General features: G+C 32.9%; 6 protein-coding genes across 15 annotated transcripts; 2 read left to right on the forward strand and 4 right to left on the reverse strand.

Moving 5' to 3' along the window:
• The first annotated feature begins 3,203 nt into the window (after nucleotides 1-3,203).
• LOC148191758 (uncharacterized) lies at nucleotides 3,204-4,036 on the forward strand. The gene is made up of 5 exons (XM_088100200.1): nucleotides 3,204-3,367; nucleotides 3,442-3,546; nucleotides 3,647-3,695; nucleotides 3,778-3,873; nucleotides 3,959-4,036. Exons 1-5 carry the CDS (start codon nucleotides 3,204-3,206, stop codon nucleotides 4,034-4,036), a joined length of 492 nt encoding a protein of 163 aa, XP_087956326.1.
• A 2,467-nt stretch (nucleotides 4,037-6,503) lies between these two features.
• On the reverse strand, nucleotides 6,504-9,589 carry LOC124840994 (ras-related protein RABC2a-like). Of its 2 annotated transcripts, XM_088101000.1 has the most exons (7): nucleotides 9,454-9,584; nucleotides 9,118-9,330; nucleotides 8,656-8,724; nucleotides 8,458-8,523; nucleotides 8,220-8,341; nucleotides 6,882-7,010; nucleotides 6,504-6,793 (listed from the first exon to the last, which is right to left on the reverse strand). In XM_088101000.1, exons 2-7 carry the CDS (start codon nucleotides 9,254-9,256, stop codon nucleotides 6,683-6,685), a joined length of 636 nt encoding a protein of 211 aa, XP_087957126.1. In that variant the 5' UTR covers nucleotides 9,257-9,330; nucleotides 9,454-9,584; the 3' UTR covers nucleotides 6,504-6,682. The 2 variants fall into 2 exon arrangements, with proteins under 2 accessions (XP_087957126.1, XP_087957125.1); XM_088100999.1 differs by having other exon boundaries at nucleotides 9,118-9,589.
• Nucleotides 9,590-18,846: 9,257 nt separating this feature from the next.
• LOC148191759 (phosphatidylinositol 4-phosphate 5-kinase 9-like) lies at nucleotides 18,847-36,952 on the reverse strand. The gene is made up of 9 exons (XM_088100317.1): nucleotides 36,727-36,952; nucleotides 34,332-35,712; nucleotides 33,418-33,585; nucleotides 29,528-29,693; nucleotides 28,732-28,842; nucleotides 26,389-26,576; nucleotides 25,809-25,957; nucleotides 19,984-20,149; nucleotides 18,847-19,280 (listed from the first exon to the last, which is right to left on the reverse strand). The coding sequence occupies exons 2-9, from the start codon at nucleotides 35,579-35,581 to the stop codon at nucleotides 19,004-19,006; spliced, it is 2,475 nt and encodes an 824-aa protein (XP_087956443.1). The 5' UTR covers nucleotides 35,582-35,712; nucleotides 36,727-36,952; the 3' UTR covers nucleotides 18,847-19,003.
• An 18,940-nt stretch (nucleotides 36,953-55,892) lies between these two features.
• LOC124834074 (uncharacterized) lies at nucleotides 55,893-65,227 on the reverse strand. 9 transcript variants are annotated; one of them, XR_015782678.1, is made up of 11 exons: nucleotides 64,943-65,224; nucleotides 64,515-64,646; nucleotides 64,147-64,322; nucleotides 63,562-63,629; nucleotides 63,331-63,432; nucleotides 58,707-58,862; nucleotides 57,922-58,041; nucleotides 57,598-57,727; nucleotides 57,221-57,375; nucleotides 57,075-57,137; nucleotides 55,893-56,342 (listed from the first exon to the last, which is right to left on the reverse strand). XR_015782678.1 is itself a non-coding variant. In XM_088100874.1 (10 exons), the coding sequence occupies exons 2-10, from the start codon at nucleotides 64,622-64,624 to the stop codon at nucleotides 57,248-57,250; spliced, it is 1,110 nt and encodes a 369-aa protein (XP_087957000.1). In that variant the 5' UTR covers nucleotides 64,625-64,646; nucleotides 64,943-65,227; the 3' UTR covers nucleotides 56,946-57,247. The 9 variants fall into 9 exon arrangements, 6 of the variants coding, with proteins under 6 accessions (XP_087957000.1, XP_087956997.1, XP_087956998.1 ...); XR_015782679.1 differs by having other exon boundaries at nucleotides 57,075-57,159; XR_015782677.1 differs by having other exon boundaries at nucleotides 57,075-57,375.
• A 19,022-nt stretch (nucleotides 65,228-84,249) lies between these two features.
• Nucleotides 84,250-88,225, reverse strand: LOC124834075 (protein fluG-like). Its single transcript, XM_088101025.1, has 10 exons — nucleotides 88,103-88,225; nucleotides 87,827-88,023; nucleotides 86,063-86,314; nucleotides 85,868-85,935; nucleotides 85,647-85,771; nucleotides 85,469-85,577; nucleotides 85,202-85,358; nucleotides 85,029-85,124; nucleotides 84,696-84,744; nucleotides 84,250-84,540 (listed from the first exon to the last, which is right to left on the reverse strand). The coding sequence occupies exons 1-10, from the start codon at nucleotides 88,200-88,202 to the stop codon at nucleotides 84,380-84,382; spliced, it is 1,314 nt and encodes a 437-aa protein (XP_087957151.1). The 5' UTR covers nucleotides 88,203-88,225; the 3' UTR covers nucleotides 84,250-84,379.
• Nucleotides 88,226-138,531: 50,306 nt separating this feature from the next.
• LOC148191760 (uncharacterized) lies at nucleotides 138,532-139,083 on the forward strand. The gene has a single exon (XM_088099951.1). The coding sequence runs from the start codon at nucleotides 138,532-138,534 to the stop codon at nucleotides 139,081-139,083; it is 552 nt and encodes a 183-aa protein (XP_087956077.1).
• Nucleotides 139,084-144,179: the final 5,096 nt, after the last annotated feature.

Raw genomic sequence — 144,179 nt, forward strand, 5'->3', positions numbered from 1 at the left:
ACCCAAAAGTCACTTTATGGTTTGATTTAGACATCTGACCCCGAGACCTCGACGTCTAAAGCCTATTTAGACATTGGCCCCCCCACCCTATACGCCAAATGGCCTGCAAAAGCAACCCAAAAGGCACTATTTCATCGCCCTTAGATGTTCGTCCGACAACCCCGACGTCTAAATAGGCTTTAGACATCGGCCCCCCCGTCCCCACATCCCGGACGCCAAATGATTCCGCCAAAATTAATATTTTAAACCCCTTACACATCAGCTTGAGAGGGGGGCCGACGTTTAATAGCATTTAGACGTCAGTTGGGGGGAGGAGCCGACGTCTAAAGATCTGGTATTACCAACCCGCCAATGCGAGCCAACAGTTACGCGCATTCCCTGTTCATCGTCATCTCGCGAATTCTCTCCTCCGCCATTGCTCTTAAGGTACGATTTTCTCCCATTTGCACCATTTAAAATCATTTTTACTCCGATTACATTACTTTTTGATGAATTATCTTCCATTTGAGTCGATTAAAATTTGTTTTCGTTGCATTTTGGTACAGTTCTGGGCGTCTTCTTAGGCTGCGAATTTAGGGCCATATTTTACGCTTTCCCACTCCTCCATTTCCCTCCACTACATTTTTAACTCGTTAAGAAGGTTATTTTTTTTGTTAGTTTTTGTGTATGCATGTTATTGGGTTTTGGATATGCATGTGATTGGGTTGTTAGTTATAACATATATGAATTTTAGTTTTGGGAGATATGATTATTTGATATGTGATTTTGCATTATTTGATAAAGTTTGTTGTGTTATTATGATTGGCATGTTAAGTTAACTTTTTAGATTGATTTTTCATAATATATTGTTAAGTTAGTTTTGAATATATTATGAGTATGAAATCATTGAGTGAAACTTATAGTATACCAAAAAATATTTTTTATACCTATTAAAAAAAGGCTTTTTATACCTGTTTTTGAGCATATATAGAAGTAGAAGATATAGAAAGTTTTCAATTTTTAACACTGGTTCTAAAACCAGTATAAAAGTCATACTTTCACACCAGTTATTTTTAAACCAGGTATAAAATTTTTTTTCACTTTACACCTGTTGTTATCAAAACAAGTATAAAAAATCTCACTTTTATATCAATTAAGGCTCCAACAGGTATAAAAGTTAGATTTTTTATACCTGTTTAAACAATAACCAATATAAAAATGATTTTTTTCTATAGAGGATTAATTCTAGAAACACTCCAGTTTTGCATATTAAACCACTATCCACAACATCAACATTCAAAATTTTTCCGGTACAACCCACCTCTTAAGTTGGGTACATACTCAAAAAACAACATAAACTTACTACATTTCAACACTCCCCCTCAAGCTGGAACATATAAATCATATGCACCAAGCTTGGAACATATAAACTGAATCCTAGGCCCTCTTAAAGACTTAGTTAGAATATCTGCAAATTGTTCATTAGAATTGACAAATTTTGTAATGAGATCCTTGGACAACAACTTCTCTCTGATGAAATGACAATCAATTTCTATACGTTTTGTTCTCTCATGGAACACTGGATTAGAGGCAATGTGAAGAGCTGTTTGGTTATCACAATACAACTTCATAGGCTTATTTTCACAGAATTTTAATTCTTGAAGGAGTTGTTTGATCCATATAAGTTCACATGTAGCTATGGCCATAGATCGGTATTCAGCTTCTGCACTAGATTGAGCAACAACACTTTGTTTCTTGCTTTTCCATGATACAAGGTTCCCTCCAAGGAGTACACAATATCATGTGGTAGATCTTCGATCATTCGGACAACCAACCCAATTTGCATCACAATATCCTTCTAACTCAGTACTTCCCTTGTTCTCATACAACAATTCATGACCTGGATTCCCTTATACATATCTAAGGATGCGTACCACGACATTCCAATAATCAATATGAGGATTTTGCATAAATTGGCTCACAACTCTCACTGGATAAGAAAGATCAAGTCTTGTTATAGTGAGATAGATTAGTTTTCCAACTAACCTTCTGTATCTTTCTGGATCTGAGAAAGGTTCACCATGGTCTCTCATTAATTTTTTATTTGAGTCCATAGGACTATCAATGGGCTTGCAATCTGTCAGACCTGTTTCCTCCAAAATATCAAGGGCATATTTTCTTTGTGAAATGATGACTCCTTCTTTTGATTGTGCCACTTCAATACCAAGGAAGTATTTCAAACGACCTAAGTCTTTGGTTTGGAAGTGATTGAACAAATGAACCTTTAATTGAGCAATTCTCCACAAAATCTTCCTTCCATGCATCCATCGTTGATAACGAAGATCGAAGTTTCCTCCACGCAATGCGTAGCTACACGTATTTAAGTTAAGGTGATGGAATGAATCTCAATGTTTCTCTATGATTTCCAGGTCGAAACGAAACTTATTAGGGTTTGGCTCGGAGAATGAAGGAGAATGGAGAAGAAGGAAGAAGGGAGAAGGAAGGAGGGAGAAAAAAAATTGCACAATAAAGGGACTGGTGCGAGAAAAAGAAATGGAATATGTAAAGTAAGCCACAACGGTTATAATATTTAACCGGTACATAGATTTATACCTTGTTTTAGGGTGATTAGGTATAAAAGATAGATTTTTTATACCTATTGTAATTGGTATAAAGTAATTTGTACTTTATTACAATATTATCACTACATCACTTTTTATACTTATTTTCATTATAACCGGTGTAAAAAAGTTTTTATATTTACAAAACTGCTACCGCGTCATTTTCTATACCTGATAGATTTTAACAAGTATAAAAAATCGGTATAAAAAGTATATTTTACACTAGTGTTAGTTCTCGTTTGAGATTTAACACAAACTTAGTTCATACGTCCTCATAAGCAGCCCATGCATGAGCCAGTCATATATGAAGATGATGAGATAGCTGAAGCAGAGGATGATCCTCTAACAAAGCTCATGACAAAATTACCCAGATTATCTAAAGGACGAGTAGAATTGTACTGGGATTTGAGAGTATTTGGCCTCTAGTGCCATGTATTAGTATATATCACATTAAAAGATGCACTAGAGGTCATTTGGGGAGACAAGTTGTTGAATATTTTAATCCTTCAACTATGATGCATGTAAGATAGTCAATTTTGTCTTCCAAATTAGTTACATTTAGATTGTTAGTTTCTAACAACTTAAATTTGTTATTTTAGGTACATGGACATAGTCATTGTGGACCAAGGTCGGTCTTCCATGTATGGATTTTTTGAATCTCAAATCATTCAATATTCTGGTAACACAGTTGAGAGCAAACAAAATTATTTGCAAACATGGATGACTGAGTCAAATAGAGACATATACTTTGTTCCATACATTGATGGGTATGGGTTGCAAAATGTAAAATTTCATTAAAGTTTACTTAATTAGTTTACGAACTATTTATGATTCATGATAGGTCTCACTGGCAGTTGATGATCATAATTCTCAGACAATGCAAAATTCTATGGTTTTGTTCACTACGCAGGAAGATGAAAAATGACATGAAAAACATTCTTCAAGGGTAAATATTTCTCTTTTTATGTTTCAAGTTCATGTTGACCTTCAATTTTTATGATGAATATAGTTATATTAATCTTACCTTGTGTTTTCAATATAAATAGAGTTATGGGTAAACTCCGAGGTCAGCTAGTTTCAATCTTGTATCCAAAGGTATTAAGTCATTTATAGTTCTTATTCATTTTCTATGTTATTGAATGATCTAAATGTTTGACTATTTAGTTTGTCATTTTAGTGTACCAAGCTGCTAGATTCATGGGAATGTGGCTACTATGTCATATCTTGGATTAAAACCAGCATTCGAGCTGGCATTACAGATGACTGGATTGAGGTAATGATGTTTACCTTTAATACATTACAAATCAAATTCATCTTTGAACATATGCAAACATAATGAATTTTTCTTCATTTTGCAGTGCTTCAAGAATACATCACTTATACCAGAGGACACAATTAAAAAGATAAGACAAGAGTGGACATCTTATCTTCTCTAGAGATGCACTTAGGAAGACTTTTATTGTTGTTGAACATTAATTAGCTTTAGTTTAAGTTTAAGTTTTGGATTGTTTTTTAGATTTTTTATTATCATGTTAACTTCAAATGCATAGAATATATTATATTATGATGTGCTAGGATCATTTTCTGCTTTTCAGGTGTGGTTTTATTGTAAAAATAAATTAAATTTAAAAAAAAAACACAATGGACATCTGTCAGTGCATTGACAAATGTCAAATGGCTTCTAGTGGTTATCCAGGGCTTTTCTCGCTCAACGTGAGCCAGTGGTGCTCAACGCTGATAGACGTCGGATCCCCCTCCTGTCCGACGTCTCATATGACTTTTGATGGGGGAACACCCAACATCTACTAACATTCGATAAAGGATCCGATGTCCAATTGACGTCACCCAATATGACATCGGGAAGGGATCAGACGCCAAAAGCCTAAAATAACAAATGTTAAAAGCCTTTTCTACAGTAGTGGATTGAGAGTAACCATCTAGGAAATAAAGATAAAATAGTGATCTTGAAAAATTATCTGCGACTAGCATAGAGGTCTAAAAGTTATGAGTTAGTAGTCCTTGGAAAGTTCTTTGAGTTATGTTCCAACAAAACAAAAATCGTCTCGGTAGAGAGAGTTATGAGCAAAATAGTCAGCAAAGAGGGAAGTTAAAAATACATGAGCATGATTAAAATTTCGATTTTAATAATTTATTGCAGTTAATGTTGTTGTCCAAAAATTAAAAATTAGTAGTCATTGGAAAGATTTTTTAGTCTATTTTCTAATAAAAAAAATAATCATCCCATTTGGAGGTCTGTCGAAAAAGTTGTACTTAAAATATTGAGCAAAGGTCAGAGTTGACAATACGTTATTTTATACGTGTATCTTTTTCTCTTGATTAAGAGATCTAAGTATCATGCCTTCTCTTAGACTGCTTTTAAAATATGATTTCGCATTTTGATTAGACTGTGGAAAAATGATTAAAGACATTGTTAAGTTGTTATTAAAGCATGCTCAACTAATTAAAGATGATATAGTTATTGTGATATTATGAACTTAATTATTAACTCTTATTCCTATCCAGCTCCTACATATTTTATTTGGTTTTTTTTAATTTATATTCATTTCATTATCGTAGGAATGGAGTAAATGTGAAGGGATATTATGTGTGGTCCTTCTTCTACAATTTTGAATGGTCTTCGGGATATACATCACGATTCGGAATGATCTTCATAGATTACAAAAATGGTTTGAAAAGATATCTAAAACTATCAACAATGTGGTACAAGAACTTCCTCAAGAAAGAAACCACACTTTCTTCTCATTCTTTCATTATTCTTTCATTGTAATTAAAGTCCTGTATATATTTTATTGGACTTCGGTCGATAAAAAAAATACAGATATGTTGTAGATCTGTTGATACTGCTGTTACAGTTAGAATGAAAAAGACATTGTTATGGTAATAAAGTTTTCATTTTCCATATCCATCATCTATATAGCCAACAACATTTGACGTTCATTGCTTTCGTGTATGAACAACATAATCGTTTGAATAATAATAATTTATAAATTATTATATTTTAGAGCAAACATCCTGTTTCCACTCATATGTACCTCCATAATCAGCCCTCTCTCTAAGTGAACAATATTACATTTATTGTTCTGAGTTGTGATGCTTAAACCCTTTTCTTGCAGCTACCTTATACTCAATAGGTTATTTTTGAGTTCTGGAACATCATATACATGTGTAATGACATGTTTAATTCCATTCACCATCATCTGAACACCTCCTTTTCCCCTTACAGCTATGTGGGTATCATTTCCGAACTTTACTTTGTGTCAAAAATTCTCATCTAGTGTTGAGAATCGCTCCTTGTTACCACTCGTGGTTACCACATCTTCAGTCTAAGAACCATTCATCTTTCTTTCCTTCTTCACATTCTATTGAGGTCATGAGCAAGACCTCTTCCTCTTATTCCTTTTTATCCTCCATTTCAGCATGATGTGTCTTCTTTTCCCACAAGGGACATTCATATTGAAAATGTCCAAACTTGTGGCACTTGAAGCATTCAACTTCAGCCTTATTGAATGCTTGTCTTCCTCTTCCTCTACCTCAAAAATCCTCATCTACTTCTTCCTCTCCCTCTTCCTCTTCCACCTTTCTCATCTCCAGGGTTTGCATAACTTGTTCTTTAGTTGTTGGAAGTATCATTATTTGTTCATGAACTAATAGACTACATTTATCGTCATTTTTTTGAATTTCCCTTGTTTTTTCGTCTATAATCTATTTAGTTGCTTACTCCCGACACTTGTTTTCCAGCACTTAACCAACAGTGGCAGAGAAGTTGTTAATTCCTATTCTCACAAGTTTCTAGTTTTCAATAAATTTTCAATACCGTATCCATTCCAATCGGAGCATTAAAATGAGAGAGAATTGTGATATGATAGATGATGTAAAATGAAGTACACACAAAGCAGCAATTGCATAATATCGGGATATAGATAATTGTTTTTTAGGGCAGAAACAATAACAAAATACAGAAATTTACACAAGCTACTGGGCAATATTTTTTCCAATTGCCCAATAATTCAGTAAAGAAAATACAAGAATAGGAGAAATTACATAAGAATCTGAGAGACCAATTAAGAGCAACAGCCTCCAATTTCGGATGTTTGGGGTTGCGGTTGTTGCTTTAAAACATTCCTTTTCACTGCTGTAGATCCTTCTTCCAGAAGACTAGGAACTTCCATTATCTATCAAATGGAGCAATAATATTGTCACTGTAGCAAATGAAAAACCAATGCAAAACAAATAATTTTACAATACAATTTTTATTCAAACCTTTTGTGCAAGTTCCTCGAAGCATCGATCCACATTTTCTCTAGTTTTGGCACTACATTCAAAAAACAGACATCCTAACTCTTGGGCAAGTGTTAAACCCTCTTCTTTACTCACAACCCTTTCAGAATCCTTACAAAGAAATCAAATATTAAAGATATTATTCAGCATAATACATCATAGCAAAAACTGAAATCATGTCAACTATATCTTCTTAAAGTTTATTGCTCCAGAAAGTATCAAGTTTTTGTATGTAAGGAAGCTCATATTTGAGAATTGACATACCAGAGTTTGTCCAAGTTCTTACTCCTACCACTACACCACATTCATCTAAGCTTTTGTAACAAGTTTAGACCTTGTTTAGGTAAACTTCTTCATTAGCATTTATAGTTGAAGAAAATTAAGGGTAAAATTAAATTGAACCCCTTTCTTAAGTGAAAATCAATTTATGTCTCTCCATTTATATATAACTTAAATCAGACAACTTCTACGAAAGTTAAGTGCATATAGTTGATTATAATGTGTAAAACAAGTTCAATTTATTTACCTAATTTTTTTCCATGAAAAAAGTTTATCAAAATAAGAGTGTTTCCAGTAAAATCGCTGTTAATGACAAGTTCATGTTGCTTTGACTACAAGAAAGGCTCGACATGACACTTTTTTCTCTTTGAAGTACATCGGTGCATCATCCTCTTATTGAATAATTAATTAAATATGTTTTTATTTTCTAAATTTTCATACGAGGAATTGTTTTATCAAATTTTCGTACAATTTTGTTCTTAAACATTAAAAATTAATAAATATAATCTTCCTAATTCAATTAGATTAAATTTGGTTAATACATCAAATGACATTTTAGATTTGACATTGAACTCTTTATATCATTCGATACGGGTCAATTCAAATGTCAAACTAAAATACCTTAAGACATAAGAAAAAATTAACACGGTTAAGTTAAGATAACTATATGAGATAAAAATATATTAAAATTTAAAATAGAAACAAATTATTTTAATGTTGCATCAAGTTTAGAAACTATAAATATATTTAATTATTGTGTAATTCAGGAAAAGACACTGTAGTTGCAGATATAAGTGATGGACTCACTTGAGATGTCAATTTTCAACTAAGCTGGCTAAAAGATGTGAGGATCATATTTTCAACTCCGTTATTCACAGTCATTTTCTTAATGCAGAGTGCAGAGCAGAGCAGAGCCACACATTTCATTGTATTTCATAATTTTTATTTTCAAACACTTAATTGTGAAAAGATTTCACAGTAGTCACCGGCCGATTCATTCATTGGATCATATATTTCCAACAAGAATAAAACACAACTTACTCTGTCAACTTTATTTCCAACTAGCATCTTCACGCAATTCTGATTAGTTGAATAGAGTTCCACTTCTTTAGACCACACTTCTGATAAATTTGTGAAGGTGTCTCTTCTCGTTACATCATAAACTACAAAAAAAAACGAAATATATACATATATGATTTGAAAGCTTGGATTAAACATGTTGTAACGACTAAAGTGAGTCCAATACAGACAAAAATGTACATAAACCATTTTAACATACCAAGAATGATTCCTTGCGCTCCTCTATAGTAAGAACTAGTTAGCGTTCTGAACCTTTCTTGTCCAGCTGCAACATATATGTAATATTACCACTTCAATCAAACCATATATGTCAATGGACAAATGATTCAACAGAAGGTCAATAGAAGGAACAATTTCACATACTAGTTTGCATCAATTCACATGAAGAAATTATTACCTGTGTCCCAAATAGTCAATTTCAATCTCTTCCCACCTACTTCGAACACCTTGATCTTAAAATCAACACCTACGTAAGACAGAACAACACAAGATAAGAACAAATAGCATTACATCAAATCATGCCTGTCATATCTGATAAAACCAGATAGAAAAAACAAAATATTCAAGTTATTTTGTACAGAATGATATCAGATAACCAAAGTATTAAGAACTGATTCCATAGTAACAAACAATGAAAACATAGTACATAGAAAAACTCTGACTCAAAAAGGTAAAAAAAAAACAGCTACTCAAAACGTTCACAAGTGGTCCCCAATAGCACTCTTGAAACCCACATAATTCTCCGTTTTTTATCCTTTTAAACATAACAAAAAATCGTGATATTTTCATGATTAAGTCCTAAATCGTAGGTGGGAGGAAGCGTGAGAAAGAATGGGTTTCAGAGGCTACGATGAATTACCGATTGTGGGGGCAATATCTTCAACAGAGTTGGAGATGAAGCTAACAAGGAGGCTACTTTTTCCCACAGCAGAGTCACCGATCAACAAGATCTTGAACGAGAGATCATAGCCACTGCTCTGACCAGAAGAAGAACTCATTCTCTGCTCTCTCTCTCTCTCTCAATGATGATGATGACAACAACGAAGTGCTTCTCAAAAAAGTGTTTGTGTTTCTATATATGTATATATATTTGTGAGTGAAAAGTACAAAAGAAAGAAAGCTATGTTATGGAAGTGGGTAGAGAGAGAGAGAGAGAACAGAATGGGGTGAGAGAAAAGAAAGCAGAAAAGGTAACCTGTAATGATAAACGGGGTATAACTTTAGCAGCATTTTTCATCGCTCATGAGAGAGAGAGAGAGTGAAAGAGAAGCTAAAGAAAACGGCTACCTTTGCCTGAGTTAACGAACAATAATCAGCTTACACGCCACAGGAACAACCCAACAACACAACAACGTATATATTCTTTTCTTAATTTCTTTTTATATGACAACCTTTTTGTTTTTCGAATTATTCTTCTATCACTTTTCATAATGCTGACGTAAATTGTATACACAAAGTGTTTATTACAATTCATTTAACGGAAGTTAATTAATTAATCAATTGTCAAATTAATTTAGTAGGTATTGTTGATTGACATATTTTTAGGTTGTGATATTTGGCAACTTTAGTTCGTCGACCGTGTGAATGCTACGATTTTAATTCCTCAAATTTAAAGGTATCAATTAAGTATTTTTAGATATTTTAAGTTTATTTTATGTTTCTGGTAGTTTTTATACGTAGTTTTTATGCGTACACATGGTTTTTTTTGTTTTTGTTAATAATTGTTTTCATGTTATTATAGAATAAGCGCTGTTAGTAAAACATTGTACAAAATATATCATATGTCTGTTAGAAAAATGCTTCATGTGGCTGTTAAAAAATCGCTGCACATTTAAAATATATCATATTGCACTGAACTTGATGTGGTCATTCATTTCATTAAGCTGAGTTGTTATAAATAGTGTTACAATGCGTCAATGTTCAAATAAAATCAAAACCACACGTCGGGTTCTAGGTGGCATAACAACCAACCCGGTGAAATCTCAACAATGCTAGCAACTAGAGTGAATAGTTTTGGTGACAATTTTGACACTTTTGATATTATGTTATTGCGTTTGCTTGTTGTTGTTAACCTGCAGAGTGAATAGTTTTGGTCACAGTTTTGACACTTTGAAGCACGGTTTTGCTTCTTTTGGTTTCTTTCATGTAGAGCACCCCCGTTAAGGCTGGAAATAAAGAGAAAAAGCGCGGTTATAGGATGCTTAAAAAGACCTAAAAACACTTTCTGTCTTAAAATGTGACTATTAATTTATGATGATCGGCCTTGGAGGAGGTTGACCTTAGAGACCTCAATTGAAAGAAATCGACCTATTGAGGCCATGAATGAAGGGTATTTTAGGTTCGGAAACCAAGGGTTAACTGTTGTTTTTGTTCTTGGAGGTAGAATTATTGGTGCTTGAGTGGTCACGTTTTCTTTGGTTCAAAGTTTTCCATTTGGTGCATTAAAAGGTGTTAAGTTCTTGAATTTTCCTTTTAGATAGTGTGAGTTGGAATTGTAAGTGTAATGGTTGTTTTTAGTGTTATTGGTTGGTGTATTGAATATTTTAAGTGCTAAATAATTTTAATATGGAAACTTGGAGTCCGGAGAATTTTCTAGTGTAACTTTAAGCTTGAAATTGAGTTGTTAGACGTATTGGGTCTATCGAGAAGGAGGTTCACTAGAGAGACACAAATATCAATAAGATATAAGTCCAAGCATATAAGTGATTGACACCACTCTCTACCAAAAACCTTAAGACAATGGGTTAATGGGTCTTTCACCTTTATATAGTGGTCTACTTTCTCATTTTTATCCAACAATCCCCCCTCAATGGTGAGTCCCTTCCACATTAGTACACTCCCCTTCTAGCGGAAACATTCCCAACCACGAGTACCCCTCTGTACCGCCATTCATCTTAACGGGACACGCTTACCTGGAACCCTTCCTCAGGAAGACTTTTGATACAAGGATCATCGTACTCGTCTAAGCCGGTCACCAAGACAAACTATCGGCTCTGATACCATTGTTGGGTCTATCGAGGAGGAGGTTCATCAGGGAGACATAAATACCAATGAGATATAAGCCTAACGATATAAGCCCAACGATATAAGGGATTGACACCACTCTCTACCCAAAACCTTAAGGCAATGGGTTAATGGGTCTTTCACCTTTACACAGTGTTCTATTTTCTCATTTTTATCCAATTTAGACTCACACTTGGATTCCCAACAAGACGATGGATTGTCTGGGAGTATACCTAAGTTGTTAAACGATGTGGATGGATCGTTTAGGGATTACCTAAGTGGTTAGATGCATTTGAGGTGTACTTGAGTGGTAAACCATGTGGATGGGTTGTCTATGCATGTACATGAGTTTTTAGAAATGTTTGGGGGTGTACCCGAGTGGTTAAAGGCATCTGGTACACACTAGACATGTCTAAGACCCTAGACGGTCTAACATCCCAGATGCATTTAACACCTAAACGATCTTACACCCCAAACGGTCTTACACCTCAGATTGTTGATAAGTGTGATAATTACTTATTATTCACACTTATTTTACTCTTTAATTTTTATTTTTTCATGTTTTGTGATGCAATATTTTCCTGTTTTGTTTAGGTTTTAGGTTTAGTTAGTCCTTTTGAAGCTTGATTTGCTACAGCTTCAATATCTCTTGATTGGTCTTCCATGATGAGAAAGCATGATTGATTTCTTTGCTTTGATTGAAGTTTTTTCCTTGAGTCACTAAACCATGGTAGTTAAACTATTTGATCTAGGCTAAGTTTACCTTTTGCTTTTCATGAGGACATGAAAAAGTTCAAGTTTGAGGGAGTTGATAAGTATGATAATTAACTATTATTCACACTTATTAGAACACCTTATTTATCCTTATATCATGTATTTTATGTTGAAATCCATGAAAAGATGTAAGATTTGTATATAGTCTACATAGATATATTTAATTATCTATTTTTTGTTTATTTTTTAGGAAATTGGAAGGTTGGAGAAGAATAGAGAATTGGTGCCAGAAGTTGCTAGTATAGCCAACAAGCACCGCTAGCCCAACTAGTAGAGTAACTCTAGCTCAACCAGAAAGTTTTGCTAGCTCAGCCAGCAAAGCACCTCTAGCCCAATGAGAGGATCTTGTAGTCCAGCGAGCACAACACCTTTAACCCAACAAGAGGTATTTGTGACCCAACAATAATGCACTTTTTGGAGAGGGTTTTAAAGTGGTGAGAATGGAAGAAAAAAAAGGAGATTTTGGATGTGGGAACAGAGTTGAAGCTCAGGGACGTGGTGTGGAGGCATAGTTTTACTTCTAGAGCTCAAGGAGGCCGCTTAGGGCATGTGGGAACATCCTATTCTCCCTCTTTGAGTCTCATTCTTCTTCCATCATCCATTTTTGTAAGCTTTGAGGCTCTCCATCTTGTTTAGGATAGATATAACTATTGGACTCTTTTGTACCTTATAAATACTTTGATTATATATATGCATTTTCATTTAAATGTTAATTTCTTGTTTATATTCTTAATGCTTGCGGGAATGAGGACGTTCTTAATTTAATTTTTTATTTGTTAGGTTTTGGAAAGAATCTAGTGAACCCTAGACTTTGAGAAATCTAGTGGGGGCTAGTGTTTAAGAATTGAGCTTGACCTATTGGTTGTCTTAAACCCTCCTAATGCAGGTTGGCTTGTTGAGTGATCAAAGGATTGACGCTTTGCTAGAAAACCTAGGCTCTCTCACCTAAGAGATTAGGATTTGAGTGTTTTAGAGGGTTGACATTATTATTTGATGGAGATGAGATGATTTCGTGTGTGCAGAGAGTAAAGTCAATGAAATCTACCTCTAACATTGCTATTCCATACGATTTCTACCTTTTTCCCAATCCTAAGTGCCTCCAATTACCAAATTCCACCATTCTTTGTAAATCTTTATTTACATGCGTATAGTTGTAAATTCATGAATTATTCATTAGTCTCAATGAGTTACTAATCGTACAATTAACTAGTATTACATTACTTTCTTGAGAAAATGATATCTGATCTTACCATGGTTTTATTACTTGAACGATTTAGTATACTTGTCAAATAGTTTAACAATGGTTCAGCTTGTGATTTATCTAACTAGTACTTTTGACTAAGCTCATCTAATCTTCACTTTTGATTATACTTACTCCAAACTTAGAAGCATAATTTACTTTGTGTTATTTGTGTTTTTGTTATACTTTGCTTATGCTCATTGAACACACATTATATGGACAAAAACATATATTCATAATAAAGAATGTGGGTCGTCTAATGGTTATATATAAGTGTTTAATACCTTAAGTTCTCTTAGGTCGTTTGACGCCTTGAGTAGTTTAGCTTGTGACTCGTCTAGCTAACATTTTTTATTGAACTCATCTAATCTTCATTTTTGATTACGTTTACTCCAATCTTCAAGCGTGTTATTTGTGTTTTTGTTATAATTTGCTTACACTCATTGAACACAAATTAGATGAACAAAAATATATATTCATAATAAAGAACATGAGTTGTCTAATGATTACATATTAACATGTAATGAGATCTTTGACTTACCTAACCTTTTCTATGTTTAGTGCTTATCTAAGAGTATGATCTAATCAACTTTAGCTATCCTGAAAGATAACCTTACTTGATTTTCTTGTTTCATTATATATTTTATTATATATTTTATTCTCATTGATTGACTTAAGAAGAGAAAGTAATTAAGTTAAAACAAAATGATGGTAATAAAACGCGTTGTGCAAATGAATGTCTTCATTAATTTAATATTACCTATTCCTCCTATTTTAACTTTAGTTGAATTAGGAAAAAGAACATATATGAATAATCTATATGAATGATGTAATTCTTTATTACAACATATACAAGAAGTTGTTACAACAGAGTCAATTACCCATATATGAGAATAATCAAATTTATTAGGATGTGAAGTAGTGTTGATATAAAACTATATATATTATAGAAGCCAAAGGTAAAAACATATAAAACAAAAAAGATAACTAGACTAACTAACAAATTAAACTATAAGAAAACAGAACTAACTGAGAATAAAATATTTAACTTAACTAAATACAATACACACGGCTTTCAAAGATAACAATGGAGCATCACATTTGCGAGTTTGATTATACTTATTTTTATTTTTAAAGTAAAAACTTATATTTATTTTATTCCTACCTCTATTGTCAGAACCAGTAAAAAAGCCACGCACGTATCGTTTTAGTGGGGTTCACGTGTCAAGAAGGGGGCTCGACACTCAGATGACGGACGCCAGGTGTCAGGCGAAGAGGATCCGAAGATCAGTTAGTGGAAAGCAGGTGTCAACAGAAGATGGGACGTTCGTTTTGAAGGCTGAAGCAAAACTTGGATTTTCAGAAAATCCACTCCACTCTCTGCATGCACCCTCTTTCCAGATTTCTGAAGAATCCCATTTTCTCCTCCTTCTCTCTACCTCCTCTTCATCTTCTCTCTGAGAAAACACTCACTTTCACTCCTCCGATCACTATTCCGGCACCGTAGAAGCACTTTCGGCGTCTGATAACAGTTGAAAAACTGTTATTTTCATGCTTAAAGTTGATACTAAAAGCAACCTTTAGACTTAGAAACTAGCTTGAAATCATGCCTTTTGTTTATATTTTCAGAAATAAGAGAGCTGGACAGGTTTATGCTTGATTTAAGTGTTTTTGTGCAGGTTTTGAGGTGAATTTGGTGAAAGAAGTGAAGAATAAGAGAGAGGACATTAGAAAAGACAAGAAAGAGTGCAAAAAGGAGAAGTCGAAGGCACCGCTCAGCGGCAAACTACCGCTGAGCGGCACTCAAGAGGTGACGTTGGAACCGCTGAGGGGCAAAATGGCCGCTGAGGGGAAGAAAGAAGACGCGCAATCACCGCTGAGCGGTAAATACCGCTGAGCGGCACTTTTTGGGCTTGGACTTTTGTAATCTTTTGTAACTCTAGATTAGTATATAAGGGCTTGCACGTCCTATAGTTAGTATCTTTGGCAGAAACGAGGCAAACACTCTCTCTTTCACCCCTTTGAAGGAGGATCTTGGATGCTCAGGCTACCTCTTCACCTTTATTGGGTTTATTCTTTCATACTTTCATTGTAATTCATCTAGGTTCACCATGAATATGGTGAACTAAACCTTGTATGTTTGTTGGGGAATCAAAGTAATCTCTTGAAGCTCTCATATATGGATTTGTTGAGTACATCTTTGAATTAAGACATATGCTTTCTTTCATCATTAGTTAGGGTTTTTCCTCTTTGCTCAATGCTTGCATTGTTTAACTCATTCTAATGCATGATTATTGGTTTTGTTGATACGGACACGTACGGGGAAATCTAGATCCGGGGAATTTCTCCCAATATTATACTGACAATATTATATTGGTTGCCTTTAAGCTCCTGCACTCATGAACTAATCATTAGGAATGCTAGGAATTGTATGAACTATTTGATTAGGGAGAAGCCATCTAGAATGGTACATTAGAGAGTGGCATTAACAATGATGATTTGAATGTTGAATTCCTAAAATATATGAGAGTGGATGAGATGAAATTGACCCCCAACAACATATTCATTCATATATTTCATTGAAAGTGTTTATCTTTTGTCTTTGTCATTGATCAAGTCATAGTTGAGGACGAGCGTCCTCGTGTGATAATACTATGCTTGAGCGTTCGGCCAAGCACAGTTGTATCTGGGTATCCTTTGATAAACTCAATTTGTATATATATGTAATGGTATATTTTCGTCGTTCGTAAACACTACTTCGATAGTATCTTATTTTATTTATCAAGCCTTTTATTACAAGTTTATAAGTGTTCGGTCTTACACCAAGCGCTCGTACTGAGTAGTGTTCGGTCTTACACCAAGCGCTCGTACTGAATAGTGCTCGGTCTTACACCAAGCGCTCGTACTCATTTCTTGTATAATCTATTTTGATGAAAAATAGTGTTCGTCTAACTTAATAGAATTGTCTTCTCGACCGTACTCAGTCATTGACTGGCATTCGGATTTCGTGATGTAAATTCGAATAAACTAAATATTCATAAACGTTCGGTTTCTTCATGTGAATTCTTCTAAGTATTATTATTGGAATGTCATAAAGTGTCTGTATCGATTGGTTTCGGCCTAGAGTCGTAGCACTTGACGAGGTCTTTTCAGCGTTCGGTTAGAACTCTCAAGGGTCAGTTCATCTAATTGACTCACTTTGTAAATAACGTCCGTTCTAGTCATTCTTGTGATATGCAGTTGACTTCGGTTTCTTTCGTAATCCGATAGTAACCCCCTCGATCTTATTCTATTCTGGAACTGGAGACCTCTCTGTCTCGTTCCAAGTGTTCGTCCTCGTTCTGAGAGAGGATTGAACGTTCGATATCTGGTGTCTTTATAAATCTTTGAACAAGGAGGAAATTGACATGATTAATAATGAAAGGTGAAATTGAGATGAGTAATAATGAAAGATGAAACTGAGATGATTGATAATGAACGATGAAGAGAATATGATATGAATGAAATGTGTTGGAATTATGAATGAGCGTTCCGGGGAGGAACGACTCATGTATGAATATTGAATTGGTAAAGTATGACTGTGGTAATGCTAAGCTGTCGATTCATCCTGATGTTCCGTGAGAACTCGTCCTCACGTAGAGGAGGGTAGGTCATGTGTGGGAATGACAGGAGGTCCTAGTCCTTAGGGGTACTTTGGACAGATAGGACTAACCTCGGGTGGCAGCTGATGAGAGTATTCCAGTTACTACATCACCCGGGTGCACGAACGTCGTAGCTACACAGATGTCATACAGTCCGGACGGTCAATCTAGTGATAGGCTTTGTATGATACGTACGTTGGAATTTATCTGGTGTTGGATTATTTGAAATGTATGTTTATGCATGAATTAAATTACATAAGCTTACCCTATTTCCTGTCTTGTCATGTATTCTCGTTCGTTCGTCTTTGTCTTTGCGATGACCACCCTGTGGGTGGGAGCAGAACCAGAAGAGTTGCTGAATGAAGTATTAGAAGAAGCGTTGGAGGAAGAAGCTTATCCGAGTTAGAAGTTAAGACCGAGCCGTAGAATCGTTCTGTCAATAGTGGTCTGATAGTAAGGTGACCGTTCGCTTACTTTTTCTCTTTCGTTTTTGTTTTGACCGTTCGGTATAGGCTTTTTGTAACCCGTTCGGTCAGACTTTCTTTTGGCGTTCGGTTTTAATTTTCGAGTCTTTCTGTAAGGTCGTTCGGCCATAGTCGTACGTGCTCTTTTATTATATGACTGAGCTGTAATATTACTAAATGTAATTATTCTATTATATAGTTTTAGACTGTATTTTTGAGATGTTACATCTATTGAGTACCATACATAATTGTAGTTGTGTCTATATGTTTTAAATATTTAAATAACTTTTTTAAAAATAAAAATTACAACAAATAAAATATGATATTTAACGAGTTCAACTGTTGAGCAACGAAAAAGAGTTATTATTTAAATAAAACAAAATTGAAGATTAAAGAAAAAAGATAAGATCAATTTTCTAAGTTACTAATATATTAAATATATTTTTTTATTGAATTCTCAAAAGCGAACTGTTAGACATTCTTACATGACAAAAAAAACTATAAATAAAAATATTATAAACAAGTAAAAATGTTTAAATGTGTGTATTAGTAATGATTTAGTTTGATAAAATTAAAATTTATTATTTTTTTAAATGCAATACATTATTTGAAAAAAGCCACACAAAAGGAAAAAAAAATATGCAATTGAAGTTGTAATGAAAAATAAAGTATATGGGAGATTTGACAGAACTTAATAATATTGAATGAGTTAAACAATTGATAGGGATAATAAAATATTGTCTAAAGGGTTCTTCAAATAAAACAAAATAAAATAAAAAAAAATAGTGAAAATCAGTTTTGTAGATTACTTAAAAAATTAAGAATGTAATAATTTAAATGGAAATTGGTCTGAGAATGGAAATCAGTACTCATGTCCAATTAATGTAATATTTCTCATTAAAATTGAGGCAGATTCAAATTATACTCACACGATAGATTTATTTATCGTCACTAATAAGACGTTACTATGTAACTCAAACCATTTAATTTTAAAACACAAGGCAATGATCATATATGATAATATGTTATTAAAACATCTCTAGTAATGTTTCTTACAAAAACACATAAATATTAACATATTTCATTTTTATTACTATAAAAAATATTTCAGTTTTGATATAAAGAATTTAATTTGATTAATTTTGTTTGACCTCTTATGGTGATTAAAGTAGTTGAACACATGTTTAGTTTTTAGTAAAGATCACAATTATTTATTAAAAAAATTAACATTGATATAATTAACCTTGAAGGAAGGAATTATTTTTTTTTTTACATTGTAAATTTAAGTCATTAGTAATTACTTAAATGTTAATTATATAACATCAATTTTCTCTTTAATAAAACAACTTCTTATAAGACACACCTTTTGTTAAGCAACGGGTTAAACATCATGTACTTGAGATACTCTTGGATCATATAACACTGAATCGCTGTAAGGAATCAAACTAAAAAGACTAAATGAAAAATTAAAAGAAAAAAAGATCAAATTTAAAACTTGACATACTTATAATAAACATATTCAAGTGAATTATACATACTATAAAAAAAAAGTCAATTATAGAGCATGCACAAATGGTGGAAATGTGACAATTGTTCACTCTTTAAATCGATTGGTTACAGCACTTATCCTGCCATTTCATGAGGTGGGAACACTTTCTGAATAAAATCTAGGAAGCGACGTGAGTAGAATGTAGGGTCCACCGCCGAGATAGATAATGAATCAAACTGAATAGATTTATATGCATGTTCAATCTTCTTAGTCATGTTGTACTCTTGCAATATGTCAATTATACCCAGGTAAAGTACGACGTCGTAAGCTTCATGGAACATTTCCATTTCCTCTTTCCCTGGAATCTGCTCTGCCCTCGCAGGCATGTTCACACCAAGCTGGATTTGTAGTCTGCATAACAAGTTCAAAAGTACGAAAAACCCTGATCAGCCTTTAAAATTCTAGTCCATCAATGTCAAATGAGCATGACAGAGGTTTAGGACGAATAAAGATTCCATCCGAGTATGTTAATAAAGATCAAGAATTCCAAATACTTTAATTTGTGGCATGACATTTATCAATCAGCTTTTAGCTTTTCAAATCACTTTTCGAACGCGATTGAGATAGATATTTGTTCCAAGCTGGGACTGCTTAATATTCATTCCCAGCTTGAGGGAGACTCTTAAGTATAGTTTTTTGTTATTTTTTCTGTTAGACCTCTGTTACAGATCTGTTATTCTTTTTCTTTTCGTTACTCTACATTGTATATATATATATACCTTCTATTATCTCACAATAACATAAAGAGCCTTCATTGATCATTCTTATTATTTCTTTTCTCTCTCCCGATTGCTATATTTGTTATTAATTAATTTTGAAACAGGAGCACGCATGCATCCTTTGGCAATGGCTTCATCATCCCAGTCCCACCACAATTATCCTTGAAGGTTGAAGTGTCAAACATCCCAAATTTTTTTATATTTTATGAAAATACAAGTGATAACGAATTGGGAGGTGTATGGATCAAACGAAAAATATAATAGAAGGACCACTACGATGTTGAAAATGATACATAACATTAGATAAACCAGTAAATCTCTTGAAGAAACCATACCTTGCAGTACCAGGTAGAAGTAGATCCACCTCCTCGTCACCAGCAGCTGAAGCTCTCAATCTGCTACCCCTAATGTGTGACCCTACAACAACGCTATCATCATCTGCACCTCGAGGGACCAGAACAAGACCTTGCGGATAATTGGATGCTTCATCCTCTAGAGGGTCTGTTAGTTGATCATCAATGAAAATTTGAAATTAGTCAGTTCCATTATTAATAATTCTAGTAGAAAGCAAGAATATAAATCATGTTGAAACTTGAAAGCATAACGACAAGACAAGACAAACAAATAGATAAGCTTATAAGGCTTTTTAAAATGGCGCGGTGCCTAACCATAGTACAGTAAAACTGTGATCATATGTCAACCAAATGAAGCACCTGGAAAGAACCACAATGTTGAAGGAAAAAAGAAGGAAGAAACAGTCACTGGGTTAAGAGTTGACTGAAAACGAGTCAGCGTGTTCAACTGGAATGACCAAGGACCTTGTTCCTTTCAGATGAACAAATCCAGGCCTAGTTTTAATACACTGGTCCAAATAATCGTGACTAACAGTTTAAGAAGAAAATCTAGACATAAGCCAAACCTATTATTGTAAATAGGGGATTATTTGGATAACAGTATCCATAATACCTCTATAATGATTACGATAAAATATATTTAGAATCTTTAAATTCAGCATATTTTTGTTTCATTTAAGAGTTTGAGTGCCTCACGCTGGCAATCACGTCAACAATTGCATTGTCAATAGAATTGTCATGCACGGTCATCCGCCACCACTAGTATTGGCGCATATAGCCCACGCCCAAGCTTCAGTGAAGCCCACTTGCAGTTGCCGCCATGAACAGTGTCATCAGGACCTCCTAATTCAAGGGGTATTAATGTCCCATTTGGCTCCAATTTCAGTAGATCTAAATCTTTTTATTCTTTTTCCAAACAGGTTCTTTTTGTTACTTCTTTGTTTCGTATATATTTTTTTCAATGTCTAGTATGAAGCCTATAAAGAGGAATGTGGTCGTTTGAAAACAATGGTTGAATCAATGAGTAAACCCTCTTATTGTATATCCTACTCATGAAAGGTAACAGTACATTCGATATTGTTAGTCCTGTATCTTAGTTTTTGGAAACATGACTCCAATCTTTTATGCCTTCAATTTGAATGTAAAAATCACTAGACAACAACTCGTTACAATTGCAAATGGTGATATTGCATCCATATGCAGATATGATAATATAACTTTAAAATTATCTATTGTCTTAAATAATGTTTTATATATCCCACAACTGTATAATAATTTTATTTATGTACAAAAACTAATAGAAGATTTGAATATTTTAGTAATTTTCTTTTTTCTTATTATTGTGTGTTTCAAGATTTTATAATGAGACGATGATTTTAATTACTAAGGAGTGGGTTATATCTATTAGAGCCTTTACAATTGTACAGGTTCTCAATGAATTGAGTTTAATGCAGATCACACAGCACGTAATTATAGCATAATACAAAATGAATTATAATAAATCCACCTAATAATTAGGAATTATCATCCTAATTTCTCAAATTTATGTAACGCCTAATTTCCTAAAAATTTGTAACCGCTAATTTTATTCTAACACTCCCTTAATATGGAACATATGTACCAAGCTTGTTACAAATAAAACATATGTACCAAGCTTGTTACAAATGTACTCAATCTGAGGGCCTCTAAGGAACTTGGTGAACATGTCAGCCAATTGATTGTATGAAGACGAAGACAATACTAAGATCACTTGTTACTCTGATCCAGATTAGGAAGGATCATCATCTTGAAGCACGGTCTGCCAGGTTGGAGCCCATCTGCCAAGTTGGAGCACGGTCTGCCAAGTTGGAGCACGGTCTGCCAGGTTGGAGCCCATCTGCCAAGTTGGAGCACGGTCTGCCAGGTTGGAGCCCATCTGCCAAGTTGGAGCACGGTCTGCCAGGTTGGAGCCCATCTGCCAAGTTGGAGCACGATCTGCCAGGTTGGAGCACCGAGTTGGAGTACACTCAGCCGGTTCGGATCACGATCGGCTGGGTTGGAGCACGGTCGGCCAAGTTGGAGCATGGTCAACCAAGTTGTTGCTCGGTCAACTGGGTTGGAGCACGATTGGTCGGGTTGGAATGATGAATGAAGTGCGGTGTTCGCCGAAGGAAGCCGGTCTTGATCACGGTGGTCATCGGAGGAAAAGGATGCTCGGTGACAGAGAAAAGGGGCACACAGTGGCCGATGGTGGACAGAGGTAGCGGACAGTGGACAATAGTGAAAGAGGGATTGTAGAGAACTGAAATTAGGAGAACGGAACTCAGATATTTAGACACAAGTGTTGAAAGACAAATTTTATGGTCACCAGTGGCACTGGCCATCGGCAGGCAGCAATGACAGTGGTTGAAGAAACTCAAAGAACCTACTCTTATACCACATAGAATTGTATATGTTTTAAATGAATTGTGTGTCTAATGCAGACCACACATGTATTTATAGCATAATACATAATCAATTATAATAAATACACTTAATAATTAAAAATCAATCATCCTAATTTTCTAAATTATGTAACACCTAATTCTCTAAAAATCTGTACCAGCTGATTTTATTCTAACAGAGCCCAAGGAACAAAACAAAACAAAGGCTACAAACCAACAAGCAATATTTAAAACATGGACATGTTCCCAAATGTGGCTTAATCATAGAAGACATAGATATCCCTCATTCAACCTTAATAAATCCTTGTTCCCTTGTTTGTTTACCAAAGAGATTGTTGAGTCTCTTAAATGTGACATCTATCAATAGTCAAAGCATCATCATGAAACATATCCCATTTTGGGGTAATAAGAGTAATTTCCCATTGACTTAACTCACTCTAATGTATGAGGACCTATTTAGAATACAATTTTAGAGAAAAATGGTTTGTTACTTTTATTGGTGATGGTACTCATCACATGGACACACTATGAAAAGTTTCAAGGTCTTTAAAATCTGTCAATTTTTTCCTTCTTGTCCAAAATCAATTTGGAAAAACTATCAAAAGAAATTAGGTATGATAATGGTATTGAGTTTGTGAATCATGAATTTTTCAAATTTTTGGCTCATATGGTAATATTAATGAACTAACATGTGTAAACACTATAACAAAACGGGGTTACAAAAGGGAAAAATCATTATCTTTTAGAAGTAGCTAGAGCCTTGCTTTTTTTTTTTCCAAATGTTTGTTTCCAAAACCTATTGGGGAGAAGTCGTGTTAACTGTAATACCTTCTCAACAAGTTACTTTCCTGTTTCTTAAATGACATTGGTCTTCATTCCTTCTTCTCCTCTAATGTCAAGTTTACCTTGTCTAGTTTTTGGATGTGTTATTTTTTATAACTCTCAATCCTAATTGCAATAAATTAGATCCTAGAGTTCTTAAATGTGTATTTATTAGTTATCCTTCTAACAAAAAGGGATGTGAATATTATCATCATTAGACTAATGATGGATGTCTCTTTCATGAAACAAAAGTTTTTTTTGCCAACCTTTGCTTCAGGGAGAGAAAGCACTTGAAGCAAATAAGTTCTTCTTCTTATCATTATAATAATTGTCTTTGCAGAATGCACAAGATTTAAGTGATGACTACCACAGATGAGACCAAACCAACCCATGGTGAGGAAGAAGATCACAAACTCTGACAAAAAATTGTCAAAAAAAGGTAAGAAGAACACACTTTGAATTAGAAGCAAGAAGAGTTGTTTAGCTTGGAGGTTAGGAAAAAGATATTACAAAATGAGGATTCATCTCTTCCAAAGAAAATACGTAATTGATCTCCTCAAAGAATTAGATAAGTTAAGATGTATTAAGAAGTGGATTTAAGCCTAACTCAACCCCACAAAACCGGCTTGTATGGTGAGGTTTGCACCCCACTTATATATTATAATTTGACCTTATCTTTAGCCGATGTGGGACTTCCAACACACCCCCTTCACGCTGAGGTATAGACATCTCGAGCGTGAGAGTAGAATTAATGGCTGGTCCGATAGTGGCCCGACAACGGGTGGAACAGAATGCCCACATAAATCTTGCTATGAAAGGCTCCAACCTTGCTCTGATACCATATTAGAAAGTGGTTTTAAGCCTAATTCAACTCCATAAAACCGGCTTGTAAAGAGAGGTTTGCACCCTACTTATATATTATAATTTGGCCTTATCTTTAGTCGATGTAGGACTTCCAACAAGATGTGAACCTCAGGAGTTCCTATTGAACAAAATCATAAAATTGGAAGTAAAGAGATTTCTCCTATAGAAAAGATCCAACACGAGATATTAGTAGGAAGACTTATTTATTATGAGAACACATTGTTAATGCAATTAGTGTGATAAGTCAATTTATGCATGATCTAAGAGAAAGACATGCAACTAGTCGATAAATTCCTCACTACTTGAAGTCAAACCTTGGAGATGAACTATTGTTCAAGAAAGAAGAAACTTTAACCCTAATGATAGATATTGATGTAGACCATGCAGGTTCTATTATTGATAGAAAATTAACCTTTTGGTATGTATGTTTCTTGGAGAAAGTATGGTAACCTTGAGAAGCAAAATAACTGATACAGTTATCTTGTTCTAGTGCAACAACTAAATTTCGAGCCCTTGCTCAAGGTGTGCCTTCTCTAGAAGAAAATCATACTAGATAAACTTAAAATAAAAATTGACATCCCTATGCAATTATATTGTACTTACAAATCATCCATGAGCATAGTATATAATCCAATACAACATGATAGGAGGAAACATATTGAAATTAACACACGCTTTATCAAAGACAATATTGACAAAGGTGTTGTAATTACAACCCTTGTTCCTATAGGACTTCATAAATCAAACATTTTCATTAAGGGGCTTCATCAAGTCAATCTATAGGATCTTGTAATCAAGTTTGGAATGATCAATATTTAATTACCAACTTGAGGGAGAGTATTATAACTAGCAAATTATTAGGATAAAAATATCACCATATTGATTACAAGAAAATATCTTTAGAATCTTCTCATCCATGGTAATATATTTTTATTTACTCGTTTTAAAAAGTTTGATTGTTACAAATAGTGTTAACGAAAATGTAATTGGTGGAATTGTTATCTATAAAATAATTATTTATTTCCTTACATAGCTCAAGTTCCCCTCAGGGCTCTTCCACATTAAGATATCCTCAAGTGGAAACAATTTTTAACCACAAGAATCTTAGCAGTGACTCTTACTTGTACCATAGACTCTTGTCCCTATCACAACGAGACACGCTTTCTTGAGATCCCTATCAAAAAGACTTTTGATGCAAGGGATCCACAAACATAGGATCTATCACCCATTACATATTTTAGGTAGTCACCAAGACAAACTATCAACTCAAATACTACTTGCGGAATTTGATGGGGGGAAACAATGGGGGAGATTTTCAGCAATAAGCATAAGATAAAAAACACTATAGAATTTTACACCACCTTCAACTTAAAACCTTTAGACTATAAAATTGTCAATAACAAGGTAGATGGACATTAGCCAATTTGGGATAAGAAAAGGAAGTTTCCAGAAATTGCCCTCATTTTCATCAGTTACCCTACCAAATGAAACTAGCCAATTTGGGATAAGAAAAGGAAGTTTATATCGTCTACTAGCCACATCAATAATTAGGGGAATAGAGCTATCTTTTTAGTCTCTCCGTTTCAGGTCATTAGTTTCTGATGCATGAAAACAAAACTATCAACCCAAAATAAGTATCAACCATACAAAGGAAAATAAAAAAAACCATTTGCTTCTCAGATTGGATCAAACACCCACCTTCCTCTGCAAGAATTGCCAATCCATCTACAGTTCTACTTTGGTTGTGTGGACGTAGCTGCTGGGGTGCCCGATAATGAACACCAAGAAGGAGGCTGTAATCCATTATCTGTTGTAATTCCAAGAACTTGCTGTCAATTTCAATCTGCCTGCAATGAGTATGACCAACACTGTAAGGTATATTCCATTTTGAAACAAAGCGTGGTACATAATAATATTCTGGAAAACTCACTAGACAAAATTTTGGAATTCAAACAAACACAAGCAGTTCCTATTTTTATTAAGCTACAATACATCTATATGGGAAGGGAGGACAAAAAAACACCTGTTCCTTAAAAGTTGTATATATTCACTCTACAATATCAGAATGTGTCAACGATTCAACTGCACCGAAAGAGACATTTGCTTTATAAACCTACATGTACAAATTTAGAGATATACAATTTTTTTTTCTTTGCTTTTTAAACAAAGAGTAATTTATCCTCCTTTATCTTCATATTCCTAGCAATAAAAAATCTTTTATATAAAGAAGAAACATCAAGAAAATGAAAAATTAAAGAAAATAAATAGTATCACTTACTTCAATAAAGACTCCCGCCAAGATGGTTCCAAGTAAAAGCAGTAATTCAAATCCAAATCTTTAAGGGTAGTGTTCTCATCAATTTCTATCTTATCAGAAGAACGTCCACACGATGAACCTTTCAAATCATATCTCCTATGGATCCTTAATTCTGTGCAGAACATATTTCCCATCACAACAAAGCGAAACTGCAAAATAGAGAATTATGTATCAATATTAGCATTCTAATTAAATAAAATGTAGATTATTAAGTCATTTAGAATGAGAGATGTTAAGTCATGACAGGTTCAAATATTTGATGAGGTATATTTTCTTTGTGAAAAATCTTGTCCTTATGGCATTTCAGAATTGGAAGTATTAAAATACAAGTTTCTTAAGAACATGAGGCCTATTACTGAAGTGTAGTAAAGAAGAAATACAAACAAAATAAACCCAACTGACTGAGCACTCAAACAACTAGACAGTTTGTGTATAAATAGCAATGTTATTACTGTAGTAGCAGGTTTCTTGAAACTCATTTTGGGAGAGTGTTGAGACTCCTAAATTCTTGAAACTCCTGTGTTTTTTCACTCTATTCTCTTTATCTCTACCTCTGTATTGTGTTGTAAATTCTTTTAATTCTTGGTACCAGTTGTCTCAATTGGTATCAAAGCTCCAATCTTGGAGTTGTGTTCATCAAGAATTAACACAAGTGAGGCATGTAGAGGACTTCAATAAGTGAAAAGAAAATGGAAGGAAGAATGGAAATTGTAGAGAAAATGCTGGAATCTGAATCAGAATCGAGATTCTAACAGAGACATTGTGAGGGATAAAAAAATGATGGAAAACATAGTTCAGAAGATGGATAATCAGATGCAGAGAGGTTAAGGAGGCTTGAAGAACAACAAATCAAAGACAAGAAGTGATAAAACAGAGTCAGAAGCAGAGAGGGTTTAGATTGGAGTTCCAAGATCACTGGAAAAGATTGGAGATACCTTCCTCTAGCAGAAAGGAAGGTGTGCATGGATGAGCCCATAAATTGGAGGGATACTTCCAAATTAGAGGAGCATCAGAGAAAGACAAGACGGAGGCAGTATTGGTTTATTTGGAAGGATGGCACTTAGTTTGTTCCATGATGAGAATCTTGCAACCCAAGTTCAATTTGAGAGGTTTTCAAGAATTCCGATATGGACAGAGGTGGACCTTGTGTTGCAGCAATTTCAAGAAGTGTTCCAACCCTCTGAAGGACTCCCACCAAAAAGGAGGCCAGATTATGCAATCCACTTGAAGGAGGGATCAACAATTCCTAACTTGCAATCATATAGGAATCAATGGCTTATTTATGTTGTACTGCAGGAACTAAACCAAAGGTTTGGCCAGATGTATTAAGTTGGGAAGAGTTTTGTTTTGGTTCAACACTACATACAATGTGTCCAGTTCAATGACAACTTTCAAGCATTGTATGGACACACTCCACCTTGTTGAAAGGGACAACCATTCCTTTAAAAGTGAAAGAGGTCAACAAGTTAACTCAACGATGTGATGAGTTGTCAAATGATTTTAAGTCACAATTTTTTGAGGGCCCTAGACAGTATGAGAATGCAAGCTAATAAGCATAGGAGAAGTAAAAAGTATACTGTGGGAGATTGGGTGTTTCCCAAGTTATAGCCCTATAAGATGCTCAGGCTGGCTAAAAGACCTAACCAAAAGATGTGTCCTCGCTTTTATGGCCCTTTTCAGATTTTGGATAGAATTGGTCAAGTAACCTATAAGCTAAATTTACCGGGGGATAGCAGGATTCACCTGGTTTTTAATGTGTCTCTCCCAAAGAAGGCAGTCAGCTCACTGCAGCTTATTCAAACTCTACCCCTGACCTTAGCAGATGATATGGAGCTCCAGGTTCAACCATCAAATGTGTTGGATATCAGACAGGAAGCAATGGGTGATTTAAAAGTTTTGATCAAATAACACAACCTCCCTCCTTGTGAAGATAATTGGGAGGCAGCATCTACTCTACAAGGTGGATCCTTTTTGGGAGGTATTGTTGTCGGGAACATGAGGCCTATTACTGAACTGTACTCTAGAATAAATTATAACAAAGCAAACCTAACTGATCCTCAAGTCAACCAGTTAGGCAATTATAGAAGCAGGTTTTAGAAACTCATTGAATAATGAGATTCTCAAACTATCAGTAATCAATACAATTCACAGTTCATTCTCTATCTATATTCTCTCTTGACAGCTACCTCTGTATTGTGGAGTTAATTCTTTTAATTTTTGGTACCAGTTGTATCAAAGTAGATGTGATAGTAAGTAATTGAAAAATACTAAAAATTGATTCAGGTGCAGAAAAATGTATATTACCTTTTGACCACTGGAAGGTATAATCCTGTGCAGACCAAAAAATTTTGTGATAAGCGTATTATCATATGTCTTCACATGATGATGATAGTCAGGAAGCATTCTAAGAAGAACCTACATTTCAAAATTTAATCAATACAATCTGTATTCTATAGTCAAAAAGAATAGTAGAGAAGAGCAAGTGAACACTAAAATATCATTATTAAGCAAGAAAGCATATGCTCCAAGACTTTATTCAACATTCAATAAGTGTTTGGACAAGCATAAAATATCATACACAAATCAAACAAAAAAGAGAGAATTCTTCAGGAAAAAGTACAAAAAATCAAGAATGAGGTAAAGATGTCAAGTTTCTCGGCGTATCAGAAACTCGGACTCCTTTGAAACAGTCACAATTAAATTAATCAGACTGTGTTATGTAACTTATGTTTTACGAGTGCTTATGTGTGTATAGATGTAATATTGTTTTATTTGAACCCTATTATTGATATTTAATCCTACGTTTAGCATACTTTTATAATTTGTCACATTTTAACCATCTAGTGATGATGTCATCATCAGCCCTTGTTCCAAGAGCGTCACTGATAAGAGATAACAATCCCAAAGCCAAACAGGTTTATTATGGTTATTAGATGCAGATTTCCACTAATGGCAACCTGAATATTTGTATAGGTACAAACTGTATAATGTATTTTGAACTACAAAATAGAGCCAGTAGAAACAAGCCCCCAAAACAATTATAGATATCTGTAACTGTAATAAATGCTAACAAAGAAGATCCAGATAAAATTAAAATTACCTTCACTTCAGATCTACGCAGTGTCTTAATCATGAATCGATCATCCTGAGACAGGAAAAAGACACTACCACTTTTTCCTGGGGAAGAAAGTTCCCTCAGAGCATCATTTCCACAAATGGACATCATATAGTCAGCAGCATCAATCTTGAACAACTCTCTCAAATTCCTGCAATAGCCACAAGGTCATATATAACAATCACAAGTAAAGTGAAAGGAAAACAGAAAGGAGAAAAAGAAAGTTGTTAACAGTGGTTCCAAACTACGTATACAAACTGTTGTTAGTAAGATATTAAGTATACTACTAGAAACTTTTAGAAGCTGTTAGAAGAGTTTAGAAATCTCTATGTAATTATTACTACAGGATTAGAGTTCTCTATATATAAAAGTTGATGTTTTGTTTTAATGAATCAATTGAATAAGAATCTTCTTTCATTCAGATTAATCCTTTCAAGTTGATATCAAAACTCCCGATCTTAGGAGTTCTACTTCTGCATTTCTTCTTTACCATCTTAGTTGCAGTTCCTTTTAGGGTTGCCTAAGGTGCACCCATTTCCTCCAATTATTGGGGTTACTTGAAATTCACCCAACTTGCGGTTTTGTCACTCCTGCTCCCCGTTGTTGCCATCCACCAGATATCGGAGTTGTTGCTGCAGCTGTCTCCAGAACCATTGTTGGACCTTTTGCCACAGCTAGCAGTGCTGCTGTCATTGCTGCCATTGTCAGAGCTTTCTGTCTTACTGTTCTGTTTTTATTTAGGATGGGGCTAAGGAATCCCTATGTTTTTTAGCATGACAGCTCCATTAAGCAATGTTGATCTTCTGAGTTTAGATTCTTAAAATCCTAGCAAGACTCCTTCATCCTCTTCAATTGAACAAGGAATACAAGCACTGCATGCTGAAATTGAACATCTAAAATCCCTCATGGTGACTATCAGTAAGCCACCTTTTGGTACTTGCTCTATCTCTTTTAATGTTTCTAAAACTTTATGTAAGGACTCTTTGGGTTCTAGACTCTAGTGCGACAGACCATATGACTCCTCCTTCATCTCTTTTAACTCATTTGTTTCTCTTTCTACTGACCACATTACTGTTGCCAATGAGACTCATATCCCAATAACTTGACATGGTAATGTTTGTCTTTTGTCATCTCTCACCCTTAAAGATGTCTTTTATGTTCCTAAACTTTCAAATAATCTTATTTCTATTCAAAATTACCTAGGACCTAAGTCATTTTGGAACCTTTCTTTCCACTCATTGTGTTTTTTAGGATCCTGCTACAATGGGACGATTGTGGATGTCAAGAAAGAGGGAGGGTTCTATTGCTTTAATAACTAGGGAACTAAGGATAGTATCAGTACACAAACAGGTACCTCTTGTCTCCAATTTGAGTCTTCTCAAATTTGGCTTCCTCACTGTGATCTAGGACATACCTACTTTTATGTTGTAAAGCCTATGTTTCCTTCCTTATTTTCCTAAGAGTTTGTTGAGTAATTTAAATGTGATGTATGTCAACTTGCAAAAACACCATTGTACCACATATACTACTAGCAATACAAAGAGTGTTCATCCTTTAGACTTAGTTCACTATGATATTTGGGAGGCCTGCATCAAACTCTAGTATATTGGTTCTAAGTTATTCATAAATTTTATAGATTATTGTACCCATGTTACATGGATTTTCTTCGTGAAAGAAAAATCTAAAGTTTGTAACTTATTCATCAAATTCTTCCATATGATAAAAACACAATTTCTAAAGTTAATTAAACGTTTGTGTTCTAATAATGGGAGAGAATAAGTAAATGATTATATGTCTAAATTCCTTTTCGAAAATGGTGTTGTTCATGAATTCACATGTGTTAATACACCACTAATGGCATTGCTGAAAGAAAATTAGACATCTTGACACGAGCACTTCTTTCCCAAATGAATATTCCTAAATCATATTGGGGAGAGGTTGTCCTCATTGTTGATTAACTAATTAACCAATTACCTTCTCGAGTCCTAGATGGTCTAATAAACCAATTACACTTGGAGCCCACTGTTAGGTTACTAGACCGAGGAATCCAAGAACACCACTGCAAAACATCCAAACTCACTGAAAAGATCTTGTATTATTGATTCTAGGCACCAAGAACAGCAAGAATGCCTCCAAGGGACAATGTTCCTTTCACACGGATGCCAATGATCCTGTCAACAATTCTCTAAAACATCCAAAAACATCCCCTACCTAAAAAGACCCATCCTACTATATAAAGGAAGTATCACTCAACCTAACAACCCAACTAACAACTAATTTTTAATTTGTTTCCTCCTATCATACACACTATATCCTATCATTACACACCGCTGCAGAACAACCTTGTCCTCAAGGTTGGAATAGTGAAGCTTGATCCAATGGTTCATCTTCATCATGGCTCATCTTCATCAACTTGTAATCATAAGAAGGGAACCCACTGGCTATTGCCCGCCAATTCAGGTCTAAAGGCTTGGGTGGTGGTCGATATGACTCCTTTTGTTCCCTTAATGATAAGAACTGCTTCAAACCAAAAGACTTGGAAAACTGACTTCTTGCACGGCTCAAAAATTCTCTAGCATATCTTTGCGACAGCTCTCGTTTTCTCATTTCTACTTCTAAATCTTCCAGAATTACTTGGCCATATCCATAAAGCACAAGTGTCGCAGTATGCTCTGAAACTGTTTGCATTGCTTCCATTATTGAAGTTTCTTTCCTACCATCTTTACGTTCCTCCATTGTGAGTAATTCAAGACGGCTAGTTAAAAACAACTCTACAAGAAAACCAGAAATTCCTTTGTGGCCATTGATAGAAGCAAGATCTATAGGTGTTATAACATCAGGAAATTCAAGATATGGATTTGTAACTGCTATAGTGGATGAACCCCTGGACACCAGGGCCTCAACTGGATTGCTCCCTGACCCCACTATTTTAACCCCAGGCCTCAACAATTTTGCTCCCTCCTCATCTGGTTTACTACTCTGCAGATCTATCTTCCTTCTTCTCTTCATCATTACCTACGTACTCTCCTTCTTCAGAGAATTTCATGCCTTTCTTACTATTTTGCAGACTATCTTTCTTAGCATCCAATCCCGTTTTTCCCTCTTTCTTTCCTTTCATGACAAATTTCTCACTTCCTTTTGAGCCCCTTTGATGTTTTATGCATTCCTGCAGCATGTCTTTCTTTTCTTGGACGATTTCTCTTATTTCTTGCACACTGTCTTTTTTTTCTGTCATGGCTCTTCCTTGTTTGCTGGCCCCTTTCTCCAAAGTATTTATTCTTTCTTCCATCACCTCCTCAGCCTCGTCCTTCCTTCCCCTTCTTTCCTCATTCACCGACCCTTGACTGCCCTCTGAATTCTTGTCTAAATCCTTGGAGTTTTTCATAAAATCTCTGAACATCTCCTTGAGTTCTTGATGACCCTCTTTTAGTTCCTCTATCACCCTTTCTACTGCGCTAATTCTTCCTTCCATTATTTTCCCTTGTCTGGATCTAGTAGGTCAGACCAAATTAATAGAACCTAGCAACCCAACTAACAACTAATTTTAATTTGTTTCCTCCTATCATACACATTATATCCTATCACCCACCCTAAAAAAGAAGTATTAAAAAACATCAAGTATCATATACTTCTCGATATGACATTTAGGCATCCCATAATACTCAAATCCCTATCAGATTATTGAACTAGGTGCTCGAGATATGAATATTACAAACACATCTTCAATAGATACACAATACACTAATAATAGAGTAATTCTAGACCCAAAAGCTGCATATAAAAAACAAAATTTTGTTATATGCATGCCTAGGGAATACAAGAAGGATACATTGGCCTCGAAAAAGAAATAAGCATAAACAAGTGTCAATACTTACCTGAACACCATAGGGCAGTAATCTTTCCATTTAAAACCCTCTGACTGATGAGGAGGTGTCAATTGAGAACCTTCTTTAGGAAAATTCATCCAAAAGCTTGCTCTAGGACCAAAATCTGATGCTCGAACTTCTCGCCTCTGTATTGGTGTAATCTTTCCCACAGTATACCTAGCCATATTGAACCCGTTTAGACATTAATTATTTTAAAATCCAAGCAAAAGCAATAGTGGGTAGTGCAGTGTAACATTTTTTCTACTAAAGTAGGTAGATTAAGTGCTTTTATTGTTTAAGGTTACCGCTTGAGCCATCATGCATCGATAGAAGTAGGAAATAATATTCGTCTAAGTTCTAGAAAAAATTTGTGAAATATAACTAAGAAGCAAACATTTGTTACTGAGGTAAAATCTTTCAATTGTCAAGTAATTCCCAATATCAATGGAATTCCTTTTCTCTGGTATGTGGGAAAATTCCGAAAAATAATTATTTATTTAGACAAGTACTAAAAAAATTTGTCACTTGACTAGTAATAATTACAGATGTACAAAGAGTATTTGGTTTTGATGATTAACCACTTCAGCATTTCATCGTTTCTAAACTGAAATATTTTACCAAAATGACATTTGTAATTTTATCTATTTTCAATAATCACGTTTATTTTCAGAGGAAAAACTGACCACTAACATGATTGATAGATACAAAACCCCGTCCATTCGAAAATTCTCACTTAAAACAAAATGAAAATTCTAATCAGACATCTCCGTGCCTGCCTCGACTTCTTCCAACACGGATCCAGCTTTTTTGGTTTTTTGTGGAGTAGCAAAAAGAATTTCAGCAATAAAAACAACAGAGCATTCTTAAATTTATTACAACTAAACATTCATGCGAGTGCAAAAAGTCAAGGTAGTGCCCTTCACCTTATTCCAAGCTGCAAACTAAGCATCAGATCATAGCTCCTGTGACCTTTAATGATCGCTTCACCAGGTCTTTTAATTTCTTTGGCAAGTTTTTTCTGAAGCTGTTTTGCCTTTCTAGACATTGATGAAAATTTATTATTTAAAACTAACTCGCTTATTAACACACCTTGCATGTACTCGCGTTCCAAAATTGGGACTTTATCTCCATTTTCAGCGATAGAATCTGTTGATCCTAGTTTTGAATCGTTTCCAATCACTTTCTCAATAGATACCTCAAGACTCCAGCGCCTTTCAAGAGAAATATTTTTGCTGCGAGATTGTTCCAGATTTAACAGGTTTCCTTTGGCCAGCTTATCAGATGAAACACTACTCAATCTCCGACTCTCACCAACCTTGACATCTCCCATATCAACTGAAGCAGCATGATGAATATGTACCTGTTTCTGTTTTCTCAGATCTGGCAACAGCCCTCTTTTTCTCAATGCATTGAGATATATTTCTTGTGCAGATGGAAGACAGCTACCTTTTGGATAGAAGGTTCCTTTGCCATCTTTTAGACCCCGTGTCCAAGTCCCAACATAGCAGCCTCCATCACTCCATGTATATACCCCAAGCCCGTGCATCATCCCATTTAGCCAGCTCCCTTCAAATGAGTCCCCACTTACCCAGGTGAGAGTTCCTTTCCCTGACATTCTCCCACCTTTCATATTTCCCAAATATACATTCCCATTGGCCCACGTATACTTGCCTGGACCCTCCGGTGTTCCTTGGATCCAAGAGCCTTCAAAGATATCTCCATTTGGATAAACTTGATAACCCAACCCATGTTTAAGATTTAATCGCCACCGACCATTGTAGGTCAGATTATCCGGACCAATATACGTTCCTGTACCATGAATATAGCCACCTGAGAACTCACCTTCATACATTACTCCAGAAGGCCATTGTATTTTCCCAAATCCATTTCTCATCCCCCGTCTCCACTCACCATCATATACACAACCATCTGACCATACATACTTACCCTGACCCTCTGGAATGTTACCAAGAAGGGACCCACAATATGACTCTCCATTAGGAAGTGCGAGTTCCCCAACTCTAAATCCAGCAACTTCAGAGGAATGACCAGCTTCACCGTTTGTCAATATAGATACACGGTCTATTTCAGAAATGGCATCAAGAGATTTTGTTCTCTCTGCACAAGAAAGTGCTCCATCCAAATTATCAACTGTGGCCACAGGGCCAGACATGCATAATGATCAAAAGGAATATTTCCTTATAGAATTATAACTATCCCGAATTCTCAACAGCTACAAGACAAGAGGTTGCATATAGGAAATCTTACCAAGAGTTTGACCCTTGAAACTCTTCGTCCTTTTGACTAGAGAAGAGGAGTCAGACAAATAAAACAAATTAGATATATGTCAATAAACAAACAAACCTGAAAAGATCCACATTCATGTCAGGTAAAAAGGGGGAGAAAAAATAGTTATAAAGAGCCTAGGAGAGAACTTAATAGAGTATAGAAAGAGGCAAATTTAAATCTAAAACAGCAGGGACAAATACCCTACTTCCTTCAAAAAAATTGCCATTAAACAGACACCACAACTACAACAATATAATTTCAAAAGAAGAATTCGAAGTTGATAATAAAAGTTAAAAGAACCAAAGAAAAATGAAATGCAAAATATGCATACATAAGATGGAAGGACAAACCTTAGCATAGGAAACTAAACTTTCAAACTGCAGAAAGTCTTAAAATAGAACATTTTACCACATTCAGTTTATTTTACAAATTAAAACAATACTAAGTACAACAACAAAATAGAGTAGGTGTAAGTAGATGAGTTAAAAAAAACAGCAGAGAAAATGCCCATAAAACAAAAAGAGTTGTTGAAATTAGACTGTGTTCATGTCCATCAGGATTGAAAAACCTAAACTTTAAACATCATCGCAAAGTCAATTAATAAGTGCTATTTCCAATTTCTTATGACAACCCTACTATAACATCCAAACTTATAGCTCAACCAACCAGTTTCTGAAAAATTATGCACACCTTCAATTTCAAAACATACAAACAAACACTCCCAAGATAATAGAGAAATAGTTAACAAAATCAAACTATTGGACGATTAATTCCAAGGTCCTTATTTCTTATGGGAAAAAAAAAACCTTTTATCACATAATAACATACTTAATTTCCTTGAAATCAATATAGCAACCTGAACTGAACAATGGAAAAAAGCCACAAGCAACAAACAAGCAGAAGATAATAACCAATTCTCACTTGTCACACACTAATGACGATAAGCGATTCCACATTACGCACAGACACATCAAACATCCATAACAGAATTTAATAGAAACAGAGAGAGAGAGAAGAAAAAAAGAGTACCTTGAAAGTGAAAGAATAGGAAAGAAAATGAAGTCAAGTGTGTAGGTGATGAAGACAAGGAAAATTAAAGAAGTGGTAGATAAGGGTTGTTTGGTCCAATAATTTAAGATTAGTTTCCATTCTCCAAAACTTGGTTTTCTGACAAACGCGATGGGTAGAAAAGTAACACTGTTGATTGATCGGATCTCTAACACAAACTCTTTATTTTTTAACGCTGACGCTTTGTCTTATGTTCAGGCAAAGAGATGATGAGATGGGAAGCACTTTATTCTAATTCCAAGCTAACATTTTTGTGCAATTAAATATCCCTATAAGTTGCTGTATGATATCGTAGTTGAATGCGATGTATCCCATATGGCGTGGCTGGTAAAAAGACAAAATTGTCCGCGCTGGGTTGGAGGGTAGTTAATTAGTGGATATTAAACGGATATTTGTGTACAGTAATAATTGAGTTTGTTACTCACAAACAGAAGCTTTTGAACAAAAAGATTCTCTCAAGTGTTTAAAATTCAAATTTTCTTATCCAGAACCTATTTTCCAAAGTTATACTTCTTTTACTTTTTAGGTTTAATCATTCACTAAGTTCCTATTTTCGCATGGAATTTCAATTTCGTCCCTTTCTTTCTGAAAATATCAATTGGGTCCCAATTTTATGAAATTTGTAACAAATCGATCCTTTCCGTTAAATAGTGTCAAACGGCGTTAAAAAAATTTGAGTGGATGCTGAGATGACGAACGAACGCTCGTCCACCAGCGAACGAACGCTCGTTCACCAGCGAACGAATGCTCGTCCACCAGCGAACGAACGCTCGTCGACCACCGAACGAACGGTCGTCCAGTGTGGAACGAACGGTCGTCCAGTGTGGAACGAACGGTCGTCCAGTGTGGAACGTTCGTTCGTTGGTGGACGAGCGTTCGTTCGCTGGTGAACGAGCGTTCGTTCGCTGGTGGACGAGCGTTCGTTCGTCATCACAGCATCCACTCATCAATTTTTTTAACGCCGTCCAGCCAATTTAACGGAAAGGATCGATTTGTTGCAATTTTCATAAAATTGGGACCCAATTGATATTTTCAGAAAGAAAGGGACGAAATTGAGATTCCATGCGAAAATAGGGACTTAGTGAATGATTAAACCTACTTTTTATAATATAATTATTTTAAAAACATAATTGTTAAGTGATTTTTTTAGAAAGAACCGTATTTTTAAATATTTTCTATAAAAGGTCATTCTTATTTGTTATTATTTATTTATTATATTTATAATTTCTACAGAGTCTTTCTTATTATTTTTATTATTTTTCTCTTATATATTAATTTAATCAATTTATATATTATTAACCTATTATACACTTATATATAAAAAAAACTAACCATTTTTATATACAATTTTTATTTTTATTTTATCTTTTATAATATAATTATTAACTGGTTTTTTTAAACATATAATTGTTAAATGATTTTTTAGAAATAACCATTATTTTGAAATATTTTGTATAAAACTTTCACATATTTTTCTTTTTTTTTTTTTGTTTCTTTATTCTATTTGTAACTTATACTACTAACATTGACATACTCTTACTATTCTGATTGTTCTTTTCTTATATATTAACTTAATTAATTTATATAGATTATTAACTTATAATATAATATAAATATTTAGAAAATACAAACACATTGGCGCAATAATGTTTGTGTTTACCTTAATTTATAATAATAAAAAAAATTATGAATCATTTTTTTATTTTAACACCACTCAAAATAATATAATTAGAATTAATCATGAAATATTGTCTATTTTAAAGTATAAAATTCTCTTTATTTAAAGATTAAATTAATAATTTATTTAATTCAAAAATAAAAATACAATAGAGTAAAAACAAATATAAAAAAAACAAAAACGAAGATCTAAATATAAAAATCAAATTATTAATTAAGAAATTTTGAAATAATATTTGAGAAAATTAAAAAAACGGATTTAAATTAATTTTACTCTTGTGTACAGGATAGAAATTCTGAATTAAGAATCGAGACTTGAATTCATAAGTTAGAATTTGATATAAAAAATAAAAAATTTGGTTGCGCATGTCCTTGTCTCCACCTCCCCTGATACCATATTACAAATGTATATCTTAATTTTTTCTTTGGTCTGTAAACTAGTCATTATATTAGTTAATATAATAATGTTGAAACAAAACAATAATGAAATAATATTATAATTAGGGTTCGTAAATTTGATCCAATTGGCATGGTTTCGATGGCAAGAGCGTAATAAAATTTTTCTCTCCTTGCGTTTTGAATCAGCGAGATTAGATAGCTGGTTTTGATGAAACACGATTTGAAAAGGTCTAAGTTTGTAATAACTTTTTTGTCCCTAAGATATTTCTTCAATATTGAGCACATGAAAATTGACATTCATAGGAATGCAAAGAAGAACTTTGCAATCTTTATAGTGGTAACATCTTCTGTCTAGTTTTCAGTGCTGTGGGTCCAATTGCCCTTTTCCATTCCATCCAATCTTCCACTTTCCCCTTTTCTTCAAAACATATTTCTCTCCTATTTACATTATAATATAATATCAACTACCTCTTGTACATCCAAGTTTCTCTAACTATCTTTATTAACCTTACCCGGTTGAACTTGCATACATCAATTTACGTCACTCCTACTTTTATACTTTCATTTAAGTTACTTATCTTTCTTTTTCACTTTTTCATTATTGTTATAAAATAGTGTTTGGAGGGAAAATATTGTGGAATGTTTTCATTTCTCTCCACTATAAGTTAATGAATTATCATACAAATTAAAAGTAGGATGAATCTTAGTGTGTCAAAACCTTTTTTTAGAATAGTACGAGCAGTGATTGTTGATGTTGTTAGTTAAAAGACTTGTCTCATATATAGTTATATAATATAAAAGATATAAAGTAAGAGTATAGTTTTAGATTAAATAGACTAGTTTGTTAGTAAGAGTGTTTATTAACTTAATTTGGATCATTTGTGAATTAGTTATTGATGTAAATATTGTGTTATGTTATTTTAGTTAGTTATAATTATCTATTTTTAATTATTTTGTAACCTTAAATTTTTATTTGTTTTAAAATACAGTTAAATGTACTAAGTAACAATAAAATAGCTTTTAGTAAATTTATTTGTTTTTCATTTTTTTTTTGCTGTGATTCACCTTTTGTATTGCATTATTTCTTTTTTATTGTTATTTGGACTTGTTTCGACACTCGATGCTCAACAAACCAATATCAAAGCTAATTTTGATTTTGTTTTGCATATGTGATCAAGATTTTTGAAATAAAGGTGAACATCACAACTCAAATTGCAAAAGTTTAATGGGAAGGACAATTTCAACCTATGAAGAATCAAGATGGAGTCTTATTATAGAACAAGAGGTGTGGACACTCCTTACCAAAAGTATGTCACACATAGAGAGTAAATAAAAAAAAACTCATTTTATGATCCGTTGTTATCACATGAGGTTCTTTATGAAGTTGTGAAGGAGAATACTTTAGGACATTACTGGTGAAGTTGGAAAAGTTGTTTATAATAAAGTCAATTTCCAATAAGCTATTATTGAAGAAGAGGTTGTTTGGATTGTGTATGAAGGAGGGTATCCCCACTAAAGGCTCATCTTGAGAGCTCAATTATATCTTGATGGAGCTTTTGACATAGGCATCAAGGTAGAAGATGAAGACGCAATAATAATTATCCTAACCTCTCTCTTTCATTGTCCTACAAGTGCTTAGTGAGTTCTTTGAACATGAAAAAAGAAAAATTTACATTACACTTGAAGATGTTAAGTTTAGCCTCTTTAGGGAGTTTCACCCTAAGACATTTGAGAGTGTTGAAAATGCATCATCTTTAGGATAAATTATCTTCAAGTACAACAAGAAGTCAAAGAAGATGAAGGTTGATCCTAAATATGTTTGACAAGTTGGTCATGGATTATATATACTCCTTTCACATACGTCCTAGGAAGGACTTACTTACCGTGTTTGGTGAATTGGACAATGATAACATTTTGATAGGCAATTATGCTTCTTTCAAAATTAGTAGTATAAGCTCAATATAAATATAGATAATGGTGAGGATATGAAAGGTTACATGTAGTGTAGATGGTGGAGTGAGTGTTGTGGTGATGGAGGGATTTAGGGAAGGAACCTTTATTTCCTTAAAGGTTTTTTTATTGATTTTAAGTTTATGTTTGTCTCTTTGTCTGGTAATACCTTTTTTGATATGCAACTAAACACATGTGTTAATGCTAGAAGGTTGGGTGTTTTCTCCAAATAGGGGCTGCATGAAGACTAGAAGGTGGAGACTTTTCCTTTTTTGTGAAATTATATGTTTAGAAAGCAACACATATAAGGCTTCCCTATAAGTTTGTGTTAGAAAAAGAAATGTTGGTTTTGTTAAACCAAGAATGAGTTGTTGAATTGGTTTAAGCAAATTTTTTCTTGAAAGAAACCTTTTATCTTTAAAATCTTTTTAAAAATGATGTCAAATAGAAAATGGTGGAGAATAGTGAATTGGTTTACATATTGTTATATGGAGATGATATGCTGATTGGAACTTGAAATGGGAATGAGGTTACAAGGATGAAATCACTACTTGGTAGTGAATTTAAGATAAAGGATATGTGTACAATTGAGAAGATTACAGGAATGGAGATAAACATGGAATGCACCTAGAGGAAGCTCTTTTTATATGAAGGATAGTACATCTCAAAGGTACTAAGATGTTTTGGAATAGAACATGATATGGTTATAAGTACACCTTTAACAATGCTTATACATCTTTTAGGACTCAATACTGCTCATTTTCATTAGAAGAAGAATTACACGCCTCATGTTTCTTATGATATAAGTATAGTTGAGAATTTGATGAACACAATATTGTACACTAGGTCATACCTTATTCAAACAGTTAGTCTAATGAACATACTTTAGAAAAAGCATTAATAGATTGTAAAATGGATCTTAAAATACTTTAAAGGAGTTTAGGATATTGAAATTATCTTCAATGGTGATTCACAATATACTCTAAAATAGTTATCTAACTCTAACTTGGTTATGGACTTAACGCTAGGTAGTCCATACAAGATACACATTCATGATTGATGGATTTTAGAAAGTTGTTCTTTGACCAACAATGACTTTGTAGACCATGTAGAAAAAGTATATGGGATTGACGAAGGTAATTCGATTTATGCTCAAGGGGAAGAAAATCACTTCTATGATAGTCCGAGGGCATTATGTTTAACTAAGAATCATGTCAAACATGATATTATATTACATAAAATATATTAACGAGAGAATTGAAGGAGAAAATTTTTATACCAAAAAAAATCTCACATGTGTATTAACGAATCTCATTCTTAAAAGCAAGTTTATATATTGCTTAAACTTATTAAATATATGGATCATTGACAGTACTTATAGAAAAATAAAAACAATTGTAATATAAGATAAAATTTGTAGATTATGATGTAATTAACTCTTTTCTAAAATGGTGTGTTTTGATGATGGTAAGTATCATCTACTAATTAGGCATCATATGAAATTTATGTAGATGTACCCTATATATGAATATTTAATAATTTTAGACTTGTTAGACTTGATGTACATCATTTCATTAATTAATGATCGTTGTAAATGTTGTTATATTAGTTAGTTATCGTAACATGTAACCATTTTTTTACCCTATATAAAAAATAATTTATCCTTATTATAAAACTCAATTATATATGTACGTTGGGATGCAACAAAATACTTTTTTTTATAAAATTTAGTAAATAAAACAATTTTATACATATCTATCTTACTTTATTTTATTTTTTTCGCCGTATAGTCTGTGATTCACAATTAATATTATATTGTTTATTTTATTAATTTTAAACTATTTTGTAGCACTAAATCACAACATATATTAAAGGATAGATAAAAAATTAACATAAAATGTAAATATATAAACCACATAAACTTATGGCGTGCAAAATTAATATATGTACATTCGAGCAGGGAAGGAGTCAGTTTTAGATCAAACCAGACCAAAAGGTTGTTTTTATTTTTGGAAATTATCTTATGGTATTTTTAGTCCACTTCCTAAATAGTGTTTGGTATGGTAGCACACTATATGAATTCTGATAACGGTATTGATGATATGTGATTGGTTCGTTATGATAATGTGAACTCAATAAGTTTGTACTTACATAAAAAAAAAGGGTTTATTAAGACTAATTCAACAACAAGCATTAAGAGAAGAAGAAAAACTAAAGGAATAGTCTTCTAAAAATATTATAATAATAAAAAACCATTTGAGACCAAATAGATTATAGGACAAACTCCATTAAAAAATGAATTATTTAAAAAGGAAATTATAAATTAATTAGTCAAATATATTAATCTCTTCATATATCAATCCAAATATAATCACATGTTTAAATTGGAGTATACAAAGTTAAAGTGTCTATTAATGTTCGCATGTTTTGTTTTATCACAATTATAAAATTGTATGTTCTCCCTCTTAAGACTCCAAGAAACTCCTAACTGATGCTCTCTAGTTTTGCCCTGCAAAAAATAATATATATATATATATATATATATATATATATATATATATATATATATATATATATATATATATAAAAGAGGTATTTTTATCACATAATTAAAATAATCATTAAGTTTGTTTTTCATTCATATCTAAACCTAACGAAAGAAAGTTGTATATAATATAAGAATTAAATTTAATTTTTTTATTGCTATTTGTTATTTATTAATACGGTGAAATTTTTTTATGTTGGTTAAAAAAACTTTTTATATTAGTTTTGAAATGAGCATAAATACAATTGACATAAAATGTTTTAATTTTTTATGCAAGTTATCTTGCAATTAACATAAAAAGTTTCACTCTCATTTCATTCTTAAATTCTTGATGAAACAATAGTTTTGTCATAAGCGGTAAACTAAACTTCCTTCGACTTTTCATTCACATATGCAAGATTTGGATTTTTACCACCAATACTACTTGTACACTTTTTCATCGAGAAAATCTAAGATTTCAGAGTCGACATAACAAACACAATAAATACATTGACCAACTTTGTTTACTTTATTTGTTCACATTTATATTTATCTTTCTCTTTTAAAAAATAATATTGTCAAATAAAACATGCTTTTCTTGTTAGTAAAAAATAAATAAAAGTTTATACTAAATAATACACAAATTAACTTGTAAGAATTTTTTTTGCAAATATTTTCTTTTCCATTGTATCGAAGATCAATCATTGCATTTAAAGATTTTTTTTTTTGTTTTAAAAAAACATAAAGTTCAATCATAGTTTTATAAAAACGTTTTAAAACATTAAAGAAAAAAATATATAAATTATTTTTCATTTTAAATTTTAGTCGATGTGATACTTGTAGCAAAATAGTTTTCAGAATATTTGTTTTTCCAATTTCAACATAAGAAAAGGGTTGATTATGCGATCATTGTCATATTCATAACACAAATTAGAAAGCATGCAAAGTACTTGAAACTCAAAATACAACGGTGGTTGTTTGGTACTATTAAACTACATTATCTTCATGCATGCTTACCTTTCATTATTATCTGATTAATGAGTTAATTAATTAACTGATTATCTAAAATAATTATGTATTAAAGTGACGCTAAGTTTTGTAGGCCCCAGAAGGCATTAGAGAAAGGCAGAAAGTAGTAGAATAATAGACATTGGAGGAAGAAGAATATAAATTCACTTTTCATATAGTAATGAGTTTGTCTATAGAGTGGATTCCATGTACACATTAATTAATATACGAAATTTAATTATATATATTTCTTATTTCTGGTGACGTAAAGTGCAGAAAAGAGCCAACGATGAAAACAATCGCAAAGAAAATTGGTATAATATGAATGAAAGGACGATTCCTATGCCAACTTGTGTGGTCTGTATTTGGAATTTTCTTACTTAATTTCTATGGTGTGAGTTATTTTTAAGGGAATCTGCTTCACCAAAGCTTCATTATTCATTCTTCCAAACCTCTCAATACACCTCAAAAATCTTCTTTCTGCCTTTTCTTAATCTCTTTTCCGCATAAGCCAAACTTCTTATCGGTGTCCTAACATACATAATTTGCATATTGCTCTTTCAAAATACCAAGTTGTCTACAATTCATGGGCAAGTTCATAACGTAGAGATATATATTGAGTACAAAATCATATGTGATTTATATATATTATGTAAGACCCTAGAAAAACGAGCACCATTAATCCCTGTCTCATCCTCATTAATTGCCCTAAAAACCCTTCTGCCGTGCATTAAAAACGCACTTCCAGACTCACTGCCTTCCTGCCAGGTGTCGTGATGGAATGTCCCTAAATCAGTAGTGGAAGACAAGTGGCAGCAAGAGAACGGACGTTGGTTTTTAAACAAAAATGAATTTTCTGAAGTCCGCATCACTCTTTGCATGCACTCTTCCTCTTCCTCAAAACCCAAACCCTTCATCTTCTCCAACTTCTCTCTAGAAACCTTCACCTTCTCTCTACTGTAACTCATCACCTTCTTCTCCGATCACGTTTCAGAACCGTAGGAACGTTCCTGGCACCGTGAGCTTCAATCCGAACCAAACAGATCCTAGTTCTGTAACCGATTAAGCGAAAGTTGTTGAGCGAAACCTGAGGGTAGAACGCTGTTAGAAGTCGAACAAAAACCTTGCTTTTCGGGAGTACACTGCTATCCAGGTAAGGGAAGCTTATTAAATTTAATTCGTATGTTTGTCTTGTACTGTATGAACATTACGTGTGTCGCATGAAGTATGAACTGTGTTATTTGATTATTGGTATATGATCATAAGTATGAGGTGTATATTGGTTGAGTATGCATGATCGAACGCTGTTGTACTGCGTGAACATGATATATGTTGGTTGAAATGTATGATATGGGTGATACGTGTGAATATGAAATATACATGCTTAGAAGCGAGTGAATGTAAGTGAAACTTGAATATCAACTTCCCTATGATAACGTATGTCCGACATTAAACGGTTCTCGACCGTTTGGTGTTCTAGTAAACTTCTTTGAATTTGAATACTTTCATTTGGGAAGGATTCTGGTCGAGCATGAGCTATGTAGGTCTTTTACTTAGAGCTCATAATGAGCAGTGTCGATGACAGTGTCGAACACCTTGATAATACAGATCATTCATCTGTGTCGACCGACAGTGTCGAGCATCCTTGTAATACAGATCCTTCATCTGTATCGACCGACAGTGTCGAACACCCTTGATAATACAGATCATTCATCTGTGTCGACCGACAGTGTCGAGCATCCCTGTAATACAGATCCTTCATCTGTGTTGACCGACAGTGTCGAACATCCTTGTAATACAGATCCTTCATCTGTGTCGACCGACAGTGTTGAGCACCCTTGATAATACAGATCGTCCATCTGTGTCGACCGACAGTGTCGAGCAACCTTCTTAATACAGGTCGTCCATTTGGGTCGACCGACAGTATCGAGCACCCTTCTTAATACAGGTCATCCATCTATCTGGAAGTCGGTCCTATTCTGTTTTGGAACGGGGTAAGTTCTTCGGTCTCGTTCCTCACGGTTTGTCCTCGTTATAAAGAGGGCTGGGCGTTTGTGATTTTATGTACTTGGACTGAAAGATTATGAATGATGAACAGTATATGTGATGAATAACGGTTGTGGAATTGGAACGAGCGTTCCAGGGAGGAACGACTCTAGAATGAAAGTATTGAATTGAAATGTATGAATGTGGACAAAGCTTGGCCGACGTTTCATCCTGATGTTCCGTGAGTACTCGTCCTCACGTAGAGGGGGTACATCATGTGTGGGAACGGCAGGAGGTCCTAGTCCTTAGGGTTACTTTGGATGGAACGGACTAACCTCGGGTGGCAGCTGAGGAGAAATTCAGTTATCACATCACCCGGGTGCAAGAAACGTAGTAGCTACACAAGATTCATACAGTCCGGACGGTCAGTCTAGTATCAGGAATTGATTGAGTAATTGAATGATTTAAATTATATGTTGAGAAATATCGATCTGATTGCTATGTTTATGAAATGTGTATTTTACTTGAATTAAATTCAATAAGCTTACCCTGTGTTCTTTTCATTGCGTTGTCGATCGTCATTGTACGTCCGTCTTGTCCTTGCGATGATCATCCGTGTGGATGGGAGCAGATGGAAGTGAGCTGCTGGAAGAGGCGCTGGAAGAAGAAATTTTGGATGATGCCAATCTGGTTGAAGTAGAGGTTAAGGTCGAGCCCTAGAGTGCTCGACATGTGGTAGTCTTTAGTTTCTTCTATTTAGCTTTTGAAAGTTCAGTTGCGGGTTGTGTAACCGTTAGTATTAGAACCTTGGGATACCGCTGGCGATCTTAATTTTTGTACTTTAAGCCATTCGGCAAATTTGAACCTCGCATCTTTAGGTAAAGACTGCACTGTTTTACTGTTAAATGTAATCAATTCTAATCTAGGGTGACTACTGTATTTTTGGGATGTTACATATTACAAGAAAATTATCAAATAACAATTCATTTTAAAGATAAAAAATAATTAATCTTTATATTGACTGATTTAGATACATTTTATAATTATAAATTATTGATATTAAAAATATTTTTTATTTTGAATAAAAACATTATGATTGATTTGTTGATTAAAAGTTTAAATTAGTTTTTAATTAACTATAAAAAATTAGTGTTTAAATTAGTTTCTAATTTAGAGACTAAATTATAATTAATAATAATAAGTTTCTAAAAATTTACAGGCTAAATTAAATTATAATTATTTGTGTATAATAGAAACTATTTTAAACACTAATAATATTTAGTTTATAAAATGATATCTAATTTACTGCTAATTATTTTTCCTCTAATAAAATTAATTATTATTTAATGATTTTATTTTGGCGGTATATATTATATCCATGTAAATGTAAAATAGTAAAGTTTCAATTAAAACTTTCTGATAAAAGTCAATAGACTATCAAGACATAATGTTATTAAAATAAGAAATGAAAACAAAAACTGAAGTTAATATTAATACTTTATTATCGGTTGTTTCTAGGGACCGGGAAAAACTCCTGCTGCCTCCGCCCGGAAACACTCCTCCTCAGCCGATCGGTCCTTCGTCCTTCGCCTTCCTTATGCTCGCTCTCAGTATAAGTGGGGTGACCTGCAGGAAACACTCCGACGCTCAAGTCAGAATTGGTCTTTGCAGGTCTATGTAACTGTAAAAAATAGAGAGTTTACCTTCTCCTACGATTGTTATTTATATGATTTCAGAGAATATTACCCATTAATTTACCTCTTAATGGCTTTCAATGCTAATCTTAAATACTCGACAACGACCGTTACCTCATTAATTACACATTCATGAGCATTCAACCGTTGTCTCCAACAAACAGTTTTAGAAGCCCGCCCGATCGGACATATTAGACTTGAGAAACCCGATCGGACATATTAGACTTGAGAGACCCGATCAGACATATTAGACTTGAGAGACCCGATCGGACACATTTCAATACGTCCAGTCGGTTACTCCGCCCTTGATAGTAACACCGGTGGTCAATTATATTTGTAACAAGGACTCATATGACCAGTATAATCTAAGTTAAGAGGGAGTTTTATAATTATAGAAATGTGGAAAAGATCCTACATAATCAAGGATATTGTTATAATCGTATAAAGAAGGAAAATGATCCTATATATAATCAAGGGTATTGTTATAATTATAGAAATAAGGAGTTGGTTTTATACAATGAGTATAACTCCCCATTTTTTCGTTTTCCTAGGTACATAGCTAAACAAATAATTCTATCCCAAATAATTAAAATAAAAATAAAAATAATCATACTTTATTTAAATTTTAAATAAAGAGAAAAATGTATGTCATGGTATAATGAGTTGAATAAATTGAAAATAAATAATAATTGTTACTATGGGCTCATAGCCGACCGAACGGTAAAAATGCAGAAGAGTCGTCCGACTGATGATACCTCTCAGGTCAATGAACCGATCGGTGAAATCAGCCCGACCGATGATACCTCTCAGGTCAATGAACCGATCGGTGAAATAAGCCCGACCGATGATACCTCTCAGGTCAGTGAACCGATCGATTAAATCAGCCATTAAGGTAATTAATAGCAATAACTATCGGGGAGTTAACGAAAATAATTGTCATTTATTGACAATTAATATTGACATTCATTGGTGGTTAATGAGTCAGACCTAACGCTAAGCTCATTATAATTTATAAATATTTGTCTGGCAAAGGAGACAGGTAACGAGAACTTGAACTGAAACCTAGAGCTCTTATAACTAAATCTTGATTATAAGATTATTATGCAAAGTCACTGACTTGAGCGTCGGAGAGTCTTTTGCAGGCACCCTCCCCCGCGGCTTGGACAAGGAGAAGAGAGAAGACATTGCAACTGGACATCGGAGCAGACAACTTTGAATGTTTTGGATTAGGGTTCTAAATCTTGCCGAAACATTTTATGTTACTATGGGCTCACAAGCTACCGATCGGTATCGACCAACTTCTCATCCGTTCGGTCTCGACAGCTAGTGAGTAGAGTTGACGCACAATGAATGTGATAACAGCTACAGTTAAACAATTAAGGTTTGCATTAATGACCATTAAGAGGTGAATTAATTTGTCAGATTCCTTTAAACTCTATAAATAAGGGTTTAGGTTTGAGGTAAATTCGGATTCAACTCATACTACAATACACCCTATTTACGTCCTATTAGGACTTCAATATTTAACTGTAACAAATAGTTCATAGAACCGCTCCTAACTTGAGCGTCAGAGTGCCTTTTGAAGGTACCTCCCCCTCCGGTCCAAAGCGACAACCGAGTGGTCTAAACTGGAAGCGTACAAGCGGAGCACACAAGTGGAAGGCAACCGACCCTCGGACAAATCTCACTGAAACAATAATAAAATCTATAAGTCTATTTAAGCATCATTTGGTTTTGTCCCACTCTCATTTTTCATTATTATACATTTTTCTTTATATCTATACTATCATTGGTTTCTAATCACACGTAGAAACCACCAATATAGATGAGTTAACAAAACAATGTAAAACCTCAAAGTTTAAAAATAATGTCACAAAGTATATAAAATTCAAAACCGTACGAAAAATAATATTTCTTTTTTAAAAGTCTTTTTTTTCATTAAAAGTAAAAGATACACTAGTGTGAAATGGTCCTTGTCACTCAGCAATAATTGATGTTTATTGGGCTACATTTCCGACGTCATATAACTATTAGACGTTGGTGGTCTACATGTCTGATGTCATATGCTGAATTTCAGACATCTATCACTCAAAGAACAAATGTCTAACTCTGTTAAATCATTAAAAACCTGAACTGAAAAGATGTTTACTATATTTATGAGCAATTCAATATTGGTGGGTGAGAGGTCCGACGTCTAACTATGTTAAAAATAATAAAAAATTGACCCTGAAATCAATTTTTGAGCCTGTTAAGCGTTGGCTACATTAGGGATTCGATGGCTATATGACGTCGACCTCGAGAGGATTCAACGTGCTATGGTCATTTATTCTACCCACGGAACCCATTTCCTTCACTTTCTCTGCGCGAACCCTTCTTCCACAAGTGCGAACAACTCCAACAAAGTTTTCGGTGACCACCAAAAGTAATATTTCTTTCATTTAACACAAATGCACGTTTATTGAATACTTTAGGTATAATTTTCTTTTGTTTTGACCGATTGGTTTCGTGCATAGACCATCTTTGGAGCACTAGTGTGTTCTCTTTTCTCCCTCACCAATGACAATGCTTTATTCAAGTGGCAAATCCACCTTCAAGGTTAATTTTGTTTTTTATTTTTGATGTATATAATTGCACTTTGTTTATAAATTAGTTGTTGAACTTTTGTTTTTTGATATATATTGCTCTCGGGAAACTTGTTTGTTGTATTTGGCATTTGTTATATTTTGTCTAGTGTGATTTTTGGCATTTTAATTAAGTATTGAGTGAAACTTAGTTTCTATTTGAGATTTAACACAAATGATTAAACTTTTAATTGTTTGTATTAAATCTTGAATTGTCCGATCTATAATGTGTACCTTGGAGTTTGTGAATAAATTTGATAAAATTTTGATTGAGATTATTTTGTATTGTTCTCCGGATGCATATTTGATTGTGGTCATTTGTAATTACTTTCATTTCTTGAATCTCGAAGATAAATGTGAAATGCTGCCAAAATTTTATCAAATTTATCATGTTAGACTTCTTTGTATCCATGTTAGGAATTTTATAAAAAGTATTTATTTTGAGTAGGTAGGGGTCTAACCTTACGAGAGTTAAAAATTTGAGACTAATGGAGTTTGTTACGAATATAGTATGGATTGAAGCTAGATGAATGAATGTCACATCAATGAAAAATATGAAAATGGAGTTTGAGTTCTTGCAATATGTTGAAGAACATGCAAACTCTATGAACGAGACATATTTTTGTCCTTGTGTTCGTTGTCTTAATCAAATACGTTGGGACTTGGGCAACATGCGTGATCATCTATTCATCTATGGTATAATGAGAAGTTATATAGTTTGAACTTGGCATGAATACTACACAATCTTACAACGTTATGAGAAACAAATTATGTGGATGAATTGATGAATGATCATTTAGAGGACATGGCATATGATGTTGGATAAGAAAATTTTGGAAGAGTTCATTTATATGATTCTCTTAAAAATTTTGCAAGAGTTGTATCTAGGATGCTATAACTTTACACGTTTGTCGACAACATTGAAATTGTTTAGTTTAAAACTAACACGTTACCTATCTGTAATTACGAGATGAAGAAAATTTTATGTTTAATGAGTTTAGGGGTAGTATTAACTTATGTTTCAAATGTAATTAGAGTTATGGGTAGGCCCATAGAACAACAAATTCAAATATTGTATTCAAAGGTGAGAACTCATTGATCTTTAAGTTATTAATTTTTGAATGTCAACTTATGACCTAGATATGTGATTGTTTTCTTTGTCATGTTTAGTGAAATAAGCAGTTAGATTCATGATATGTGGTTACCATGTCATGACTGAGATAATAATATATATCTTTCACATATTACAAATCACATTCAACTTTAAACATTAGAATACAAGCATAATCAAGTTATGTTGTTTTTGCAGCGCTTCAAGAACTCATCACCAATAACATAGGACACGATGAAGAAGATATGATATGAGTAAACAATGTATCTTCTAGAGAGATGAAGCTAATTAGGACATGCCCACCATAACAACCATTGGATTTTTTCTTGAAGACATACATTAGTTTAGTTTTTAGTTTTGATAGCTTTAGTTTTTACTTTTAGTTTTGATTAGTTCACACTTTAAATTGTAAATGTGTGCTCAAAACATTAAATACTACAAATTGTGTTGATTTTCTACATATCAGGTTTGGTAAAACTGTAAAAAAAGAATAAATTATTAAAAAAACTACAATTAATGTTTTTATGGCGTTAATAGACATCAATTAACGTCTGTTATGGCATTACCTGACATCAATTCCCCCTTTGTCATTTCGAAAAACTTTCGCTTAGCAATGCAGGTCCTTGTTGCGCAACAACAATTGACGTTTGTTGGGCTGAGGATCAACGTCCTTAGACGTATGTTTCTCACGTCTAATGTTAAAATGACGTCTTTAGGAACGACGTAAAAGTTTGAACTAACGTCAAAGGTAAAAAATAACTGATGTCAAAACTCGTTTTTGTAGTAGTGATATGAGAGTTCACCAAGTTAGACTCTAGGAAATAGAAGTAAGTCACAAATGGACAAACTTAAAAACTTTCTCTTTCCTAGCTAGAGTCTTTCCAAAATCACTTTCAAACTTCTCAATAATCATTAGAAAACTTAGATAATTGAAAACAACCTACCAATAATATTTAAAACACAACAACGCCTTAATTCATAGAGTTCTCAGTCTAAAGACACCAACCTTTTGATCTCGACGCTCAAGGACTAAGTATCAAACACCAGTCAATAGAGTTCTTTACCCAAAGACATCCATCCTCTATCTTCAACACTCTAAAGATCCTCCACAAACAAGCACACCCAAACATAGTTGATAAAGTTCTCTACCTATAAACACCAGTCATTTGACTTTGACACTCTAAGAAGCCTTCACTCCATCAAGCTACCAACCAAAAGGGATCCTCTCAAGGCACTCACTTAAGGAGTATGGTTTGAACAAAGCAACAAACAAAGCTCAAAAGAGCCTAAGCAACTTAGCTCTAACCAAAGGTCAAACAAAGCTCACAAGGAGTTACTCACATGAATTAAATCAAAATTACAATCTAACATAACTCTATTAATTGGTGTTTGATACTTGGTCCTTAAGTATTGAGGTTAGAGAACTGATGTCTCTAGATTGAGTATTGTATGAATTGAGACTTTATTGTGTTTTAAAAATTATTGGTAGGTTGTTCTCAATTTTCTAATAATTATTGAGATGTGTGAAAATGATCTTGGAAAGACTTTGACTAAGAAAGATAAGGTTTTTAAGTTTTTCCATTTATGACTCTCGTCTCTTTCTTAGGAGTCTAACTTGGTGAACTTTCATATGTTTTACTTTCAACTAAAGAAAGGATTTTTTCAAGGAGTTATTATTTTTCAAATTTTTTTGGATTTTAAATACTTGTGACATTAATTTCAAACTTAAGATTTTACGTGTTTTTGTTAGTTTACCTTTGTAATTGTGATTTTTACATGTAATGATCGTATTCTATATAGAAGTAGGTGATCATTTAAGTATTGAGGAAGTTGCGCAACAGTATAGAATAAAGATTGAGCAAGACTAATTGATATTTGGGATAGACTTAGAGTTTTATTCCATTGTTACTTTATTTTTTATTTTTTATTTTCAATCTTATCAAATGAATAAAAGTATCGTAATGTTAGACAAGGATTTGTTTCCATTTTATTTGAGATTATTCATGTAGATATGCATTCAAGGAAAGAAAAAAAGTAGTGTTATAACAAGGAATATATAGATTATATATGTATTACTAAAAACACTTTTTATTCTTTCATCATATCTTTATTATAAGAGGATATTAAATCTTGTCTATTTATTCGTGTTGATTACATTTTCTAAATATAAATAAAGCATTCATATTCTCCCATAAACACAATTTTAGTCCAATATTTTTATCTTTTCTAAATTTTAACAAAATATATATATATATATATATATATATATATATATATATATATTGTTTTTTATTGACAAATGTTAGTTGTTAGTTTTAGTTAGTAGGAGGAGTTGAATCCATAACCTTTGACACTCTCATTCTAAACTAACCTTGTATCTCCCAAATGTTAATGAAGGAGCTGAATCTAAAATCTCTCCCATCTTTCCTTCTAACTTTTATCACTCAAAACTCTATATGTGTATGTGACTTTTTCGTTTCCAAAAATATTCTCTACATATAAAGGATGAAAAAAAAGAAGTCATTGTAAATTCTTTTGTAAATTCTTTGGATCAATAAGATCTTCATCATCTTGAATTTATCTACCTTAATTGGAGATCCTTAAATGTTCTTCATATAGCATTAATTACATATCTTTCTTTTTTAAATAACATTGTGATATATGACATAATTTATTAGGTTTACGTCAAATATCAAAACATATGATCTTATACAACTACTAGTCCTTGTGGACTTAGCAAATTACTAAGTTAGAGAATTTATTGTGGTAGAACATCTTTAGACACATTATTCAAGTATCTTTGATATAAATAAGTCATCATGAGATCTTCTTGTAATAATGAAGAAACAAACATTTTTTCTATTAAAAAAATAAGTATTTATAATGTTGAGATGTCATATATCGCAATCGAGATCAAACGAAATATTGAAACAAACTTAAAAAGGTTAAAGAGTCATCACCATAGTTTTTATTAAACAAAACTACAGAATTACCTTTTAAAAAATAATTATGATCCTTAAAACCAAATTTGAGATGGATGGTCAATTATATGTAAGAAAAATATTAACACCTATGTTCGTCCTCGGACAATTACCTTTAACTAATGTGCACATGATAATTTTCCTAAAATCAAACAAAGAAATATGTAAAAGGTTACCCGAAAAGTATTTATAAGAACCCAACAAGAATTTACCTTAACACTACATTTTTCCATTCACAACAAAAAGTTAGCATTATCTAGTTCTCTGTAAAAAGATATATGAGAGTCGGTATTTTAGTTTTAAAGTTTTAATATTTTTTAGGTTTAATAGCCAATTTAGTCCCCACTTTGGTTGAAAAATCTCAATTTAGTCCCTCGTTATAAAAGTGTTTTATATTAGTCCTAACTTTTAAAATAGTGGGTCAGATTGGTCCCTTTCGTTAAATATAAGTTAACGAAATTAATGGATGATGATGTGACACAGCTTAAAGCTGATGTGTTAGATTGGTCCCTCGTTAGCTTTAAGTTGTGTCACATCATCATCCATTAATTTTGTTAACTTATATTTAACAGAAAGGACCAATCTGACCTACTATTTTAAAAGTTAGGACTAATTCAAAACACTTTTATAACGAGGAACTAAATTGAGATTTTTCAACCAAAGTGAGGACTAAATTGGCTATTAAACCTATTTTTTATATTTTTATTGATGTTTATACTAGATACAGTTACAAATCACAGAACGAACGAAATCACAGAACGAGAAAAGAAAAGAGGATAAGTTGTAATGTCTAAATCTTATTTTTAAAAGAAATTTAATTACAAGTTTTATTACATTAGAGCGTTTTTTTTTAAATAACTAAATATTGAATATATGATATACATGTCATCATTCAAATGTTTAAGATAACTTTTAAAATGACGTGCTTATTTATATATGTTTGTGTGTATTAAAAAAATATTTAAATGTATAATATCTAAATCATCTTTAAAATATTAATTACTAAATATAAGATGACACATATGTTATACTTATATTATTAAACTTACTTTCCATTTTATATATATAAAAACCTGTATTAAATGTTAATGTAAGAAAAAAATATTTAATCATACTATTGATAATAAAAAAATTATATTATAATACTATACATAAAAATAAAAACATGTCATAACCTTCACCAATGACTTATGGTCCAATATATTAACGTAATTGAAATATATAAGGAATAACATTAAAACATGAGCACAAGCACACCATATGACCGCATCCTAATGTCATTTCCAAAGAGAAAAAGAAGCAATGAAAGTGGCAGAGCACTGTCAACCTAAAAAGAAGGAAAGCTATGATCATATTTATTATTTTTACATATATTTTAAATATGTACTGAAGGATTGCATGGACAAACAATTGCAGAGGCAATTTGAGTGAATAGTGAAACAAGGTATTTTTATCTAAGGACCTTTGCCACGAATGCCAACCATTCCCTTGCACCCTTGGTTAATCTCCCTGACATCTACTACAGGAAGAATGGGATTTAAACTCCATGATGATGAGTTGCAGTAGCAGAGATGACTAACTATCAATGGTTCAATTCAAGTTTAGGACTCCTGTCTTCCTTGCATCCTGAAATCGTATCAACAATTTCTCAATTCTTGTGATCATCATTCTTAGACTTATCAAACTTTCCTTTCAAGTTTCTTTGTTTTGTTTTCATTATCCAATTTTTAATTCATTTCATCAATTAACCCAAATTTACTCTCATTTTTTTTTTTTGTTGCAATGGTATCAGTTGTCTTTCCAGTTTCAGCCAAATGTTCCTTAATTCCTTTAATTATTCGTCACTTTTTTCTGCGATGAAGTTAACCCTAGCAGAACTTTTTAATTTGAGCAAGAAAAAAACATTCATTTCATGTATTTTGGTTAACAAAAGTAATCAATTTAAATTGAGGGCTCCGCTTACAGAATAAATATATTCTTTGTTGTTCTAATTGTACAGGAGAGCAGAAGATTAAGAACATTCCATTATCGGTCTAAACTAAACATAACGTTTTATACAAACTATCCAAACTTCTACTAGTAGGTTGAACCCTAATGTGTATAAGAATGACAATCAATTATCACAAGTATAAAATTACCTAATTAAAACTTATTAGAGTTGATAGCATTTTTAAAAAAAAAAAGTCTACTAAAGTTTACACAAATACAAAGTTGGGAGCGTTTTCAAAATATTAGGAAAGTCTATAAATTTCACGCACTCTGGGAAGTCATTTTAAAACATGTTAATACATGAACAGATACAATTTTCATATAATTATAAATTTTACACCGATTGCAACGTTGTTGATTAGATCATACCTAAGGAGACCAAGAAATGACCGCAATATGTTCCACGTTACAGTGCAATTGGCAGATCGTATCCTATGCAACAACAATGGGAACACTGAAAACTTGTAAGAACTTATTCCAAAATGCTGAAGGAAGGCAGAATGTAAAGCTATTACCTAAATTTCCATTTCATTACAAAATCACTAATCAGAAGTTGACAATCTAGTCAAGCCACCAATCACTACAGCACTATCACTTGCAGAAACACATTCATCCTCAACATATGGGATTGTTTTCCTCAGGGTCAGATCTATTGGAATACTCTCATTGCCTGTAAACCACAAACATAGGCTGTAGCAACTATTCAAACTATAAATAATAGTAGTGAAAATATGCCCTTCACAATTGTTGCAGCCATGATAGCCACAAATATGAAGGTGGCTGTATAATATGCAGGCATGCGATCAAGTGTGCAGCCGTGATAGAAATGCTGTGTTACTAGCAATAATGCATATATGTAATATTATCCTTATAGCATGAGAGTTAGTGTTACCTGCATCGATGCTGTCCTGTTCAATACAAACGGCAGCATAATGAGAACCAGCTAACTCCAGAAGTCCAAACTGCCAATTGCTAGACGGATTCTTCAGCTCATCAGAAGTCTCAACAGTAATATCATGTGCCTGTCAGCAGAGAAAATTGCTAATGGAAGAAAAAAGACGACAAATCTCCTTCGAAAATTTAATATGCTAATACTAAAGCAAGTCTTCATGGCAGTTGACTCCAAAGGAGAAATCAATATATCGTCAAATAATGTCACTAATTAGGAGCTCTTTATATCTCAAATTCAAACAAACTTTACAAGAGCGAGGCATACCTTAGAAATCATATGAGGTGGAGTATGGAAGTTTCCTTTCACATGGTCTCCTAATCGCACGGTGAAACTCTTAAAAGGTGAGGCTGAGAAGCCCTTCCCTAGTGCTTTTACATATGCCTCCTGTAAATGGAGATGTCTTTGTGAGTAACGGCTGGATAACACATTGAATTTCATCTTACAGCAAGTTATGTTGACTAACTATATATTATCTTTATAATTAACAGTTGTTTCAACATATAAGTTTCAAAGGAAATTGGTGAAAATAACTCTACATTTGACTTCTAGTTGAATACTTAGCATAAAAAAGACACTAGTAAACAAATCAAAATTGAAAAAGAAATTTTATGTATGTCTATAGGAGATAGCCATAGACATTTTTTAAATGGAGCTAACAAAACAGAACAAATTATATAGACAAATTTGAAATACATTATATTAACTTGCATCTTAACCAGCAATAAGTTTTAATAAAATATTTATGGTTTTACCTGACATCAATTAATGCAAGAATATGCTTTGCAGGTAATTCCAGTTTCATAATAATATGGAAATACATTACCATATCTTCAAAGCTAATGTAAGGTAGAACACAGCAATGCCCCATTACAATTCAAAAAACAAATAATTCTCCAAGAAAATTATTGATATGATGCCCATACAAATAAAGTAATTCATTTTTTTCAATATAATAGTTCCAACTTCAAACAGTCACATTTGTTTCTAACCAGACTCTTTATTCAATAGGAAACCTAACAGCATTAGTGAAATTCAATCCAGTTACTAACCTTTAGAGTCCATAATTTAATGAGCTCTTGAAGACGGAGTTCAGGGTCCACAATGTGAGTCAACATTTCTATTTCCAAAGGAGAAAAGAAGCGTTGTGCAAAGGCTAATGTATCATTCTTTAACCTCCTTTGCTTCTCTTCCACATCAATACCAATCTACAATGAGAATGACAAGTTAAACAAGTTCAAAGAAAATGGTCTTCAAGAAAAATGAATATGATAGAAAATGTCATTACACTAGAAGAGAACACAATGCCTATGATGGGCCTCAACATAATGGGCCTTCCTTGATACAACATTATTGGAAGAGAAAAAAAGATAGGGATAAAGTAGGCAGTAAGGAGGAGACAATGGTACTGCAGGATAATAACAAAATGATGTTGTTAGGAGATGGAGAGTTTACGAGAGAAGGAATAAAACATTAAATGCCTAACTGCATTAGCAGTTAGGAAGGGCGGGGTTATTGGCTGTATAAATAGCAAAGAAACAATTGTAGATGGTTGTTGATTGTTTTGATTGTAGTTCTAATAAGATTTGTCATCCTGAAGGGGGAGGTTAGGCTCTCTGTATTCTTTGTACATTGGATTCTTGTGGTGATAATACAAGAAGAGATTATTCATTCTTACTGTCTTGTTAGTCTGGTTGTGTTAGAGAGATTTTTACCTAGGTTTCTTGATAGGAAACCTAACAATTTGGTCCGACCTGCCGGATCCCAAATTGGGCGTGAGAACGAGTTATGGAGGGAACGACGGAGGGAAGACTGGAGGCGTTGGAGATTACGATGGAAGAGATGAAGGCTGAGTCCACCGCCGTACGACGGGACCTAAACAATTAATGCAGATGATGGGGGCGCAGACTAACAACCACAACGACAACTCTGATGGGAGTCAAACGTCCGTGAATGAAAATCCGCGGAGGCGCGATGAGGAAACTGGAGGAAGAGGGGGTGGCGATCATCAAGGGGTGCAAAATAATTGGAGGAAGAGGGTGGACTTACCCACGTTCGAAGGGCTGGAACCTCACAGTTGGATCAATCGGGCTGAACGATTTTTCGATATCTAGAAGGTGGTGGAGGAAGATAAGGTGGAACTCGCATACATCAGCATGGAGGGCAACGTGAGTTACTGGTTCAAGTTTTGGAAAGAAAAGGCCACGAATCGTTCTTGGGAGGGCCTTAAAGCAGCCATGATCAGCCGATTTTGGAGTGGGTTTCGGGGGTTCGTTTTCGAACGACTGGCGACGTTGCGGCAAGAGGGAACCGTGGAAGATCACGTTCGCAAATTTGAGATGTTGGTGGGGCAAACCCGTGGGTATCGGAGGAGTAGGTTTTGGGTTATTTCCTCGCCGGATTGTGCGAGGACATCAAGGGGCAGGTTCGAATTCTTGATCCTCAGGAGCTGATGGTTGCGATGAGAATTGCGAGAGACGTGGAGGACGCAATGATCAGAGCGAGAGGGGGAAGTTGGAATGAGACCAAGAATTCGCAATCTTGGGGACGAGAGATCGGAGAACTAACAAGAAACGAGATCAGTCGCCCTAATCCGAGTCGACCGAGCGGGGCAGAAAGCGTAGGATCGGTGAGAAGAGAAGGAGTCACAACAAGTGCCAACACTAGACCGAACGGTATGGGCGGACCGAACGGAATGGGGGGACCGAATGGTATGGGCAGACCGAACAGTATGGGCGGGAGCGACAACAGAAGCTAAACGGTGAGGAACTTGCCTTATCCTGAGTTCCTGAAGAGAAAAGAAGAGGGGCAATGTTTTCGATGTGGGGGACCATTCGCGCCCAGTCACCAGTGTCTAGAAAGGAGCCTGCAGGTGGTACTCTTAGCAGAGGATGAAGAAGACGATGAAGAGAAGGATGTGCCACCACCCAAGCCTCCTGAATTGAATTGGAAGACATAGCTAGTGGGTTTCCTTCATACGGTAACACATTGAGGAAGGGGGCCATGAGATCAAGCTTCCCGCTTCCAACCTTGAGGACAAGGTTGTTCAGCAGCGGGGTGTAATGTTAGGAGATGGAGAGTTTACGAGAGAAGGAATAAAACATTAAATGCCTAACTGCCTTAGTAGTTAGGAAGGGCGGGGTTATTGGCTGTATAAATAGCAAATAAACAATTGTAGATGGTTGTTGATTGTAGTTCTAACAGGATTTGTCATCATGAGGGGGGAGGTTAGGCTCTCTGTATTCTTTGTACATTGGATTCTTGCAGTGATAATACAAGAGGTTATTCATTCTTACTGTCTTGTTAGTCTAGTTGTGTTAGAGAAAGTTTTACCTAGGTGTCTTGATAGGAAACCTAACAAATGCATTGCGAAAGGAGAACAAAGAGTGATGCATTCCAAAGACAGAGTGGGTCACAGGGTGCAGTAACATTTTGTGATAAACTGCATTCCAAAGACAGAGAAGATGGATACAAAAATGGTGCTTAAAAGGAAGAACATTGAACTGGTACCAATGGTGGGAATATCAAGTATTGATGGTGATGTGCAGATATTCCAACAATCACTTTTTGGTCAATTTTAGATGGAACCTACAGAGAATCCATACAAAGTGTTGATGGGATTAAAGCAAAGGGGCTTGATTATTGAGTATCAAGAGAAGTTTGAACCACTCCCTGCTTCACTGCGTTTCGTAGACGAAGGAATTCATGATCAAAGCTTAACAAAATGAATTGAAAGACGAAATCAAAGCAGAAGCAAGGATAACTGGTTCAAGCAACTTAACATAAGGGGATCTTTTTTTTAAAACTCCAAGGAGGATGGGCATGATAGAGTTTGACAAGAATCATCCATTCCCTACAGAGAATCCATACAAAGTGTTGATGGGATTAAAGCAAAGGGGCTTGATTATTGAGTATCAAGAGAAGTTTGAACCACTCCCTGCTTCACTGCGTTTCGTAGACGAAGGAATTCATGATCAAAGCTTAACAAAATGAATTGAAAGACGAAATCAAAGCAGAAGCAAGGATAACTGGTTCAAGCAACTTAACATAAGGGGATCTTTTTTTTAAAACTCCAAGGAGGATGGGCATGATAGAGTTTGACAAGAATCATCCATTCCTTTTTCAAAGACGACGAGCCGCCCACCTTCATTACCTAAGATGAAGAATTCTCACCCATGCTACGAGTCTGCGGTCAAGCGCAATCTGAGATCCCTCGTCGATAGACATGAACTAGGCAAGTCTGAATCCCTTTCTGTTTTGTTTTATCAGCTGATCTTACGAGCTTTCATAGAAAGCCTATTGCACATCATAATGGAGATGGCACAAAAGATTGAGATGGACCCTTGGGTAGAGAAGTTGGGCCCAACACTAATAAAACCCCATTGGGGGCGGGAGTAGGGAGTTTGGGCCCAAGAAGGGACAAGGCCTCAACCCTCTTACTGCGAGGGACAATGAATCTTAACTCGCCCATTAGTTGGAAGTCGGATTCAGACCCAAGGTAAAGGAGGAGGCAATTGGTAAGTGATGTGAGTTCCAATTAGAGAAGGTTGGGCTTTAAGAAATTGAAAGACTTGAGATTACTCAAAAGCTTGAGCAGTGCAGACTTGAGACATTACCTAATTGAGGTGCAGCAACACGAACAAGTCATAGAGATTAAGGGTGATGTAGCATTATCCCAGGCTGTGACATCATTAAAAACCACAAGAAAACGGTTGAGAAATGAGGCAGAAGATTACTATGTGGAATTGGGGATGATGAATATAGTTTGCATGGAGCTATCAACTCATATTCCGGATGGAACCCCAAAAGAATTAAAAGAACTATTAGAAAAATTGGGAGACATGGTTAACTTAAAGGCCCAACCCTATAAATTGAGATCATTTGAAAAAAGTGTGAATGAATAGTCCCAGTTTCTATGGGTTGTTCAAGGTTTTCTTACTTGTTGCTCCTTATAAACTTTTCTTACCTGAAATTGGGAATGAAAAACTTGTTGCTGTTTATAAACTTTTCTTACCTGAGACATCAAGGTTACATCCAATCGTTCATATCTCTCAACTCAAAAAGGCTCCTCCATCTAGTCAGCCAATTCGAGAACTTTCTACCTTTCCTAAGAAGGGAATTGGAATTGCAAGCCAAAGCTACAAATGTGGTAGCAGCTAGGAAGTTGTTAAATGGAAACTGCGAGGTACTTATACAGTGGGTGGGGTTCCCCCAATGAGGACGGCACTTCAAAGGAATTTAAATTGATTCAAACAGTTTTTCCTGATTTTCACCTTAAGGACAAGGTGCAGTTCAATTGTCCTCAACAAAAGGGGCCTCCTTCGAAACAATACTATCAAGGAGAAAAATAAACAGGGATAAAATGGAAAGTTAAGAGGAGAATATGGTTGTGCAGGATCATAACAAACTGCATACACGGCAAGAGGAGAGAGGAGGTAGGGATGTGAAAATTTGGGACAGAATTAATTTGGGATATTTTGGGGGCTGATGTTGCCACATAGCAGCTTCTAATTCTCTCTGGTTTAGATCTTATTTTTTGGCATTTTTTGTTTCTGCTCAGACTTGTAACCATGGGTTAACGTTAAAGTTTTACTTGAATTCAATAAAAGAATAGTTCCTTGAAGAAATTCTTTTACAAATAAACTACAGCTGTGAAATAAAATACTGAATACATACAGCTGAACCCACAGTTACTCCGCAAGCTATCAAAGACGAAGTGTGTGAGATATTAAAATGCAGTGGTGGGCGGCTCCAATCATCAGCATATGGCCAGTCCAGCTATTCAAATGTGCTACCATAAACCGTTAATATTTACACGAAAGCTCAATGAACAAGGCATATACCAATTATGCAAAAAGAAAGTGCAAAACATACAAAAGTTAATAAATTAATAATTCAAAAACACACCTCAGGCTTGCCATAATTGTTCTTCCTAAACATTAAAGATTTTGGATCAATTTGACAATTCGTCTGATCTAGCAGTAAACAATAATCATTAGATATTCAGTCATGATATAAAATTATCAAAACCAAATGAAGCAAAGCTGTAACAATATACTAAGTACAGATGTAACCATGACAGATAGTTTCATACAATTCAAGGTCCATGAAACAAGTAGGTACTAAGTGCAACTAATCCATTTATCTTAAAATTGTTATTAAGCTAAGGTTAGGAGTAAAATAATATAGTTGATTCCCAAATTTTTTTGGTGTATATAGTAGCTCATTCTGGACGAAACAGGCAACCAGCCAAAATAAGTGATAAATTGCCACTTGATAATTAGTAGCTATGGTGGCATATACCAGGTTATGAAACCACAATATTTTAGTCCATTAAACCCTATATAGTGACTGAAAATGTATATGACTTGCATAGATTGCAATATCATAGCTTGGTGATTGGTAAGCAATTCAAACAGTGTTAGAAAAATGAAAAAACGAAAAAGGCAGAAGAAAAACTAAGATATACGGAACCAGAATAATATAACTCACATCTTGCTAATGTGGTGCGAACTAATGCACGGGCCAGCAGAGCTCTTTTCCTTATCTGTTCCCCGCGCATGGTAATTATATTTTCTTTCTCACAAGGCGATAGAATTTCTAAATATTGGTTCAATAGGTTTGTGCTCTTGACCTCATCAGGTAAAACATACCAAAAATGAACTTCCCTGCATTAAAATAAAAATAGTTGGTCCCTAATACATTTAATAACATTTTACAAGATACATAAGCAACATAAGTCTTCACTAAAAACGCAAATGTAATCCACAACACTATCATCTTTAGCTAAATCTAAGAAACATAAATGTACTGTTACATATATACAAGGAGTCAAATAAAAATACTCAATTGGTTTATACCTTTGTGCAGGGAGTTGCACAGGGAGCAAAGATGATGAAGCAGTGGCGAGACTCCTTCCCAAGCAATGTATATTCATCATCAGCAGTGCTTTGTCTCGCAATGAAGTCATGCACACAGAGGACCAAGAGTACCTAGTATTATTACATTGTATTCAAAATCAATTCTTTAGAAACGTATGTTTGTTTATCAAACTCGCGTGTTAACTCGTAAATTCGAGTTTACGTTCCATACCGATTGCCCGAGTTGACTCGGAAGAAAATTCGTTTCTTATGCAGGATTGGTAGGCTCGTTGTGAACTCCGTGAGCTCGGCCACACTCGAGAGCTTGCAATCGAGTTGGCGAGTCCAGAGGGGTTTTCTTTTTAACCCAAAACGACGTCATTGATCGCCGTTTCTTGTGCGGAAATTAAAAAAAAAAAAAAACTCACCGTGATTAGGCTCGCTATTCTCCTCCACCTCGTGGATTAGGGTTCGCTGTTCTGGTCTCCGTTGGCTGCGCTGTGTCATTATCTTCTGTGCTGTGTCATTCTCTTCTCCGGCCACGCCAAACCCACCGTAGTTTCGCTATGTGGTGATGCCTCGTGCTCTGCTCTGTCGTCGTGCTTTCTGGTCGCGGTTCTCTCTGCTCGTAGCTCTCTCCGCTCGCGGTTCTTGTTGCGGTTCTCTCGGCTCGTGGTTGTGATATGCTCGATGGTGTTATGCTCTACGCTGCACGCGGTTCTTAAGCTATATGAAACAAATTTTCGTTAATTTTAATTGCTCTTTTTAAATTTTGTAATTGAAAATTAAAATTAGGGAACAATTAAAGGATCCAATTCTGAGAGCAATTCGAGAGTAACTTATCTTAACAATTCATGTCTGGTAATATTTATGTGAACCTATCCATTAATACTGTAAACTTATTTTAATTAATTATACTATTAAAATATTAAATTAGTATATTATTTGTATAGATTCCCTATAAACTCTTACGAATTTATTAGTTAAATTGATGATCTTATTGCATATAAGCTAATCCATCACATTTTTATTTTAGATAATGATACTTTGAGAACAATTTTTTACAACATTTTGACACAGTCACATGTCGCGTTGTCAATGGTCCATGTGGAAAAGAAAATAGAAAACGAAAATGATGTGGAAATGAAGGGTTGGAGGGGTTCAAGTGGCGAGTTTCATTTTGGGATTTCAAAAACAAAATATTACTTTGGGTTGGAGAGAACCCTAGAGAGAAGGAGCACCCATTAGAGTCTTCACAGTGAGCAAAACCGTCGTTTGACGGAGTTTTGACCATTCGTCGGACCAGTGTTGTTCTTCGAAGCACATTCCGCCGTTTGGAAGCATCGGCCACCGAAACCGCCGCCTTTCCACCGTTCCGCCGCCGTGGAATCGTTCCTTTCGCTAATCGTTTGTTGTTGTTTGGTGGGTTTTAGTTATATTATAATTTTTTTTACCATTCAGGGGTTCTTTTGTTTTAAGGGTCTTATTGAGATTTTTTTTAACCTTGTTAATGTAATGGAGGAACTTGGTCAACAGAGTGAAGCTTCTCATGAGTAAGGGATGGTAATCTTTTTTGTCTATTGGTATTGTGATGCAATGAGTATTTGATTCCTGGACGTGGGTCCTCTTGCTTGCTGCTGGTGAATTTTTCTAATGGATTGAAATTATGTGGCTAGAGATGTGTGGTGCTTTATGTTTGATCATGGAGTTTTATATATGTAAGTGGCGTGTAAAGTTTATTGTGAATGATTAGGCAAATATCTAATGTAGTATATAATTTGGATCATTATATTGTTTAAGTCTATGGATCATTGTGAAAAATAGTGCTTAGTAAAAAGTTCGTGCAATTGTGAGTAAGGATACAAATTTCAATGTTTAAGGTATATTTTGGAGGTAATTGAAGTGCAGTAACAATTTTACTCATTTTTGTTATAAACACCAGTATATATACCGAAGAGTCATGGTGATTAGACAAAAAATATGAAAATATCTAGATTATTTTATGATGTTCATTCGATGCTGGGATGGAATGTGTTCAGCACTCCTTGCGTTGCTTTATGATGCAATATAATTGGTTATTTAAGTGGTTTAAGTCATGTAATATACTTCTTTGGGAGCTGATGTAAGAATTTATTGGTGCAGTATTTATGGGTTTTTTTTTCAAGTTTATGAGTCGTTGTTTAATTGATAAATTTTTAGATATTTGCTTTGAGAGTAAACGTATGCATATATGAAATTATGGTGTAAGGTTTTATGGATTGAGTTTAAATCTATAATTGGTTGTTCCAGTAGTAAAAAAAATGTAGTAGTAATGGAGTAAATGATGATTTTTTAATTTATTTTTGAAGTATGGTGCAGATTGAAGAAATAGAAAATGTAATTGTGTTTTAAATATTGTATAAGCTATATTATGTAATATTAGTATAATGTAATTGTGTTTGGAAATTAAGAAAACAAAAGTGTGGGTTATGTATGGTGTAGGAGTTTTTGTTTTAAGTCAATGTTGAGTATTGGTAAATAGTATATTATACTATATTATATATTATATTCGATACTTATTATTTTTTTTATGGTTCTTTTATATTATATAATAATATATTATATAACGTTTCTCAAATGGTATGTATTTAATGTTGATATGATAGCATTGTTTTTTTTGGTTTAATCATTTTCGACATCCCTATTTATGTACGAATGTCTCAGATGGGTCATCGTTTTCTAAAGTGTATCAAAATGGTCCTTAATTTTGAAAATTGATATCAATTGAGTCCTTTCCGTTAAGTTGGCTGGACGACGTTAAAAAAATTGATGAGTGGATGCTGAGATGACGAACGAACGCTCGTCTACCAGCGAACGAACGCTCGTCCACCAGCGAACGAACGCTCGTCCACCAGAGAACGAACGCTCGTCGACCTCTTACTACTGGACGACCGTTCGTTCCACACTGGACGACCGTTCGTTCGGTGGTCGACGAGCGTTCGTTCGCTGATGGACGAGCGTTCGTTCGCTGGTGGACGAGCGTTCGTTCGTCATCTCAACATCCACTCATCAATTTTTTTAACGCCGTCCAGCCAACTTAACGGAAAGGACTCAATTGATATCAATTTTCAAAATTAAGGACCATTTTGATACACTTTAAAAAACGAGGACCCATCTGAGACATTCGTACATAAATAGAGATGTCGAAAAGGATTAAACCTTTTTTTTTTTATAAATACCATCTGTTTATTGTTTAATTGGTAAAATAATTGGTGTCATTTATTAAATATGATGTAATTTTTTTTATTATAAGTTAACATAGAATTAAGCATTATTATTGTTCTGGTATTCACTAGACATTGGCTAAATAAGATTGACATTGGCTAAATAAGATGATACAAGATTTTAGTTTGACGCAAGATACATATCATTTGAGTAAGCTTAAGAATACATTTATTACATTAAAAATTTAGTGTGTAGTTTTAGATTTAGCTCGTTGATTAGTCATGGTTTTCTAGTTAAATACCTATTATGATGTATTACTTTTAATTCTGGAAAAGTGGTAGAAGTAACACTGGTACTTGTTCGGTGAAGGTCTTTGAGGATAGAGTCGTGAGGGTGTATACTTGTCCGGTGAAGCTCCAAGAGGGTGGTGGAAAGTGTATACTTATCCAGTGAAGCTTTGAGAAAGTGGTGGGAAATGGTATACTTGCCTAGTGAAGCTTTAAGAGAGTGGTGAGAAGTGGTGTACTTGCCAGTGAAGCCTTTTAGAGAGTAGTGAGAAATGTCGTTGTGTAACAGGGTGGTATAGTGCACCAGACTGGTAAAGTTCTTTAAGAGAGTGGTGGGAGATGATACTCAACCTTATGTTGTATGTGAGTAACCCAGTGGTGATTCAATATATAGTGAATGATTTCAAATAAATTAAGGTATGAGTATGTGAATGATCGAGTGAGCTTGTGTGTGAATCGGTTACTTTGATGCAAAATTGTGTAGTTATATGTTGGTGGCTTTGAATTTTGATAATGCGGTTGTTAATGATTTGATGTGAGGGCATGTGTTGGTATATGCAGATAGGCACTTTTTGGAAATTTTATTCTAAATTGATGTTTAATACTTATGTATGTTTATATGACTTGTTTCTATTAGCTCACCTTTGTATGTTGTGGTTCTGGTTTTCACCTACGATGATTGTACTTGTATGAGAGTGGATGTGTTACAGATGTAGCTAAAATGAAGTTGAGCAGCAAGATACATGGGAGAACTATGAGATTTTAATTTCAATGCAAATAGTTTTGTAATGAAATTCTATGAATGTGTTAGTTACATTTGATTTATGAAGTTTTCTAAATTTAGTTATAATAAATGGAAGTGTTTATTTAAATTGTATCTCACAATGGTATAGAGTTAAGTTTTAAAAAGTTGTTGTAAACCCGTGGCATCCTAAACTTTGAGGTGTTACACTTACCTATTGCAGGTACATGTTTTTTATGTAATTGTTAATGAAAGATAATGATTTGTTATGGTTTTTTTTATCAGTTTTGATGTTAATGATGTTTGATTTATATTTTGTAGATTTTGTTTTGTCACCATTTTGTGACATCAAACTCAATGTACAGTACCCGGGTAACAAAATTCTCAAGGTTATTGAAACTGTTTGATATCAATATTAGTGAGAAGTTCATCAGAAGTGCTTTGGCTAAGGGATCGGTGAGTAGTTGGTGATTTGAGGAATGTGTTGGTGCAATGTATTTTATATTTCATGTTTTATATAATGAAATTTGTTTATTTTTTGAGGTTGTTGTTGATGTTGGCATGTCGAAAGAAGAGCTTTGTTATGATATGGTGAAAGAATTTGTTCAAAATTATGGTGTGTCATTTAACAAACAAAATAGAGGAGGAGATAAGGAAAAAATAATGTATATCGAATGAAGGTTGTACCCCGAAGGTTGTTCAAAATTCGGGCGAATAGAACTCCATTTACTGAAGATGGTAGAAGAAAAGAATGAGTAGTTGAATAAGTTGTACTAATATTTAAATGTTAAGAACTTCAGTTGAAGATGTTCAAGTACAATAGGAAATGTAAATGTTAGTTAATACGTTGACGTACAAATAATTGTTGTTTCCCATTAATTTGAATTGAATTTCATTGTATCAAAGTGGTTGAATGAGATTTGTTTTATGTTTTATGTTTGTCAGCATTCAATGAAGTTGTTACCCAAGTATTAGAAGTTAGCATTCATGTTTGGTATTATTTGAACTATGGTCCTGAAGGTGTATTGAAGATATATTCCTTATTTTTCAATATCACTTTGTGACTTAGGGTGTATGTTTTGTTCATGATAGAGCATCCTTGTTGAAATTAAAGCTGTTTGGACATGATACTTAATAATTTAAGTTGAAAAACTTTATGTAGAAGTCAGTATACTATTACGATGTCGACAAGTGTACCGAATCGTATCAAGTAATAATAAAATGGTAAGACCAAGTAACGTTTCCCAAAGGACTCACAACACTAAACAATTATGTGATTACCCAACTAATTAGGACTTTTGAAGAACAATTCAGTGGTTTTGAATGCAAATGCTATAGAAATAAACATGAATGCAATTTTGACCAATTGAAAGAAAAACACAAAGATGAATGGATGATGTTGAAAACATGAGATGAATATGTTGTTGGGGTTTAGATTTCACCAAGTTCCCTCTCATGCATATATGAATTCATCTTCTTCATTAATGTTAATATCACTTTCTAAATTACTTAAAATCTGATGTCTCGGCGAAGAAAGCATATCCTTAATTACTAGTTTACAATGTCTAGTCTCCCTAACAATTAATTCTGCATTACAAACACACAGAAGCTTAAGATAACCAAAACTCATATCCCTATGTCTAGGTAATACTGCTTTTGGGAGCAATTCTCCAGATCTAGGTTTTCCCGTATATGTCCATATCACGAAAACCAATAATCATGTCATGAATGAGTTAAACATCACAAGCATTAAGCACAGAAGAATAACCCTAACAATTAATGAAAGAAGCATAAAAATATTGGAATCAATTCAAATACATGAGAGTTCACAAGGTTACATCATCCCCTAACAACAAAGAATGTTTAGTTCCCCATCGTCATGGAGAAACTAGATGAACAATGGAATGAAAAAGATAGAAAACCCTAAAAATTGAAGAGGAGAGCTTCCGCATCCACTTCTGCCTTTAGAGAGTTGGAGAAAATCTGAATTTATGTCAATTCTGTCAACAGATACTATCTCTAGGTCGAGCTAATCCTTAAATAGGGCTGAATTGGACCATAGGCCGACATTGCCACCACTCAGCGCCCCTACTTAGGGCGCTCAGGCGTGCTTGCGAGAAGAATGGCGCTCAGCATCTAATGGAGGGTGCTCAGGCGTGAAATGTTACAAGAAAGATGGCGCTGAGCGCCCCACAAAGGGCGTCCGGGCGTGAATGCACAATGCTAAGGGTCATGAAAAGGGTGCCCAAGCGTGAGTGCGACCTTCTGCAACCTTCTCTTCTGGTGCTCTTTCTGTCCTTTATGAGTTCCAACTTCTTGACAACTTAACTCCTCTTCCAATTCATCCCATTTTCCTACAAAACCAAAGGGATTTAGTGATAAAATCTTCAAGTGTAACCTCAACTCTCTAATTTCCCAAAATAAACCAAAATCAAGAGAACAAACAAGTTTCTAAGTTAAAAAGGGTTCATTTGATGTCAAAATTTACTCTTAAATAACGGTGAAATCAAGCGTTATCATATACCCGGGTGTGCATAACTCATTACTTAAGTCCCCAGTTATTTGAACTATGGTCCCGAAGGTATATTTGTTGTTTTTGGAGATCATTTTATGACTTAGGGTGTATGTTTTGTTCATGATAGAGCATCCTTGTTGAAATTACAGTTGTTTGAACATGAGATTTATATTAAACTTCATCCTCAAGGAACCATTGTTTCTACAACTCTTGGTGCAAAACTGCCTTGGTACCAAAGGCTAAATAAATGAGGACTACGCAAAGGTTTTGCACAAGCAGGTTAACTTTGAAAATGACATTGATTTTCAAGTGCATAATTTTTTTAAAGATTTATTCGACACAGAAGTCATGTTCAGCCAATGATTATGAGATTTATATTAAGCTACATCTTTAAGGAACCATGTTTTCTACAACTCTTGATGCAAAACTGTCTTGGTACCAAAGGTTCAATAACTAGGGACTTTAGGTAAAGATTTTGCACAAGTAGGTCAACTTTGAAAATGACATTGATTTTCAAGTGCAGATTTTTTTAAGACTTATTGGACATAGAAGCCATGTTCAGGCAATGATTATGAGATTTATACTAAACTCCATCTGCAACGAACCATTTTTTCTACAACTCTTGGTGCAAAACTGCCTTCGTACCAAAGACTAAATAAGTGGGGACTTTAAGCAAAGGTTTTGCACAACTGGGTCAACTTTGAAAATGACATTGATTTTCAAGCGCAAAATTTTTTTTAACACTTATTTCACATAGAAGTCATGTTCAGCTAATGATTGACATTTATACTGAACTCCATTTTCAATGAACCATTTTTTCTACAACTCTTGGTGCAAAATTGGCTTGGTACCAAAGGATAAATAACTGGGCACTTTAGGTAAAGGTTTTGCACAGGCAAGTCAACTTTTAAAATGTCATTGATTTTCATGTGCATATTTTTTTTAAGACTTATTGGTCATAGAGTCATGTTCAACCAATGATTATGAGATTTATATTGAACTCCATCTTCAACGAACCATTTTTTCTACAACTCTTGGTGCAAAATTGCCTTGGTACCAAAGGCTAAATAACTGAGGACTTTAGGCAAAAGTTTTGCACAACTAGGTCAACTTTGAAAATGACATTGACTTTCAAGTGCAGAAATTTTTTTAACACTTATTTTGCATAAAAGTCATGTTCAACCAATGATTATAACATTTATATCCAATTTTGTGCTTTTGAGGCAAACATTTTGCATATCTTGGTCAACAAAGTTCATGCCATTCATTTTTAAGTGCACAATTTATTTTTCAACATTTAATGTACATACAACCCTATACATGGGACACTTAACACACATAATGACATCTACATTTGGTGGGGACTACAGTACAAATTTCTAAGACAAAAAATGGTCATTCTTTTATTCAACCATGTGGTAATCAACATAAAAAAATAACACAAAATGATCATTATTATCTTCAAAATGATGAAACACATTGAAATCAACACTGAAATATAGCAATCTCAAATTTCATTATCAATAAATGTAAGGAATACATTTCTTTTATCATTTCTAACAAAAAATATGTACATATACACCTAATGAATACATTCTGAAACAATTCTAAGAAACAATAAATCACATTGCAACAATTCCTATTGTACAACATTTACAACAGTCCTAAATGTTGCAACACTTCATCCCTCTGCACATTGTCAACATCCAAAATCCAATCACAAACATACTTCTCCCTAACCTATTCTAGTTCCTCCTGAAAAACAAAAAAAAAATGCACACAAAATCAATATAATGCCCAATGTTCTATCAAAGGTCCAAACGATCAAAATTTTTATAACTTACACTTGTGTAATTGGGCATTGTTTTCCCTTCGTATTTCTCAACACCATTCCACAACTCCATAAATTTGAAAACAATAAATCCACAATCATATCTACATCAAACAAAGTCCAAAAATACAAATAATGTAATATTAGTTCAATCAAATCAAGAAATTTTATAATAAAAAAAACAAGATTAAAAACTTACGAGTTCGGTTAGATTGGAGTGTGCACGTGTTGGACCTAAAAAGACAGTTTGTTGTCTTTGTAACAATTGAACAAATGTCCAAAAAATAATTCAAGATTATGTGCCAGCAAAACAAGAAAGTTAACTTGACTTTCCAAACTACTAAATCAATTTACAAATACAAAGTACATCCATCAATTACAAGACTTACAATTAAAGTGTCAATCTTTTTACGTTCTTTTCTATTGTGGCCAACAGTGTCCAATGAAACATTTCCATGAATGAAATCTTCACGTCAAAAGAATTTCCTATTTCTTCAATCTACACCATACTTCAAAAATTAAAAAAAAAAATCACCATTTACTACATTACTACTACATTTTTTTTACTACTAGAACAACCAATTATATACTTAAACTCAATCCATAAAACCCTACACCATTCCATTCCTAGCATCGAATGAACATCATAAAAGAATCTACATATTTTCATATTTTTTGTCATCACCGTGACTCTTCGATATTATATATATATATATATATATATATATATATATATATATATATATATATATATATATATATATATATATATATATATATATATATATATATATATATATATATATATATATATAAAGCTCCATGTAGACTTAAAGCACCATACATCTCTAGCCACATAATTTCAGTCCATCAGAAAAATTCACTAGAAGCAAGCAAGAGGACCCAAGTCCAAGAATCAAATACTCATTGCATCACAATACCAACATACAAAAAAGATTACCACCCCTTACTCATGAGAAGCTTCACTTTGTTGACCAAGTTCCTCCATTACACTACACAAAACAAGGTTAAAAAAAATCTCAATAAGACCCATAAAACAGAAGAACCCCTAAATGGTAAAAAAAATTATAAAATAAGTAAAACCCACCGAACAACAACAAACAATTGGTGAAAGAAATGGTTCCACAGCGGTGGAACGACGGAAAGGCGACAGTTTCTGTAAGACCCATAAAAAAAAAATCTATATATATATATATATATATTTATAGTAGTAAATTTTAGTATTTTATTAGTAATAATAATTTTAATGGATATAAAATTGTAAATTTTGGATATAAAATTATAGTAATTTTAGAAGGAGAGGTTCAAATTTTTGGTAACTTATTTAGTAAAATTTTTTTAAATGGAATAGTAAAAAGTAAATAGTAAATAGTAAAAAGTAAATAGTAAAAATAAATTTTCAGCATTAAGATTCCTTAGCATGGAAGAAAGTAGTAGGTAGAAATTAGGATCAGATTTGGTGAGAAAATGATTGAAATATTATTTTTAAATAATATTAAAATAATAAATAATATTAAAATATTAATGAATAGTAAATTTTTTTTTTACTATAAATAGCCATGGGAGGGAAGGGTATTTTGCACCAAGAAAAGAGGAATCAAGTGAGAGCTTGAGAAATAGAGAAGAAAGAGTTAGGGAGAAATTTTTAGTTGCAAGAAGAGTAGAGGTTCTGAAGGGTTTCGGGGAAACAAATTCGGAGCAGGAGATTAAGTCTGGAATAGAGGTAAGGGGAGCTAATCCTTCTTGTATATGATTTTTTATCCATGTTATGATAATGAATATGAGTTATGAGTATGTTAAAATTTTGGTAATGGTAGTTATCTATTCACTTATATAAATTTAGTTTTCATTATTATAATTTCTTATTTTCGAGTTACTGTTGTGAAAATTTTCTATTAATTGTTTTCACCGTTGGATTTAGCTAAAATTTTAGTATGTGAATCCTACGACCTATTACTAAACTTTGACCGTTCGGATTTGAAAATAGAAGTCTGTACTTGGAGAAATAAATACTGCAAGTTCGAGTAAATTAGTCACCCTGTAGTTCTGTTACTAAGTTGTCTCGGTAAAAATATAGATTTTGACCTATTTAACCGTTAGATCAACCTCAAAATTTGATATATGATTCTTAGGACATATTAATACAATTTGACCGATCGGATTTGTAATTGAAGGTCTATGTTTAGAGAAAGAAATTTCGAAAGTGTGAAACAATCGGATGAACACTGTATTGTTGTTCTTAAGCTATCATGGTACAAATTTCATATATATTTCATCTACCGTTAGATTGAGCCCAAAATTTAGTATGTAATTCATAAGACATATTAAGTCATTTTGACCGTTCAGATTTGTAATTAAATGTCTGTGATTAGGGAAATTAGTTCCGCATTTTGAGTATAACCGAAAACCACTTAAAATTCTGCACCTAAGTTACCTCGGTAAAACCTCAATATCTATCTAGTTAACCGTTGGATCAACCTGAAATTTTAATATATAGTTTATAACAAATAGTGAATTATTGTGACCATTCAGATTTGAAATCGGAGTTACAGATTTATAGATATTAATTTCGTATCTTCTCAGAGATCTCAATATTGCTTAAATTTCTATTTTTTGATATCTATATTAAATTTCGGTGTTAATATTATATGCTGTTGTTTTAAATCTGTAAATAAGAAATTTGTTAAAAACTATTTGAGGAACACTTTGGCTAAGGAAAGACTTGGTACTTAAGTTGTCCATTGTGACGCACCTCTCTTTCCTGGAAGTCTACTCGACAAGTTTTTAACTTAAATCCTATTGAACAGATTATGTACTGTTAAATTATTGTGTAATATATCTTGTTGGAATATATTCAGTTTGTATGATTTCTGAAATAATTGGACTTTATTAGATTTGAATTTATGCATCTGAATATGATTGTGAATTATAATGATGTGATTTATGTGGAGAGTATGTGAATGTATGCGATATAGTCAATTTGTATGACTTTTGGGATGGATGGACGTGATGCATATTGGTGTATGCATTCTGATTTGGTGTTTGATGCATATTGGTGTATGCATGATGCATATTGGTGTATGCATGATGCATATTGGTGTATGCATGATGCATATTGGTGTATGCATGATGCATTTGGTGTTTGATATATATTGATGCATGCAATGTGGTTTAGTGTGTAACTCATATTTGTTTATGTAATTTGATCTGGTATAGTGAGCATAGTATGGTTTGATATCGAGGTATGTTTATTGTATTGAATTGTTAGCTCACCCTTACATGTGTGTGCATGTGAATGCGATGATCGTATAATGCGTGATATTATACGGGAGCAGATGAAGAAATGTCGTCTGAAGCAATACGAATGAAGAAAGAGATCGAAGATAAGTTAGAAGGATTCAAGTTATACTTAGGAGTTTATAGTTGAAATCTGAGTTTAAAATATGTATATCAACTGTGAATTTTTAAGTGTGAGATTACGGGATGTTACCGTAAATGTAATAATATGAATTATCCAATGTGAGATATTGGGATGTTACATTAATGGTATCAGAGCAGTTCGTCCTTAGGATGACCTCTGTGTTGTGGGTCTTCCGTGTCTTCTCTGTGAAGAATTGAGTCTAAATGGTATAATTTACCATTTCCTCCAAATCTAGATAGTAGAGTATTATGTCTAACTACTCATGACTTTTACCATAGATGATTTTCCTTTCTTAATTCTGAGGGTTTAAGGAAAGATATTAGAATTAGTTAAAGCCTTGATAGGAGATATAATATTAGAGTTTAAGTTTCAAAGGATGAGTGAAGATGTTGGTGTTTAGAAGTAAATTTTTTAGAAGTTTCTAGAACAAATTAATAGATGAGATATCTTAAGTTTCACAAAAAGGAGTTGAGTTCAAAGGCTAGATTAAGAGAAGCTTTGGATAAGCATGAATGTAGCAAGGTTTGAGAAATCAGTTTGGTTTAGTATATCAGTAACGTTAGAAGTCAGAAGAGAAGGAAGTATTGATGAGAAACAGAGTGGCATTGTGTGAGATTGGTAACATGGATTGATGTATCAGCGATGATTGGAATCTGAAGAAAGAAAATGGTGGAAGATTTGAAGATAAAGTTTAAAATAAAAAGGGATAGGAATACTGAAGTAGATTAAGAATAAATCAAATATTAGACAAAGAAGAGTAGATGAGAAGTTGTATAAGGCATAAAGAGGATTGAGAGAAAGTTTAATAGGAGGAGAAATTTATAAGTTAAGAGAACACGAGGTCTTTAGAGAAGAATGAAGTATTGGAAGGATTCTAAGCTAAATGGATGATTAAAAGGAGATGGTTAGATTTTTTTCAGTAAATGTATTAGAGATAAGATTTGAGAATATGTGATTTTTGTATGAGGAGTAGTGGAGAAAATCCAGGTACGAAAATTTTGGCTTTCGACTTATGCAAATATTTGGTATTTTTGATAGGATTAAAATGTCATGATTTACGGTTGTAAATTTTATTGATTTTGGGATGTTAAAGTTAGTAGAGGTAGTGTAGGTTGAATTGATATTATTATGAACATGGCAAGATAAGGAAGAAGAAGAGTTTGGAAATAGATAAAAAGGAGGGTTGCAATACTAATGTGATTAGGGAATTAGGAATAATTAAGAAGTTGTAGGTTGTGATTGGAGCAATTTCATCAGGCATAGTTATATGGTAGTATTCAAACCTCAATGGTGATGTAAAGGATAGGTAAAGATTTATATGTCGCACCTTGATCTCTATCAAGTGATGTGTGTGAGTGAACTTGTTGATACTTACTTTTAGTTCGCATAAGATAAAAATTTTAGATTTAGTTAACACTAAATATCCTGGGGTATGGTTTTGATCTCGGGAAGCACGTTATAATTGAGGTGGGTTGTGGTTGATTGCCCTGATAATCTCTCTAGATCGTTTAACTTATGTGGCATAAGTGGTTTATTTAAATGAGTAGGTGCAGTATTGATAAGGAATCTAGTTAGTTTTAAATTCGGCCTTATTGAGATTAAAATAAGTGGTTTCAGAATTTATAACATTGTTGATTGAGTGATCTGTTGAGTCTTATCAGAGATATGCAATTGTTAGGTACTGGATTAGAGACAACATTAAGTTTGTGAATTCATATTAGCTTAGGATGTGGGAAGGTATTTTGAGGACAAGGTTTATATTCCTAAAATTTGGAGTTTATAAGTTAATTCTTGAAGAATGTTTTAACTTAGACTAGAAATGTTTGCTAGGAAAATAATTACATGAAGGTTGAAGTAATTTGGAGTATAATCTTAAAATAAGCTTGATTATTCTAGTTTTGTTAAATATTTCAGAAGTGTTTATCAGGGAAAGAAAATAGTGGTTCAACATTTAGTGTGGGTTAAATAAAAGATGAGGATCAATATTTTAGGGATATCTGACCAATGCAAGTGAAGGATAGACATTATAGTCTAGGGTATGATCGAAAGGATGGTTTGGTTCAAATATGTTTTTAGAAGTTTATGGTCTTCAAGAATTGTGAGTTGACTGTTGTAGTTAAGGGTGAAGGCAGTATTACCGAGAATCAGATAAGTTCATCAAGGACGAGTGAAGGAAATGATGCATGATCTTAAGTGTGGAAGGGTTTATATGGATGTTATAAAGCATACTCAATATAGGTATTACTTTTGGACAAGTTCTTGATAAATGAGTATAGAAAAGAAAACATAAGGATGAATTATTTAGTAATAGTGTTTTGGATTCCGTGTAATCATTAGAGTAATTAGAAATTTTACGAAAAATAGAAGTATAGGGTAAGGTGGAGCAATCTAGTATAAAATTTTGGTAAACATAAGTGGCTTTTGGAGGCGTACGATTTCTAGGAGTGGAAACTGTGTTGAGAAAATATAATGGAAAGTTGTTACGGAAAAAGAATGATTCTTAGAGTTTTAGAGCGTCATGGAAGTCTTAAATAAGGATCTCTAAGGAGAATCACTTTCTGATTATAGTAGGAATGAAAAGTTTTCTCTAATCTTGTGATTTATAGTTTATGAGTGATGAGTTCTTTTAAAACATTAATGGATTATTTTGAGACTAGTGAGGAAGGTTTAATGATGGTTGTGATAGGGCTAAAGTAAGAGTGTTTGGAAGGTTTATGATTTTAATTTTTGTGAGTACATTTCAATTTGAGATGCTAGAAATTTTATGCACAAAATAAGTAGAGAAATGATTCAGGTTATGAGTGTGAGACTTTTCTAGTTGAATGCGTTCAGATGAGTATTAAATTAAAAATTTTTATTTTCGAATTTTCGAGGACGAAAATTTTTGTTGTTGGGGAGAATGTAAGACCCATAAAAAAAAAATCTATATATATATATATATTTATAGTAGTAAATTTTAGTATTTTATTAGTAATAATAATTTTAATGGATATAAAATTGTAAATTTTGGATATAAAATTATAGTAATTTTAGAAGGAGAGGTTCAAATTTTTGGTAACTTATTTAGTAAAATTTTTTTAAATGGAATAGTAAAAAGTAAATAGTAAATAGTAAAAAGTAAATAGTAAAAATAAATTTTCAGCATTAAGATTCCTTAGCATGGAAGAAAGTAGTAGGTAGAAATTAGGATCAGATTTGGTGAGAAAATGATTGAAATATTATTTTTAAATAATATTAAAATAATAAATAATATTAAAATATTAATGAATAGTAAATTTTTTTTTTACTATAAATAGCCATGGGAGGGAAGGGTATTTTGCACCAAGAAAAGAGGAATCAAGTGAGAGCTTGAGAAATAGAGAAGAAAGAGTTAGGGAGAAATTTTTAGTTGCAAGAAGAGTAGAGGTTCTGAAGGGTTTCGGGGAAACAAATTCGGAGCAGGAGATTAAGTCTGGAATAGAGGTAAGGGGAGCTAATCCTTCTTGTATATGATTTTTTATCCATGTTATGATAATGAATATGAGTTATGAGTATGTTAAAATTTTGGTAATGGTAGTTATCTATTCACTTATATAAATTTAGTTTTCATTATTATAATTTCTTATTTTCGAGTTACTGTTGTGAAAATTTTCTATTAATTGTTTTCACCGTTGGATTTAGCTAAAATTTTAGTATGTGAATCCTACGACCTATTACTAAACTTTGACCGTTCGGATTTGAAAATAGAAGTCTGTACTTGGAGAAATAAATACTGCAAGTTCGAGTAAATTAGTCACCCTGTAGTTCTGTTACTAAGTTGTCTCGGTAAAAATATAGATTTTGACCTATTTAACCGTTAGATCAACCTCAAAATTTGATATATGATTCTTAGGACATATTAATACAATTTGACCGATCGGATTTGTAATTGAAGGTCTATGTTTAGAGAAAGAAATTTCGAAAGTGTGAAACAATCGGATGAACACTGTATTGTTGTTCTTAAGCTATCATGGTACAAATTTCATATATATTTCATCTACCGTTAGATTGAGCCCAAAATTTAGTATGTAATTCATAAGACATATTAAGTCATTTTGACCGTTCAGATTTGTAATTAAATGTCTGTGATTAGGGAAATTAGTTCCGCATTTTGAGTATAACCGAAAACCACTTAAAATTCTGCACCTAAGTTACCTCGGTAAAACCTCAATATCTATCTAGTTAACCGTTGGATCAACCTGAAATTTTAATATATAGTTTATAACAAATAGTGAATTATTGTGACCATTCAGATTTGAAATCGGAGTTACAGATTTATAGATATTAATTTCGTATCTTCTCAGAGATCTCAATATTGCTTAAATTTCTATTTTTTGATATCTATATTAAATTTCGGTGTTAATATTATATGCTGTTGTTTTAAATCTGTAAATAAGAAATTTGTTAAAAACTATTTGAGGAACACTTTGGCTAAGGAAAGACTTGGTACTTAAGTTGTCCATTGTGACGCACCTCTCTTTCCTGGAAGTCTACTCGACAAGTTTTTAACTTAAATCCTATTGAACAGATTATGTACTGTTAAATTATTGTGTAATATATCTTGTTGGAATATATTCAGTTTGTATGATTTCTGAAATAATTGGACTTTATTAGATTTGAATTTATGCATCTGAATATGATTGTGAATTATAATGATGTGATTTATGTGGAGAGTATGTGAATGTATGCGATATAGTCAATTTGTATGACTTTTGGGATGGATGGACGTGATGCATATTGGTGTATGCATTCTGATTTGGTGTTTGATGCATATTGGTGTATGCATGATGCATATTGGTGTATGCATGATGCATATTGGTGTATGCATGATGCATATTGGTGTATGCATGATGCATATTGGTGTATGCATGATGCATTTGGTGTTTGATATATATTGATGCATGCAATGTGGTTTAGTGTGTAACTCATATTTGTTTATGTAATTTGATCTGGTATAGTGAGCATAGTATGGTTTGATATCGAGGTATGTTTATTGTATTGAATTGTTAGCTCACCCTTACATGTGTGTGCATGTGAATGCGATGATCGTATAATGCGTGATATTATACGGGAGCAGATGAAGAAATGTCGTCTGAAGCAATACGAATGAAGAAAGAGATCGAAGATAAGTTAGAAGGATTCAAGTTATACTTAGGAGTTTATAGTTGAAATCTGAGTTTAAAATATGTATATCAACTGTGAATTTTTAAGTGTGAGATTACGGGATGTTACCGTAAATGTAATAATATGAATTATCCAATGTGAGATATTGGGATGTTACAGTTTCGGTGGTCGATGCTTCCAAATGGCAGATCGACGGCAAAATGGGCTCCGGTGAACAACGCTGGTCCGACGAACGGTAAAACTCCATCAAACGACGCTTCTACTCATCACGAAGACTCTACTGGGTGCTCTTCTCTCTAGGGTTCTCTCAAACCTAAAGTAATATTCTGTTTTTGAACTCCCAAAAAGAAATCCACCACTTGAAACCCCTACAGCCTTTGATTTCCATGTCATTTTCGTTTTCTTTTTTCTTTTCCACATGGACCATTGATAATGCAACACATGGCTGTGTCAAATTATTGTCAAAAATTGTTGTCAAAGTATCATTATCCTTTTATTTTTTTCACCATCCTATTTTTTCTTCTCACACCTTACATTTCACAAACCTTTCAAATCACATTCCACCTTTCAAATCACATTCCACATCACATTCCGCATTACATATTCTTTTTATCTACTCTTTCCACCTCTTCTTTATGTTAATTTTTCTATTCTAACTTTTCTAATTATTTCATTTACTTTTTCAAATTATACTTTATTCATATAATTTCCCTACCATTTTTTTATTATTTCAATCATTCATTTTCTCCATCTACTTTTCCACTCCACTTTTTATATTAATTTCTCACAGTAACTTTTATTTATTCCATTCACTTTACTAAATTATATTTTATCCACCACTTTCTCCACCAACCTTTTTTATTATTTCCTTTCTCCATTTTCTCCATCTTCCTTTTCACCATATTTTTATATTAATTTCTTACTCTAATTTTTATTTATTCCATTCGTTTTTCTAAATTATATTTTATCCACCACTTTCTCCACCAATCTTTTTTTATTATTTTCTTCATCTATTTTCTCCATCTACTTTTTCACTCCAATTTTATATTAATTTCTTACACTAACTTTTATTTATTCCATCCACTTTCTTCATCTAATTTCTCCACCCACTTTTTATATTAATTCTTTCACTTATTTTTCACACTTACTTTTTCTATTCACTTTTTGAAAATTATATTTTATTTCCTCTAATTTTTCCACCTACTTTTTATATTGTTTTTTTCATCCACTTTCTCTACTCATAACTCTATAAATACTCACCTACTCTGTCACTCCATTTTTATACACATACACTCACATACACACACATATTTCTTCTCTCCCACACTACCACTCTTCAACAACACACATTTTTTTCCTCCACATCATTACTATTTTCTATTATTTCCCTAATTTCATCACTTTTACCATATTATCATAATTCCCCATCTTCTTTCTCCATATTCTACAATCACCAAAAACTTCAACAAAGTTGGATTAAGGTAGTGTTTTTAGGGTTTTGCTTTTACATTTTGGAGACACTCTTAACCTATAAATAGAGGTGTTTCTACCCTTGTATTCTCATTTTGAGATTAGTAATGAAATGTTGCTGAAATATTGAGTCATTCTATTAGTCTCTAAAGTCAAGGCTAAAACATCTCATGTGGTCTCCTCTAGTCACCTTCCTCTAAGAGTTGGTCTAACCTCTCTAAGAGCACCATCAAACACCACCCCATCACCACCAAAACACCAAAGGACGTAAGAACCTTGCCCTTTATCCTTCATAGATTTTGCATCTTCATATCACCATAGTCTTTCTTCATGCTTTGGCCTTACCTAGCTTGAAGAGGTTGTTATCATCACCATAATTTCACAAATGTCACTACGTTATATACTTGGTTTTTCATAAATCCAAGATATTAGGTGAAGTTAAATGATCTTTTTACACTAGTGTAAATAATGATACATCTTAGTCAATTAATTTTTCTGGTGACTTGTTTTAGTATAAACCACCCAAAACATATATGTTAATACATTATGCTGTGATAAGAAAAAAAACATATATTAATACATTAAGGTATTAAGGTGTGATAACATGAACACAATGATACAACAAATTTTACGGAGAAAAAAAATCAACGAATAAGTATTTAAAAATTAGGGTTAAATATGTTTGTAATTCATAAATTTGGATGTAAAATTAGAATTTGTCTCCCAAAATTTGATATGTTCTGGTTCTTAAACTTTATAAAAAAATGAATATAATCATTTTTATCCAACAACAATAATTTTTTTTATGTTTTATATACTGACATGAGTTTAAGTGTGTCAAACGGTGTAAACAACTCAAACACTAGCCTAAAACATTGTTTGATATGTAAAAAAATTAATTCAGTTGAGTAAAGATGATTATATTTATTCATTATTAAAGTTTGGGAATTAAATTGTATCAAAGTATGTGATAGAAATAAATTCCAATTTTATATCAAAGTTTAAGAAATAAAAACATATTTAATTGTTAAATTATCATAAAATAGAGATTATGTATAACTTGCTTTTTTCTAAAAAAGAATTAGACTATAAATCATACTGGTGATAATTAGAAAACAAATTGTTTAATTTATTAAACAATGCCTCTAGAAATATTGAAAGTGTTGAACATGAACACATGCACATTCAGTTACGTAACATGAATACTTTTTGAAGTGTTGGTACTTCCTTGACTAAGGGACAGTGATGTTGGCCGAACTAATCTTGTAAAAGCGGATTGCATTTCTAGCAAGTATGTCTTTTGCAGCTTCCACAGCCTCAGAAAGTAGGAGGTCACCATCTATGCATGCATCGCGTAGAACAGAGAAAACAACTTCGCGGGAATTCTTTGCACCTGTGAATGTGAAACCGAAACTTATGATTTCAATTTGTAATCATCGCACCGTGAATGATTAAGAAAGACAACATGGTACATGGGAAACATTTGAAATTGAAGCAGTCACAGCCAAACACTTAGCATGAATTGTGTCATAATTGATGTTAACTAACCTAAGTAGAAGGTTTCAGGAAATGTATAGGCGTCAGTGCTGAACATCACCTGCAGTGCAAAATTTATTTGTGAGATATGTCTCAATTTCATGCTCATTTCAAACTTCATCTTATAATAAAGGGTAACAAACTTTCAAAAGCATTTTTTTAACCGTTATTAAGTATTTATACTAATATTTCAAATTATACAAATTATTTATCATCATATGAAAACATTAGTGAAAAGAGAATTCAAAAGTTATGCATTACGTATTTAGATTTAAACTTGAACCTCTGCAATTAGAGAATTCAAATTGAAAATGTCTATATTTCGATTGCATATAAAGTTGTGACCTTATTTATTGGAGCCAGAGTTAATAGATCTTTAACTGCTGAAATCATCCCATGCATACTAAGCTTTGGAATTGCCAACCCAAAATCAAGATAAACCTGAGAGATATAATTTGGTTAATTGAAATTCTGATATACAAGTCAATGCATTAAGCCATGAATCCTAAAATTCTTGCCTGAGAGTAAACAGAAGCTAGATATGATGCTTCCTTTGAGAATGGATGAGAGGCATGTAAGAAAACAAACCGACACTTTGAATATCTCTTGTCCTCAAGAACTGAACGGAAACGAAGAGGATTTGACTTGCTCAAATCCAAAAGCCTATCCCCAAACCTAGTTCCACAAACAAAACTATCAAGTGTAAATAGGTATACTCTACCAGCATATCCTGGTTAACAATGTTAGGTAACATTAAATGGAATAAAAAAAAATGCACGAATTACCCTGTGTGTATCTGCATTGGCAAGTCATAAGATAGAGCAATTTCCAAACTTTGCAAGAAGAGATAGTCCACAAGATTTCTGTGAAACAATAAATAGATAGGCTTCGTAGCTGAAAACAGAGAAGGGTGAGAAATAATAGTCTGAAAAAGATAATGTTAAAACCAAATTTCATACTTACAATTTGTTAACACCTGTCTCAGACTCTCTTCAGCTTCCGTTTTAGTTACTTTTAAATTGATTTCTACGCCACCGTAGTATGCAACTATGCTTTTCAAGGCAATAATCTCTTTAGCAACTATAACAGTGATGCTAATTAAGGAACCCAGCTAAACATTGATTTGTTTCTCTAAGCTAAGGAATTATGTGAGTGTGTAAAGAGTCATGTAAATTAAAGGATATGATCTCAGCTTTGACACATAAGCTTCAGTAAATGAATCGATTGTCCACGAAGATCCATTAGACAAACCCTTGAGGGAAAATTTGATATAAATATGAGATAAACACAATAGATGAATGGCTAAGAAGCAGATAAAAGTATGAAAAAACAAGACATCAATCAAACACCTAAAACCAAAATGTGTAGTGGTATCTCACTTGTTCAAGGATTTGCTCAGCCAGTCGTTCGGTTCGTAAGATTCTGCCAACAAAAGGTGTAAAATTCTTGTGCCATTGTATTTCGTTCCTTTTGTCCATTTCTATTCCATCATCTATTAGAATGGCAGAGAATTTTGCAGCTTTTAAGCATGTTGAGGTGATGGATTCTATTCCAGACACCCTACGGTATTCTTCTACGCCTTCCAAAGATACCTCCGTTCCGTATAGCTCAGCAACATCTCTTAAACCTCTCTGGTATTATTATTATACCAAACAAACAAACAAAACATGCAAATGTAATTTGAATCAGAAAGGCACTCATCTTATATATTCATGGAAACTGAACCTATATTCACCTACATATTATTTACTTTTTTCTAATAAATTTTACTCAATAATAAAAAATAATATGTAAAAGAGTACACCACTATCGTTTCCCACTTCATGTAATTAGCTAGAAATAAAAGTATTTATTCTAGCTCTCGCAAGTGAAACAAATCTAAATATTTGAATTTTATTTTGTTATTTTATCATGAAGCTTCCGTTGGATGTTTTTACAAATGAGATAACTTTGTTTCAATTTTTTATAATATAGGCATTAAATATATTAAATATAATATTCAAAACATAGTCAACTAAATTAATAGGTGTTCACAATTATAGTATGTATTTTATTCTATGTAGAAAAAAATGTGGCTTTATATTTTATTGCATTTTGTTTCGTTTTCGAGTGATATATATATATATATATATATATATATATATATATATATATATATATATATATATATATAATGAAAATAATTTATTAGTTAAATTATAGGTATGTATAATAGTACAAAACATTGTGTAAATAACATTTTTAATTTATATTTTTTATTTTATAAAGGATAAAGTGTTATAAAAATAGAGTACCTGTGTATAAAAATATATTAATGAAAATTAAGCCAAAAAATTAATTTTCAATTATATATGATATATGGAAGAATTACTCTTAAATGATATTGACATTTTTGGAAAATTTAAATTAGGATAAATTTGAAAAATGTTAAAAAAAAGAGATGCAATGAGTTCACTAAAATAATATTCACTTGTAGAGATAAATTTGAAGAAAAGTAAATGAATGAATTTGAGTGAATTAACGTTTAAAAGTTTGTTAAAGATTTTATGAATATTATAAAATAAAACAAAATGTTTTAATAAGTTAAAATGTCGTAGAATAAGAAGTTATCTCAAACTTAATGACCTTTTATATCAATTTGATGAAAATAGTTATTTTTTTAAAAAAACTTTAAATAATAGTACCCAAAATTCTTTATTAACACTAGTTAAAACACTCTCTGCCTATTCACATTTTTATAACAAAAAATTAATAAAATTTTTATTATTATAATTATAAAGATGAATATAAATAATTTTTATAATTTTATTATAGCTAATATTTTAATTTAAAAAAATAATTAAATACAAAAAAAAAGTTAAATAAAACTATTAATTTTGAAAACGATCACTTAAAAAGATAAAATTGAAAAAATTATTTTAATTTAAAAAAAAAGTTATTTAAAGGATAAAAATGAAAAACAAATATGTAGACTAAAATGAGAATCTTCTATTGATAAATATTACTTAGTTTTACTTGTATAGTGAGTAAAAAAGAAAGAAAAACATAATGAAAGAAAGTGTAAGAGATAAAGAGTATATGTAGATGGAGAAAAAAAATGTAAGAGTAAAGAGTAATTGCAGAAGCATTGAAGAAGAAGTAACCTTGAATGATAGCGAGGTTTGTGCAAAAGCAATGGCATCAAGATCAACAAAGGCTCCCACAGTGAAGGCCTGGACAAAACCGCCGGAGATGGAGTTTGAGTCAAAGGCAACAATGTTGTGTGAGTGACCATCCACCACTTCAATCTCCTCCACTGTTTTTCTCAGTTCACTCAAATCCATTTCCTCTCCCCCTACCACTGAAATTCAAATAATATAATCATATATAGAGAGAGAAAGAGAGAGAGGCGTATGTGAGAGAAAACTTTGTTACCGTACACTTCAGACCTTCAATGGCCATCACCCGTGGGTTGGGGACAATGGCAAGACTTGAAATTGCAAAGAATATTGTTAATTGGAAGGAGAAGGAGAAGTGCATCGTGTTATCAGAAAGAGTTTTTCTTTAAGAGAGAATTCAAAATAAAATGAAAGACACGAGGAGACAAAAGTTATTTAATATTTATGTGTGATACGTGCCCGCAATTGTCACACATGTATACACATTTTTTTTTTATTTGTTTAACATTTTGGAGATGATTATGATCTTTATGTCTATAAAAAAAATGGTTAGAGAAGCCGTGATGAAAAATTAGAGTTAGTATTTCAAATTAAGGTAAATTGGGATTGAAAAAATAAGTTATTTTTGAAATTTATTCTTGAAACTTGAAATGTAGTGAGAATGATCAAATTAATTTTAGTTATTGAATGTTATATGGTGTGTATAAATGTAACATCCTATATTATTGGCTATAATATAAACACATCAAAGGATTTGCAGAGAAATTTTATAAAAAAAATACAACATAAACTTACAAAAAAAAAAATATTCATCATGCATTCGTACATATACGGTTGATATACATATTACACACTAATAAAAAATAGGTTTTTTAACGATATATATATATATATATATATATATATATATATATATATATATATATATATATATATATATATATATATATATATATATATATATATATATATATATATACACGCCTCAGTTTTACTGAAACCGAAGTGTATCAAAGCGCGATGACATTTTCGTAGTTTTAGAGAAAGTATATGCTTCGGTTGTCTAGAAACTGATGCCTAAAAGGGGCTACTGCCTCGGTTATGAGAGCACCCGAGGCAGAAAACCCTGTTGCCTATTCACAAAGATGACTTTTCACCTGTCAAACTTTTTGAAATAAGGCTATTGCCTCGGTTGGTCAGAGAACCGGGGCAGAAAGCCTTGTAAATCCCTCTGCAAAACTTGTAACACCTGCAAGACACTGAACAGTCAATGTTATGGTTCCCCAAAGGACCGAGGTAGTTGGTCCTGTCCACCACCTAACATATACAACATGAATTTATTCCTCAAACATTCAACAAGCAAAATATTAACTCACCCCTTCTATAAGACATGAATTGAATAAGTCCTACTAGAGCCTAATATTGATCTTATACCTAAAACTTAGATTTACAAGTAAATCTATGAGAAAATATCAAAGTAAATTCATTACAACACAAGCTGCATACCGTAGTGTGTAAGAACTCCTCCCTTGATTTATTATCACATGATATCTTAGTCTATGTGACTTAGACTATCAGGAAACCTAGGAGATCTATGTTAAAATATAGATGTTAATTTTTAATACTTAAATCAAACAACGATTCACATATCATCCCATGTATGCAACCATAAAAAATAAGGGCCTATCACACTGTGCAAGAACTCATCCCTCTTCTCGTTTTCATATACCATGATCATACATACTTTTTTTTATCTCCATTTATTTTCAAATATCATCATCCATCACATACAAAAATATTCAATGCTAAATGTATATTCAAAAGAATAATCCCGTGAAAAACAAATAATTTTTAATATTAGGAAGAATTTAAAACATAATTTTAAAGTTTCTTAAGCACTGTCTGGCTCAACCAGAAGCCCTACTCATCCGACGAGTCACCTTTGAAAGTTCTTATCAAAGAAGCTTATCCAACGAGAAATTGGCTCATCCAACAACCAATCCCCTTTTAGCTATCAATTTTTTCACAAAAATAGTTTTTCTCCGTAAGTGTTTTACTCGTCAAACGATAACAAGTAACTTGAAATATCAAAAAATATATCAGTGATTCAAACTAGTCCTATTTGTGTATTAATCACGCCAAAATCACTACCTTCAATTTAAATTGATCTAAGATTGAACCAATTGACTCAACTGATATACCTAATGTTCTGATACACTAAATGTTCACATGTTGCTTATGAGTTGAGGTCAAAGGTAGCTTAAATATACATTCGTCCTTTCACCTTCTTAGACGCCTTTTAAAGACAAAATCGTGTTGGAGCTGCAAATTTCAAAGTGGACAATACCTTAGATGTGGTGATTGACCCTAACGATGCTATCTCATTGGACTTGGAATCGAAACATTGACACCTAAAGGAGGCTTATGTTTCAATACACTCAATAGTCTCACATCGCTTAGGAGTCGAGACCAAGGGAAGTGCAAATATTTCTTCCTCCTTCAATGTGTCTTTTAAGGACAAAATTTAATGAAGCTCTAGGCTCCAAAGCAGATAATACCTCAGATGCGGTTGTTGATGTAACACCTCGATTTAGGATGCCACGTGTCAGTAAAAGAACGTTGTTTGATTATGATAAATAAAACTCTGATATCATTATAATATAGTGACAAATTTAAAAACCCCATTATGTCGCCATAAAATTAATTAAAACTAATAATGGAAAAAAATAAACAATCTCAATACAAGTCGAAATATCATACTAAAACTCATCAACATAATTTATTTAAAGGAAATAACTTTTGAAAACCCCGAAAATCATTCCTCACTTGCATCTTGATCTACACAACATCTCAACAAAACAGTCATGATATCAACTACTCCCTTGATATCTACCAAACACCCCAAGTACTCGCCTAGCGAGCTCCTTCACTAGCCTAACGAGGTCCAAAATATTAAGCTTCCTAAGCTGAGCAAGCTGGCTCACTCATCCTCTGAAACTCACCCATAGATCCCATTTTCCTCACCTAGCCTAACTGCATAATTCTACAGCACTAAAACTGCATAATTTTGCAGCACTAAAGATGCATAATTAGCACTCCTAAACCACTCATTACCTATTCTAATTATTGTTACCAACTTTTAACACTCCTAGATGGGATTATAAACTATTTTAGACTAAAACAAAAGTGATAAACCCAACTTAAACTAGTTATCAAGTATTTTAATAAGATTTTACTTAAAAACATCTAAAATCTTTCACTTGAGACCACAATTGAATTCTACAAGTTCTAGCTCAGTTTTAAGTAACTTAAGGACTCTAACAAGTTAGAAATGAGTTAGCAACACCCTCTAAAATTACCATTTTGACACAAGACCTATAATTCAAAATCTCACTAGTCCAAATCCTCAAAATGAACTTGAAAACCAACGAAAACATCACCAAAATACTATTACATCTTTCTATAACAAATGTCAACTAATTAACAAATCTAAGAAGTCACAATTAACATCTAAACAAACTCTAAAGCTGAATTTACTCTATTTAATCCTTAGTTCAAAAACTTACACACCAAATCCCCTATATTGACCAATTCTCCTCCACTTCTAACCACATTCAGCACAACTAAGACATCTCAACAACACCATTCATCATATAATTGGAATTTAACACAAAATCATTCAACATCAAGAATCATCATGTGATTCAATTCAGTCATTCAACAACATTTCACAGTAACTAACACTTCAAGTATAAAATTCATGATCTACAAACTACACATCCTAAATACTATCAATTTATACTTTGTAAATTAACATAAAATAAGAACTAGTTTTTCTTACCTCAAAAAGAACTACTACAACTCTAAGAACACCCAATAGTTGCTGAAATCGTAAGGAACTTTAGGAACACCTATAAATCATCAAATTGTGATTGGAATGAGCCCTTGGGACCTCAAATTAACAAAGAACCAGAAATAAAAGACCAATGAAACACGCGAAGGGGTCCTAAGCATGATCATGGACAAAAAACTAAAAGAAAAAATGGATAGAAACTTACTTGTTTTAAATCATAAATTGATCGGATAAAAATGATGATTAGTTTACTGTGATCTCCTAAGCACTTTCTGACCGTCAAACAAATGATCCAGAAGTTAGATTTTTTAGAGAGAAAGTAAAGAAACTCAAGGAACGAGTTTTAGAAAGATGATTTGTATTTTAAGTTAAACGAGTTTAAAAATTTATATTTATATTATTAAATTATTTGGAAATTAAAATATGCGATATCTTTATTTTAAAACACTTATTAGCTCTAATACTCAAATTTATAGTTTCTTAAAAACCATTCAAATATTATTAATCATTATTCATTATTATTAAAAAATTAAGTGTCAACTTACAAGTAGTTAATAAAAGTAATAAATAAAATATATTTAGTTTAGGATTGAGAGAGTTGTATTCAATTTGATGAACATTTAAAAATAGTATATAATTTTTTAAACTCAAGTTGAATTGACTTATGAGTTCGAGTCAATTTTACAGTTTTATTTTAATAGTTTTTATAAATGTTAGACAAATTTATGTAATAATATAGAATATATGGATTAACTAAGGTGAATTTATTATAATTTAAGTCCTACCCTTCCTGCATGCACATTAAATATTTGGAGGGATGGGATTTTTATAAAGGTAACGAAGTGTCAGAAAAGATGATTTATCCTATCAGTTTCAGATTATTTTGATCTGAATATGTTTTGGATTGAAAATTCAGATTTTCCAATTTTTAAAATCTATATAAGTAAAACAAAAATCTGATCTAAAAAAATTACAAAATACAGATCAGAAATAGAGAACAGATTTAATGAAATGAATTATAAAGAGATTAAAAGAGTGCAAAAGTGGATCAGATTGGGGAAAAAGATTTTGTCCACCCTATACTTATCACATAATAAATTTTAATTTTATCAGGATGACACAATACAAAAATCAAATTTTATTACCGATTGCATATATGAACAACGAACTACACTTGACATCATCATACTACAACAAACATGATAACACAACACTATGAGTAGAACAACATCCAAATTCTATTCTGACCCACATTCACAAGTAATATATCATACCAAAATCAACTCAATGAAACAAACTTCATGTTTTCAATATACTAGCAACAAGGCGATTATACCAACAAACATAATTGAAAGAAACACGCGGAAGTCATGAATTAAGAATCCAATTACACACACAAATAAGGTTAGCTCCTTATACCTTGGTTGATCCTTCCTTTTATCTGCGTATAGAAAATGATTTTTGATGCAAAACTAATGTAGATTGGTTAAAGCAAATGTTGCTAGAGGTATATGATTCACTAGAGAGGGGATTTGTGATGGGAATTTCTATTTAAAGTTTTATTTACTTATGCAAAGAATTTGTATCAAATTATTGCTTTCTTGTTGGATTTGGATAATTTCTATTTCAAGTTGTATTACTTTATTTCTTTGGGAAAAAAATTTAATTATGTTGCGATTTTAAACGAATTGTTTAGTCTTTGGTATACTTAAGTGACTCCCAGATTTGTAACGTTATAATAAACATGTTATAATTATTTGTATTTAATTTGTAGTGTCCATGAAGTTGTTACAATAAACATGTTGTAAATATTTGGATTATATATATATAGTTTCATGTATAATTAATGTTTTTAAATATCATTAGACAATTTAATATGAAAGGATTTCCAAACGGTTGAATTGGTTGATTTTTAGGTCAATTGAAGGGATAAAATGGTAAAACAGTCACTAGTACAAAATGTGCTTTTAAACTCGCACAATAGATCTCGGTTTACACCAAACCGCTGTCTATTCAGACACGGTGGCAGTTTTGTAATTAACGAGACCTTATAGGCCTCGGTTCAGACTTGACCGGTGCCAAAAAGGGTTACCACTTCGGTTGTAAAAGCAACCGGTGCCTAATCAGTGGTTTCTGACACGGTTTTTGACGCGGTTAAGAGAAACCCGAGATGAAAAGGGTATACTGCATCGGTTGATAGTAAGGACCGAGGCGTATCAGCTTCTACTGCCTCGCGCCAAGAAGGACCGAGGCATATAACCCCCAAATTGAACGAAACCCTAGCTATCGCTCTCGCCTCCCCTCACTCTCCCCTCCATCACTCTCGCGCCTCCCTTCCCTCACTCTCCCCTCCATCACTCTCGCGCCTCCCTCCCCTCACTCTCCCCTCCATCACTCTCGCGCCTCCCTCCCCTCACTCTCCCTCCCCTCGCTCTCGCCTCCCTCCCCTCTCTCACGCTTTCTTCTTCAACGCAAGGAATCCACGGTGCCGCCTCCCCCGCAGCTTCTCGTCGCCCCTCTGCTGCAAGCTCGGTCCTCCTTCGCGTGCTCTCCCTTCCGCTTCGTGCTCGTCCCTCCGTCGCGTGCTCACCCCTCCGCCGCGTGCTCGCCCCTCCGCCGCGTGCTCGCCCCTCCGCCGCGTGCTCGCCCCTCCGCCGCGTGCTCGCCCCTCCGCCACGTGCTCGCTCCTCAGTCGCGTGCTCGTCCCTCTGTCACGTTTGTTCTGTGTATGTGCAAATTCGCGATTAGGGTTTCCATCTAATTTGGGGATTTTTTCTGCAGGTTTCATGGACGAAATATGAGGAGGTTGTTGGAGATGAAGGAACTCACGATTTGGCTCACGGTGGTGATGGTGGGTTTTGGTGGTTGGATGATTGATGAAGGCATTGCGTGAGGAGGATGAGATTGCTGGTGTGAGGTGTTTTTTGCAGGTCTGTAAATTTTTTATGATGGACGAAGAAGATGGTGGTTCGCAAATTGGGTGGCGGGGCGATTCTCGCGAAGGACGAAGGTGGTCTACGGTGTTTTGGGTGGTCTGATGTGAGAAAGATGGTGGTGGTCGGCGGGGGGAAACCTTGGCAGTGTGAGAAAGATGGATGGTGGTCGACGGGGGAAACCTTGGCAGCGTGAGAAAGACGGATGGTGGTCGGCGGGGGAAACCTTGGCAGCATGAGAAAGACGGATGGTGGTCGGCGGGGGAAACCTTGGCAGCGTGAGAAAGTCGGATGGTGGTCGGCGAGGGAAACCAGGAAGACCATACTACCTCGGTTCTCCTTGAACCGAGTTGTAATCCTGTCATACTGCCTCGGTTCTCCTTGAACCGAGTTGTAATCCTGTATCGTTTTGCCTCGGTTCATAACCGAGGCATAAAATCGTAGACTTTTTACCTCGTCTATATACGCTTCGGGTCAAGAACCGGTGCCTATAAGCTAAAATAACCGGTGCCATTGTCTTTAACTGTACTAGTGAGTAAAAAACTTTTCTCTAATGTCTGTTATGTTAATTGTAAACAACAAATATTATGACAAATATTATAACAAATGTAAAAAAGTACATCATAATAAGTTGCACCTATAACATATTTACGTCATAGAAAGCGTAAACCTTTCATGACTGCCAAAACTGACACCAAAACACTTGTTAGGACCATTTTACCTATCATAATATGTTTTTATTCACTAATAACTAAAAAAAGGTAATTTTCACTAGGATTAAATAAATTAATTTAAAAGATTTTGTGTTAATTTTATATAACCTCACAAATTTTATAACTATTTTATGTTTTATAATTAGGTTTAGTGGATGAAAAAAATTGAATTAACAAAACAATTTTACATAATTGGCTTGACTGAGCCCTCGTTACTGCATGTATAGCCGCATCCCGAATATGTGGAGTTAGGTCAGGATTCCAGTGTTTCTCGATCATTTGTGCAAGTTTTGACTTTGAGCAAATCATTTTCAAGCTCAATTATGATGAGTGTTATTTCATACTGTATAGCCTTGGGTTTGTTGCACCCTCTCAACGATTGACATTGTGCAAATATTATTTCAGTTACACTTTCTTATATTTATTTATTCATAAGTGGATAAGAAGGTAATTATCAATTAATCTATGTCATTTGAGTTGACGTGAAAGTCATAATTATTTTATATTGGGTTTAACATGTGATGGTTTGTATCCTATATCCAAACATGAAAACAAATCCATCTGCAGCAAAAAATTTGTTGACATATTATGGATTAATAGAGTATTTGTCAAGTCTTTTACAAATCCATTAAAAAAAAAGAACTAGAACTTCCAATCTATTGATTATAAGTTTTTCCTTATATACTAGCAAGTCATGTGACCTAACTTTTATTGCTTTTTCAAATACACTTTATGCATGTATCTAGGTAGTCATCATGTAAAGTTTATGGTCACCAAATACATGTGGTTTATCAGGTAGTTGGAGCAAATGCATTTAACATTTCAAAATAGTAAAATTATAGTATTATTAAGATCTATAAAATAATTTTAAATAAAATAGATAATTAAATTATTGATTATAAAATTAATAAAAAATAATTATAAAATATTGTTTGAATTTTAAAAGTTATATACATATATTTAGCAATTGATGATTTAAAATCTTTAATAGATGTTAAATGATAATAAAATATATATTTTTGTAACAATTTTTAATTGTCAAAATATAATAAAATATTATATAATAAAATAACTTTTGTATCTGTTTTTAATTATTAGAAAAGCTTTTTTCTAACAAAAATATCAACATTTAAATTTTTGTTGTCGATTTTTAACATTTGTATTTTTAACAGTTATTTTAATTGCCAAAACTTTTATTTGTGATAGTTTTTAATTGTTAAAATTTTAACTTTTACAAATATAATATATTTTTATTGCATGTAAAGTATGTATTTATAGCGAGTGTTTTATAAAATCTAAAGTCTACTATGGCATCTTAAAACCTTCATATAGGTTTGGAGTTGGAACCAGGATGGGCTACATATGCTACCATTGAGGAATGAGCATGTTCAAGGGATCATTAGCTCGTGGGACCTAAGCCTATTTTTTTAGAAAATATTTTAATTATTTTTTTATTTACATGTGAATTTTTACCTGAGTCGTTCACACAAATTATAAAATCATGACAAAGTAAAAAATAAAAAATAAACAACACTATTCCCAATGATGATAAAGTAAGGTAAAAAAACAAAATAAATAATATTATATTAATAAATAGAAAATTAATTGTAAAGTAAAGTTTTTATTAATTTATATAATGTACAATTTTCCAATCAAAATATATATATATATATATATATATATATATAGAGAGAGAGAGAGAGAGAGAACCGCTTAGTAATAAATAGTAGGATAGATTTAAATAAGAATGTACATGGATTGGATTTTTAAAGATCGTATCCAAATCTAATTCAGACTCAATGTAAATTTAAATATGTAGATCAGATTTTGGATTTAAATTCACTTCTTGTAAAAAAACTTGGACTTTTTTTTAAATCTAGATTCAAATATTTAGATCAATTTGTAAATTTAATTTTTATAAATCCAAACTTAAATTTTTATAAATCTAATTTTTATTTTAAATCTATATTTTAAAAATAAAATAACTATTTCATCTAAGATTGTGAATGATCCATCTCGACCTTCAACTTAGATTGAATCATCTCAACTTTTAGTTTGGACCAAACTATCTTAACCTTTGACTTAGATCAACTCATCTTAATCTTTGGTCTGGGCTAGTCCGTCTTGATTTTCGGCATAAGTCGGTTCGTCTCGACCTTCGTTCCAAAGTAATCGATCTTGAAATTTGGTTTGTCCCAACCTATCTTCACTTTTGACAATAACCGATCTGTCTTGTTCTTCGGTCTGAGCTCTCCCATTTCAATCTCTGACTTAAGCCAATTTATCTTGACTTTCGTCTCAAATTGGCTCATCTCAATCTTCAATCAGATTCAACCTAAACTAAAAGCTTCAATTTATTCATATGCTACATTATTTGTACTAAAAAGAAATACAATTTATTATTTGATGTGTTATTGTACTTTAAATAATACAAATGTGATTAAATTTTTAAAAAAATTATATTATTATTTTTAATTATATTGGAACTGAGAATGGAGTTTAAATAATAAAAAAATTAACTCAACTATGCGTTTTTAGTTAATTTAATTACAAATTTATAAGATAGATTGACGAAAATTCATATGTTTATGATAATAAAATTAAAATATTTATCTACTTTAATAAACATTAATCACAATTAAAATAAAAATATTAATTTATGTGATTAATTAAATAAATAAATTAAATATGAAAACTGTAATATCCCAAATTTTATAATATTAAAACTATAAAGGAATTATTACATAATTAATAAAATATATCACTTAACAGACAAGAATATAAAGTTAATTTACAGTGATCTAATATAACCATAAAAAAAAAAAACTTTATATACAAGATACTAAGGTCAAAACTATAAACAAGAATGGTCATCTAAACCATCAAAATAATATAACCACTATAGGTATAACTACTAAAACCACTAAACATTTGAGTTTTCTCCACCTAACGCTTGCTCCACGGTCACCTCATCACCTTCTGTTCACACCCACCAGATGATCATAGCCAAGATGAAAATGCACATGAACATACCAACAAGATATAAACAATAGGATAAGCTAATGATACAAAACAAATCATAATATACCTTAACATTTTATACATGAGTCACGTTTAATATAAAGCAATCCAAATATGTTAAATATGCCAAGACCTAGAGTGGACTATCCAGATTTAGTATGAATGTTGAGTTATTGCGGGTTGTGCACTTGTGGTGGCCTCTACTGTTTTGCAAAGTCATTGCCAATGGGTTTCACCCTACCACACTCACAAAGTTAGTCTCTACCGTGTCTTAGTCCATACTGGAAGCGCCTAGAATAAGACATCTTGCTACTTTCACCACATGTATCAAACCTCTCTACTTGAGAATAAATTATCATTAGAGTTTCAGGATAACCCCCAAGACTGAGCTTCCTACATTCATACCAACAACACTTTGATACAACCATTAAGAATCCTCCTTAGGACTCTTACACACCTCATTTCATTCAAACACATGTTCCAAACATTTACCACAAATCACACAACAAACCATTTTAACTTTTAAAATAATACACATAAAAGAAAGGATTAAAAAACACTTAAAAATGTTAAGACAAAATTGTCCATACGTCTAAACATTCTCATGTTTTGAAGTTTAACCAAATAACATTAAACGAAATAACAATCTAGAAACAACATAGGAAGAAACATAAGACTTAGAACCAAAATCTCCAACACATAAAACCTTAGGAAAACACTTAGGATTTTAGGAAACAGAAAAACTACTAAGTCAAAACACTCAGACGCAATGCTAAACGACTGTTAAGTCAAAAGCGTCTAAGAGAGTTGAAGTTAAACGCGTAAAGCTTATCATACCCAAAGGGTATTCAATTTAACTCTCGGGAAAATGAAACAATGTCAAGACGATGTCATTGACAAAAACACTCTAAAAGATTGAAACCTAAAACAACAAAGAAAACACAAACAATGATAAACGTTATACAAATAAGGAGGCAAAATCACAAGATGCGTTTACTTAGTCTAAATGATACCATGAGCTAAACTTTTGCTTCGTCCAACGATGAAGTCTTTACTCAACACTTGGTATCTTTAGAAGAAAAGCTTAATTGTTAAACGCTACCTCAAGGGTAGAAAATCAAAAAACACTTTGTTGTTCTGAGGAAACATTAAATGACATTAAATGCTCAACATTCAAAAACACCAAAAGTGATAAGAGAAAAGATATACTAGCTGCGTACACAATCTACTCTATTCTTTGGAGATGAGCTACTCTACATGCATCCACAAGCTTCAAATTAAAATATCATAAGTGAACGTTAAAGACAAAAAAGATATTCACAAAATGTTCTTCACTTAAAGCGGTGTCTAAAAGAAAGTACAACCTACTTCAAGCAAAGCACTGAAAAGGCATGCCTACTATAATAAGTTAACTTTATCCAACGACGGTTGTACATGAAGAAAAAGAAGACATGAGAATCAAGGCCAAGAGCTTAGTCTAATGGACACTTATCCAAAAAACCTTTAAATAGAAGATCATTCAAATGAAGAATCAATAAGATAGCATACAATGAAATTCATACTTTGAGAAGCGTTCAAAAGAAAAGCACAAAAAGAGCTTTAGAAAAAGAAAACATCTGAGTAGAAAAAAAAAGAGAAAAGAAGAAAGGAAATACTCTCGAGCTTCATTGTAATATTGCTTATTGATTATACGAAAGAGAGAAAGAGAAAAGAGAGAAACACCAGCAAATTTTTAGACTGTATTGTATTGTAATCACATCCTCTATACGAGAGTAATATAGTTTGAACGACTTGTAAGTAATCGTTAATTGTAATTCTGAAGAGAATTAAAACACTTATTAAACTTAGTTGAGTTAAGGAAATCTAGGCAAGGTTGCTTAGTACTAGGAGTGGTGCGAATACTCATCCAGTCTAGGGTAACAAAAGGTTATTCACTAATTGAGGAGACTAGGAGTGGTGAGAATACTCATCCAATCTAGGATAACAAGAGGTTATTTGCTGACTGAGAAGACCAAGAGTGGTGCAAATACTTAGTTGTAATTTTGTTAAAGATTATAGTGAAACTCTCTATGGAGAAGACTGGACGTAGCTCAATTGGAGTAAACCAATATAAAAATATTAGTGCAATTATCTCTTCTCTTGTCTAAACGCTTCTCTTGTAAAACCTACAACAATGCTTTTATTTCTAAATACATTAACCTTTTGCTCTAAACAATTATCCTTCAACAAAGGAAGTTCTTACAAACTCTATAGTGTACGTTTTGAATAGCACATCAAAAGCAAGTATCTTTTATAATCATTTATTAGGTCGAGCAGCTAAACATTTACCAGAAAACCTCAAAACTCGACAACTGCTATATTAGAAGGGTTGCAAAAGAATTTTTCCATTAACTCTATTCAACCCTCCCTTCTAGTGTTTTTTAATTACTTCAAAGAACATAAACTAACTCACCCAACGAACAGCCTCTGCTCGCCCTACGAGAGAAAAAAAAAAAGCCTCCCAAGCTAAGCGAGTTGGCTCGCTTAGCCTCTACAACTCTCTGCCAAACACCCCAAGTACTCGAAAACCATTAGTGTGTAAGAACTCCTTCCTTGATTTATTATCACATGATATCTTAGTCTATGTGACTTAGACTATCAGGAAACCTAGAAGATCTATGTTACAATATAGATGTTAATTTTTAATACTTAAATCAAACAACGATTCACATATCATCCCATATATGCAACCATAAAAAATAAGGGCATATCACACTGTGTAAGAACTCATCCCTCTTCTCGTTTTCATATACCATGATCATACATACTTTTTTTTATCTCCATTTATTTTCAAATATCATCATCCATCACATACAAAAATATTCAATGCTAAATATATATTCAAAAGAATAATACCGTGAAAAACAAATAATTTTTAATATTAGGAAGAATTTAAAACATAATTTTAAAGTTTCTTAAGCACTGTCTGGCTCAACCAGAAGCCCTACTCATCCGACGAGTCACCTTTGAAAGTTCTTATCAAAGAAGCTTATCCAACGAGAAATTGGCTCATCCAACAACCAATTCCCTTTTAGCTATCAATTTTTTAACAAAAATAGTTTTTCTCCCTAAGTGTTTTACTCGTCAAACGATAACAAGTAACTTGAAATATCAAAAAATATATCAGTGATTCAAACTAGTCCTATTTGTGTATTAATCACGCCAAAATCACTACCTTCAATTTAAATTGATCTAAGATTGAACCAATTGACTCAAGTGATATACCTAATGTTCTGATACACTAAATGTTCACATGTTGCTTATGAGTTGAGGTCAAAGGTAGTTTAAGTATACATTCCTCCTTTGACCTTCTTAGACGCCGTTTAAAGACAAAATCGTGTTGGAGCTACAAATTTCAAAGTGGACAATACCTTAGATGTGGTGATTGACCCTAACGATGCTATCTCATTGGACTTGGGATCGAAACATTGACACCTAAAGGAGGCTTATGTTTCAATACACTCAATAGTCTCAGATCGCTTAGGAGTCGAGACCAAGGGAAGTGCAAATATTTCTTCCTCCTTCAATCCTTCGATGTGTCTTTTAAGGACAAAATTATGATGAAGCTCTAGGCTCCAAAGCAGATAAGACCTCGGATGCGGTAGTTGATGTAACACCTCGATTTAGGATGCCACGTGTCAGTAAAAGAACGTTGTTTGATTATGATAAATATAACTCTAATATCATTATAATATAGTGACAAATTTAAAAACCCCATTATGTCACCATAAAATTAATTAAAACTAGTGGAAAAAAATAAACAATCTCAATACAAGTCGAAATATCATACTAAAACTCATCAACATAATTTATTTAAAAGAAATAACTTTTGAAAACCCCGAAAATCATTCCTCACTTGCATCTTGATCTACACAACATCTCAACAATATCCTTTGTAACATCTTATGCCCCCGTATAAATAACACATAAAATAATACAATTATTATAATACAGTTATTTAATAATGTATAAGCTCATAACATCAATTCTTTTCACAACACAAAACACATTGTTAATCCAAACTCTTATCTAGGTAAATCATGTCACCATCACCAATCACTATCGCCTGTCATCTTCCATATACTAGCACACATGACTAGTTCACCAAAACTAGGTCTACGTACTAATGTAGGACTTTCTCGTTCCCCAAAATGAGGCATGTAACTCCCCAATTTCAAGGATGTCACGGGTTATTAAAACACCAATGTTTAAATGACATAATTTATTCCAAAGCATAATAGTTCAAAAATCATTTGTCCAATAGAAATAACGAAGGAAATAAAACAATTTCAATTACATTGTCTTAAGATTTAAATGCAATAATTTGAATAAAAACCCCAAGTTTGTCCCTCATCATCTCTCGAATTTATTATGCCTCAACACCATTTTGCAACATCATCTACTCACGTATAATGTATTATATGATCATCATCGATAATTTCATTCACAAACACACAATACAAACACATATGAGGTAAACTATCGACAAAATAATCATAATAACATGATATAAACATGCTTGATTAAATCAACAATAATTAAACACCCCATACATTGTACTAATAATAATAGGATTCCTAATCCTCTAACATAACAATTTAATCAAACGAATTACTCGATCCTCGATCCTAACCCTTGATGTCATCACTAACATGTCACACCTAAACCCTTGGTCTATCCACTCATTAGCACCTAGCTCACTGCTTGTTATTCTCTTATAGTAACACCTCTATCACATAGCATCCGTTGGAGCATCTCAATCACCATGATCACCATCATAAATAACCCACCATCATGACTATCCCACTCATGAAAACACCATGAGCATCATTGTACCATAAACACCACAGTGGAAACAATCAATCACAATCATGTACCCTATCTCACCGACTGTAGCTGCTCCTACAACCTCATCTGTAGATTTCCTATACAAATACATTTGAGTAGTCCCACAATTCAGCTAAGGAACATGTAATCCTACAACACAAGGATAAGGAATAAACCCTCAACCCTACACAAGGAAGGCTCAATATCCGAATAACCCTTCCAATGCACAACAAAGAAAAAGGAAGCACTTATCCGCAGATAACACCAGGATTTATGAGGTACAACTAGTAGACTTATCCTCCACTCTCATGCTCATCAATCACATACTCAAGTACATCCCAACACTCATTCTTGCTCAAATTCTCAATCACAAGTCAAAATTGACCCTAAACATAACCATTACTTTCATTCTCTGATTACCATCACGTTCCACAATTTCTCTAGCTTAGTCCACGTTCATTCTTCATCAAATTCGACTTTTTTCACCAAAATGCATTGTGATAATCGATTATCACTTTTGATAATAGATTATCTCAATAAAAATTACCCAGAAACATCACGTAAGAAGGGTTAATCGATTATCATCCCAGATAATCGATTATTCCTGAAACCGAACTCAACATCAACACGTAGATAATCGGTTGTCACTAATAATAATCGATTATTGTCGAAATGAAACACATCCTAGACATGATTCAAGCATTCAAAACACACATACATCAACCCTAGATTACGTGAAAACATACTTAACACATCATACATACATTCAAGCATCATATGACCGTATAAACATACTCTAACACATGTAACACATCACTTGAATCATCCTAATGCAATCATTGACATGTTATACTCCAATAAAACCCAATTATACTTCATATGATTATCATCACACCCTTACAACATATATTTGCATGGAAACCCCTAAGGATCATGACTTTTTTCTCCCTTAACATCAAACTCTTTGTTGGGATAACCCAACAAAACATGCATAATACATTCATAGGAAAAACCCAACACAAATATTACATAAACCCTATGCCCATGCATACACAAACCTTTGCGCGACAATAACCATAAATAATCATAATCATGTACACATGCATCAAAAATAAGGATTATCAATCAAGATAATCAAGAACACATATAACATACAAGAATAAACAAACAAAGGTAAGCTTCCATATCTTGGCCAATCCTAAGGCTTTGCCTACACTCTAAAACACCACCAATCTCTAAGATTTTTGCAGTTCTTCCTCTTCTCTCCTAAAACTGCCTCTCCCTCTCTCTCTCTATCTCTTTTTTTTTTCTAGTTTTAGATGTAGGTTAAAAGATGTGCAACCTTAATTTCCCTTTCTCCTTTTTATCTTTTCTTATTCTATCTTTATCTTTTTATTTAAAACAATATCAACAAAACTAAATCTTTTAAATATCAGACTTTTTTTTACTCTCTTACCTTCTACACCCCTTTATATTAATTCTACACCAATTTATAAAGGTAAAAAAGACCCTTTTGCCCCTAGGCCCAGAAGTACAAATTAAACAAAAGTTTACCTTAACTCTTTTTCTTTCTAGAATTTGAACCACACCTATTCAATACTAAATCACCCTTCTACCATCAATCCAACACATCATATTAGTAACAACATGCCACATAAATCATCCAAATAACAACATATCAATCATATGTTCTATTTACTCAATAATAACATTAAATAATAAACCTAATAATTATAATTCTAGAAAACATCTAATCATCAAACACTAAATTTCCAAAAAAAAATATCCAAGTCTCATAACCACATTATTCCCTAATTACAACATTTTCCTAGGGTCTTACAAGGCCCACACAACAATGCAGATCTTGCCTGTTCACCAAAACAAGGCTTATGCACCAACGCAGAACTTGCTTGTTCATCGAAATAGGGCTTGCTCACCAAAACAAGGACTTTCTCGCATCACGACTAAAGAGTATGTAAGACGACATACAATCCACTGTCTCAAACACAGTCAACAAAACAACATGGTTTATTAGCCAACATTGTCTCAAACACAGTCAACCAATGCTACAAACACTTCAAACAACTCGACACACATACTACCAACTCAACAATCACATCACAGAACTCAAAAAGCAATTTAAACAACTCGACCTCACCTAGACTAGCTCGACAAAGTGCATAAAGTGGTCAGCCAACAGTGTAGACAACTCGACCAAGTGATAAAACCCCCAAGTCAACCTAAACCAAACTCAAAATCAATTTCCAGAACCCTGAAATTTAGGTCCCCAAACAACACGACCATACAACTCGGCCAAAACACAAACAATTCAAACAACATCTCAAACAACCATCACTAGGAGGTCGGCTAGCATAACCCCCCTCCCCCCAAAAAAATAACCCTGAGAATGTCTAAATTAGAGCTTTAGAACCTTGAAAACAAGGTCCAAAATATCCCATACCTAGACAGCTAGACCAACTCGGCCAGACAGCCCGAATAGCACGACCACAACTCGATCAACTTAGAAAAGGCACTCTAAACACCCAGAACAACCCAAAATCACATGAAATCATCACAACACATCATTTACTCATCAATCCAGTCATAAAACATCCTGAAAGCAAGGTAGGAAACATGGAAAACGACTATAGCAACACATATACCTCATAAATACACACTAGAACAACTTGACATTGTCTTTGATTACATAATAGTTTAACAAAACAACACGGTCTAGACATATATCAACATGTCATTACACATACATAACATGACAACCCCATAACATATGTTATACTAACTCTATAACAACTCGACATAACCCAATACCACCACTACACAGCTCGATACTTACCTAGGATTATACCCTACATTAGAACACAACCTGATCTTGGAAAATAATAATCCAATACAATCATATGATACACAAAACCATGTATCATATTCATGCAACACGTAAAAGCCCCAAAACCCTAAAAACCATTCATATAAAATTATGAGTATATTAATTAACATAACTAAAGAAAACACATGCAATATAATGAAATTTGGATAAAACAAAACTTGGTAATTATGCATAATATCACACTACCTCACCACACACACAAATCCACATGGATATGAACACATACACAAACACACAATTAAAATCATAGACATTGAAGGCTAGCTCCCCTTACCTCTATTCCAAGCTAACCTTTCTGCTAACAACTTCCAACTCTTAACATTGGACTTCACAGACTTGAAAAACTATTTTTCTCTCTGAAAAACTCTTCCATGACTATTAAAGTGTAATTATGAGCCTAAAATAGTCGTACTTAATTGTGCTCACCGTTTTAAGTTTATTAAAAAAAAGAACTTAAAACAGACCCTTCTAGACCACTGGCATGAAGTCACCCTACAACTACACCTAGCTCGGCCCAAGGAGCTTGGTCAGGTCCTTCTTTTGCAAATCTTTACAACATGTTAAGATAAGATCGTCTAAAAAAACTAGATTGTTTAGGAACTCGAGTTTTGAAGTTTAACATACAAAACTTAACAAAATATTGTTTAGTGAAGTATATAACTTTTAAACGAAATGCATATTAGAATATTCTTATTAAATGCTAGATAAACTATGACGTTTCAACTATAAAAAGTTAAACAATATTTGAAAAAAACATGTATAGAGAAAGAGGTAGTAAACATTATATATCCTATCAATTAATACTACTTTAAAAAACAAAGACTCGCGCTAAACACTTATATTAGGAATCATGCTTCAACGATCTTTTAACGTAAAGAACATTAAATGCATGAATGTACTTTACTTTGCCTGCTATGTTTTTTCTCTCTTTATTTGTGTATATATTAACAATACCAAGATCTACTCAAAAGCACTACACGTAGATCAGACAGACGTTGTGAAATAGGAAGACATTTTGGAATGTTTCCCTAAAGCTTTATGTCTTGCCATAGCCATACAAGCTCTCACCACAAAAGCAATGATGCTCTTCCTAAGATGCAGAAAAGTACATATCTTCGTACAAGAAGCCACCTATTCTCAAGAAGGTCAACTCTCTCTAAGTAACAGTCATTTCTCGAAGAAAGCTATATAAGGAGGACTCACACAAGAGAATACAAGAATTTTTGCCATCATTGTATCGTTAAGCTGTTATTCTCTCCAAAAGCTTGCATCCTCTGAGTTAGAACAAAAAGAAAATATTTTAAGTTACTAGATTTCATTGTATTATACTTATCTTCTCTCTGAGAGTTACTTAAATTTGTACTTGTAATCAAATACTAATTGTCTTTGGATATTCAGAAGTGAATTAAAATACTTCTATTGTTTAGCTTAGTTGAGTTAAACGTTCTAGAGAATTATCTAGGATTGATACAAGGAGTAGTTGATAATACTCAGTGTATATCAAGAGTGGTTAAACTCAAATTAGTTAGGTTAACTAGGGAAACCAAGAGTGGTTTACACTCATTTGTAATCCTGCATAAGATTTGTGGAACTCCTTAAGAGTTCTTAAGGAATACTAGACGTAACTTAGGTTGAGTGAACCGGTATAAAAATACTTGTGTTATTGCTTTTCCTGTTTAAAACATTTTCCTAAATGCTGGCTTTAAAACACAAGCATTTAACACCTCCTTTCTAGTGTTTTCCTGTATTTCACAACCAGCCTGATAGCTCGGTCCCAAGGCCAAGGACATAGCAGCTCAACCTAGAGACCACACAGGAGGTAACCCGGTCATGCAGAGGTCTACAATGCTTTACAGGAAATTAAATTCCCAAACACAATAACCAGGGTTTGAAACCTATTCTCCTACGTACATAAGAGCTTGATCCAACAAATCCACCATTGGGCCAGTGCGCCCAAACTAATAAATGGTGCACAAAATAATATATAATTCCTTTTTAACTCCTTTTGTAGCTCTCCAACATCATAAAACTAACAATCACTTATACAATATTACATGCATTCACCCAATACATTTAAACTATTGTAAATTAATACAAATATTATTTATAAATATTCCTAATTTTTGCTAGGTCTTATAGTTAACCTTAACAATTTCACTTGATGAACTTGGGATCGAAACATTAACTTGTAAGAATGAAAAAGATTTTCCTTAGCCCTCCATTGGGGATGAACCTTGGTTCCCCTTAGACCTCGACTATGGGCTTATGTTTCGATACACCCAATTAGTTTCACATCACTCAAAACTTGAGGTTAAATATAGTTTAAATACACCTTCGTCCTTCCATCTTCTAAGATACCTTTTAAGAACAAAATCGTGACAACGCTTCAAACTCTAAAGTAAATAATATCTCGGATGCGATGATTAACCCTAATGATACTATGTCATTGAACTTGGGATCGAAACAACTAAAAAATAATAATACTCGCACAACATTACCATTACTACAACACTAGTACAAAAACACCATATAATGTCGGTGATTTTTGGCCTTTCACGTCGAATTCGAAGTCGACGTCATATCGGAAAACGTTAAATTGACGTCGAACATAGAACAATTCGACGTTCACAGTAAAGTAATTTAACATCAAATTTTTTCAATATTCAACGTTAATCAATTTTTTTTTGTTTTTTTAATTAATTGTGATTTTCTTTACAACTCTACGAGACCTGAAAAGCAGAAAAATAACAAATTTTAGATTTTGGTATATTATAAAGCTGAACTATGAACGTGTAGTGTAGTATCAACAACAAACAACAATAACAAACAACAAACAAGTTCAATCAAACAAAAACAAACATGTTCAACCAAACAATAACAATAAACAAGTTCAACAAAAATACAACAAACAAGTTCAACAAATAAGTTCTTCAAAAGGAAAAAAAATTCTAACCTTCGAAACGAAAATAATCAGTCAAAACAAACAAAAATCATACCTAAAGTAGTTAATTAACATGCATTTGTAACAAATGAAAGAAAAATTACATGTGATGGTCGTCAAACTTCGTTACAGAAAAGTTTGAGCAGACAAGAGGGTACCGCGCGCTAAGATAAAGTGAATGAATTTTCAACTCAATTTTTATTGAATTCACTAATCTTTTAATGTGTAACGCATGAGCATTCGACGTTTTATATCTTTTTACGTCTAATTCTAGGGAATTCGACGTGATATGTAAATACATTTTCACCTTCGCATCAAACATTTTCGCAAAATTTACCCAATATAACAAATTGATGTCGAATTACAATGATATGTCACCAATCATTTTTAACGTTGGATATTCAATGGTTAGACGTTGAATGCGTGACGTTATACGCTGTTTTTACACTAGTGAAAAAATTCAAATTCAACCTCTTAACATCAACTCATACTAAGTCAACCGTATAAGTTAGTATAAGTTAGGTTCATTGACATCCCGAATTATATTATCGTGCCACATTAATGAAAAAAAGAGATATTTTGGAACCAAAATTTGAAAAAAACATTGCTTTTGTTCACTTGTCAAACAAAAATTACCAGCGCAATTATCAAACCATATATTCTGTTCAACCATCCCATCTTTTTTTATATGTTTTTTTTCTCACATGAAGCTGAAGGAAAGATTATACTAGTGTCTGAAGCCGAGTGTCAATAGATATGTCTTTTTGAATATTTTTTATATTGAGATTTAAGTATTGATCTATGATTAATAGAATGGATGAAAAGTTTAGATTGTGAGATTGATTTACCAAGTGATTATATTTCGTAAGGCATGATTACAGCAGGTTCAAAGAGTTGTGAGCTTTAAATATTATAATTGATAAATAGAATGAATGATGGTTGAATAGTTAGATTTTGTTATAACCTTCCATTTGATACAGCGTGATTAAAGGTCAAGAGTTGATTTTATTTTTAAATTAAGATAACCAATCATATATATATATATATATATATATATATATATATATATATATATATATATATATATATATAAACGCATCATCATATGATTGGTCAATTAATCCTCACTAGAACATTTTTTAGAATCTTAGAGTCAATGTTAACCAATCGGTACCATTCCTACAATTGACTGCTCGCTCATAAACTAAGCCATTAGGTCAATTTTAACAAAAAAAAACTCATTCAAAAACTTATAAATATAAAAGTAAATTAAAAATACAGATAATTGCATTTATTAGACATTTACAACTTAACTGTGATAATCTATCTGTATATAACTAACTTAAGTATCATTGATAATATCCCTCCGTTCGATTCGAACTTTGAAAAAGTAAAAAACAGAAAAACGTTGCAAGAAAAACCCCAAATAAAATAAAGAAAAATAAAACAAAGAAAAACAACATTATGAAAAAATAATTAACTTTCGTCATACATATATATGTCATATATATATATATATATATATATATATATATATATATATATATATATATATATATATATTCTACTTATTACTTTTGAATTTTTTTTATTTTATAAGTAATTGTATACGGAGACTAATTTCCTTTTATTAAATTCAACTCTGTCGATTAAAAAATATCACTAAAGGTTTATTCAATATAATTACTAAAAGATAATTAAAATGAATTAAATTTGACGAGTCAAATTTGTACTAAAATAAATTAATTCAGGTTGAATTTTCAATTTTCATAATAGCGCATATGAAAAATTATATTAAGTTGACTCACTGTATTATTTTTGTTTTTTAATTTGTTTATGGAATATTAGTTAGATATCGTTTGGCTACATAATGTTTCATGCAGTATGAGTGTTATGTTATTTGATTACATTTCTCTACATTTATTTAATTTATAATTGAAAGTATAACCAAAAAAAGTATTACTAATACAATGTAGCAAGATGTTCTCAAGACATTAATTTAGATTGTTTGCTTGTTTGTATTTATTTTATTTCTCAAATTAAGAGTTACTCATTTTTCATATTTTACTTTAAAATAAATTCAACTTTAAATACAATTGGCACCGAGTTCAAATGATATTTTCAATCTAACTTTCAAACCGATTTAATTACAAGGCGTATTACTGTATATTAAACTTTTAACTTTTAGGCATTCGACCTCTTTGTTAAAATTCTAATGGAATAATGACGTATTACTCGATAATCATCAAATCACTAATTTTTGCAAAAATTATGATTTTGATATTTTGTTTAAATTTTTTTCATGTCCGGTTAAAAATTAAACTAATAGGGAAAAACGTGTAAAAGTTGAAAACTTTGATGATCAAATGACTGAAAATTTTGCAAAATAATCATTTTTTTAGGAAAATGTGCAACTAAATATTTTATATATAGCTTTTGCTCATAACTTATATTAATTTTCATGTAATATTATTAGATATTTATCGTGTAAAAAGTATTTCATTAAACGAAATAGACTTTACTTTAACGACTTCTAAATATAGTAAAGAGGCTCTTTAGTTATTAATTGAGTCAGCAAATATACTTTATTCACAAACAATAAATGTTTAATATAGAAACGAAGTAAAAGTTAAATTAAAATATACATTTGATTTCTTTCTCTCCCTCTAAAGTAAGGGAACTCGTTTTTTTTAAATAATATCTAAAACTAGCTAGTATATATCTTATAATTGTATAAGTAAGTTTTTAAATTTAAAATAAATAAAAAATTATCTAAGAAAACGTAAAATAGAAGAGACTTTTCATACTTATAAAATTTAAAGAATTGCCTAGATTGGAAATATAAAATAATTGTATACAATTGCAATGAATATATAATTACTTTATTTGAAATAATATTCTTAAAATTTCAAAACAATGGGTTAAGATCATGTATTTTTCCAACAAAGAATATGGAATTGGAAATATAATCATTCCTCAAAGTGAAGAGGTCTCAAAATTTGTTGACTCTCACTTCTTGTTAACGAAACGCTATTTATAAAACTCAATAAAACAAAATTATGACTCTTCTCTCTGTTCTATTGAAACGCTAATGTCTCGAGTAATAATGTCATTATTTTCCCATAACCTCCTCCCTCGATATTTTATTAAAAGAAATTAATATAAAAATAAACGCATTTAACATATTATAAGAATAAAATCAGTTAATATTTTTAGGAAAGAATAATATATAATATGCTATTGTTTAAAACAAATTATAAAATCTCTCTATGTCTATTTCTTTCGCTCTGTATATTGGGAGAAATACTAATAACATTTTCAGTGATACTCTCTCTTTTATTACTTTAAACTGAAACTCAAATTTATATTTTAATTACACTTTTAATTCATTCATGTATTCATATTTTTGGTGCGTGATTAAAAAATATCTTTATTGACTCAATTAATAAATGAAGAGTCTCTTTTGGTATAAAAGAAATAAAAAGATAAAGAGTCTCTCGGTTAGGAAATAAAGTTTATTTCGTGTAATAAAATAATTTATATTAAGGATAAAATGTTAATAAAAATAGACGAAAATTAAACTAATTCATGAAAAAAATTTATGGTTATAAATGTTACCTATTTAATGAACTCTTTCGCGGATGATCTTTGGTAGTTGATTATCAAAAACAAAAAATTCTCTAATGTGGGGTTGAGAAGGTAAAACGCAATCAAATTTATTATATTTAAAAGATTTAACTGATGACAATATTAAGCTTATATTAATCTCGTCAGAAGTTGACGTGTATATATATATATATATATATATATATATATATATATATATAATATTATATTATATTATTGTAGGGTCAAATATATTCTATCAAGAATGTTAATTTTAAGCATTTTTAGTTATACAATTGTCCTCTCTAAAGGGTACTCGTTTACTCTCGAGTCCAAATGTGGGTTTTGCTTGTAAATAATGTTTTGTTATTCAAGTCATGTGCGTTAAATGATTATAAATACAGTAATTAATGAACGTCGTAGGACATGATATTTATATTACTGTTAATGGACCCTATTTCAATGGGTCTAGGCCACATGACCTAATCACTTGTTAATTTTTGAGTAATTGTGAATTATTATAACCAATAATCTTGTTTATGTAAATACATCCCAATTGAGTATTGTTGGCTGGATACATGTTGACTTAGAATGTCAACATGCACTCGACCATAAACAGGTCATTGGTAACGGTTTAAAATACCATTATCTGTGAGGTAATTTTGATGCTAAATGCACCCTTTTTGACTTAGAAACTTTTTTTGACTCATGTTTTTGCTTTAGTTTTGTGAATGAGGTTATACTTGATGATTTTATCACCAAATTCCCTTGATTTTGTAGGCTATTGGAATGATTTGAAGGAAGAGTTAAAGTACCAAATAGTTGGAATGCAGAAAAGTCAACCAGAGTACAGAAAAGTCAACCACAAAAGTCAACCGCAAAGCTTGGGCGCCCAGGAGGCTTGAGCGGCCAGAAATCGACGTCCACCGCCCGGGCACCCAAAAGGGGCGCCTCAGCGGCGTGCGTTGTGGATTAGGCCTAATTTTTGCTTTGTTTCAACTCTTTTGGATCGAGCCCTCTTTCTACTCTTTTCCAACTTTATTTAGAGGACCCAGGCGCTCTAGGTTTGGGATCTTTGGCTAGAGCAACACAACAACACACTCTTTTACTCTCTAAAGGCGGAAGCTTCCTCTTCTACTCTTAGGGTTTTACTATCTCATGCTTTTCCATTGTACATCTAGTTTCTCCATGTCTATGGGAAACTAAACTCTATTTGTTGTTGGGGAATGATGTAACCTTGTGAACTCTCATGTATTTGAATTGATTCTTAATCATATATGCTTTATTCATTAATTGTTAGGGAATTCATTTGTTTTAATGCTTGCTCTATTTAACTCATTTAGTTGCATGATTTATGAATTGCATGAGTGCCGGGAGGTTCCCTACAATTCAGGTTCTTGTTGAATTCTCCCAAGGGTAATATTTCTCAGGGATGAGGGTATGAGTACTTGGTCGTCTTAAGCTCTTGATCTTCAGACTTAATTTTCTAAGAACGCTAGGAATTGAACGAACTAGGAATTAAGGCAGGCTTATTGCGCCAAGGGATTGGGATCTAAGTACTTTAGTGAGTGACGTTAACATTAATGCATAAAGAGGAATTCTTATATACATGAGAGGGAACCTGATGAAATCTAACCCCAACAACATATTCATCTCATATTAAACAACATTCGTTCATCTCTGTGTTAGTCCACTATTGATCAATTTGCATTCATATTTTATTTTATGTTTTTGCATCGCAAACCAATGATCTCGTTTATTTTAAGTCTTAATTAATTAATTTATCACACGACTGTTTAGTGCCGAGAGTCCTCTGGGATACGATATTTGGTCTTACCATTTTATATTACTTGTGCGATTCGATACAGTTGCCGATCCATCAACAAGTTTTTGGTTTCGTTTCTGGAGATCAAAAATATTGTCAACAAGGTTTTGACACCGTTGCCAGGGGCTTAGGGTTTAAACTATTCTATTTGTGTGATTCTTAATTAATTTTGGCTTTATTCTATTTTACTTTATATTATTTTATTTTATTTTCATATCTTTTATTTTTATTTTTGTTTTTGTGCTAACAATATTTTCTAGGTTTTTGTGCTAACAATATTTTCGGACAAGAAATTAATTATATGGGCACTCAATTCCACCAAGGCAATTTCAACCACTGGTGGGAACCTCACTCAAGCATGGATCAAATTCAATTTGGGTATGCTACTGGACAATTTTATAGAGAACCACAACAACAACGACAACAACAACCCTTTGTATCAGAAAGATGGGCTAAGATGGATGACAGACTTCAACATATAATGCAGATGTCTGATTCTTATCATAAAAGAAATCAAGCAGCATTCACAAGGATAACTTTATCACATAATTCAGAAGTTGGACGATCTTGGGGGCAATATGGAAGTTAGCCCTAAAGAGGAATGCAACGCCGTTATCACTGAGAGTGACAAGTTTTTAGATGATAGAAAAATAAAAGAAAGTTTGAGCGAAAAAGAGAAAGATGAAGAGAAAGAAGAAGAGAGTGAGATAAAAGAAATAGAAGAAGAGAGTGAAGAAAAGAAAAAAAGAGAGGAAGAAGATGAGAGAAAAATAGAGAGAAGAGAAAAAGAAAGTCTGAGTGAAAAAGAGAAAGATGAAGAGAGAAAAGGAAAATAAAAGGTTGAGAGAGAAAAGAAAAAGAGAGGGAAGAAAAGAAAAAGGGAGAGAAGGAGGATGAGAGAAAAAAAAGAAAGAATCATATGAAAAACCCCTTCCTCACCCAAAGAATTATCATAGGAAAGAAATAGAAGAGCTCTTCATGGAAATCTTCAAGAAATTGGAGGCTAAAATTTCTAGGATTGGGGCATTGCAACATGTTCTTGGTTATATTAAATTCCTAAAAAGAAAAGAGAACAATTGAGGCACATGACAATTGTAGTGGGTCAAGCCATTTCTTTTTATCATTTTATCTTTCTATTTTTATTTTTTATTTTTTATTTTTTTATTTTTTATTATCTTTTCATCTTTTTATCTTTTTATCTTTTTATCTTTTTATTTTTTTTTTATTTTTTTATCTTTTTATCTTTTTATCTTTTCAATTTTTTTTATCTTTTTATCTTTTCAATTTTTTTTATCTTTTTATCTTTTCAATTTTTTGTTATCTTTTTATCTTTTATTTTTCTATCTTTTCATCTTTTTATATTTCTATATTTTATCTTTTCATCTTTTTATCCTTTTTATCTTTTTATTTTTTTATCTTTGTATCTTTTTATCTTTTCAACTTTTTTTTCATCTTTTTATCTTTTCAATTTTTTGTTATCTTTTTATTTTTTTATCTTTTTATTTTTTTTATCTTTCTATCTTTTCATCTTTTTATCTTTTTATCTTTTCATCTTTTCATCCTTTTATCCTTTTTATCTTTTTATTTTTTTTTATCTTTTTATCTTTTCAAATTTTTTTTATCTTTTTATCTTTTGAATTTTTTGTTATCTTTTTATGTTTTATTTTTTTTATCTTTCTATCTTTTCATCTTTTTATCTTTTATCTTTTTATCTTTTTATTTATTTGTTATTTTTATTTTTTTTATCTTTATCTTTTTATTTTTTTTATCTTTATCTTTTTTACTTTTTATTTTTTATTTTTTATTTTTATCTTTTTATTTTTTTTATCTTTATCTTTTTATCTTTTTATTTTTTTATTTTTTTATTTTTATCTTTTTATCTTTTTTATCCTTATGTTTTTATTTTTTCTATATTTTATTTTATTTTTATTTTATTTTATTTTTTTTTGTGTTTGAGTTTTTTTTAGGTTAAATGCTGCTTCTGATGGCAGTAATGATAGCATCTACTGATGGATGGTTCTATAACATCTATTGATGGATGTTGCAATGATGAGGATGATGAATGACAACATCTACTAATGGATGCTGTTATGGAAGAGGACGGTAACTAGACATCTACTAATGGATGTTAGGTGATTAGGCATCTATTGATGGATGCGGATAAAGATGAGAAAGATTGGTGTCTAATGAGGGATACCAATGATGATAAGAAATATTGGCATCTTCTAATGGATGCTAAATGATTAGACATCGACTGATGTATGTTACTGACAACATCTACTGATGGATGTTATGATGATGATGATGGTGTCAAGCTAGTGACGTTAAAGAAGCGCTTGCTGGGAGGCAACCCAGTGTTTTACAAATTTTTATTTTATTTTTCTGCTTTTTTTATTTGTTTTGATTGACTGTATTTTGTTTCTGTTATATTTTTTTTTCTTTTATTTATTTACTTCATATTGTACTTTGCTTGAATGAACTTCACTGCTTTGGTTCAACTGTGCTGTGTTTTATGATAAGTATTGCTTTATGATATTCTAGTGTATTGATTGATGTTGAGATGATTCATGATGTGCTGATATACAGGTGATGACTCAAAAAGTATGAAACATGTGCTTGAGGTAAAATTTAATTGAGATACTGAGCATGATGTTTTTCTGAATTCTAGGACTTGAGGGTTTACCTATGTGAGTTTTGGGCTTCAGAGTTGTTGTGAATAATTGTTATTACTTTGGAAGCATGAATGATTTTGCCCAAATTTTTTGTGATTGAACTACTTGTTTGCAGGTTTCATATTTTCAAGGCCATCTTTTGTCATCCCTTAATTTTTTTTAGCCTACTCATGAATTTTTCCAAATAAAAAGAGAACAATTTGTTCCATCCTTTGAACCTTTAACCTTAAGCATGTTTTGAAAACCCTGTTTTAAATTCTTTACCTTGAGTTGAGTTGAGAATATTTGTGAGGTATTGATAAAGGTTCAAGTTTGGGGTTGCTAGAAAAATAAGCGGTGAGCAAAAAGAAAAAGAAAAATCAAAAGAAAAGAAAAATCAAAAGAAAAGAACGAAAAGCTCACTGCAAGGGAAAAATGTTGGGAAAGATCTTCTTGAATGGAGAACTTGTGTGTAATTGTTAAATTCATAAATATCTCTCTTAACTCAAGGATTTTGCATTCTTAGCCCAGCCAAGTTACAAGCCAAGAAAAGCCCTTGTGATGAAAACCTGTTTGTGAGTATGTTTTGATTTTGGTTAAATGAAAGGAAAAATTAATTTGTGTGACATTGTGATAGTAGAGTGAAAGAAACACCAACACCTCACTATACACCTGTGAGTTGAGTGATACACTTTTGAGTGCTTGAGTGATACACTTTTGAATGCTTAAGTGAAACATTTTCTTTGGTGAAGAGTAGTTCTCTGAATTTCTGATTGCATCTCTGCTTGGTTGATTGATCATTCTTAAGAATAGCATATGTTGAAACATATGAGCATCACATTAATTTTAATTGAATTAAGACATCTGCACATCTTGACTAACATCTTTATGCTGAGTTGATAAAAGTGATCTCTTGTCCTGGAAGAAAAAGTTTTTGAAAAATGTTGAGTCATTGTAGTAATTGTTCTGAAAAGCTAAGTTACAATTTGTTTTGCTTGAGGACAAACAAAGTTCTAAGTTTGGGGTTCTGATAATGGTTTAAAATACCGTTATCTGTGAGGTAATTTTGATGCTAAATGCACCCTTTTTGACTTAGAAACTTGCTTTGACTCATGTTTTTGCTTTAGTTTTGTGAATAAGAGAGTTGAGATTATACTTGATGATTTTATCACCAAATTCCCTTGATTTTGTAGGCTATTTGAATGATTTGAAGGAAGAGTTAAAGTACCAAATAGTTGGAATGCAGAAAAGTCAACCAGAGTGCATAAAAGTCAACCAGAAAAGTCAACCGCGAATCTTGGACACCCAGGAGGCTTGAGCGGCCAAAAATTGACGTCCACCGCTCGGACGCCCAAAAAGGGGCCCCCGAGCGGCGTGCGTCGTGGATTAGGCCCAATTTTTGCTCTATTTCGACTCTTTTGGACCGGGCCCTGTTTCTACTCTTTTCCAACTTTATTTAAAGGACCCAGGCGCTCTAGGTTTGGGATCTTTGGCTAGAGCAACACAACAACACACTTTTTTACTCTCTGGAGGCGGATCTGGAGGCGGAAGCTTCCTCTTCTACTCTTAGGGTTTTACTATCTCATGCTTTTCCATTGTACATCTAGTTTCTCCATGTCTATGGGAAACTAAACTCTATTTGTTGTTGGGGAATGATTTAACCTTGTGAACTCTCATGTATTTGAATTGATTCTTAATCATATATGCTTTATTTATTAATTCTTAGGGAATTCATCTGTTTTAATGCTTGCTCTATTTAACTCACTTAGTTGCATGATTTATGAATTGCATGAGTGCCGGGAGGTTCCTTACAATTCAGGTTCTTGTTGAATTCTCCCAAGGGTAATATTTCTCAAGGATGAGGGTATGAGTACTTGGTCGTCTTAAGCTCTTGATCTTCAGACTTAATTTTCTAGGAACGCTAGGAATTGAACGAACTAGGAATTAAGGTAGACTTATTGCGCCAAGGGATTGGGATCTAAGTACTTTAGTGAGTGACATTAACATTAATGCATAAAGAGGAATTCTTATATACATGAGAGGGAACCTGGTGAAATCTAACCCCAACAACATATTCATCTCATATTAAAAAACATTTGTTCATCTCTGTGTTAGTCCACTATTGATCAATTTGCATTCATATTTTATTTTATGTTTTTGCATTACAAACCAATGATCTCGTTTATTTTCAGTCTTAATTAATTAATTTATCACATGACTGTTTAGTGCCGAGAGTCCTCTGGGATACGATACTTGGTCTTACCATTTTATATTACTTGTGTGATTCGGTTCACTTGCCGATCCATCAACAAGTTTTTGGTTTCGTTTCTGGAGATAAAAAATATTGTCAACAGTCATGTGTCGCCATGGTCGAAATGTACCTGGACGTGTATAATACAGTAACATCTTAGACTTTAACATGTTATATATCAAAGAATTACAAAGAGCTTTCACAAATGTTAGATAACATGATTCGCATTGGTTATGAAGATGTCGGTATTTGATTATCGGTCTTCAACTCTCGTCCTATTTGCAAGCCAAATTTGTATTTCTTTGGCTTTGTAGACCTATAAGTATACTAGCCCCCAAGTCTCAAGAAATGCAGTTGACGAAGAGGGTTGATTGATGAGTGTTAAACCTAGAAGAGTCCAATAGTCACGACTCCTTGACCGTCAGATCTTAATGGATATACACGTTGAGATTGCAGAGGTGGGAGGTGAAGTATGATGAAAATAAATCTAAATAGCGAGATCATATAGTTCATTTGGGTTCTTATAACATTTCTTCTTCTGGTGTCGATATTTGTCTCGAGAGTAACCAATGATCTAACTTCCGCATAACATCAAATATGTCATGATCTAGTAGTTTCGATGTGTATGTTTGGGATATTATAGAGACGAGTAGTAGTAAGTCCTTATGTGATCATTAAGATGAGAAAGGAACCTACAAATGAGGTGGCCGAGTGGATAGACTCAGGTGGGTGTTAGTAGTAAGTCCTGTGAGGGGGAAGTTTGAAGGCATATTGACCTATGAAAGAATAAATGTAATGTATTATGTATACCATGGGCAAAAGGATCATCCCAAAGAGTTCCTTTATGTATACATAGTCGTTTTCATTCAACTACTTGTCCTTTTTCCCTTTGTCGAGTTCACAATGAGGATGCTATGCATTTTGAATGTGGCTATTACCCAACTACACCTAAACAGTTGGGGTTGAGTGCAGGCATTTTGACTTGTATGTAAATCATTGGGGTTAGACCTTACACCCTAGTGTTTTTTACATTTCTATAGAACACGTCCTTGGCTTTCATTGGTGAGTCAAACGAGGACATCCTTGTTGGGTTCTTATTTCTAGTATTTCAAGAAATTTAAGAATGATGTTTAAAATGTAATGGTTACTGACAAGGGGCGTTCTCACTTTTATTATGAGAACGAAAACCCCAAATTTCCTTTCTATTAGACCAGCAATCCAACTAGGTACCAGGAGTGGCTGAGGGATAACATGAAGAATGAGGATAAAAGAATACTAAGTGTTAAGACAAGATCGTCTATAAGACAGGACCGTCTAATACCTTTATGTTTTGAAGTTTAACAAACAACGATAAATAATATCGTTGAATGAAAGACATGGTATGAAACAAACGTTATGACATCTGAATAAACAAAGAAAAGTTTTGGTAAATGCGCTAGAACAAAACGATCCCATTAATAGTAGATGTCCTATTACTGAACGATGATTTATTATGAAATGGTTACTTCATGATATCTTAATAAACGCATTATTATATGATATTTTTGTAAACTTGCTATTATAACAATAGACATACCATTAGACGATATTTTGGAAAATGCATCAATACGCTACATGATATCTTTGCTTAAAACACTCCTACTGTATTTTACTAAATAATGAAACAATGTGTTGCATGATGTTTTTGGTAAACACGTTAAAGCTATAAACAACACTCCAAAAATAATATGTTGAATAACACTTTCCTACACACGCTCTCGTACTAAAAACAGATCACTATATGATGCGCTGTTAATAAATGCCTTTTGAAGGCTAAACGATATCTTGATACAAAATGATATTTTCATCTAACGATGAGATCTTTATGAATCAATAATTGATATCTTTTCAAAAATGCATATGAAGTAATGTGAAACACTAGAAGAGGGGTTGAATACTGTTTCTGTAAGTGGGTATTCTTACCACTCTTGGTTTTTCTTGTCAAAATTAGTAACCTCCGTTACTATGACTAGTAACAAGTATCACCCACTCCTGAATGCGCATTATTATTCACCACTCCTGATATCCCTAGACATTCCCGGTATCTTTCGTATACACTGTTTAGTTGAGTATAACCCAGTACTGATGTCGTAGTCAACTTAGTAACCCCGTTATTGTGACCCTAATTGAGTTTCACCCACTCCTAGTTGTGCAATATTCTTCACCATTTATGGTATCCCTAGACAGTCTTGGTATCCCCCAAATACAATTATCTAGTTGAGTTTAACCCACTCCTTGTTTTCGTAGTCAACCTAGTAACCCTGTTACTGTGACCCTGACTGAGTTTACCCTACTCCTGGTTGTGCAATATTCTTCACCACTCCTCATATCCCTAGACACTTCCTTTATCCTCTAGATACATTTGTCTAGTTGAGTTTAACTCACTTTTGATTTCCACTAGATAATTCCTTCTAGTTATCGTTTAAGTCTACCAGGTTAAACATTAGAGTTTCACCCATTCTTGGTTTCCACTAGGCACACCTGTCTAGCTACCATTTAACTCCTCAAAGTTAAAAGTGTTTTAATTTTCTTTAAAATTTACAATCAAAAGATTGATTACAAGTCCTTAGACAATAACTCTTCTAGAGGGGATATGTATGCTATACAATTCAATCTAATAGACTTATGATGACAAATTTATGAACACCGAAAAACGGCGTCACAAACTTGTTTAACAATCGGCAAGTGTGACCGAATCGTATCAAGTAATAAAACTCGGTAAGACCAAGTATCGTTCTCCCAAAGGACTCACGGCCTAGTTTAGCTATGTGATTTGTTGATTATTTAAGACTTAAGAACAAATTGATTATAGGTTTTAATGCAAAAGACAATAACTAAACATGTATGCATGAAGTTGATCGATGGAAAAGAACAAAACAAACACTTCAATGAATTATATGGATGAGTATGTTGTTGGGGTTATCAATTTCATCTTATCCACTCTCATATATTTCCAGGAATTCATCATTCTTATCATCAATGCTAATGCCACTCTCTAAATTACCTTGCAAGAAGGCCTATCCCTAATTACGAGTTCATACAATTCCTAGCATTCCTAGTAATTAGTTCTTAAAGTGCATGAGCTTAAAGGCAACCAATATGCTATTGGGAGAAATTCCCCGGATCTAGACTTCCCCGTCGTTCCCGTATCGACAAAATCAATAATCATGGCAATGAATGAGTTAAACAAAGCAAGCAATAAGCAAAGAGGAAAAACCCTAGCTAAAGATGAAAGAAAGCATATATCTTAATATAAGACATTAAATCAAATTCCATATATGAGAGTTTCACAAGACTACATTGATTCCCCAACAACAATACAAGGTTTAGTTCACCATATTCATGGTGAAACTAGATGAACAAGAATGAAAGAATGAAAGATAAAACCCTAGAAAGGTGAAGAGGTAGCCTGAGCATCCAAAATCCTCCTTCAAAGGGGTGGAAAAGAGAGTGTTTGCTTCGTCTCTGCCAAAGATACAAACCCTAGGACGTCCTAAAGCTTATATACTATTCTAAAATTACAGAAAATTAGGCCCAAGCCCAAAAATAGTGCCGCTCAGCGGTAAGTGCGTGAGTTGTTTTCTTCCCCTCAGCGGCCAAATCACCCCTCAGCGGATCCAACGTGACTGCTTGAGTGCCGCTCAACGGTAAACTGCCGCTGAGCGGCAGTTGCGGCTTCTCCTTTTGCACTTTTTGATGTCTTTTCTGATTCCATCTCTATCCTTCTTCACTTCTTTCACCAAATTCACCTTAAAACCTGCACAAAAACACTGAAATCAAGCATAAACCTGTCCAGCTCTCTTATTTCTAAAAATATGACCAAAAGCATGATTTCAAGCTAGTTTCTAAGTGTTAAAGGTTGCTTTTAATATCAATTTTAAGCATGAAAATAACAGTTTTTCAACTGTTATCAACTTATAAAGTTTTTCTCTCATCTCTCTTCTTACCATAGTAAGTTTATATATCAATGAAGTTTGAGAGTGTTTCTTTTCTTTCTTTGAAGCTTCTCTCCCTCTCTCTTATCAAGAGGAATTGATTTTGAATAACTGTAATAGAATTCTTGATCTTTCCATTAGGATGATTTTTCATGTCATTCTTTAAGTGCTCATCCTGTCTCTATTCTTCTTTAAAGATCTTCTATTCATAAGCCTTTTGACAATGTAGTCGTTAGATGATTCTTGTCCTAAAGATTAGGCTCTTTGTAGCTTTTGTCATAGGTAGCTGTCATAGGTTGATGTCTACTTGTCAGAGCATACTTACTTTTTTAGTACTTTATCAAAAGCAAATCGTATAATGTCTTTGGCTCGAGTTTTGATGAGAAGTTCATTCCACAAATTTCTTCTTGTCTGTAACGTCCATTTCTGACTTGTATTTGATAAAGCATGTGGATGCTTGTAATAAAAAATTTGCACAAAGTAGAGTAGATATACACGCAACAAATATGTCCTTTCTATTATCAATTTTGTTGTTTTTAAATCTTGAGCATTTAATGGCATTTAATTTCTGTTCAGAACAACAAAGTTTAGGTAGGATTTGATCGTTTAAGGTAGGATTTGATCGTTTAAGGTTTTCACTAAGATACCAAGCAGTTGATGAAGACTTCTTCGTTGGATGAAATAGATCGTTTGACACATGGTATCGTCTAGCTTATGAGAGGCTTCTCCTAATGACACTTTATTTAGTAGATACTCATTGAGTTAAATAGTGCATTTAGTAAGACATCTTTTATCATGTGTTTTTGGGACAAGGTTTGTTCTTTTAGTGCGTTTGCCAAATACATCATTTTATAGTAAGAGTTTGTCTACCTTGTTTAGCTAGGTATATCACGAATGTGTTCAACAAAACTCTCATTCGGTATGAGTTTTTCGATTATGTTTAAAATTTTTGGCATGTTTTTCAAAAAGATCTTTCCGACACTTTTATTTATCAAGACATGTTGAGAATTTCTTTGATCATCACCTAGTGATGTTTAGCGATGTTGAGAATTTTTGTGGATTTCGGAAGAATTATACTTTGTCGACCATCTTTTGTTAGTGTTGTTCGTTAGTCCATAAGATGTGTGAAGTCACTAACAATCTTAGCGTTTCCGTTAGCAACCATTCTTACTTCCTATAGTGATGTTTAGTTACATGACTCTTTTTTTATTCTTCTCAAGAGTGAATTCTTATGTTTTGTATATAGGATTCTTTAGATATTATACGTTGTTGCGCTTAGTGTTATGTCAATTTCAATTGAATGTTTCTTGTACTTGTTATATGTTTTAACTCTACTTTTTGAACTTCTGTTTCCTATGTTGTTTCATCTTATTTAATATCTTATGTTGCTTTAGACATAACTTTTTAATCTAGAATTTGTGTTCCTATGTTGCTTCTTCATAATCATTGTAATTTATTTTTGTGTTTATACTCTTTTGTATATTTGATGACCTAAGATTGTTTCGTTTAATGTTTATTTGTTAAACTTCAAAACCAAAGATGTCATAGATGATCCTAATCTTTCTCTTAGACGATCTTGTTTTAACAGCATAAACAATTTACATGTATAGAAAAATTGACAAATTTGTTTTGAACACGCAATGCAAAACATTAGATGCACAACCTTTCAAACAACAAAAGTAAATAAGAGAAAGGTCATATTTGTCAACATGCATTTATACTCTACCTGTTCCATCATGAAGAAGTCAGAAGTAGACGTTATAAACAAAGCAGACATTCATGGAATGTTCTCGCCATCAAAAGTCGTGATGAAAAGTTCGTACAACCTACTTTGGTTAAAGTACTGGAAAATGGATGCCTACTCTGACACGTTGACTTCAACCTATGGCTGCTACCTACAAGAAGGCTATAAAGATATGAGGATTGGAGACAAGAATATTCTAACGAATCTGTTCCCATGAAGCCTATAAATTGAAGACCCCTTGGAAAGAAGATCAAGAAGGATAAGTAGATGAATAATAAAAAGCAAAACTCACACTCGTGCAAGAAAAAAACTCTTAGAATACACTCCCAAGTTTTATAGAGTCAAAAGCTTACATCTGTAAGAAGAGAGAAAATCCTACAAGGTTCATTAGATTGAGTTGTATTGTAAACGCATCCTCTCTATGAGAGTTATCATCTAAGACTTGTAAACAATCTGATTGATTATACATTTTGAAGAGAATTCAAACATTTGTTGGTTAGCTCAGTTGAGTTAAAATCGTACTAGACAATTGTCTTGCGGAAACCAAGAGTGAATAAACTCACTTCTAGTCAGCGTAAAAAGTGTTAACAGGTTGACTAGTGTAACCAAGAGTAGTGCTAATACTAAGTTCTACTTAACGTAACAAGTGTTACCATGATTGCCTAGTGTAACTAAAAGTGGTGCTAATACTCAGTTGTAATCTTGTGAAGATTATGGTGGAACCCTCTAAGAGGTCTTAGAAGAGAACTGAATGAAACTCAATTGAGTGAACTAGTGTAAAATAATTATGTGTTTATTGTTTTAGCTTTACAAAACGCCTTACTTATAAACAATGTGGTTGCTTACTAAGTTAACTATTGATAAACATTATTGTTGTTAGATGTTATTTTCCTTAAGAGATGTCTTTCTTAAACGTTGCAGTAATTTTACTAAATGCTTGAAAAACACTCTATCTTTGAACGTTGTGTTTTAAACAGTATCTTATAAATCAAGCGTCTAACAACCTGCGTAGATCGTTTAATTGTCACCAAGGTTGTTAAATGCCCATTTGCAAAAAAGTTTTTCCATAACACTATTCAACCCCACCTTCTAGTGTTTTCCTGTAATTACATTAACTATCCTCCTAAACCAAATGAAATGTAAGCTTGGCCCAAATACAATGCCTAAAGAAAATACTTATTTACCTATTTACAAAGCTTAAGAGAAAGGAAGATAAGCTAATAACCTATTCTCCATAAGAGTAGAGTTCTTTAAAGTCCTTCTTCCTTTTCCATTATTTTTTCCATGACTCTAGTCAAAGGTCCAATGTGCCTTCCCCTAGATGGTCCTCCATTATAAATGTTGGAAACCCTCTTCACACAAGTTGAAGAAGACTCCATGGAGATTATGTGTTGGACGCAAAAGCATTTAAAGATGAAGAAAATGGAGCTTAGGAAGTGCGTTGGATGTGTGTGTTGAAGGAGGTTGGACCAAGGATAAAGAAAAAGGTTAGGAGAAGTTAATAAGACAACAAGCCTAGTGAACATAGAAGGGGACAACTGCAATGTTAGAAGAATTTCTATATATAGAATGAAGGAGTTAACCAAAGTGAAAGAAAGTGCAATGAATCTGAAAGCTTCAAGTACCTTCTTCAAGAGTGAGGATGCATGTATCTTTCAAGGTACCTTAGCCTATAAGAAAGGATCCAAGGGTTACTTGAGGTCCAAGAAAGCCCAAAGAACTACTTAGTTCACATATAAGCTCAAGAATCAAGTTAGAACACCAACAATTTAGTTTTTGATGAAAACTTTGTGTTTTAATCGATTATTAAATTTCATAATCGATTAAATCAGCAAACTACACCTTTTTCATGATGCTTTCTATTTTAATCGATTTTGGAATTTACATAATCGATTAAATAAGAGGTTGTTAAAAAAATGGTGAAATACAAGCCCAAATGAAATGTATGCTTGGCCTAAATACAAGGCTTAAAGAAAAGACTTATTTACATATTTACAAAGCTTAAAGAATGGAAGATAAACTAATAAACTATTCTCCACAAGATTAGAGTTCTTTGAAGTCCTTCTTCCTCTTTAATTCTCCTAGCCATGGCTCTAGTCAAAGATTCAATGTGGCTTCCTCCAAATGATCCTCCAACACTTTTCCAAGATTCCTAGAGGGTTCTTCCTTTATCACTTGTTTTTTTTTTCCTTTTTAAAGTCTTTCTTGACATAAGAGCTTGAGTGGGCAACATTCAAACCTTTTCTCAAATGTTGTTGCTCTACTTTAATGCAAATTTGGAGTAAATCATTGAGATCTTGGTAAGGCAACAATTCCACTATATCTCTGATGTTAAGATTGAGTCAGTAAGTAATTTGGAAATGATGTTATCTTCCTCTTCCTTAATTCCCACCCTTATCATGTAAAGCTACATCTTTTGTTTGTACTCTACCACATTCACGGTTCTTTGTTGAAGCCTTTAGAGTTTATCCATAACCTCCCTATAATAGTAGGATGGTATGCGCCTTCTCCTCATGGCACCTTTCAAGTCATTCTAATATTGGACTTGATGGGAATTGAAGAGTCTTCTTTCTCTCACTAGGGAAGTCCACTAATACATGGCATGCCCTTTAAAGCTTATGGTTGTTAGGGAGACCTTTCTTTCTTCACTCACTTGATGATATAGAAAAACTTGTTCTATTTTCATTTCCCAATCTAAGTATGCTTCAATATCTTCTTTCCCATAGAAATGGGGAAGGTCTACCCTAATAGAGGACTGTCTTCTGAAACATATATGAAAAGAACTTGAAGAAAAAAAATTTCAATTTAAAGGATCTAGGACAAGGTCCAAACAGTCTCCTTGAATCTTACAATATTCCATGAAGGAGGAAATTTAAAGAACATGAAGATCATGAGCTCAATTGAAGAATAATTTAGGAAATTAAATAATTTGTAATTTTATTAAATTCGATGGGTAAGCCAATTTGAGTTTGTTGGGCGAGCGAGCCTCACTAGGTAAAATTTCTACATTTGTAATTTTCATTTTTTTGTTATTTTTAAGTGTTTTGGGCTTTGAGCATTAATTTTGGATTTCTTAAACTTATGTTCCTATATATAGAGGTACCAAAAACTAATGTAAATATTTTTGGAATAATAATAAATGCATTTGCAATTTTGAGAGACAATTCTCTTGGTTTCTGGATTAGAACTCTAACTCTTATAAAAAAATCAACATCTTTGTGGCAAATCTTCACTTGAATTATCAATCTGCTAGATGTTGGCGTCTCCATTTCCGTGTTATTTTGCGTTCTTCTCTGATTTATTTTTGTTGTGCCTCTTGAGGATTCAAATATAGAAAAGATCATACTTTTTCCTAGTAAAGATCATATCATCTTATATTAGAGCAAGGTTCCGGTTTGAATATCCTCTTTTATCTTATTTTTTCTTATATTAAAAACAACCCAATATTTTATCCAATTCCATTGAGTTTTAAATTTTTTGTAATATTTGTGTTCTTCTTTTAATTAATGTATTTTTTCATTTTATTTGTGGAAATTATTTGTTTTTTTTATAATTATCTATTAATTGTAGTTCTAGTTAACTATTTACTTTGATATTGCACAAGTCTTGATATTTGAAGGACAATCTCTTTTGTTTTCTTTGTTTGTATGTTGAACTGCCAAATAAAAAAAAATTGTGGATCCGTTTGAAAAAGAAACAAATTTATATTAAAAAAAAGTAAGGATCCAAGAGTAAAGAAAATAAGAATTGTAGAGTTCAACACAATTTATTATTTTGCACTATTTCTTAGGATTGTTCATCTCTTAAATTATATTCAGTCTTTTTTTAGAGTCTCCGCATTGTCTCATTTAACACTCTTTGTTAAGCCTCTTATTTTCTAATTTTTTTGTTTTGGTGTCTTTTAAAAATTCCTTGAAGTTTTGTATAAAGTTGTGTATTTCTTTTTTTTTTTTTTTTACTTTTTGAGTCAAGATTTAGATCTCATAACATTTTTCACATTGTTTGTTCACTCTTTGCTTAAGTTACTAGAGTTCTTTTCCAAGCACTAAAGAGAATTTGAGTGAAAAAACACAAGAGAGTACTTTAAGAAAAATCCCAGTACTATATGCTGTTGGATGCATTTCAGGAGATACATGCAAAAGCCATGCCACTCTAGTATAAGGTAAATCGATTATCTTCTGAGAGAAGAGACTATGAATATAGAATTGATAATCTAGTAGAGGATAATGAAAAGCTTGAAAAAGAACTTGAAAATGCTTTAAAATCTGCAAAGACAATTAAGACCAAAATACAAATTGTTGAAAAAGAATGTGATAACTGTCCAATACATCTTGAGAAAATTGATTACTTAACCAGCACGTTAGCTAAATTTACACAAGGTAAAGAAAATTTAGATGTTGTGTTAAGATCATCAGGAAGAGAAATTAATAGGCAAGGTATTGGCTACAAAGCAAAGAGTAATAGGATTAATTCAAAGAAGTTTATTGATATCAGTAAGCCTATTACAAACGCTTGTTTTTACTGCAATACTATTGGCCATAATGTTAGAAATTGCTACTACAGGAAGGTTGGAGTTACAAAGGGAAAATTCAAATGGATTCTTAAGGAACTACCTCCTGCAACTAACAAGACAAGACCCAAGTTCAAATGTGTACTAGCGTCAAAATCGTTCAATTGTTTTGCAGGAAAGTAGCTACTACTGAAGCAAAAATAGTGCTCAAGGATGAACTATAAATGGAACAAATCACAAGTTCTTGAGTCACTGAATGTGGTAACTGGAACAACTTTTTCACGCATTCATGCATCAAAAGCATTTGTATGATTGATTGTTAAATGCATGTTTGTTGTATGCCTGTTTGAGTGAATGTTTTATGTGAAAATTAAGTTGCTCGATTTTTAATCGATTTTATTTTGTGTTAAGTCGAATATGTTTTTGATATATCTGATGCATCTCTATGTGACTGATTATCTGTGTATCAATTAATGTATGCTTATCTTTTTTGCTAATGTCCAAAGGGGGAGAATTATGATGATTGGTAATTGATTGATAAACAGGGTATTGATTTGTGCAACATGGTTGATTATTAATCATGGTTGTCCATCATAAAAAAAGGGGGAGATTGTTGAGATTGTTGAAAGGGGGAGCAAAGGTTCAACTGAACCTACAATCTCAGTGATATATGTGTTTTTGATGATGACAACACATAATTAATAATACATGTGTATTTTGTGTTACATGTTCTATATTTACATTTTATATGTTTTTGATCAATGTGTTAAATCTATTTAAGCATATATGAGAGCATGATTGTGTTGTTCATTGCATATCATTGTGTTACATATGTGTTTTTATATGTGAATGCATGACATATGATGTTGAAAAGGAAAACCACAAGCACTTATGTTGGACTTTAAATGTGTGGAAAAATAACAGTTTTAGGTCGATTTCATTGTGGGATGAATCAATTAAAACTCATGTCTTTGCACAAACTATTTTCAAGTGTGTTGTGAGATTTTTTCAAAGAGAAAGTTTTTCAAAACTATGCTTAACATTGTTACTTAGTCGATTACATGTGTGCTGTATTCGATTAAGTCTGTTAGTGTTTTGAAATTTTGTTAATGCTTGACATAACTGTCTAACGATCATATTTTTAATTGTGTTGACCAAGCATTAAATGATAGTCGACTGCATTAGTTGCACATTCATTTAATTATCGTGTTTGCTGCTAACTATTATAACAGAATTGTTATATTCAATTGCTTTAGTAGCTTAGTCAACTAAATTGCGTCTAAGATATGTTATTCTATAAATTGACGCGAATTTGATTTCTATAAGAACTTTTGTGATTCTAACACTTTCATATCTTTTACAAAAAGCTGTGATCTTAGAGGAAGAGAGAAAAAGCTCTAATAAACAAGAGTGACCAACAAACACCTATAGTTGACGAAGGTTCTCACATACACAAAAGTTTGAAGATCAATAGCCACCAGTTGAACCCGCTCATCAACAATCCTTCCTTCTTAGATCCAGTTGTGGAAGAAATTTACCTGCTCGATCAGATTTGGCGGATGAAGCAGTTCTTGAGAACTTCTTCTCCTGATCCAGTTGTGGAAGACACTTCTCTGCTAAATCAAGTTTGGCATCTTCCACCCTGACTCAGGGTAGTTTTCTTTTCCCTTCTCCTCCCTTCCCCACTTTTATTGCAATTGTCTATGATCTTTTGATTGTATTGATTGATATGATATTATATTTGTGACACATTGAGGACATTGTGTAGTTTAACTACGGTCTATTGGGGGAGATTTTTATTTGTTTAGGTTTCCTTTTCTAGGTTGTTTTTATTGTGTCTAGTGTACAATTTTGCATGTTTCTCTTGATTTCTGGACTTTGTTTAAGTTGTTGGATTTTCCCCTTCACTTGATTGATACTGATTGGTTTGAAATCCTTGCTTTTCTCTGATTGGAAAGATGATTATGATGTTTGAGAGGTTGAATTGATTGTGACAGAAATACCCTGTATGAGAATTTGAGCCACTATTTTTTCTTTCATGTGTGATATATCTCTTAATTGCTTGCACATATGCCTTAGCTTGACTCTTTTTGATGATTCTTGATTGATATGCATGTTTGGAAGTGATAAAGGCAATTTTGTTATGGAGACTTTCTAGCTAAATAAGACTACCTTCTTTTAGTCCTTTGATAACCATTATTGAGCCTATGCTTTTCCTTGTTCTTTCAAGCTCATCAATTAACCTTAAGTGTAAAACCAGGAATACCTTAACCTTAGGGAATTTTGGAGCTTTGGAATTGTTTAGGGAACAAGTGTGGTCTTCTTGGGGATTCTTATGAGTTAGCTAATTGCTTCCTCGTCTTGTTTGTTTTTGTACATATGTTGTCTTATGTTGTGTATCTTGTCTCAAAAAAAAAATAGAAGAAAAGATACAAGACAAGAAAACAAAGAAAAATACAAAGAAATCAGAAAAATAAATTTTTTTGACTAGTAGTGGAGTGAAGAAGAGGATTGAATTAGAGGTTTTGGGTGTGATTTGATTGTGTTTTCACTTGTTCCCTATTGCTCCTCTATTTCTTTTGGTTAATAGCTTATGATTCATATGTTATCCTTCCTTGTCCTTGGCCTCATTATAACCATGAAAAGACCTTTTGATTTGAACGTGCATATGTTTTGAGTATTGTTAGTAGAGGCTTGCCAAGTATGTTTTTTGCTTGCTTTCTTGAGTGCATTGAGTTGAAATTATTTATCCAGATACTTGAGAGAAACAATGATAGTGCATTTGTGAGGTGCTGTTGCTTTTGATTCACCTCTTGAACTGATTGATTATTTTGTCATGTTTTGAATTGCTTGGATGATTTCCATGACTATCTGCTTTCTCTGATTATCTGTGTGTTAGATGTTCTCTACTCCTTTTCATTTTCCAAGATTCATTGAGGATTATGTAGTTTTGTTTCTTCGTTTATGTCTTTCTGTTTTGTTCCCTAAAGTTGTGTTACTTTGTTGATGTCTTCTGAATCATTCCTTCATTTGCTTATTGATTTTGCCCAAGAGTGCAAAAGACTGAGTTTGGGGAAATTTGATGAGTCATTATTTTCTCTTATTTATTTATCTTTATGCACCATATCTTATTATGGAATTATGTTTAATTGTCCATTATTCTCTTAATTTTGCTATTTGGGCTTAATTTGACCAATAATTCATATTTTAATTAATTTGAATTATTTGAGCATAATAATTCCTATTATTATTTTCAGGGCAATTTTGGAATTTTATTTTGGGACTTAAAGAGAGATGCCACATAACTTATATTGTAATTTGCATTTGAATTCCATTTCAATGTAATTTGGGAAAAATTAGTAATTAGGCCAAAATGGAAAGGGCATAATTGGAATTTTGGATCTTTAAGACCAAAAAACAGATTTGGAAAGGGGATCTCTCCTTCTTCCCTCGTTCTTACATGAAAAATGTTCGTTCTTACATGAAAAATGTAGAGAGTAGGGAGTTCTTCATCTTCTTCCCCATTGAGGGGCATCATGTAGGAGCTTTGCTAGGATTCCTTTTCAACTTCAATTCTGGTTCAAATTTCTTTTCCTTTCTCTTGTAATTTGAGATCTTTGATTGATGAATAATAGATTGATGTGTTTCCAGTCCTGATTTTATTTTTTGTTTTTGCTGTAATTAAAATTCTGCTATTATAATTTAATTTTTGCTGTAATTTAATTTATGTATTATGTATTATGTATTATGTATTATGTATTATGTATTATGTATTATGTATTATGTATTATGTATTTTGTATTTTGTATTATGTATTTTGTATTTTGTATTTTGTATTTTGTATTTTGTATTTTGTATTTTGTATTTTATGTTTTGTTTTTGCAATTTATGTATTCTCATTCAGATTTTCTACAATTCTGGTTTTGCAATTATGTTTCTACAATTCTGTTTCTACTTCTATTTTACTGTTTTCTATATTTACTGTTTTTTGTATTTACTATTTTTTGTATTTTCATTTTACGTATTGTTGTAATTATGTATTGTTTTGTGTATTTACTATTTTTTCTATTTTCGTATTTACTGTAGTAGTTTCGTTTTTACGGTTGCAATTTCGTTTTTATTTATTGTACTATGTTTTGTTGTATCTAATTTCGTTTAATGGAAGTTTAAATCTGTTTGGGTTGGTAATTATGGATATTGCAATAATTCCTTGAGATTTTTGGACTATTAATTGGAATTTTACTATTCTTGCCTTGCACAATGTTTTATCTAATTTGAGCTTGCAATTAAGTAGACACCTAGTTGCCTAAATTGTGTTTAATCTTCGCTTAGTTGATTAGAGTCACAAATGCTTAATCTATGGTAGCGTTAAATTGATTAAATGTGTGTAGTGCGTTTGCTTAATTCGCTTTGATGAAAATTGTGTTTATCTTCACTTAGTTGGTTAATTCGTGTTAGATTAAGGGTGAGAGGAGTGGATAATTGTTGTTAATATGTGATTGGAAGCTTTGCAATTGAACTAGTTACAACCTGTTTTTGATCACTATTTAATATGCATTTCTTGTTCAGTTAATTTTAGTTGGCACAAATCTTCACAAAACCCCCCATTTTGTGTCTGAACCTTTAACCAAGTAAGTTGGTCCTTGAGAGACGAGCTAGGAGTCACTTCCTAGTATTATACTGCACTTAATTGCATATTAATTTGATTCGGGTACGACCTCGATCAATGCACAGTTAATGTAATCGATTTGCAATAAATGTCAGTCAACATATTCAAAAATCTAACCGTTAAAACAGTTATGACTTAGCTTTAAGACAATTTTCAAAACATAATTGACTTAATTGAATACATACACAGTGTAATCGATACTCAGGCAAATTTTGAAAACTTTTTCTCTTTAAAACTCATCACAGCACATATAAAAAAGATGTTTGCAAAGACACGAGTTTTAATCGATTCAACACTTAATGTAATCGACTCAAAACATGTTGTTTTGCCACAATTCAAAATCATAAGCTATCTTATGGGTTCAATTGATTACAACATCAATGTAATCGATTGTATCATACATAATTGCTTTGTGCTTGAAGTTTGATCTCATCAAAACATTTAACATGCATACAAAAGATATACACAGTTATGATCACAATAGTATGCAAACTAATCAACATGATAACATATGTATTACACATATTGAACCACTTGTAAAACAACACATGTATCAAACATAAATATAGATTTTTATTGTGTCAGTATAGCATATGTGTGTTTTTAGAGTCAATGTGTTGTCATCATCAAAAACCAAATCATCAGAGATTGGGTTCAACATTCATATTGCTCCCCCTATCAACATCAAATATTCTCAAAAATTGATTGAATTTAATGAATATTTGGAAGATATTAGATATAAGATAAAATAATTTATCAACGGAAGATTCAGAGTCCAAGCCCAATCAAGCCTCTATAAAGAAACCCAAGGGAGGCAAAAATCATAACTCATTCATCCACTCCTCTCACTTTTATTTCATGTATTCTACTTCCTCCATGGAGGGCTAATCTTCTAGGGCTATTTGATGACAAATTTATGAACACCGAAAAACAGCGCCACAAACTTGTTTAACAATCGGCAAGTGTGACCGAATCGTATCAAGTAATAAAACTAGGTAAGACCAAGTATCGTTTTCCCAAAGGACTCACGGCCTAGTTAGCTATATGATTTGTTGATTATTTAAGACTTGTAAACAGTTGATTGTAAGGTTTAAATGCAAAAGACAATAATTAAACATGTATGCATGAATTTGATCAATGGAAAAGAGGAAAACAAACACTTTAATGAATTAAATGGATGAGTATGTTGTTGGGGTTATCAATTTCATCTTATCCACTCTCATATACTTTTAGGAATTCATCATTCTTATCATCAATTGCTAATGCCACTCTCTAAATCACCTTGCAAGAAGGCCTATCCTTAATTACGAGTTCATACAATTCCTAGCATTCCTAGTAATTAGTTATGAAGTGCAAGAGCTTAAAGGCAACCAATATGCTATTGGGAGAAATTCCCCGGATCTAGATTTCCCCGTACGTTCCCATATCGACAAAATCAATAATCATGGCAATGAATGAGTTAAACAAAGCAAGCTTTAAGCAAAGAGGAAAAACCCTAACTAATGATGAAAGAAAGCATAAGTCTTAAAATAAGATGTTAAAACACAAATTCCATATATGAGAGTTTCACAAGACTACATTGATTCCCCAACAACAATACAAAGTTTAGTTCACCATATTCATGGTGAAACTAGATGAACAATAATGAAAGAATGAAAGAGATAGAAAAACCCTAGAAAGAGAAGAGGAGAGCTGTCACCATCTCCCAATCTACCCCCAAGGGGTGAAAAGTGTGTTTCTGCTTCCTCCCAGCCAAAGATACAAACCCTAGGACATGCAAGTCCTTAAATAGGGCATAAAAATAACATAAAACAAGTCCAAGCCCATAAAAACAAAAGAAAACCGGTCCAAGCCCACTTAGAATGGCGCTCAGCGATATTTTACCGCTGAGCGGTAATACCGCATGATCCATTTTGCCCCCAGCTGTTGTTTTTGCCCCTCAGCGGTGATTTTGGCACCTGAAAAGTGCCGCTCAGCGGTATTTTACCGCTCAGCGCCACTCGGTCACACTTTTTCTGCGTTCTGGTTGGCTTTTCAGCATTCTGGTTGACTAGTTGACTTTTCTGGTTGACTAGTTGATTTTTCTGGCTGACTGGTTGACTTTTCTGGTTTCTGGTTGACTTTTCAGCACTCCAATCATTCGGTACTTCAATTCTTCTTTCAAATCATTCAATTAGCCTACAAAATCAAGGGAATCTTGCACAAAACCATTAAATTCACTTTCAACTCTCTTATTCACAAAACTAAAGCAAAAATATGAGTTCAAGCTAGTTTCTAAGTCTTAAAGGTTGCTTTTGGTATCAATTTTAAGCATAAAAATAACGGTTTTTCAATCGTTATCACTATTCCACTGTAATTTTATTATGGATTCTAAGGTTAAGTTGAATTAATGCAAATATTTCTTTTGATTATTGATTTGAGTTGCTCTCTTTCTATGTCTTTCATCTCTCAATCATATTAAAAGCAATGATTTTTGCATCGTAAGGTGTTTGAATCTACATGCATATTAATCATGAGTTCAAGGGTTTCTAGGTTTGGTTGAGAATCTACTTTGATTAAATTTAGGAACTTTCATATGATTAAACGAGTTTTTGCTATCAATTGAGAATGTATTTTGATTGATGGTAATAATTTCAACTATAATTAATTGAGAATTTACTTTGATTAATTAGCTTTTAATTGGATTAGGAGATTTAAGAATAGACATGATTAAACACAATAAAATTTGATTTAGAATATACTTTGGTTTAATTCATTGAGAATAATCTAGAAAGGTCTTGCATTTGATTGAGAATCTACTTTGGTTAACTGCATGATCTCCCTGAAATTAATTAAGAATATACTTTAATTAATTTGAAACTTGAACAATACTCAATTGAACAATGATTTGTGGATAATCGATGATGAATCTATCTTGGAAATACAGTGGAATTAGCCTATTTCATCATAATTGTTTCTAAGTTTTCTCTTTGTTCTTCAAACATTCTTCAAACATTAATTCTATTAGCATAGTTTCTCACTTTTATTCTTGAGCATTGCATTGCATTCATAAGGTTCAAATATTGAAAAGTTATTTCGTATTCGTTGGGAGACGACTTAGGGTTACTATAACCCTATCTACTTTCTTGAATACTACTTCGTAATACTGAAGTTGCCTTAAAAAGTAGTATTAATTTGATAGCTTCAACGACAACCTATCAATAATCGATTATAGTGTTTATGTAATCAGTTAGATTCAACATATACCAGCAAATGCTTTAACTATGGCAACTTGCAAGTTTTAACCGATTACATAAGTAAAACTTGTGTCTTTGCTTACACCTGATTGCTGAGTGCAGTGATGAGTTTTCAAATGAAAATGTTTTCAAAATTGCTTAAGTGTTATATATATTGAACCGATTACACGGTTTTCTTAATCAGTTACATCTCGTGCACACTAAAAAATGTTTTTATGATAAGTCTTAACTAACATAATAATCATATTTTGAATTGTTTTGACTTATGATAATTGTTTAATCGATTACATTAAATGCGTAACTTGTTAAATCTATTTTAATATAAATTTGGTATAGTAGTGTTAATTGCTTAACTGATTACATTAGTATTGTATTCGATTAATATGCATCATACTTGAGAAAACTATATATTGACACATAACACTCTACATTGATAACTTTTGTACATTTGAACTTTAACATCTGACAAAGTGAGTTGAAAAAAGAAATTGCAGGTGTGCTCATTCTCCAAGAATCAAGAAGCGTTAGTTTGGCAAATTCAAAGAATTCTTGAAGGAATTACTGTGTGTTTCATTGGCTGATCATCATCTGCACTCTGAGGTGTTCAAACCAAGATCAATATTGTTGATTTTTCAATCTGTGGATTATGGTTTCCCTTTAGCCAGTGGCCAAGAAGAGAACGTAAGGTTTTGGTTTCTTTGAGAGGTGTCTCAAAGGGTTTCTACTAAAAGATGATTGTTCTTTCTCTGTTATATTCTTCTATATTAGATTTAGAGTTGAAGAAGAGATTACATTGAGAGAGGGTCTTTGTAAGTCTTCATGTATAACTCAATCTTTATAGTGAAGGGACTTTCAATCTCAGGTTGATTGAAAGGGACTAGATGTAGGCAATTAGGCCAAACCAGTATAAAAATCTTGGTGTTTGTCTTTCTCGAAAGTTACTCGAAAACTAATTGATTAGATTTTTTGTGTAATCGATTATTTTGATCTTGATGGCCTCTATTTCTCAAACATTTGGTGAAGGTGCTTCCACAAACAGACCCCCTCTGTTTGCAAGAGAAAACTATCCTTTTTGGAAAATTAGAATGAGATTTTTCTTGGAATCAATAGATAAAGGTATTTGGGATGTCGTGTTAAATGTACCTTGTGAGCCTACAAAATTTGTTGATGGTAAGACTGTTTTAAATAATTTTTCTGAGTGGAACCAGGATGAAAGTAAAAGAGCACATTATGATGTTAAAGCTAGAAATATTATTTCATCTAAACTAACAATTGATGAGCTTTTCATGATATCTACATGCAAGAGCGCAAAAGAGATGTGGGATGTCCTTGAAGTGACTCATGAAGGGATTGACGAAATAAAAAGGGCCAGAAAGAACTCTCTCATCCAAGAATATGAGATGTTTCGAATGAAACCTGGAGACAACATATATGATGTCCAGAAGAGGTTCACACATATTGTTAATCACCTCATAGCACTTGGAAAGTCTTTTGAAATGGACGAGATTAATATTAAGATCTTGAAGAGGTTGAATAGAAGCTGACAACCGAAGGTGACTGCCATTTCTGAATCAAGGGATTTGACATCCATGAACATAGCAACACTGTTTTGTAAACTTAGGGAACATGACTTGGAAGATAGAGGGAGGATGAAGAAACTGAACAAAACCACTCAATTTCCCTCAAGATTTCCAGCAAGAAAGTTTCAAGAAGCAATGATACAGATGCATATTTAGATGGTAAAGTACCAAAAGAAGAAGTTCTCAATATGAGGGTTAAATAAATTTATAAAATTTATGAAATCTAGAAATAATGTATCTGATTTTGCAGGTAATACAAAAGGAAACAAAAGAAGAGGCAAAGTTACTACTCCTATCTGCTATGAGTGTGGTAAAGAAGACCACATTAAACCTGGATGTCCTACCCTAAAGCAAAAGTAGAAAATAGATGACAAATTCAATTAGGACATGAGGAAAAGCAAGCAAAGAAAAGCATACATTGCATGGGAATATTGTGACTCTGGAGGTAATTCCATTGATGAAGACAATCAAAGCTTAGAGGAGGATACTAATCTGTGTCTTATGGCTGGATCAACAAGTTCTAAAAGCAGTGGCAATAGCTTCAATGATGAACATATTGAAGACAAATATTATCAACTGCTGGATGCATTTCAAGAACTTCATGTAGAGGCAATGAAGCTGCAGTACAAGGTTAATCGATTAAACAATGAAAGAAAAGATTATGAATATAGAATTAATAACCTTGTTAATACTAGACTGAAAAATGATCTTAATGCTACTTTACAATCTGTTCAAACTGCTAAATTTGAAGCTAAAGTTATTGTAAAAGATTGTCCTGCCTATTTAGAGAAGATTAACTACTTAACAAGCACACTGTCAAAATTTACTCTATGGAGATCAAATTTAGAAGTTGTTTTAGGATCTCAAATAAGAGTAATCAACAAGCAAGGCATAGGATATACCAGTAAATGCAATAGAATTAATGCTAAGAAGTTTCTGAACTTAGTAAACCTTCTATTACTTGTTTTTACTACAATAATATTGGACATATTTCCAAGTCTTGTTACTATAAAAAGAATTGTCTTCCAAAGGGAAACTTTCAATGGATTCCCAAAAAACCATTCATTGTTACTAACTCAATAGGACCCAAATTCAACTGGGTACCTCCTTCAAAATCTTATGATGATTTTGCAGGTATATAGACATGTTTGGTGGCACCAAAGTACTCAAGGAAGGTTCAAAGGACAAATCACTTACTTCTTAAGTACTAAAAGTGGTAACTATATCTTAATTATGTCAATCATGCATCATTCTTGATCTGTAATATTGATATTGTTCTGTGTGATTGATCTATGCTTGATTGTGATGAAATTGTTTGAAAATATGTTTTCACGAACTTTAACCGATTATGTTAGTAATGTAATCAATTAAACTTAAATCAATGCTCTCTGCTTTCACAAATCTAAGACTGGTTGTAATTTAATCGATTCAGAAACTAATAAAATCGATTAAGGCAGAGTACTAGGCTTTTTAGTTTTCCAAAATTTCAAATGGGTCTTTTATGAACAAGATTATGACTCAACAACTGGAAACTTTAATGAAGAAAATTTCTTAATTGCCAAGGAAGTTGCAAAACGTTTCTCAAGTTCAACAACAACTTTGTGAGTTGTGTGGTGGAGATCATATTAATGGTCAATGTGTTATGCCAGAAGTTACCCAAGAGGAAGTCAATTTTATGGGTCAAGGTAATCAATTTCGTCCAAGTAATTACAACCAAGGATGGAATCCTCACTCAAGTGTGGGTCAAGGGCAAGCTGGGCAATTCAATAGACTACAACAACAACAATGACAACAACAACCTTCTTTATATGAAAGAACTGCAAAGGTAGAAGAGACACTCCAACAGCTCATGCAAGTGGCTATCTCCAATCATAAAAACACTAAAGCTGCTATAAGGAATTTGGAGATACAGGTTGGCCAACTGGCTAAAAAGTTGGAGGAGAAATCTGAAAAGAAGTTTGGGGCTAATACTGAAGTTAACCCTAAAGAGGAATGTAATGCTAATACTGAAGTTAACCCTAAAGAAAAGAGAGAAAAATTGAGAAAGCTCTTCCTTACCCTAAAGATTACTCTAGAAAGGAAAAAAGAGAGACAATTAGGGTGTTTTAAGGTATTGTTCAAGAAGTTGGGGATTACTATTCCATTGACTGAGGCATTGCACCAAATCCCTACATATGGAAAATTTTTTAAGAAGTCCCTCAAAAAGAAGAAATATTTAGATGAGGGAACAATTGAAGTACAGGGAAATTGTAGTGTGATTTTGTAGAAGACACGTCCTCCTAAAGTCAAAGATCCGGGAAGTTTTACTATTCCTTGCACTATTGAGGATTGTGATGTAGGGAAAGCTCTAATTGATTTAGGGGCTAGAATCAATTTGAAGCCCTTATCTGTGCTAAAGAAGATTGGTGATCTTGAGGATGAGTCATCAATTTTCATTAAACACTTATCTTTTCACACCATATTTTGTTAGTGAATTGTGCTTAATTCTCAATTATTGTTGCATTTTCACTATTTGGGCTTAATTTCAAGACTAATTCTTATTTTAATAAATTTGAATTATTTGGTCTTAATTATTTCAATTACTATATTCAGGAGAGTCACTATTGAAGGTTGAGAAAGGGGTCTGAACATATTATACAGAACCGAACAGTTTGAGTAGGTCAGAACCGAAAGGTCTGTTGAAGACTTGATCGAACGATCTATTGAAGACTTGATTGAACGGTCTGTGGAAGCTAAGCTACACTGCTGAACCGAACGGTCTGTGGAAGTTAACCGAACGGTCTGAGCAGTTTTGCACCAAATGGTCAGAGCGAACTTACAGAGTTGCTGAACCAAATAACCTAAGGCCGAACGGTGGGAGAATGAATGACCGAACGGTCTTGTGAAGATTGCACCGTAATAGTTCTTGAGCACTACAAACCGAACGGTCTGTGGAAGTGAACCAAACAGTCTGAGCCTTTCATGATGGAACGGTCAGATGAGGTGACCAGAGTGTTAGCAAAAATCAAAGATGAAGTTTTGATGATGAATAGATTTGCACAAGTCAAGATCCATAAAGACAAATTGAAGATCTCTGTATTTTATAAAGCTTTTATAATAATCAAAGTTGATGTAATAGTGCTCAAATATGTATTAGGGTTGATTCTTGTAATTTATATTTGATTTATTTAGTTAATCGATTATTCCTGAGAATAATCAATTAACACTAGCCGTTGGGGGTTTCAGATTTGAAAAACTAGCCGTTAGGGGTTTCAGATTTGAAAAACTAGTCGTTGTACTCATTATTAATCGATTAATACTTATGTTAATCGATTAAATGCGTTAGATGGCCCGTTTTCGAAGAATGGAAGGGTATTAAGCTGAGTCTATAAAATGGCTCACTCTTTATCTCAAAAATAACTCTTCCCTTGTGCAAAAGATCTCTGAACTCTTTGAGAACTCTGTGAGATTGTTGAAGCTAAGGAAACTCTTGTCTACAAAGTCCTGAAGTGCTTCTGCGGTGATAGAGGAATAGCTTGTTCATCCTTGGTGTGTCCGAGGAAGTGCCTGGAAGAGAATCATCCTTCGTGAAGCATTCGAAGGAGGTGGTCATCCTTTGTGAAGATTCAAAGGAAGTGTAAGTTCATCTCTTGTGGTTTCAAGAGAGGTGGTATTTCTAAACTCTTACAAATTGTTTTTCTTTGTGACTAATATTTGTAAGTGTTTTGTGTTAGTGAAAAAAGGTTTATCTTGTTTGAGATAAGCGACTGGACGTAGGATCCTAGTGATCTGAACCAGGATAAAATCACTTGTGTAATTTTTCTCTTTCCCTTACTCTGTCATTTATATTTAATCATTCGCCCAGTAAGAAAAATTAAGAGAAAAATAATAAAAGGCACAATAAAAGTATATAACCAATTCACCCCCCCTCTTGGTTTGTTCCACGCTAATAATTCCGTTGCAGCGATTCTAACACAGAGAAACTCAACAACAGCGTTGGAAGCACATTCTGGAGACTTCAAGAGGGTGGCTACGTCAATAGTGTAGTTTAATTTCGTTTTAGAAGGTCATTGGGTCAAACCTTAGGACTTTGGGTCCCATTTTAGGTAATTTTGTAGGACAGCCCCATTAGGATGACATTTTGGTCTTTTGGGTTATATAAAATCCCTAAAAGCAGATTTCTCAAGAATCTCCCAACAGTCACTCACGTTTTCGGTTCTTGGGAGCTTCTTCTTCCTCCTCCCCTTTGGGGAGGTTTAGGTTTTGTTTCCTTTTCATTTCCATGTATTGAATCCTCTTTCCAGTGCAATTTAAGAATTGGAATCTTTGCTGCATCCACTTTTCATTTGCATTTTCGTTCCTTCCTCTTTGCTGCTGCTTTTTTACTCTTTATCTAATTTTCAACTGCTGTGCTGCATTTCTGCAATTTTACTGTTCATGCTAGTTTTCAATTTTTGTTTTCGTATTCGTTTTACGTTTCTGGATTTGCGTTTTATGTTCATGTTCATTTGGTGGATTTCAATTCAGCTAGAATTTCGTTTCTGCATTTTGCATGTTTACTGTATCTGCATTTACTAAATTACCGTTCGATTTTACATTTACACCATTCGGTCTGTAACATGCTTCATTGTTAGAGACTGTTCGACCTTGTTCTGCATCAATTTGTTTAGTTTTCTAGTTCTCATTTCCATTCAGTCTTGTTTTAATACCATTCGGTCTCACTCTTAGGGTCGTTCGGTTTGTGCTTGTATTGTTCGGCTTTTACTTTTACCATTCGGTTTCCAACCTTTCTTGACAGTTTGTTTAGAGACCGTTCGGTCTCCGCTTAAGAGTCGTTCGATCATCTGTAGGATCGTTTGGTCTTTATGGTCTCTATGTTAGAACCGTTCGGTCACCGGTAGGACCATTCGGCTTTACTGTTTTCCACATTTACTTCAATGCTTTTAGTTCTGTTTAGTTATGTTTAATTTTGTGCTTTAAGTTCAAGTTCAATTGCATTCAAAAACACTTTCAAATCCCCCCTCCCTATTGCGTGTTTGACCTAAGTCTCGAACCACATTTGGTCCTTGAGAGACGACCTA

The sequence above is a fragment of the Vigna umbellata genome, chromosome 10 (genome assembly GCF_029865625.1).
Source record: "Vigna umbellata cultivar VRB3 chromosome 10, Vumbellata_1.0, whole genome shotgun sequence".
Lineage (NCBI taxonomy): Eukaryota > Viridiplantae > Streptophyta > Magnoliopsida > Fabales > Fabaceae > Vigna > Vigna umbellata.

Bases quoted from the DNA above. Each gene is read 5' to 3' on its own strand.
- LOC148191759 (XM_088100317.1), bottom strand. From the start codon at position 35,581: ATGTCTGGCCCTGTGGCCACAGTTGATAATTTGGATGGAGCACTTTCT. The intron at 26,577-28,731 runs GTAATATACATT...TCTATTTTGCAG, and splicing joins TACCTTCCAGTGGTCAAAAG to TTTCGCTTTGTTGTGATGGG. The intron at 19,281-19,983 runs GTATGGTTTCTT...CTTGTTATGCAG, and splicing joins CTTCTACCTGGTACTGCAAG to ACTACAAATCCAGCTTGGTG.
- LOC148191760 (XM_088099951.1), top strand. From the start codon at position 138,532: ATGGCCTCTATTTCTCAAACATTTGGTGAAGGTGCTTCCACAAACAGA.
- LOC124834074 (XM_088100874.1), bottom strand. From the start codon at position 64,624: ATGACTTCATTGCGAGACAAAGCACTGCTGATGATGAATATACATTGC. The intron at 64,323-64,514 runs GTATAAACCAAT...ATTTTAATGCAG, and splicing joins GTGCAACTCCCTGCACAAAG to GGAAGTTCATTTTTGGTATG. The intron at 57,728-57,921 runs GTATGCCTCGCT...CTCTGCTGACAG, and splicing joins CACCTCATATGATTTCTAAG to GCACATGATATTACTGTTGA.
- LOC124834075 (XM_088101025.1), bottom strand. From the start codon at position 88,202: ATGCACTTCTCCTTCTCCTTCCAATTAACAATATTCTTTGCAATTTCA. The intron at 88,024-88,102 runs GTACGGTAACAA...TTTGAATTTCAG, and splicing joins GGCCATTGAAGGTCTGAAGT to TGGTAGGGGGAGAGGAAATG. The intron at 84,541-84,695 runs GTTAGTTAACAT...TCACATTCACAG, and splicing joins TCCTGAAACCTTCTACTTAG to GTGCAAAGAATTCCCGCGAA.
- LOC148191758 (XM_088100200.1), top strand. From the start codon at position 3,204: ATGGACATAGTCATTGTGGACCAAGGTCGGTCTTCCATGTATGGATTT. The intron at 3,368-3,441 runs GTATGGGTTGCA...GATTCATGATAG, and splicing joins TTTGTTCCATACATTGATGG to GTCTCACTGGCAGTTGATGA. The intron at 3,696-3,777 runs GTATTAAGTCAT...TTGTCATTTTAG, and splicing joins TTTCAATCTTGTATCCAAAG to TGTACCAAGCTGCTAGATTC.
- LOC124840994 (XM_088100999.1), bottom strand. From the start codon at position 9,256: ATGAGTTCTTCTTCTGGTCAGAGCAGTGGCTATGATCTCTCGTTCAAG. The intron at 8,725-9,117 runs GTAATTCATCGT...TGTCTTACGTAG, and splicing joins AGATATTGCCCCCACAATCG to GTGTTGATTTTAAGATCAAG. The intron at 7,011-8,219 runs GTAAGTTGTGTT...TTTCTTTGTAAG, and splicing joins TTGGAAATAAAGTTGACAGA to GATTCTGAAAGGGTTGTGAG.